Source organism: Neoarius graeffei, chromosome 13, assembly GCF_027579695.1.
Source record: "Neoarius graeffei isolate fNeoGra1 chromosome 13, fNeoGra1.pri, whole genome shotgun sequence".
In the NCBI taxonomy this organism is placed as follows: Eukaryota; Metazoa; Chordata; class Actinopteri; order Siluriformes; family Ariidae; genus Neoarius; species Neoarius graeffei.
Window position 1 is genome coordinate 55042891 of NC_083581.1, and position 121896 is coordinate 55164786.

General features: G+C 42.2%; 3 protein-coding genes across 5 annotated transcripts in view; all 3 read left to right on the forward strand.

Annotated features, from left to right (window-relative positions):
• The window catches only part of nol4lb (nucleolar protein 4-like b), a 188438-nt gene extending 167667 nt beyond the window's left edge, over positions 1–20771 (forward strand). The window contains exons 6-11 of one of the 2 annotated variants that reach the window (XM_060938055.1): positions 6698–7056; positions 9726–9905; positions 10016–10204; positions 10528–10647; positions 13107–13311; positions 15285–20771. In XM_060938055.1, the coding sequence (XP_060794038.1) occupies positions 6698–7056; positions 9726–9905; positions 10016–10204; positions 10528–10647; positions 13107–13311; positions 15285–15505 (1274 nt within the window). In that variant the 3' untranslated portion in view covers positions 15506–20771. The remainder of the gene's footprint in view (positions 1–6697; positions 7057–9725; positions 9906–10015; positions 10205–10527; positions 10648–13106; positions 13312–15284) is intronic. The other variant, XM_060938056.1, reaches the window with a different exon arrangement.
• A 12332-nt stretch (positions 20772–33103) lies between these two features.
• srms (src-related kinase lacking C-terminal regulatory tyrosine and N-terminal myristylation sites) lies at positions 33104–83162 on the forward strand. Of its 2 annotated transcripts, XM_060938060.1 has the most exons (8): positions 33104–33955; positions 35442–35563; positions 36243–36409; positions 41654–41801; positions 61149–61307; positions 73348–73529; positions 80018–80174; positions 82233–83162. In XM_060938060.1, the coding sequence occupies exons 1-8, from the start codon at positions 33609–33611 to the stop codon at positions 82430–82432; spliced, it is 1482 nt and encodes a 493-aa protein (XP_060794043.1). In that variant the 5' UTR covers positions 33104–33608; the 3' UTR covers positions 82433–83162. The 2 variants fall into 2 exon arrangements, with proteins under 2 accessions (XP_060794043.1, XP_060794044.1); XM_060938061.1 differs by lacking the exon at positions 61149–61307.
• Positions 83163–84878: 1716 nt separating this feature from the next.
• On the forward strand, positions 84879–121299 carry ptk6b (PTK6 protein tyrosine kinase 6b). Its single transcript, XM_060938059.1, has 8 exons — positions 84879–85395; positions 91030–91151; positions 93092–93252; positions 96169–96337; positions 116262–116420; positions 116721–116902; positions 119817–119970; positions 120175–121299. The coding sequence occupies exons 1-8, from the start codon at positions 85010–85012 to the stop codon at positions 120354–120356; spliced, it is 1515 nt and encodes a 504-aa protein (XP_060794042.1). The 5' UTR covers positions 84879–85009; the 3' UTR covers positions 120357–121299.
• Positions 121300–121896: the final 597 nt, after the last annotated feature.

Below are 121896 nucleotides of genomic sequence, written 5' to 3' on the forward strand. Positions count from 1 at the left end.
AATAGACAATTGCCTTTGCCACACTTATCCCTACTCTGTGTGTGTGTGTTTTTCTCCCTACTCTCCTCATTTCTACTGTACACCTTTATATATCTCGCGTCTCTTCCACCACTGAATCTCTTCTCCTAGTTCATGCTTTTGTTTACTTTGTTCCTTCCTTTCTCCTTCTTGCCAATCTGGTATCATCACTTGTTGTTTCCTCGACTATATCCGATTCTCCACGTGCTTTGTCTTGTCTTTTCTGTTTCCTCACTCTCTATCTCACTCCATAACTCTTACACTTCACCCCACACACACACACACGCTCTGACTTATATCCCTCTCTTTCTCCCTTCATTCTGCTTTTCCTTTCTCACCCTGTCCTCTCTCTCTGCACCCTGGCTCACCACCTCACCCATCCTCCATCTCTCCGTCTCTGCTTGGCTGCCCACACAGCCCTCTCTGTGACATTGACCCCCAGTGCGGATCTTGTTGTGTTTTTTTTTTCCTTTTTTTTCTTTTCCCCACACACACATATGCTGGCTTTGTCAGTATGACAGTGGTGCAAGTGAGATGTGAGACTTGTAATCCATAAACAATAAAAATACCATAGCTGAGTTTTTTATTTTAATTTTTTTTTTTTATTTTGGTTTATTTAAATGTTCCTTGTATCACACTTTTCTCAACAGAATAATGGGCCTCATTTATCAATCTTTTATTTAACTTGTGTGTAAACGCTTTCGTAGGCCAAACTGAACTACAGATTGAGATTCACAAAAATCTCGGTAATGCTGATTTTCTCCACGCATACGCATATGTTGATAAAGGCTGGTTCGTGGCACGACTGATTTACATTTCGTGGCACCTACAAAACTCCAGAAAAGAAATTCACACCGATCTGAAAATGACAATGACAACATGATGACTAAACTGTGAAAAAGCACCACCTAAGCGTATTGTGTGATAAATTTCACAGCACTGTGGCTACTACAGGCACACACATCAACTCTTCCTACTTTTATAATGCGTGATTCCATGCCCTTCTGTTTTCAAGAATTTAAGCCAAATTTCCTCCACCTAGAACTAGAGTCTGCGCAATAGAGACAAGAGTCAAAGTCAGGCACACCTTCTCATTTGGTAGGCCTTCTCCCAATGCCAAGGTCCAGCACGTCACCAAGACTGTCAGTCACTTCACTCCCGTCGTTACCGAACCCGATCCGGGCTTGAGGCAAACCATGTTTGATTAATTTGGCTAGAATTGCAAAAGTGGGGTGGCCAGTTCCTTTCTGCACACTCACATTCACACTTATGGGCAATTTACAGTAGCCAGTTAACCTAACTGCATGTCTTTGGATTGTGGGGGAAACCGGCGCACCCAGAGGAAACCCATGCAGACACGGGTAGAACATGTCAACTCTACACAGAAAGGCCCCTGTTGACCACTGGGCTTGAACCCAGAACCTTCTTGCTGTGAGGTGATAGTGCTGGCCACTACATCACCATGCTGCCCAAGTGTATCCACGTTTTCTTATGGTAGAATAACGTTTTAAAAATTAATTTCTATAAAATGTACAGATATGGCGGCACGGTGGTGTAGTGGTTAGCGCTGTCGCCTCACAGCAAGAAGGTCCAGGTTCGAGCCCCGTGGCCGGCGAGGGACTTTCTGTGCGGAGTTTGCATGTTCTCCCCGTGTCTGCGTGGGTTTCCTCCGGGTGCTCCGATATCCCCCACAGTCCAAAGACATGCAGGTTAGGTTAACTGGTGACTCTAAATTGACCGTAGGTGTGAATGTGAGTGTGAATGGTTGTCTGTGCCTATGTGTCAGCCCTGTGATGACCTGGTGGCTTGTCCAGGGTGTACCCCGCCTTTCGCCCGTAGTCAGCTGGGATAGGCTCCAGCTTGCCTGCGACCCTGTAGAACAGGATAAAGCGGCTAGAGATAATGAGGTGAGATGAGATGAGATGAGATGTACAGATATCAACATTTGGAAAACTAACTGTTTGAATTAGACACTGTAGATGGAAATGCAGGCGGCACGGTGGTGTAGTGGTTAGTGCTGTGGCCTCCCAGCAAGAAGGTCCGGGTTTGAGCCCCGTGGCCGGCGAGGGCCTTTTAGTGTGGAGTTTGCATGTTCTCCCTGTGTCTGTGTGGGTTTCCTGCGGGTGCTCCGGTTTCCGCCACAGTCCAAAGAAATGCAGGTTAGGGTAACTGGTGACTCTAAATTGACCGTAGGTGTGAATGTGAGTGTGAATGGTTGTCTGTGTCTATGTGTCAGCCCTGTGATGACCTGGCGACTTGTCCAGGGTGTACCCCGCCTCTCGCCCGTAGTCAGCTGGGATAGGCTCCAGCTTGCCTGCGACCCTGTAGGACAGGATAAAGCGGCTAGAGATAATGAGATGAGATGAGATGGAAATGCAGTTTAGATGAGAAAGGAGACATGGAAAATAGGCTATTTTGTCAGTGAAACACATGGGGATGGGCAGGGTTACACAGTATGCTGCAGCCAGTCAGCGGGGGCACTAGACCTGTGGTTGCTGTACACTGTCCATGATTTTTCAGTCATTGTTTTTGCCTAACTAAATAGCTAGTCTTATTTATCTTAATTTGTGGTTTTGGACTGCCTTCTTTCAAGTCAATAATATGAAATGACTGAGATACTGTAGATAAATTATATAAACCTGACTACGTACATATTCTTACCAGTTACATGATTTGGAGCTGATTAAGTCTTTCACCAATGCATAACTTCATATACTGTGTATATATATATGTATATATATATATATATATATATATATATATATATATATATATATATATACACACACACACACACACACGCGTGTGCACAAGGGTAAGTCAAAAAGTTCTAAGACAGATGTTATAATTTCAAAAGGTGTGAAAAACATCCCCCAGAATTCTACAAAGAAGGAATTCTCCAATGGAAACACTGCTTGCAGAAGTGTTTAGACTTAAGTGGAGGTTATGTAGAGAAATAGCTTTGTTATTTTCATAAATAAAGATTTTTTTCAATTTGTCTTAGAACTTTTTGACTTACCCTTGTGTGTGTGTGTGTGTATATATATATATATATATATATATATATATATATATATATATATATATATATAGGCTGTCTGCGTCTTATGTTACACCTCATCCACCGCCGACTTGCTAGGCCTGTCGCCCAAACTGCTATGTACACTATATAACTTTTTATTCTGTCCACATTCACTGGATATGAGCAATCGCACGCTCTGATTGGCTACTCTACTACTAGACTATCAGCTCATATACCGTGAGTAGAGAGAAACAAAATGGTGGAGCGCATCAAGTCAGATATTTTACTTTATCAAGTATTTAAAAGAAACAGAAATAGTGAAAAGAATATACGCCCCCAACCAACTTAAAGGTGCAACTTAATGCAACCTTAATGCCAACCGCCAAAAAACCCTAATGAAGAAGATGATGATGATGGTGCAGCGTGTTTCTGAACCAACCAAGGACGAATTAAAAACTCGAAAACAAAACCCCCAAAAATATAAAAAAGCAACAAAATATGAAATCAAAGTATTTGATGGTAAGAACATATCTTTTTTTTTCAAAAATTATTATTATAGCAGTTTTCACAAATTGCTACTATCATTTCACCAGCTTGTTTATATTCTAAGCGGAAATGATTTTTTCGGACATTTTGTATAAAGTTTTTATTTATCAAATTTGCATAAAATAAAATAACGCTCTGTTTCTCAAAATCCAATGAATGTGGCTAGAATGAAACAATTCCACTCAGTCTTATCGTACATGGTTTATAGCCGACTCGGCGCTAGGAGAGTACGACTCGATTTCGAGAAATAATTGTTAAATATAAAGAATACCATTAAGACTAAGTAACTTTGTGATGAATTCAATATAAACCAGTACACAATTTTAAAAGAAAATATAGTGAACTAGAGTGTGTGCCATAGTGACATATTTGGTACAGTTCGAAACTAGATGAATTCGGCTTTGAGAATATGTAACACTTATGACAATAAACTGAACAAGGAGGAGTTCGCATTTTTTTACACTAATATTTATCGTAAGAAAGATGTGTAACCCTAATTAACATAAAATAACATTGTACTTATCTAAATTACATTGTAGGAAATCCCAGGGACTCTGACTTCTCAACTAATAGACATACACTTCTACTACAACGAGACTGGAATTGTGGTCTGCCATGATAACAGTGACCAATACACGAGACCGCCTTCGTGTTGAAAGATTTCATATTTTCCGGAACAGTATAGCGGTTTGCAGTGGTGAAAGGGTTAATGATTTAGTTCACATGATTTAGTCTCCTTAAATGTAAATTTACACAAACACGGGAGCTCTTGTAGGATATAAACCAGGGCTTTTCAAAGTGTGGGGCGCGCCCCCCCTGGGGGGCGCCAGAGTTCTTCAGGGGGGGCGCAACGTGAGAGACAAAATGGATCGGTTTTTAGTACCTAAAGCTACAGTGAGTGAGGAGACAAAGTCTGGGCCAAGCAAAAAAACAGAGCCTCCAGGATGTTGCGATTTGCAACTTCAGCGCAAATTCAACCAATCCCCGCAAATTCAGGGCGGTGTTGCAATTATATCCAATCACCGCAACTTTCCCGCAAATTTGACCAATCGTTAGCGTCGTCTTGAGGTGACGTCGACAAACTACCTTCCGCCTTACTTCCGTGTGTTCAAGAGAAGCAGCATGCGCGTCGTGTTGCCAGATTGGACGATTTCAAGTGCATTTTGGCGGGTTTTGAACATATTTTGGACTGGAAAACGTCAGCAGTATCTGGCAACACTGAAAGTGTGTTATGTTTACAGTGAAGGACTGTGTGCACTTTATTTTATTTTTTTTTACTTAATACAAGAAGTTAATGGATGCCAACATTTTTGCCAAAATGGTATTTTATTTTCCATTGTTTAGGCAGCTTCAGCATCATACTGTGAGATTCTGTTCAAATAGTTTTTTTCTTCTATGAAGCCTGAGCCATTTATTTTATTAGTTTATAATTATTGTTTAATTTAGTCTTCAGGAGAGACTGCCTGCACACAGTACTAGTATTAATAGTTTTTTTTTCTTACATGAAAGCTGAGGCATTTATATTCTATTTTAAGGTAACTTCATGTTGTGCTGTGAGGTTCTCTGCACTTTAACTTTTGGATAAGTAAAGCCTATTTTTCTGCATTTTTGTAGTCCTGGTCATCTTTTATATTGGTAAAGTTGTTTATAGGACCATTTCTCTTTGTTTTTTTTAATCAATAGTTTTTCAGTAATAACTTAATATTTAACATAATCACTCAATTTTAATCACAAAAAGAGAAAATCGCAACAATTTCTCGCAACTTTCACTTCCTCCCGCAATGTAATCGCAACAAAAACCTAAAAAACACCGCAACTTTCATCGCAATTTTTTTGGAAACCCCCCGCAACATCAGACATTTTAGCCCGCAACAATCACAAAAAAGGCCCGCGGAATCCTGGGGGGACTGAAAAAAGAAGGAAGTATGACCACGATTATTTAAAGTTTGGATTTTCATGGACTGGATCTGAAGATGCTCCACTGCCACAGTGTGTTGTCTGCCAAAAGATGCTAGCTAATGATGCTATGAGATGTTTAAAATGTGTAAAACAAGATGTTTTAAAAAGCACAGATGTTTAAAATGTGAAAAAGAAAAAAATAATGTGTACAACAACCATTTTTTTTAAAAATACGAATGGAACATTAAGTATAGCAACAACAAAAATTGTAAGGGGGGGGGGCGCTGTTGTTTATTTGCTCTCCGAGGGGGGGCTGACTCTCCCACACTTTGAAAACCCCTGATATAAACTAAATAGATTCTTCATAACACCATATTGCTTGTATAAATACTCTTGTGACCAATTTACAAATAAATCATGTCCAGTGTCACAAAGAAAATCAGGTCTTGACCCCTGATGAACAAGCCAAAGGTGATAGTGGCAAGGAACAACTTCCTGAGACAGCATAAGACAGAAACCAGACAAAGTGAGGAAATGCAGTCTCTTCTGGGTGTGACACCATGTAGTAGGAGTTTGATAGTTGTGAAGTTGTGATGAATTACAGGATAAGTGCACTCGGGTCATACAGAAGAAAGGCAAACAGTACTGACTGTGTTGAAAATCTACAGGGATATGTGCAGAGGGAAATGCCGCTCTCGGGGGTATTCAGGTGGAGGTATTTACTGTGTCAGGAAATTAGATTGTACATGCCAGTATCCCTGAGCAGGAAGAACAACAGCAGGAATAGTGTATTAAGATATTAACTAATTAACTAATTCACATCATACAGCCATAACCTCTGCACCCCACTGTGCCACACACATACACTATTTTTTCCTCTCACACCTGTGCACGCACACACACACGCACACACACACACACACACACACACACACACACATCCGTAGATGTACTGTAAACAGATGGAATGGTATAGTGAATGACTGATGTACAGTGCCCCCTACAGGCAGCATTATAGCTTTTCTACTGTACTTTCAGAACAGGCGGCAAGAAGCCATAACTGCTATAGACTTCAATTTAAACATTGATTTTTTTTTTAATCCCACATTTTATTGTGTATCCTAACCAGAAAATGATTACTTTCCCAAAACTCTCTGCGTTAGCCTAGTGCATATGTGAAATGGGTCTAAATTGTGTAACGTGTCTTTGCAGATGACTCGTCCTCAGAAAGTGGGAGTGGCAACGGAATCCACAGCATGACCCCTCCTTCTATGGGTGTGGTTTCTGTGAGTGACGGTGCAGCAGCTGGACCAGTGACTGGGCCATATAGTCAGGTTAACGGAAATAGGACAGCTGTACCACTGGACTTCAGCACAACTTCATCCTCATCCTCAGAAGAACAGCAAACGGTGAACCTAAGAGAGCGAATGAGTCAGGCACTGCCCACTGCTGCAGCCATGCTAGCCACATTCAACCCGGAGCACTCGGAGGAGTTTCGCCGAAAATATCACAAACCGCCGCTGGCCTCAGAGCTACGCCTCGACCGAGACATCAGGGACTATGCCAACAAGGTTCATATACATACATGCACAAGCCTGATTTTCGATGTTTGTGAGGACCTTCCATTTGACATAATGATTACTACTGATAATTAATGCTATGCATTAATTAAAACACCTACACCAAAACCTTACCTTAACCTCAGTAACCAAAGGGAACTATTTGTTTGTTTGTTTTTAAAAAAATTATAAAAACAACATATTTTTTGTGACAGCCATGTAATTGCGAGGACATTTATGAATCCTTTTTTTGGTCCTCATAAAAGACGCACATACACACATAACGTCTATCAAGGTTTGCGGTCACCCAGGTAATTTTGAGAGTCTAGTCATTTACTGGATTTGAGATACAGTATAGTCTCGAAGATGTATTTTTATTCTTCTCAGGCGCTTCATCAGGTACTGATGAAATGGCAAACCATTTTCTCAATTTTCTCACACAACACAAACATACACTATTATCGTCCCGTATATTGAGCAGTATTTCTGTCAGACATCGCTTTCAATTTGGAGTACCACTTTCAAGCTAGCAAACTATAAAATCAAACCATCTCAAAAATGTATTTATGTTGAAATATAATATAGTGTAGCATTATGTTGAAATGTGGGCAGCACGGTGGTGTAGTGGTTAGCACTGTCGCCTCACAGCAAGAAGGTCCGGGTTTGAGCCCAGTGGCTGACAGAGGCCTTTCTGTGCGGAGTTTGCATGTTCTCCCCGTGTCCGCGTTGGTTTCCTCCGGGTGCTCCGGTTTCCCCCACAGTCCAAAGACATGCAGGTTAGGTTAACTGGTGACTCTAAATTGACCGTAGGTGTGAATGTGAGTGTAAATGGTTGTCTGTGTCTATGTGTCAGCCCTGTGATGACCTGGTGACTTGTCCAGGGTGTACCCCGCCTTTCGCCCGTAGTCAGCTGGGATAGGCTCCAGCTTGCCTGCGACCCTGTAGAAGGATAAAGCGGCTAGAGATAATGAGATGAGATGAGATAATATAGTGTAGCATTATGTTGAAATGTGGGCGGCACGGTGGTGTAGTGGTTAGCACTGTCGCCTCACAGCGAGAACGTTCTGGGTTTGAGCCCAGTGGATGACAGAGGCCTTTCTGTGTGGAGTTTGCATGTTCTCCCCGTGTCCGCGTGGGTTTCCTCCGGGTGCTCCGGTTTCCCCCACAGTCCAAAGACATGCAGGTTAGGTTAACTGGTGACTCTAAATTGACCGTAGGTGTGAATGTGAGTGTGAATGGTTGTCTGTGTCTCTGTGTCAGCCCTGTGATGACCTGGCGACTTGTCCAGGGTGTACCCCGCCTTTCGCCCGTAGTCAGCTGGGATAGGCTCCAGCTTGCCTGCGACCCTGTAGAATAGGATAAGCGGCTACAGATAATGGATGGATGGATATTATGTAGTGTAGTATTATGTTGAAATGTGGGCGGCACAGTGGTGTCGTGGTCAGTACTGTCACCTCACAGCAAGAAGGTTCTGGGTTTGAGCCCAGTGACTGACAGGGGCCTTTCTGTGCGGAGTTTGCATGTTCTCCCCGTGTCCGCATGGGTTTTCTCCGGATGCTCCAATTTCCTCCACAGTCCAAAGACATGCAGGTTAGGCTAACTGGTGGCTCTAAATTGACCGAATGTGAGTGTGAATGGTTGTTTGTCTATGTATCGGCCCTGTGATGACCTGGCAACTTGTCCAGGGTGTACCCCGCCTCTCGCCCGTAGTCAGCTGGGATAGGCTCCAGCTCGCTTGTGACCCTGCACAGGATAAGCAGTTACGGATAACGGATGGATGGATGGATTATGTCGAAATATACAATATGATATAATTCTGTATTAACTATTGTTACTTTTCATACAGTACTGTGCAAAGGTTTAGGCATCCTTTTTTTTAACTACAAACTTTGTTCTAGATTTTTATTTTATGACTTCGACATTATCAAGTCGGTACAAAAACATTTTAGATTTCTAAACATTAGTTTTCCAGCACAAAATGAAATGTCATAAAAGAATGTTTGTATGTCAGTAAAGAAAGCAGCGTATTAACGAAGGCTTCTGGGTTTTGCTGCAAAAATAAGAAGCAAGTGTGACAGTTAAAGTGTCCAGAAGAACTGTGGCTGGTTCTGCAAGATGTTCAGTAAACCGTACAGCTCGTTTCCTTATAAAACTGCGCAAATTAGACCTGAGACTAGTATTGTTTTAATGAAATGTTTTTAAATGTAAAAAAAAAAAGTATAAAGAGCAGTAAACAGTAATAAATTAAACAGTAAATATTTGTTGTGATTTGTTTTTTCTTGCTGGCAGAATGCCACTGAGCATGCTCATTTTGCTGAAATTCACACTTTTTTCATCCAGGGCTATATGTATGCCAAGTTGATATTCCCTTTAGGGATTTATTTATTTATTTATTTATTTTTAAGTATTTAGTGGAGACAGACAGGCATTGAAAAAGTGCCCATGTAAGGGATGAGATGTAGAGTGAAGACGTAGAACGAAAAAATGAGTGTAGATACTAGAACAATTTGTGATGTAAGTGAAAATAAGAAGAACATAAGTGAACGTGACCTGACAATTCAGACAGACCTTAAGCTCTTACCTTTGATAAACAAATGTAGTCTACGATGTTTCAGCCTTCCTTTTAAACAAGATTGTCAACTTTTTTGGCTCAAGTAAGTATGTGTGTGTGTGTTTTGTAGTCTCCTCAGTATGGTTCAGGAAGCTATGACTCCATAAAAATGGAGATGTGTGCCGAGGATCTGACAGTCAGTCGCTCTCAGGCTGCCGATGATGACGACGACGATCACGATGACCACGACGACAGTGACAAGATTAATGACACAGAGGGAGTGGACCCAGAGAGGCTGAAGGCATTCAATGTGTGTAAATCATGTATGCATAAGTACACTTTACTGAAAGTGTGTGTGTGTGTGTGTGTGTGTATATAACATCACACTTGAATGAGTACCTCCTTCTGTCCCTGTGTTAGATGTTTGTGCGTCTGTTCGTTGATGAGAACCTGGACCGCATGGTGCCCATCTCTAAGCAGCCAAAAGAAAAGATTCAGGCCATCATTGAATCCTGCAGCCGCCAGTTCCCAGAGTTCCAGGAGCGTGCACGCAAGCGTATCCGCACCTACCTCAAATCCTGCCGGCGCATGAAGAAGAACGGCATGGAGGTACAATCTTATACTGGCGCACATAAATACGCAACTCAGGGCACTCCTCTAAGGGTTATAGAAATATATGTGTCTATTGATCATATAGTTTTTTGTCCTCATTGCATGTATAATGTTGGAGTGAGGCATTCAGTGGCAGTTTTACTGTCTACCAAATACTGACCCCTTGTGGTCGGTATACTAAATGTCGCTGTACATGTTTTGGTCACTTAACTACTCTGAGAGTGGTGTGAATGGAATAAAATTGTTGTCCTTTATTGTTGAAGCAGTGTGTTGATTCTCTCTTGAAACTGTTATTCATGCAAATGTGTGTATTGTATCAGACCCGGCCCACGCCACCACACTTGACCTCAGCAATGGCAGAGAACATTTTAGCTGCTGCTTGTGAGAGCGAAACGAGAAACGCTGCCAAGAGGATGCGGATGGACGTCTACCAAACACACGTCAGTAACTCACTCTCTTTCTCTCACTTTGTGTGTGTGTGTGTGTGTTGGAGAGGAACGACACCTTAAAGAGTTGTATTAAGATGCCACGTAATGTTGATGTGTTAGAGAAGCCACAAATATGTACGATATTCAGGACTCAAATATGAGCTAGACACTATAATAAATAAATAAATAGTTATTTATTAGTACACAGTTGGGCGGCACGGTGGTGTAGAGGTTAGCGCTGTCGCCTCACAGCAAGAAGGTCCTGGGTTGGAGCCCAGCGGCCGACGAGGGCCTTTCTGTGTGGCGTTTGCATGTTCTCCCCATGTCCATGTGGGTTTCCTTTGGGTGCTCCGGTTTCCTCCAAAGACATGCAGGTTAGGCTAATTAGTGACTCTAAATTGACCGTAGGTGTGAATGGTTGTTTGTGTCCCTGTGTCGGCCCTGTGATGACCTGGCGACGTGTCCAGGGTGTACCCCGCCTCTCACCCATAGTCAGCTGGGATAGGCTCCAGCTTGCCTGCGACCCTGTAGAACAGGATAAGCGGCTACAGATGATGGATGGATGGATGGATGGATGGTACACAGTTGGATATTATAAACTTAACTTTTCATGAAGCTGAGCATGAACTTGCCTGTTAATCAGTTGACGTGCAGCTAATAAAACAATCCCGTAGTGAAGGATTGGCTGAATATCTTAAATGGCCAGGCAGACACTGTACGGTTCAAACATGACTTGGCTGTTCCTGATCAATCTTCAAAAATAATCCTAAGTTCAACTACATCAGCTGTTGTTTAACATGCTGATCAAATCCGCCTTCTTCCACCTCAAGAACATCTGCAGACTCCGCCCTTCACTATCCCACTCTGTTGCAGAAACTCTGATCCATGCCTTCATTACCTCACGTCTGGACTACTGTAATGGTGTCCTTTATGGCCTGCGCACTAAAGCCCTGGACCGATTACAGCGCATACAAAACTCAGCTGCCAGGGTTCTTACACACACGAAGCGGTGGCAACACATTACCCCAACACTCAAGCAGCTCCACTGGCTCCCAGTGAAGTCTCGCATCACATACAAGATCCTACTCCTCACATACAAGTCACTCCATAATCTTGCTCCTCTGTACCTCTCTGACCTCCTCCAGCCCTACTCTCAATCAAGGTCCCTGAGGTCCTCTGGCAAGGACCAACTTGTCATCCCACGCTCCAGGCTACGGACCTTTGGTGACAGAGCCTTTTGTGTTGCTGCTCCCACCCTCTGGAACAATCTACCTCTCCACATCCGCCAAGCCCCTACTCTGGCTGTGTTCAAAAAGCATCTCAAGTCACATCTCTTCACTGAGGCCTATGGTCCTTAACCCTTCCCTCTCCCCCCATACCCAATTCCTTTGACCTATCTCCTCTTTTGTAAAGTGACCTTGGGTTCCATGAAAGGCGCTATATAAAACTAAGTTATTATTATTATTATTATTATTATTATGCAGTGTGAAGACTCCAGTGAACCACCCATACCATCTCCAGTGGACTTGCAAATCGATGACTGTCAGCTGTGTCTCACCACAGTAACTGAAATCCTTAGTCTTGAACTGATTTTCCAAGATTTATTGTGCAAATACTTCATGCTTCTGTTGATTCAAACATAATACCAATGTCAGAAGAATGGCATGTTGTACGGACAAACCGTTTGGATGATAGAGCTGTGGCAACAACTGTAGGAGTATGATTTCCTTAGCTGCTTTCTGCAGAAATCCTCCCAGCAGGATGAGATCACCACTTTCTTTAAAGTGTTGCTACTGCTGCTGTGAAACTAGAGACATCAGGATGAGTACTAGCAATGTCAGTTTGTCCGTGTGGACCATTTCTTTCTGTCAACATACTGCTATGAAATTCATCCAAACATGTAAAGTCTATACCTGCTGACTTGGGCATTGTTTATGGTGCCATTTGGTATATTGATCAATTTTTAGGAATGTACAGCATGATGATATGAATATATATTTCTGAGCATTTGGCTCTGGTAGGTACAGTACTAGTCCAGCCAAACAGAGGAGCTTATTTAGAAGCATCAGAACCACAGAGACTTTTAATCGATTCTGGTAGAGGAAAACTGCCAGTGAATTGAAGTGTTATGACTGACAGGAAGGAGAGACTCTGTCTGCTTGGTTCAGTGATGATGTAGTCTGTCTGGATCTGACACACAAGGTATAAAGCCATAATTACTGGCTCATCTTACCATGACTGAAAGGAATGAGAAAACCATTGGCAGGGGATATCCACAGCTCTCATTACTCATTTGAGTAATGATAGATGAACAGGTTCAGAGGGGAAAAAAGGGTTTTCTGAGATTTTATTTATTGGACTTTTTAATAGACTTTGCTCATGAGTCATGTTCAGTACAGTGTATGCCTGACTAGATGGTAAACATGTATGAAAGTGATTGTGCATCTGAAGAATGTTTCTTCTTTTCTCAGGAGGATCAGATAGCTCTGGAGAAGGCTGTCTCTCGTGAGCCGGTGCCTCTGACCCACTCTGCATATTCTCTGGCAGCTTCTGCTTACTCACAGGACCAGCTGTACATCAACGGAGGCCTTGGCTACAACTACCGTGCTTTCGCTGGCCTGGCCAGCAGCATGCAGCACCCTGTCTCTCTCACTACCCCTGCTGCCCAGACCAACGGTGAGAATGAGTTTGCACCGACATCACAGCACGGTTTTCATTTAGGGATGTTGTCTAGATTTTAAAATTTCATTGGTTTCGCTTTGATCACTCCCTTAAGGTGATAATACACTGGGTAACCTTTCGGGCAGTGTTTCCAGCAACGGGCAACCAGGTGAGACACAGGGCAACAGACAACTGGCAACAACCAATCAGATAAGAGCAAATCTATTGCCAGGGAGACAGACACCACAAAGATGGACACTAAAACATTTGTAGCTATTATCCATCCATCCATCCATCCATTATCTGTAGCCGCTTATCCTGTCCTACAGGGTCGCAGGCAAGCTGGAGCCTATCCCAGCTGACTATGGGCGAGAGGCAGGGTACACCCTGGACAAGTCGCCAGATTATCGCAGGGCTGACACAAAGACAAACAACCATTCACACTCACATTCACACCTACGGTCAATTTAGAGCCACCAATTAGCCTAGGGTTATGTCTTTGGACGAAACCGGAGCACCCGGAGGAAACCCACACAGACACGGGGAGAACATGCAAACTCCACACAGAAAGGCCCTTGCCAGCCACTGGGCTTGAACCCAGGACCTTCTTGCTGTGAGGCAACAGCGCTAACCACAACACCACCGTGCCGCCCCTGCAGCTATTAGTAATCGTCTGTTGCAACTCACGGTAGTACGGTGGTGTAAGTGGTTAGCACAGTTGCCTCACAGCAAGAAGGTTCTGGGTTCGAGCCCAGCGGCCTTTCTGTGTAGAGTTTGCATGTTCTCCTCATGTCTGCGTGGGTTTCCCTCACAGTCCAAAGACATGCGGGTTAGGCTAATTGGTGGCTCTAAATTGTCCATAGGTGTGTGTGTGTGAGAGAGAATGGTTGAGAGGAGAAAACCTCTGTAATGATCCAGTAGAAGGCAACGGGAAACCACTACTGTAATGTTCCCTAGAGACTTTGATGGCTGAAGCCGTCAGAGCAGCCACGTCACTGTAGTGGTGTGTCAAAATGGATGGAATTACAACTCACAAAAAAAAAATCATGAACTGCCCATCACTTTTAACTTGACGCAAGAGAGCTAACGTTATCCCTACATAGCTAGTGATAACTTTCAGCTAACTATCTTAGCAAAAACCACTGCTAGTTTGCTAAATCCCATTCAATCTCTATGGAGCGGTGGTTAGCTAACGGCAGTTTACGCTTCGCTGAAAAAATCGATGTCTTAATTACAACCTGAGGACATAAAAATAGATGTCTGTTGGTTTTCTAAGCATTTGATGAGGTAAATTCACTACTGGCGGCACGGTGGTGTAGTGGTTAGCGCTGTCGCCTCACAGCAAGAAGGTCCTGGGTTCGAGCCCCGGGGCCGGCGAGGGCCTTTCTGTGTGGAGTTTGCATGTTCTCCCCGTGTCCGCGTGGGTTTCCTCCGGGTGCTCCGGTTTCCCCCACAGTCCAAAGACATGCAGGTTAGGTTAACTGGTGACTCTAAATTGACCGTAGGTGTGAATGTGAGTGTGAATGGTTGTCTGTGTCTATGTGTCAGCCCTGTGATGACCTGGTGACTTGTCCAGGGTGTACCCCGCCTTTCGCCCGTAGTCAGCTGGGATAGGCTCCAGCTTGCCTGCGACCCTGTAGAAGGATAAAGCGGCTAGAGATAATGAGATGAGATGAGAAATTCACTACTTTGGGTTTACACATAACTTACGGGCATACAAAGATATTAGTTGTCTCTCTTTTTCTTCGCTCCACTGCTGTTGAGACGCCGCCATCTTTGTTGAAAAATTCAGAAGCCCTCAGGTGGTCATGTGAGTTGCTGCTAGCACTCTGATTGGATGATCTTAAAAAGTTGCCCAAAACGATCAAAATCGTTCAGATAGAAATGATGTTGCCCAGTCTCAATAGGAAGGTGTAAAAGCGCAATTGCCCGGCAACATTGCCCAAATAATTGCCCCGTTTATCATCAGCCTTATTCTCTTTTTGTAGGACCTACTGATCTCAGTATGAAGTCTCTGGCTTCGAACTCCTCTACATCAAGCACCAATAGTCTTGGGCGGAGTGGAGGAGGAGGAGGAGGGACCTCTGCTCAACTCAGCCATACAGAAGTGACAGCAGTGCGTCAGCTGATCGCTGGCTACCGCGAATCAGCAGCCTTCTTACTTCGCTCAGCCGATGAGCTGGAAAACCTCATACTCCAACAGAACTGACCTGCACACTCTCCCTCTCTTCTCATCGCCACTTTTTCTCTCTCTCTCTCCCTCTCTCTATCACTCTGCCTTTATCTTTAACTCTCACTCCATCACCTCAGGTCTCTGTTTGCTACTTTGCGCCATCATCTTCATCCTCAGAGGCATACACAGTTGAAGATATCAGGAGAGATGATGAAGCATTGATCAGTATGCGGTCACATTCTGATCGCCTGCAAAGAGAAACGAAGAAAGGGGCTGATGAGGACGGGAGCATGCTGCAGTGCTGCGTTGAAGAAGAAAACACTGTTCCTGTGGGTGGCTGGCCTTGTGAATCATACACCTCTCCACCTCCATGCCCTTAAGCGCATTTACTAAAACAACTCCTTTAATCATTTTTTCCCCTTTATGTCACCTGCTTTCGAGAGCCACTAATTTGCTGATTTTTGTTCTCTTCGTTTTTAACTTGCTTTGTAACAGGAGGCATTATGTAGTGCCAGTACTCCTGTTTATTAGCCGACAAAAGGACGCTTTTGAGTTGAGTTGAAGGAAGATACCTGAAAAAAGTTCAAGTTTAACGAGAAAACAGAATAAAAAGAAACAAACGAGACCTTTACATTCGCTGTACATAAACGCGCTCTGTTCTAAAGCACTTTTTTTTTTTCCACTCAATCTGACCTCTGCTCCCTAACACTGCTTTTGCTGTAGGGAGAAAATTGTGTAACTTATGCATACAAATACAGGTGGAGCTCACCTGGAAATACCTCAGCCTGTCCAAATCCTCTGTGTCCCAGCTCATGTTTTCTGTCTGAAGGAGCGGAATCTTTCCTTCTACCACTACTTTATGCGTCCAGTGCCTCTCCAGGATCTAAAAGAGGGCATGCATATGGGACATGAGCTTGGATTGTTTCTATAGTTATTTATTTGATTTTTTTTTTTTGCTTCTATAATGTAATGTACATGTTCAATCCATCAGAAAGTATTGATTACAGAAATACACTGAAATGAAACACACTGGAACTGGAGGATTAGACGTAGTGAAGTGTTTTGATCAGGTAAAGATCTCTGCTTTAATGATTAGGTCTTTCAGGGCCTCTCAAAGCATTCCAAGTATGGATGCCAACTCGATACTCCACTACCTTTCTTTTTTTTATGCCATTCTTCTGAAGTCACCTCTTCTTTCATGCACATGTCTGGAGCAATGGAGGGAGAGTGATGAAGGGATTGAGAAAGGATCTGTTAGTCTTTTTATCTGTTGACTTTTTTCTCAAAGGCCATTAATTCCACTCTGCTGCTAAGGACTTGGACTTTTACGCCACAGACCTGAAACCTCAAGCCTCCTGCACAACCAGAGCACCTCAACCTGGGGGAAAAAAAAAAGACCAACAAAAACGCAAAAAAAAAAAAAAAAGGTCCTGAAAAGGACAATGTAAAAGTTTATTGATTTGAATGCTTAGAAAGAGAAAATACTGCCATAATAGTTTCCTGCATTTACATCTTGTTAGTGACATGTACGATCATTGAGGGTTGTGTTTGCTTTGCAGCTGCGTTTTGTTTTAATATCTTCCGAGTTTAAATGCTTCAGTGTGCGCTTAGTTCCAGAGATCAGTAGAGATCAGCTTCTCCGTCTGTGCGACGAGAGCTTTCACATGCTCCAACATGCACACACTCCCTCCCGTGTGGAGTCTTTTTGGGGAAGTGAATCTTCAGAGGGAGAGTAGAGAAAAGGCAAGCCGTTTTCGTTAGAGAGGTAGGCTCGTGTATAGGGCCTGACTGACTGGCGTGTCACTGTAATTTGCTCCTCTTTGCACACTGAGGCAGTGCTGCTCTGCTACTGTGGAGCTCTGTGTCAAAGCCTGAGGTTGCACTGCTCGAGAGGAGCAAGAGGAAGATTATTGCAATGCAAAAGATAATCAAAGGCATTCCTGGTCCTAAAGGAGAGAGTTGGATGTGGAGAGACTACCAAGACCTGTAATAAGGGCCAGTCACAAGTACTGAAGTGAATTCCTATTGTCTAGTCTTAGTGGGATCTTGTAACAGCGATAATAGACGTATAAAATAAACGAGTAAAATAGATCTTCAGTGACGTGTGTAGGATCTACGAGTTTTACGTTGTGCTTTCTACCATACCTACGTACAGTCATTGCACATGTGTTGTTGGAGAAATGTAATCAGCTGGCTCAAACCACTATCACTACAGGAGAAATACTGCACGGGTTACATTCTGTCTGCTGGTCTGGGTAGATCTTCACATTTGAGCTCTCTCTCTCAATTATTGGTAGTGACAAGGATGAGGAAATATGCAAAATGACCAGTCCTCTCCTCACTGTGCTCTCGTCTTACTGTGGCTTATTGGTTTTGATTTAATATCGCCTTCATTTTTTTAAGGGACCCATCCCCCCTCGCTGTTTGGGGTGTGATGCTTTTGATACACTCACTTTTGTTCTTCCTACTCATTTACATTAAGGGAAGAGCTGTGTAGATGTCGTTGATTTTTCTTTGAATCAGAAAGCCTTGTTGTGTTGCAGTTCACCATCTTGGTTTAACGTTGGTGAAGTTCCTGTTGAAAACATGCTGTGTGATGTTCTAGATAAGAAGACTGCTCATGAGTAATCTTTCTTGATATTGTTTACGTTTGCTTACGATTTCTTATCCCTTTTCTGCTCAGTCCTTATGTTAAAGCACTAGAAACTGCTAATATAAAGGCTGTGTACGAGGACTGATATCCTGTCTTTCTGTCTCCATCTATCCCTCTTTTGCTCCCACTGGTTCAGAGTGATGGAGTGATGGGTCCTGCTGCTTGTTAAAATCACTCAAAGATTGCTGAATTTAGACTAACCTCACATGCCACTAAGCTCTGCTCGGGTTGCTTGAAATTTGAGATTGTGACAGTTCTGCTTTTGTAATATAGGCAATGGACTGCTAACGTTATTTGTGGAAAGGTTGTGAGATTATTAAGGGATTCTTAAGGGAAATAAAAGGCACGCTCATTCACTCATTTGGGAATTTGCTCCCTCCACCTCCATCACGGACAGCAACTTAATGGATACAAACTGTAAAAACAAGGCAAACGACAATCTTGGAAAAGGTGTAATTAGTTTGGTTAGATTTCCCTTCTCCGTGTACGGCTATTGTTTACAGTGTATATGGGAGAACGTGGGGTGATTTAGCCATAAGCTGAGCATCTCTGACGTCTTGGACGCCTGGCCCGTCTCACTACCTGTGGAGGACTCCTAGTGGCCCACTGTCAACACCTTCTTATATGATTTCTATTTTTATTATAATCGTCATGATTGCAGTTATTATTTTTTAATTCTTTTTGTATTACAAAGTGGTCTTTCTACAACTGTTTTGTACAACACCAACATCACAAGTGAAGTTTTGTCTATACATTCCAAGGAAGGATGTCAATATATGAAGCAGTCAAGCGGACCCAAGTCATCGAGCATGTACGAAGGACAGCCTACCCAAGTGCTCTGTACTACTTAAAAAAATCCCAATCAGAAAAAAAATTACTGAAACTAGAAGCTTTCAGATGAAACAATAAGTGTGCACTATGATGTACATTTTCCACAATGATCTGGGGTTACCTGGTGCGGCTTCATGCAGTTATGACCCTGCAAAGGCAAAGTGTGTTTACTTCGTAAATATGTTGCTGACAGCACTGGTGTTAAAAGTTTTTCATATTGGTACATTTTCATATAAATAGTATTACAACCCCAACTTTATACCTCATACTGTATCTATTATTACCCAGCATGCTTCAAAACAAACAAACATTGGGCAGGTTTTTTTTCTTCTCCTGAGACTGCACTTTGCCTTTAAGGAGCTGAATTTATTAAGATTAGCCCTTCATTTGTTCAGTTAGAGTTTATGTCCATCGTGAGCGTACGTATATAACCCTCATTCTGCATATTTATGATATGAATATGCTGCATTGTCTCCAGGGCCTTCAAGCTTTTGTTTTACTTCATAGCTGGAATTTGGCACACACAGTCAGGTCTCATTTGATCCGTCTACATGTCACGTGACCTCCTCAAGGCACACTGACACCATCTTGGCATGTACAGTGTAAACACACACTTACATATACAGATAGTGCGTTGGTTCAGACTATGTACTCTGGTTACAGTAGCTGCTGAACGACACACATTAAAAATATGGCCGCTTTGGCTCTGATGTAGAGCTCAGCAAAAATGTGAGGGGGAAAAAAAAATATTTTTCTACTGCAGTGGTGTACATACAGTCGAATCATCTCAATTTCGCTCTGTAGTCTGTCCTCTATAATTTGTTGGTGCTTTGCATTTCTGTTTGCTTTATTGTTCTGTTTTACTGTTTCAGGAGCTTCGAAATTCAGCTCTGCTTTGGAGATGTACTTTATACCAATGGGGAATGATTCTCTCTCTCTCTCTCTCTCTCTCTCTCTCTCTCTCTCTCCTCTTCATTTTGGACTCAGTGGAAGTGTGATGTTTACATGTACAGATTTTTGAAATTCTCAGTTTTCTTTTCCTTCTCGTTTGCTCATGATTTGTTTTGTTTGAAAGCAGTTTTTCTCCTTCCTGCTCTCATACAATGCTTAATTGAATCTCATTTCTTGTTCGTCGAAGGGAAATGTGTCTGAGTAAGGTTTATGTTCATTTCAGCAGTGCTTATAAAAGTGAGTCCTCCTCTGCTTTGTTCTGATCCCACTTTCAAACTGCTGACAACAGGAAGACAAAATGAAGGTTCACTGTAAAACGATCCTCTATTCTGACTGCAAGCCGGTACATGCCAGTCCATTCCTTTGCAATTAAAAGCCATTTTCATGCCCTTCACTGGGCTCGCAACAAGTATTAAATTACAAAAACGGACTGAAAACCTCAGGTAAATGACTACTATTTATGTAATTGTAAGTCTTACTGGCAGCCCATTTCCCTCTTTAATACCACATAAATTATATTAAATAATTATTCTTTTTTATATTTATTGTGTTCTGTATAACAGTTGAGACCTTTTTCAGTACATGTGGCTAAATATTTTAATTCTTTTGAAAAGTGACAAATATACAGTATATGTGAAGAAGCTGAAAGATGAAAAAAAATCAATTTCTGTTCGTTTAATAAAAAACAGCATGGGTGACTCCTAACATATCACTTTGATTAAAGAAAACCAATGATTTAAAATGACGCTTTCTCCAGTGGGTTGTCACTGCTGAGGTAAAAAATGTCTTCAAACATGACATTGTGACTTTATTATTATTATTTTTTTCCTCCCAAGCTGTTTGTCTGAAAGCTAAATATGCTAATAAAATTGTGTGCTATATCTCCAGCCACCCGTGAATGTTTGATTTGTTGAGCAGGGCAGGCTGTAGAGGGATCCACTGCGGTCATGCAATAATAAAATACTTCTCTCGGGTCAAAGGGCAGGCTGATGGAACAGTGCAAACTAATACATTTCATGCTCTCTGTTTCATGTACTTAAGCCACTTCAGGCTATTTTCAAAATTCTGTTTCTTTCCACATTGTTTAACTCATTTCCATACACTGTCTGTTTCATGCTAATCATTATTATGGCCCAGAATTAGTCTAAACATTGATGATAGTATTAATTTAGGTTGCAAATGATGATTGCAGATGCACAGTCTTGGTAAGTACATTTCTACCGCCAACCAATTTGAGTTCAGATCTTCACTACCTAGACATTAAAGCATACTTTTTTTTAGCAAACAAACATCCTACCTAAATTAAATAATGTGTTCTAAATATTGCATGTTTTGAAATATATTCTAATATAAAGGTGACAAAATCAGTGCCATAAAAGATTCCTGAAACTCAAGAATTTGAAAGTGTTAAAGATATTGGTTAATTTATGTCCACATACTAGGAAAATTATTACATTACATCACATTACATTTGCAAGCATTCAGCAGACGCTTTTATCCAGAGTGACCTACAACGTACCCAGATCAGCCTGGGGAGCAGTCGGGGGGTTAGGTGCCTTGCTCAAGGGCAATTCAGCCATTCCTGCTGGTCCAGGGAATAGAACCCGTGACCTTTTGATTCTAAAGCTGCTTCTCTAAATTATAAAAATATCCAGAAAAGAGTCATACTTTTTTTTTTTAGACTCAGTTACATAAAATATGCCAATCTTAACCTGCTGTTAAGGCAAAATGAAGAGAATACCCCAAATAAAGGTCAAATTATAGACAAAAGATTGAACTCTAATTTTTTTTTTAGTCGTCTCTTGAAATGTTCTATGTAAAACCTTACAACAGAGGCTTGCCAAGTAGAACCCCTTCAGAAAGCTAACTGACCAGGGGTGGGTTTCCCAAAAGCCTCTTAACGCTAAGAGCATCTTAACTAGGAGAGAGAGCATTCATTGTGCTGCTCGGTCTACCATTTAATGATGATCTTTGTGCTACGATGCTTTTGGGGAACTCAGGACCGTGCAATTTTTTAGCTCATCCGGCCTGGCCTATGGCCGGATGAGCTTATGTGATCACGCATCGTCCGTCCGTCGTTGTCGTCCGTCCGTCTTTGTCGTCTGTCCACAATTTACAAAAATCGCTACTCCTCCTACAGGATTGATCAGATTTCGATCAAACTCACATACAATGTTCCCCAGCTGGGTGTGCATAAAAGTTGGTAAGATGGTGGTGCCACCTATCATTTACGATTGTATGGACGTCTGAAATTTCAACCTTGCACATAACAGTGGTCGGTATGAGCTACAGCCTCATTGAGGCTATTTTTCTAAAAGTATAAATGTATAATCTAGCAAAAAAAGGATGGGCTGAAATTGAAGGCAAAAATCATAAAAATTAAGACACAGGTATTTTAAATGCACCTGTCTGTAGGATGGAATGTCCTCTGAGTGTACACATTTCTGGATGAATATCCTCGTGATCACCTTATTTCATTAGCAGAGCATTTTGAAGCTTAGTCATCCCAGGAAGGTTATATTGAATTGACTCGATAACAAGAACATTTTATTATTATTAACATTTATCATATTCACTATGACATAAACTTGAAAATTATGAAACTTTCTTCCCACTTCAATTCCACCATAAATCTTCTTGTACTCTTAGGTACAGTGATAGAATTACTAGTCACTTACTTACAGTCAGGTCCATAAGTATTTGGACAGTGGTCCAGTTTTTGTAATGTTGCCTCTGTAAACCATTCAATGGATTTGAATGAAGCAAGCAAGATATGGTTGAAGTGTAGCATTTCAGTTTTAATTCAATGGGTTGAACATATATATATATATATATATATATATATATATATATATATATATATATATATATATATGCATTAACCATTTAGGAATTACAGCCATTTTTTTTTACAGTCCCTCCATTTTCACAGGCTCAAAAGTAATTGGACAAACTAGCCATCATAAATATAAGCATCATTTTCAATACTTGGACGGCACGGTGGTGTAGTGGTTAGCGCTGTCACCTCACAGCAAGAAGGTCCGGGTTCAAGCCCTGTGGCTGGCGAGGGCCTTTCTGTGCGGAGTTTGCATGTTCTCCCCGTGTCCGCGTGGGTTTCCTCCGGGTGCTCCGGTTTCTCCCACAGTCCAAAGACATGCAGGTTAGGTTAACTGGTGACTCTAAATTGACCGTAGGTGTGAATGTGAGTGTGAATGGTTGTCTGTGTCTATGTGTCAGCCCTGTGATGACCTGGCGACTTGTCCAGGGTGTACCCCGCCTTTCGCCCATAGTCAGCTGGGATAGGCTCCAGCTTGCCTGCGACCCTGTAGAAGGATAAAGCGGCTAGAGATAATGAATGAATGAATGAATGAATGAATGAGATATTCACTATGACATAAACTTGAAAATTATGAAACTTTCTTCCCACTTCAATTCCACCATAAATCTTCTTGTACTCTTAGGTACAGTGATAGAATTACTAGTCACTTACTTACAGTCAGGTCCATAAGTATTTGGACAGTGGTCCAGTTTTTGTAATGTTGCCTCTGTAAACCATTCAATGGATTTGAATGAAGCAAGCAAGATATGGTTGAAGTGTAGCATTTCAGTTTTAATTCAATGGGTTGAACAAAAATTTATATATATATATATATATATATATATATATATATATATATATATATATATATATATGCATTAACCATTTAGGAATTACAGCCATTTTTTTTTACAGTCCCTCCATTTTCACAGGCTCAAAAGTAATTGGACAAACTAGCCATCATAAATATAAGCATCATTTTCAATACTTGGACGGCACGGTGGTGTAGTGGTTAGCGCTGTCACCTCACAGCAAGAAGGTCCGGGTTCAAGCCCTGTGGCTGGCGAGGGCCTTTCTGTGCGGAGTTTGCATGTTCTCCCCGTGTCCGCGTGGGTTTCCTCCGGGTGCTCCGGTTTCTCCCACAGTCCAAAGACATGCAGGTTAGGTTAACTGGTGACTCTAAATTGACCGTAGGTGTGAATGTGAGTGTGAATGGTTGTCTGTGTCTATGTGTCAGCCCTGTGATGACCTGGCGACTTGTCCAGGGTGTACCCCGCCTTTTGCCCATAGTCAGCTGGGATAGGCTCCAGCTTCCCTCCGACCCTGTAGAACAGGATAAAGCAGCTAGAGATAATGAGATGAGATTTTCAATACTTGGATGCAAATCTTTTGCAGTCACTGACCACCTGAAGTCTGAAACCCAAGGACATTACCAAATGCTGAGTTTCCTCCCTTGAGATGCTTTGCCAGGCCTTTACTGCAGCCATCTTCATTCGCTGTTTGTTTGTGGGTCTTTCTGCCTTCAGGTTTGTTTTCTGCAAGTGAAAAGCATGCTCAGTTGGGTTCAGATCAGGTGACTAACTCGGCTATTTACGAACATTCCACTTCTTTGCCTGAAGAAGCTCTAAGATTGATTTCATGGTATGTTTTGGGCAATTATCCATCTGTATTGTGAAGCGCCTTCCTATCAGTTTTGCAGCATTAGGCTGAATCTGAGCAGAAAGTATAGCTCTATACACTTCAAAATTCATCTTGCTACTTCTATCAGCATTCACACCATCAATAAACACGTGTAACTCTGTCACATTGGCAGCCATATATGCCCATGCCGTAACACCACCTCCACCATGTTTAACAGATGATGAACAAGCTTTTCACTTACAGAAAACAAACCTGAAGACAGAAAGACCCACAAGCAAACAGCAATTGAAGATGGCTGCAGTAAAGGCCTGGCAAAGCATCTCGGGGAGGAAACTCAGCATTTGGTAATGTCCTTGGGTTTCAGACTTCAGGCGGTCAGTGACTGCAAAAGATCTGCATCCAAGTATTGAAAATGATACTTATATTTATGATAATGTTAGTTTGTCCAATTACTTTTAAGCCTGTGAAAATGGATGGACTATGTAAAAATTCCTAAATTATTGTTATAATTCCTAAATGATTAATGCAATAATTTTGTAAAACCCCTTGAATTAAAGCTGAATCACACTTCAAACTTCAATCGCATCTTGATAGCTATATGGAGGGACTATGTAAAAAATGCAAATCTATTGTTGTGGTGTACAGAGGCAACATTATGAAAACTGTGTTGCTGTCCAAATACTTATGGACCAAACCGTGTATGTAATGTCAGCTCATTGCATGATGTATGACTAGCTTGAAAAGGGCGTTTAGTTTAAAGGGGGGAATCCTACACACACACACACACACACACACACACACACACACACACAAAGCTAAGAGTATTTCTTCAAGGAGATTCTTGGTTTCAAAAAATAGTTGCATAATACTACTACTACTACTAATAATAATAATAATACAACAACCCTGCTTCCAAAAAGTTGGGACATTGTAAAATGTAAATAAAAACAGAATGCAATGATTTGCAAATCCTTTTTGACCTATATTATGCAGTTGAACACAATAAGAAGACAAGATATATAACTTTCAAACTGATCAACTTTATTGTTTTTGTAAATATACATTCATTCTGAATTTGATGTCTGCAACATATTCTAAAAAAGTTGGGACGGGGCAACAAAAGACTAGGAAATTTGTGGAATGCTTAAAAAACACCTGTTTGGCACATTCTGCAGGGAAACAGGTTAATTGGTAATTGGAAAGGTTCAGTCATTCACAACCAAGGATGAGGCAACATTCACCACTTTGTGAAAAACCTGCATAGGCAAATGGTCCAACAGTTTAAGAACAAGGTTTCTTAAAGTACAATTGCAAGGAATCTAGATAATTCACGATCAGCAATCCATAATATCATCAAAAGATTCAGAAAATCCAGAAGAATCTCTGCCTGTAAGGGACGAGGCTGAAAATCAACATTGAACGCCCATGAATTTCGATCCCTAGGTGACACTGCATTAAAAACCAACATGACCATATAAATGATGTAACTACCTGGGCAAGGGAACACTTTGGAAAACCATTGTTGGTAAACAGTTCGTCACTGCATCTACCATGCAAAGCAAAAGCCATACACCGATCAGCCATAACATTATGACCACTGACAGGTGAAGTGACTAACATTGATTATCTCATGACAATGGCACCTGTCAAGTGGTGGGATATATTAGGCAGCAAGACAACAGTCAGTTCTCCAACTTGATGTGTTGGAAGCAGGAAAAATGGGCAAGCGTAAGGAACTGAGCAACTTTGACAAGGGCCAAATTGTGATGGTTAGACAACTGGTTCAGAACATCTCCAAAATGGCAGGTCTTGTTGAGTGTTCCTGGAATGCAGTGGTTAGTACCTACCAAAAGTGGTCAAAGGAAGGATAACCAGTGAACTGGCGACAGGGTGATGGGCACCAAAGGCTCATTGATTCACATAGGGCACGAAGGCTAGACCATACGGTCCAATCCCACAGATGAGCTACTGTAGCACAAACTGCTGACTCAAACAGAAAGGTGTCAGTATTAACTTTTTCAGCAGTTTGTGAAATCTTTGTCTCATCTAACCATAAAACCTTCCTTCAAAATGCTTTTTCTTTGTCCACATGGTCAGCTGTAAAATTTAGTCGAGCTTGAAGGTGTTGATTTTAGAGCAGGGACTTCTTTTTTGGATAGCATCCTCTCAGTCCATGGTGATTTAAAACTTTCTTGACTGTAGACAATGTTCCAACAGCTTCCAGTTCATGGCAAGCCTGTGCCTTGATTGTTCCTGACCATCTGAACCAATTTCCTCTCAGCTAAAGCTGACAGTCTTGTCTTCTTCCAGCAAAGTGGCTTGACAAAATGGCTACACCTCCTAATAACTTGTACTTACATACAGTTGTTTGAACTGATGATTTTGGAGTCTGCAGTTGTTTAGAAATGGCTCCAAGAGACATTCCTGAGTTGTGTAAATTTATGATCCTCTTTCTCAGATCTGCACTGAGCTCCTTGGACTTTCCTGTTGTACTGAATGTTGGTCAAACCAAAGAATGCTGTTAAACCCTTAATATGTTGGTACAGGGAACCTACAAGCAGTAGTCAATCTTGATCAATAGCAGGAAATTAAGAATCCTTGGTCTTGGTAATTTAAAAGACATTTTGGAACTTTCAACACCACTAAATTATTCTAAATGGGTGTATGTAAATTTGACCCTGTATGTATAGATGTATAGTTTTGACCCTGTCTGATTTCAGGAAACCCAAAATAAATGAAAATGTGTGCACCAAATTATTGTTTTTGTCTATTAAAGATGCATGCTATACAATCATTCTGTTCCAGAAGAAGAACACATCAACAAAGTCACTGAAAGCCCAATATTGCCATGACATTAAAGTGCATATCCTGGACCAATTTTTTTTTTATATATGAAAGTATATCCTTTTACACACTCATCCAGAAGGGTAATTTTGCACAAGGCCATCTGTCTACACCAGAAAAAAATAAAATAACAAAACACGTCTGGAAAAATCCCAAGGGAGTCTGGAGCCAGATCTTTGACGTCACCTGCGGAAGCGCCAGCAGGCTGCAAGAGCTTGCACGGTTTCAGTGCACAGCCTGTGTAGACCAAGTTTAGCAGCTAGTGATTTTGCACTGAAATATGGAATTGTCACTTGAGCACAATGTTACTTTACCTTTGGATGAAGACTATAATGAGATGTCAGAATTATTTCTTACCCTGGCAACAGTCAACTTGTGAATTGCCAACTTTCTTGGTCTTTTTCTCGGCTCTGCTTGGTCCTCGGCTTCGAGGGCCTCAGTGGATGCGGCACTTCGCCTTCTGTCAGGGGAGACGAACACGGCTGGCTCCTTTGGTGACGCTGACACAGATGGAGACGGTGTTGCTTTGGGCATTCTGACAGATGGAACTGCTGATGGATTGATGATATTATGGATTGCTCGCAAAGCCCATTTCCCACTGCAAATAGTTCTCAAAGTCGTCGGGCTTTATGAAGTGAGCACCACAAATAATGCTGTAGTCTGTACCAATTTTTCCGGGTACCTCGCACGAAGCGCTCCCATTTCTCTCTCATTGTCCGGTCTTTTGGAAAACGATGAGTACTAATCCCATCAAGATTGGTGTTGCTACACCCTCCTACGATACATCTTAACCATTTTAATAATTACGCGATAACGTTGAAGAAATTTGCAGAAAACCACCAGGTCGTTTTCTCATAAACAAACCAGTAGGATTCAGAGGGAGGTGTCCCGCACATGACGTCACAAAAATCAATGTTTGCCGGGAAATCCAAATGCCAAGTTTTTTCAGAGGCGGACGAATTTGCCTCAAATGGCTTGATTTCAGCTGAATTTTTCTGGTATTGCGCAAGGTAAAAAAATTGCACAAAATGCAAAATGTGACAGATATTTGACCAAAGTTTAATATAAAATAGGAGAATTACATTGATCTTGCTCCTGAATTTACCCGTGATATGCACTTTAATGTCCGGAATGACCGTATGTAAACTTCTGACTGCAACTGTATATAAAATTGTTGGGATGTTTTTGCATCGGAAGAAAAATTTGAAAGAAATTTGGTTCCCTAATATTTTTGGTAGCTACATACTTTTGGCATACAACACACCGGGACGACATATAATATTTAAATAATATTGGCTGGCTTTTTTTTTCATGGTATATCAAAGATATTCCATTCAGCTAGCACGATATTGAATGAGTCGAAGATGAGTTCAATATCGTGCTAGGTGAATGGAATATATCTGATAATACCATGAAAAAAAACAGCTATTATTATTATCCATCCATCCATTATCTGTAGCCGCTTATCCTGTTCTACAGGGTCGCAGGCAAGCTGGAGCCTATCCCAGCTGACTATGGGCGAGAGGCGGGGTACACCCTGGACAAGTCGCCAGGTCATCACAGGGTTGACACATAGACACAGACAACCATTCACACTCACATTCACACCTACGGTCAATTTAGAGTCACCAGTTAACCTAACCTGCATGTCTTTGGACTGTGGGGGAAACCGGAGCACCCGGAGGAAACCCACGCAGACACGGGGAGAACATGCAAACTCCGCACAGAAAGGTCCTCGTTGGCTGCTGGGCTTGAACCCAGAACCTTCTTGCTCTGAAGCAACAGTGCTAACCACTACACCACCGTGCTGCCCTATTATTATTATTATTATTATTATTATACTACATTCCTTTCAGGAGGGCGGCATGGTGGTGTAGTGGTTAGCGCTGTCGCCTCACAGCAAGAAGGTCCGGGTTCGAGCCCTGTGGCCGGCGAGGGCCTTTCTGTGCAGAGTTTGCATGTTCTTCCCGTGTCCGCATGGGTTTCCTCCGGGTGCTCCAGTTTCCCCCACAGTCCAAAGACATGCAGGTTAGGTTAACTGGTGACTCTAAATTGACCGTAGGTGTGAATGTGAGTGTGAATGGTTGTCTGTGTCTATGTATCAGCCCTGTGATGACCTGGTGACTTGTCCAGGGTGTACCCCGCCTCTCGCCCGTAGTCAACTGGGATAGGCTCCAGCTTGCCTGCAACCCTGTAGAACAGGATAAAGCGGCTAGAGATGATGAGATGAGATGAGATTCCTTTCAGGGGTTGAACGTGTCGTTCTGTTTCAAAAGCCTCTCAAAATCTTTGGTATTTAACAACGCAAACCTGGCGGCCATGTTTGTTTATTTGTTGATGTCATGTTGCCTTGACAACCATGCAATATGTTAAACCATATTCAGTGCTCATTTTCCATTGGGTAGAGTGATGTAATACACGAAGCAATATGCTAACAATATTGCATGCTATCAAACCAAATGAATGAAACCTGCTAGAAGGGAAAAAAAATACATGTTTTTATTCCATGGAAAAAGTGTCCTGGATGTATAATAATATATATTATTGTTGATTATTAGATGAGTCAAAGATGAGTTCAATATCATGCTAGCTGAATGGAATATATCTGATATACCATGAAAAAAGCCAGCTATTATTATTATTATTATTATTATACTACATTCCTTTCACGTGTTGAACACGTCGTTCTGTTTCAAAAGCCTCTCAAAATCTTCGGTATTTAATGACACCAACCTGGCGGCCATGTTTGTTTACAAATTGTCACAGTCGCTTGCTAGTGTGGAAGTTTTACATCTCTAATGTGTGATGTCATGTTGCCTTGACAGCCATGCAATATCATAAACCATATTCAGTGCTCATTCTCCATTGCATAGAGTGATGTAATACATGAACCGATATGCTGACAATATTGCATGCTATCAAACCAAATGAATGAAAACCGCTAGAAGGGAATAAAATACATGTTTTTATTCCATGGAAAAAGTGTCCTGGATGTATAATAATATATATTATTGTTGATTATTAGATGACACGAAGATGAGTTCAATATCATGCTAGCTGAATGGAATATATCTGATATACCATGAAAAAAGCCAGCTATTATTATTATTATTATTATTATTATTATTATACTACATTCCTTTCAGGTGTTGAATGCGTCGTTCTGTTTCAAAAGCCTCTCAAAATCTTTGGTATTTAACGACGCCAACCTGGCGGCCATGTTTGTTTACAAATTGTCACTGGCGGCTCGTTAATAGGGGCGATTTGGGCGACGCACTCCCAAACAGGGAGGGAGATTTTTTTTTTATCTACTCCTACTACCAACAGTAATGTCATTGTCCAATCAGGCTAAGCTCGCGCCTGGTGTAGCCACGCCCTTTTGGGGCGATTTCTGTCAGGTTCAGATTTGCCCCAAAATCTCCCATTGACACTAATGGTACGTACGTTTTTTTCGAAAATCCTGCTCCCAGTGCATTTTCTATTAGGTTTTATGTGCTCGCACAAGCAGCGTGCTTACGTCATACGCCTGTTGCGCCGCGCAAGTGTTGCCAGATTGGTTTTAAGTGCATTTTGGCGGGTTTTGAACATAATTTTGGGCTGGAAAACGCAACTTGCGCGGGAAATGTGTGAACATTCTATGAAGATGGCGGCGAGTGTTGAGTGCAACAATACGATAGCGTCTCTGAAAGAAGTTCCCTTTAGTCGTCGTACCAATGAGGAGAAAACGGCAATCAAACAGCTAGGACCTCCTAGACCGAATTTAAACATCAAGCAAGTGTCTACGAAGGGGGAGAAGACCTACTCAAGAGGTTTTAACAAGAACTGGTACCACCGGAAAACTTGGCTAGCTGGCTGTGATGTAGTCAATGCTCTTTTTTGCTACCCTTGCGTTCTCTTCCACCCTGGAAGTAGCACAGCAGACGGTACAGTGATATCTGATATTTGAATTTACTAGGCAAAAGTTGTTTGTGTGTGTGTTACCAATGGCAGTTTAACATTGCCATGTTTTTGTTTTACCAATGGCAGTTTAACATTGCCATGCTTGGAATATTTCAGTAGCCTCAAGTTCTCTCTGACTTGGTGTAAATTAAGCATATTTTCAGTTTTTATATATTGTACAGTATATGTGTTCATTGGAGCCAGCAGCACCTTACCTTTTTTCCAACTTGTTAAGCCAACACTGACTACAAAACCTTGTGTAACCAATTGTGTGTCTCATCTCATCATCTCTAGCCGCTTTATCCTTCTACAGGGTCGCAGGCAAGCTGGAGCCTATCCCAGCTGACTACGGGCGAAAGGCGGGGTACACCCTGGACAAGTCGCCAGGTCATCACAGGGCTGACACATAGACACAGACAACCATTCACACTCACATTCACACCTACGGTCAATTTAGAGTCACCAGTTAACCTAACCTGCATGTCTTTGGACTGTGGGGGAAACCGGAGCACCCGGAGGAAACCCACGCGGACACGGGGAGAACATGCAAACTCCACACAGAAAGGCCCCCGCCGGCCCCGGGGCTCGAACCCAGGACCTTCTTGCTGTGAGGCGACAGCGCTAACCACTACACCACCGTGCCGCCCCAATTGTGTGTATATAGCTAAATAACTAAAGCCTTTTGTGTTCATTGACATGCTTGTAATACTTTAAATTTCCTTTTAAGGCATGGCTTTCTGTAGGAATTCTTGGGAAAAAAACTGCAGAATTTATTTAGAATTATTTGTTGTTAAAATGGTGCAATTCCATATAAAAAAAAACACATAATTAAGCTGCACACGTTTGTTTGATGGTTATGCTTTTCATCTTTTTCAAAACTTAAATAAACACTTGTTTTGGATTTATATCCTGCCACTTTAATTGCATTCTTTAGAATTGAAGAAATTAGAATATGTTTATAATTAAGAATTTGTGTCTACTTATTATAGAATACTGGAATAATATGAGAAAATAAATGAGTAATGTAATATTAATTGATTGTGATGTTTTGCTTTGAAGGCTTCACAGTGAATCTTCCTTAGTTTTAGCCTGGCAAGCCAGACTAAATGTGAATATTTGCCACTCGTAGGCAAAAATATTTTTGGCCGCTAGGCGGGTGGGTCTAGTTTACTAGGCTACCTTAGTTTGCCACCTTTAACTTGTTCAGTGTTGCCACCTAGTGGAGAGAAGAGATATTGTCTATATTGATATCTGAATTTACCAGGCAAAAACAAGTTCGGCCAATTGATTTGCTACCTAGGTCAATTTACTTCAGTCCTGTGGACATTTACGGTCCGTGTAGACATAACGGGGGAAAATTGCCCCCCCCTGAAAAAAAATTCAGGAGCCGCCACTGCAAATTGTCACAGTCGTTCGCTAGTGTGGAGGTTTTACATCTCCGACGTGTGATGTCATGTTGCCTTGACTACCATGCAATATCTTATTCAGCGCTCATTCTCCATTGCGTAGAGTGATGTAATACACGAACCGGTATGCTGACAATATTGCATGCTATCAAACCAAATGAATGAAACCCGCTAGAAGGGAATAAAATACATGTTTTTATTCCATTGAAAAAGTGTCCTGGATGTGTAATAATATACATTATTGTTGATTATTAGATGATTATTATATTGTAATAAGCTATGCTGCAGGCCTGCAGAGGTTTCTCCTTTCTGCATGTGTAAACAATCAAAGAAAAGAGCACTGATCTTCTGAGCTGAAGTCGAATCACAACAAAACAATGTGCTGTAAGTAGCGTGCACAATCACAGTCTAATTGCCCGAACAAAAGGCATCAATTATCCATTTGCGCAAATGCAGATTTACCACAAGAGCCTTTAATACCCACCCACCTAGCAAAACATCCTCCAAAATAAAAGAAGGAAATCAGCATGTCCTGGGTGTTCCTCAGTCAGCACAACTGGCTGAGAGTGACACAGAGAATCGCACAGACTTGTTCCTGAGAAAACACACCGGATGCTGCGCACCATCATCATCATCATCACCAGCGGCGGGAGTGATGATACGGATGAAAGGCGATATATCTGTCCCATCGCGCAGGATGGTCTTTGTGGGTAACGAATTCAATCCATCTCTCCTTATCTGTGCGTGTGATGCAGCTCGTGTGCGGCGCGATGTTTCCGCGTTCCCAAAGCGCGCTCATTTTTGCGCTTCTGATCCATCCCTACACCAAACCGGTTTCACCTGATTCTCCGCTCCGCTGGTTCGCATAGCGCTGAGTGCACTCCAAAAAAAAAAAAAAAAACAAGTAAAGGGCGAGAGACACCTTACAGAGCTAGCCCGAGCTTGAATGAAGGAGAAGGACGCGCAGGATCTGTGATCGGAGCCTCTGCGCACCAGGCTGCGGTTTATTGGGATCAGGGTGGAGGGAGGAAATAGGAAGGAAGGACTGCGGGGGGAATGGAGGAGTGCTGCCGAGCGTGCATGCCCTGTCTAAACCGCTTGTGGAACTGGTTATGGCCTGATCTGCGCTATCCGAGTATCACTCCGGCGGCAGAAATCCGCACAGTGTCGGGGGAGCTCCGTGTGCCGCAGCCCAAGAGGCGGCCTGCGCAGCTCTATGCCGCTCTGTACGACTTCGAAGCCCGCAGTGAGGAGGAGCTGTCGGTCAAAGAGGGAGACAAGCTGTCGGTCATCGAAAAGCGAGGGCAGTACGTGCTGGCCAAAAAACTCACAGGAAGCCTCGAGTCCGGCCTGGTGCCGGCAAACTACGTTGCGCTACTGCAGGACGAATTTGCGAAATACAAGTAAGTGAGTAAAATATTGCAGGATGGAGGCTGATGCTCTGCTGCTACCCCTAGTGCTCAAACTCAACCTGCTCTGGAGAAGTAGACACTGAATTTTTTTTTTTTACTTCCAAAAATAACAGCTCAATAACGCCCACTCCAAGCCATCTGTCTGTCTGTCTCTCTCTCTCTCTCTCTCTCTCTCTCTCTCTCTCTGTGTCTGTGCATCTATTTTGTTTAATGTATTTTTAAGTCTTCATTTTTTTCCCCATCAAGCTTTACAGTTCAAAAAGCAATTATTGTTTATCCCATTGGTTTTCATGACAAAAAAGCCAAATTTGGTCATGATTCGGTTATATTTATCCCAGTTCACCTGAATTCAGCTGAGAAACACGTTCATTGCTCACCCACGGCCTAGACCTTCCTGTCACCTCGTACATGTTCATTGTTTGCCTTGTTATCTTGAGCAGGACAATAGAGTGTAGATACAGAAGTAGACAGGTAGCAGGCAAGCTGATATCACACACACACACACACACACACACACACACACACACACACACACGAAACCTTTCATAATTACACTGAAACCATGCCACGTCCAACGCACACACAACAACAAGCAAGTGCACATGTGACCTCACCCATGCTCATTCTGGTTTTATGGTTCCCACACTTTGTTTGTTCTGAAAACTGTGCAGGTAAAAGCACAACGAAATTTCTGTGTTCCAAAGAGCCATAGCAAAGAATAGCATTAGAGATACAGTAAAAGATATACGTCCTTGTATTTAACAGTTATTCCACGAAATCGAGTCGTACATGAGCTGATAGCTGATGAGGCACGTAGCACCGAGTCAGCTATAAGGCATGTCTGACGAGATTGAGTGGAATTACTGTTTTATTATAGCCACATTCACTGGATTTTGAGAAGCAGAGCATTTTTATTTTATTTTCGCAAATTCGATAAATAAAAACTTTATACCAAACATCCAACAAAATAATTTCTGCTTAGAATGTAAACAAACCGGCAAAATGACCGTAGAAATGTATGAAAAATGCTGTAATAATAATAATTATTGAAAAAAGATACATTCTTACCATCAAATACTTTCATTCCATATTTTGTTGCTTTTTTGTATTTTTTGGGGTTTTGTTTTCGAGCAGAGTTTTTATTTCGTCCTTGGTTGGTTCAGCAACATGCTCTGGCATTTTGTTTTTCCCTACTCACGGTAGAGCTGATAGCCTAGTAGAGTAGCCAATCAGAGCATGTGAGTGAATGTGGCTAGAATAATACAAGATATATGATATTAAAATGTCAAAGAAAAAGAAGAAGAAGAAGAAGAAGAAGAGGCATAATATACTTTGCTTAAGCATCAGTATATTTCTTTATGTTATACAGTAATATATGAAGCAAATAACAGAACATCATGTGTGTAATTAATGTATGTATTACAAATAATAATGCTCGTCTGATTTAGCTTGTTATTTGTGTTTGTGTGTATGTCAGATGGTACTATGGTAACATAAACAGACAGAAAGCTGAGAAGCTGCTTTTGGCATCCCAGAATAAAACAGGCTCTTTCCTGGTTCGAATCAGTGAAAGTCACAGTGATGAATACACCATCTCAGGTGAGCTAGCTGTAATATTTATCCTCCACCCATCTTTTATCACTGCCTTGCACGCTCTCACTTGTTTTTTTTTTAGTAGTGATGCTTCATTATCAGTAATTTCTTCTTCTTCTTCTTCTTCTTCTTCTTCTTCTCTTCTCGTTCCCCTTTTTTTCTGATGAGAAATAGCTCTCTGTCCTTGCCTCTGCAATTGTCTCAGTATGTCTCCTATTATCCAACCTCCGATTCATTATTTTTCTGTATGCATTTTCTTACACCTTATTGGTTAGCTTGCATTTCTTACTTACTGAGTCAGCAGTTCTGTTTCCCTGTTGGAGGGCAGCAGATTATGTGCTACATTTATCTTTGCCATTCTCATAGCAAAATATTGTACATTAGATAAAAAATTGTGGGAGATTTCTTTAAATAAATATTGAATATTGCTATTACTGGTTGAATAGGATCGTGGAATTTGGCTTGTTTTAATTTTACCAACTGAGAATCAGTTTGAGAAACAGTTTGAGGTGGAGCCCTCTGTATAGTGATCTGCTATCTGGTGAGATTTTTGAATCACAAAACCTCTTCACGTCATCTAATAGCACTTTCATTCTTACAGTAGTGCAGTAGGTTTTGTATCTTAAGCAGTCCAACAGAAAACATCTATATATCATTCGACAGATTTTCATTACTTCTTTCACAGCCAGGAGTGAAACCACTGTCTTCCATTTCCGTATCCAACGTTCTTCAGTCGGTGCTTACTTCGTGTCTGATAAGATCTCCTTTGCCACTTTGGATGAGCTTATCAGATACTATCAGAACAATCCCAGGAGCCTGGGATGCCCCTTGGACCAGCCGTGTGTACAACAGGTAACATCTTCTCATTATTAACTTATATAGCAAATTGCTATGTTGTCGTAGCAAATCTATGCACTTAGAAATAAAGGTTCACTCTTGTATTATTGGTTGAAACTGTAAAGGTTCTTCATAGAACCCCATAACAGAGATTTTCCATTTGACAACAGGTACAAAGTAGAACATTATGAAACTCAAAACATGAACTATTCAAAGAGTCTCCAAGGAACCCGTTTTTTAGTGTAGATGATGATTTTTATGTCTATTGAATAGTTTTTTTAAATAAATAATTTTATGTATTTATACCACTGATGCCCAAGTCAACATTAAAAACAGAATCTTATATCCTTCATATGCTTTGCCTTTTTTGGCATTGGGCTTTGATGCGACCCTACACTTATCTCTTTCTTGGGATGGAGCAAAGGCTGAAGCACTGAGACCATGGATGAGGCGCACCAAAGAGAGAGAGAGAGACATTTATCTTTTCACTCCTGTAATGGGGACACTATATCAGAATTCTTTGATTTTTAATCAAATATTTGTATTTAGCACATTGGACTCCTACATTTCAGTAAAACCTCTGCACCTCTGTCGCATTTCACTATTTAGTATTACTGCAGCCCTTCACCACAGAAGTATATCATTACTAATTTATGAAGGTGTTATTCACCGTCTTTCATTTTGTGTTATATTTCAATCATTAGCTGAAATGAGTAACTTGAGAAGCCAATGAAGCATTTTCTGACTGAATATCATTTCATAATTCAGGATTATTTTTCAAAGCTCAGTTTCCATTTATTTTCTCTCAGATTATCCTTACTTATAATACATTGCTTTAGAAATACAGTACCAGTCAAAAGTTTGAACACACCTACTCAGTCATAGATTTTTTTTTTTTTTTTTGTATTTTGACTATTTTCTACATTGTAGAACAATACTGCAGACATCAAAACTATGAAATAACACATGGAACATATATGGAATTATGTAGTAAACAAAAAAGTGCAAAAAAAATTTTTTTAGATTCTTTAGAGTAGCCACCGTTTACCTTGATGACGCTTTGCACACTGTTAGCATTATTTTAATCAGCTTCATGAGGTAGTCACCGGGAATACATTTCAATTAATAAGTGTGCCTTGTCAAAAGTTAATTAGTGCAATGTCTTGCCTTCTTAATGTATTTAAGATCAAACAGTAAAGGATAAATAATAAAAATACAATAAACAGCCCTATTCCACAACTGTAGCAATCCATATTACATCAAGAACTGTTCAACGAAGTCAAGAGAAATTACGTCCATCATTACTTTAAGACATGAAATGTCTTTTAATTAATAAAAGTAAAGAAAAAACACTGAATTAGGTGTGTCCAAATGTTTGACTGATACTGTAGGACATTTAATGTGTGCTACTGTCTACTAAAAATAAAGAAAAAATCCCCACTGAATTAGAAGATCCAAACTTTTGACTGCTACTATATTTTCAGGTGATTTAGACATATGAGAAGAGTATTAGAGTGGTATGCAAAAGTTTGGGCACCCCTGGTCAAAATTGCTGTTACTGTGAACAGTTAAGCAAGTTGAAGATGAAATGATCTCCAAAAGGCATAAAGTTAAAAATGACTCGTTCCCTTTATATTTTAAGCAAAAACAATTTTTTATTTTCATCTTTTACATTTTCAAAATGACAAAGGAAAAGGGCCCGAAGCAAAAGTTTGGGCACCCTGCATGGTTAGTACCTAGTAACACCCCCTTTGGCAAGTATCACAGCTTGCAAACACTTTTTGTAGCCAGCTAATAATCTTTCACTTCTTACCTGGGGGATTTTCACACATTCATCCTTGCAAAAGGCTTCCAGTTCTACAGGTTTCTTGGGCTGTCTTGCATGCACTGCTCTTTTGAGATCTATCCAGATTTTCAATGATGTTTAGGTCAGTGAACTGTGAGGGCCAGGGCAAAACCTTCAGCTTGTGCCTCTTGAGGTACAACCCCGATTCCAAAAAAGTTGGGACAAAGTACAAATTGTAAATAAAAACGGAATGCAATAATTTACAAATCTCAAAAACTGATATTGTATTCACAATAGAACATAGACAACATATCAAATGTCGAAAGTGAGACATTTTGAAATTTCATGCCAAATATTGGCTCATTTGAAATTTCATGACAGCAACACATCTCAAAAAAGTTGGGACAGGGGCAATAAGAGGCTGGAAAAGTTAAAGGTACAAAAAAGGAACAGCTGGAGGACCAAATTGCAACTCATTAGGTCAATTGGCAATAGGTCATTAACATGACTGGGTATAAAAAGAGCATCTTGGAGTGGCAGCGGCTCTCAGAAGTAAAGATGGGAAGAGGATCACCAATCCCCCTAATTCTGCGCCGACAAATAGTGGAGCAATATCAGAAAGGAGTTCGACAGTGTAAAACTGCAAAGAATTTGAACTTATCATCATCTACAGTGCATAATATCATCAAAAGATTCAGAGAATCTGCAAGAATCTCTGTGCGCAAGGGTCAAGGCCGGAAAACCATACTGGGTGCCCATGATCTTCGGGCCCTTAGACAGCACTGCATCACATACAGGCATGCTTCTGTATTGGAAATCACAAAATGGGCTCAGGAATATTTCCAGAGAACATTATCTGTGAACACAATTCACCGTGCCATCCGCCATTGCCAGCTAAAACTATATAGTTCAAAGAAGAAACCGTATCTAAACATGATCCAGAAGTGCAGACGTCTTCTCTGGGCCAAGGCTCATTTAAAATGGACTGTGGCAAAGTGGAAAACTGTTCTGTGGACAGACGAATCAAAATTTGAAGTTCTTTATGGAAATCAGGGACACCGTGTCATTCGGATTAAAGAGGAGAAGGACGACCCAAGTTGTTATCAGCGCTCAGTTAAGAAGCCTGCATCTCTGATGGTATGGGGTTGCATTCGTGCGTGTGGCATGGGCAGCTTACACATCTGGAAAGACACCATCAATGCTGAAAGGTATATCCAGGTTCTAGAGCAACATATGCTCCCATCCAGACGACGTCTCTTTCAGGGAAGACCTTGCATTTTCCAACATGACAATGCCAAACCACATACTGCATCAATTACAGCATCATGGCTGCGTAGAAGAAGGGTCCGGGTACTGAACTGGCCAGCCTGCAGTCCAGATCTTTCACCCATAGAAAACATTTGGCGCATCATAAAACGGAAGATACGACAAAAAAGACCTAAGACAGTTGAGCAACTAGAATCCTACATTAGACAAGAATGGGTTAACATTCCTATCCCTAAACTTGAGCAAATTGTCTCCTCAGTCCCCAGACGTTTACAGACTGTTGTAAAGAGAAAAGGGGATGTCTCACAGTGGTAAACATGGCCTTGTCCCAACTTTTTTGAGATGTGTTGTTGTCATGAAATTTAAAATCACCTAATTTTTTTCTTTAAATGATACATTTTCTCAGTTTAAACATTTGATATGTCATCTATGTTCTATTCTGAATAAAATATGGAATTTTAAAAATTCCACATCATTGCATTCCGTTTTTATTTACAATTTGTACTTTGTCCCAACTTTTTTGGAATCGGGGTTGTATTCCATTGTAGATTTTGAGGTGTGTTTTGGATCATCATCTTATTGTAGGACCCATCCTCTTTTTAACTTCAACTTTTTTACAGATGGTGTGATGTTTGCTTCAGAATTTTCTGGTATTTATTCGAATCCATGCTTCTCTCGACCAGTGAAATGTGCCCTGTGCCACTGGCTGCAAAACAAACCCCAAAGCATGATTGAGCCACACCCATGCTTCAGAGTTGGAGAGGTGTTCTTCTCCTGGAATTTGGCACCCTTTTTTCTCCAAACATACCTTTTGCACATTGTGGCTAAAAAGTTCTATTTTGATTTCATCAGGCCACAGGACTTGTTTCCAAAATGCATCAGGCTTATTTAGATGTTCATTTGCAAACTTCAGATGCTGAGTTTTGTGGCTAGGACGCAGGAATGGTTTTCTTCTGATGACTCTTCCATGAAGGTCATATTTGTTCAGGTGTCGCTGCATAGTAGAACAGTGCACCACCACTCCAGGGTCTGCTAAACCTTTCTGAAGGTCTTTTGCAGTCAAACAGGGGGTTTTATTTGCCTTTCTAGCAATCCAACGAGCAGTTCTTTCAGAAAGTTTTCTTCATCTTCCAGACCTCACCTTGATCTCCACTGTTTCTGTTAACTGCCATTTCTTAATAACATTACAATCTGAGGAAACAGCTACCTGAAAACACTTTGCTACGTTCTTGTAGCCTTCTCCTGCTTTGTGAACATCAATTATTTTATTATTTGGAATGCGAGGGAGTTGCTTAGAAGAGCCCATGGCTGTTGATTTTAGGGACAAGTTTGAGGAGTCAGAGAATTTATACAGCTTTGAAATCTGCATCATCTGACCTTTCCTAATGAAGAATTTGAACAAGCCACAGATCAATAAGTTAATTAAGGTCTGGAACCTTGGTAAAAGTTACCTGAGAACTCAAATGTATTGGGATGCCCAAACTTTTGTATGGTGTTCCTTTTCTTTTTTCACTCTCCAATTGTACAAAACAAAAATAATACACAAATCTTGCACAGAACGCTGAAAAGAACTGTACCGTCTTTACCTTTATGCCTTTTGGTGATCAGTTCATCTTCTGCTCACTTAACTATTCACAGTAACAGACATTTTCAGTAAGGGTGCCCAAACTTTTGCATGCCACTGTAACTCAAAATGAAGTGCAAAGTAACTCTTGATTTTTGTTGCTTATAATTTCCTTAATTACAATGGACCATTTGATTGTATTTCATCATATGCTTTGTTACTTCTATTCAAATAAAATTTGCACACCCGAAAGTTTTGAGTTATCTTTGAATTAGTTAAAATATTTCAATTTCTCAATGTCAAATGTTTTTTTTTTTTATCAGTGATACATGTACACAGAAACATAAAAACATTCATTGCATACTCCCAGCAGTGAATTAGCAATGGGAATGGCTGTATCAAGATTAATACCACACCTTAAAACAAGTCATTCTGAAACTACTGTAGGGCTCTTTTTTTTCTCATTCAGATGTCGTTTTGAAATGACAGTTTCATTTCCTCAATAAAGAAAATGTGTGTTCTGTAAAGAAAATGAAGTCTCATAAAGAACCACAGTTCTGTGTTATTTAGGTCATATTCTAGGCCTTGTAAATAAGTGAGAAGTAAGATGATCTCCAATTACTTAATATGTGTGTGTGTACAGAGGGAGCTGTTTGACATGGAGCCATGGGAGAGGCCAAGAGAAGAGTTTAAGCTGGCCAGGAAACTGGGAGAAGGCCATTTTGGTGAGGTATGGGAAGCTGTATGGACTACTAAGAACCAGAAAGTGGCCATTAAAATGTTGAAACAAGGTAAGCCCTGTTTTTATTTGCTAATCAAGCCATTCTTAACTTTACATACTCACTATTTTCTTTTCAGGCAACTCCACATTGTTCTAATGTCTGTTATTCAGTCAATGAGAGACAACAACTATTCATGCTGCAGTGTTCTGAATTACATTGACATTTATTACTTTGGCAGATGCCTACAAGTGATGTTAGGAAAAGAGCAGATACAGTGACATATATAAATCCTCAAATGTTAAGGTTTGACCAGTCATTCGTTTATCTTCAGTAACCATTTACTCCTGGTCAGGGTTGTGGTGGATCTGTAGTCTATCCCAGGAACACTGGGCACAACAGGAATAAACCCTGGATGGGATGCCAGTGCCATCACTCACACCTACTGTAGATAACTTTAGTTTTGACAATCCCCCTACTGACATATTTAGCTCACCCGCCGTCATCTGTCCACAATTCCTCCCTGAGTTTTCAATGAATTTTGATTCGGATTCTTTTGTTTGGAATATCTAATCAGTCTGCACAAAAGTTACTTCCTGGTTTTGTGATTTCTCAATAACAAGTTGCTAATTAGACGAGTTAGTGAATTTTCAGGAAAATTGCTACTCCTCCCTCAGTTTTCACTGGTTGATTCTGATTGTTTTGTTTTGAAGATCAAATTGTTCTAATTGTTCTCATGAAGAACAACTTAGCTAATTATAAACTAGTCTGGTTTCTCATGGTATGGCCTTGTGAACTACTGCGTCACTGACACTGGTATTTTGGGGGATGAATGTATGAAGGCAGGTCTATCAAAGCTAGTACTGGTCCTTTCTTGTTTTTGTAATTGTTGTCTGTTGAATAAGATTTGTTGTCTGATTTTATATATATATATATATATATATATATATATATATATATATATATATATATATATATAGATACACACACACACACACATAGAGTTCAGGGGCGATTTCTCAGAGACAACAAGGGAAGCCAAACTTCCCCTAACTAAAATTCTCTCCCCAAACTGCGGCGTCTACGACATTGAATTCTCATTAAAACAATAACTTGCATAACATAATATATGCCAAAGATTGTATTTACGTTCATAACTATCCCTATGTCATCCTGTAACTTATTTGAGTGATGTCTGACGAACTTGCAGTTCGCTACGAGAATCACCTTTGCTGGCAGACGGGTATCCGTTGCAGTCTACGAGACGGCTCTGAACAGCCAATTTCGGCTAGTTGTTATTGGTTAAAATTGACAAAATCGTCACTTCCAGGGAAGCCGGGTATCTCTGGGGGTAAACGGGACATTGGGAGGGCCAAGAAGCCGGGCTGATAAAGGATTATTGGAGGTGGTGTTTGAAAGACATGAGGAGGGCGGTCGCTGTACTTCGGCGTCGGCGAGGAACACGGTAAGCATGATCAGTCAGTCTCTAGCGGATGTCGAGAAAGTGTAGTCGTGTGCCAAAGTGCTGTCCGAATTTCTTTTCATATAAACGTTTCTTCTCATTGATGTCTCTGTACATTACTCTGTAAATAAATGTAAATATTACTCGTTGTGCTCCGTTAACTTTCATCCATTCTATCAGTTTGATCATTCGTGAATTCACTCGTTTATTTCATTTGTAGTTCAATCAACGTGGTTGTAGGCTAGCTTGAGCCTTATTGGGATCTGCAGTGCTAGCTGCTAACAGCTGGTATCTATCTGCTATAATGGCAAACGTCGTGGACATGCTTTTGTCAAACAGACCCTCGAGATGTGCCCTTGAGAAAGCGCCGCTCCACGTTGTCAGATCCACAGGAGCATTACAGAAATTTGTATATGGCCATCTTTGATAACATAATTGAACAGATTTCTTGTCGTTTTGCAAACCTGGAAAGTCTGCGCTTCCTTGAACTGGTTAACCCAGGAAGGTTTGATGAAATGAAGCTGGTGTTTCCAGAGGAAGCATTCCAGAGTGTTGAGAAAATGTATGGTCATTTTTTTTATTTAGGGAGACTACGGTCTGAGCTGCAGGTTTGGTACAAAAACACTGACTTGCAGGGCACTCTGGGCAAGCTGAGTGATTCTCTGTTGTTTTTCAAAGACATGGAGCTGGACAGTTCAATGCCCCAGCTATACAAGCTGCTGTCTTTAGTTGCAACTATTGGCGCCACATCAGCTGGAGTAGAGCGTAGCTTCTCTTGTTTAAAAAGAGTGAAGTCTTTCACTCGAAATACAATGGGCCAACACCGTTTAAGTAGTCTTGCTCTGCTGGCCATTGAGAAGAAATTGGTGAAGTCTCTGGAAAGCACAACCAGCTGGTATGACAGGGTCACAGACCATTTTCTGGAAAAGGAGCGGAGGGCAGAATTTGTGTATAAATAGTGTGCATCATATAATGTTCATGAATCTGAAGTGTGTATAATGTTCAGTAATGTTAAGAGAATGGTGGGCTCTGTGTTATAGGTTATACCTGGGTATAATATTCAAGGTTCTGTGTGTTGCATAGCCTACCTGGTTATGAATTTCCAGACTGCGTTGCAGATGTTCAAGGATGTGTTGCACAGCTGGGTGTTGTGTTAAAGACTCTGTGTTGCATATCAGGGTATGATGTTTAAGGCTCTTCGTTGAATAGCCAGTGATTTTTGGATGTTTGATATTTTTGATTAAGGATATGAGGCACTAGCCTGGCAAGCCAGACTATAACATGAAATGTACAAGCAAAAATACTTTCTGCCAGTAGGTGGGGTTGTCTAGTTCACTATGCTAATGGGGCACACCTTTCTATGCTTTGATATCCGGCCTACAGGTTTTACGATGAATGCGTAAAATGGGCTTCCCCTGTTTTAAAAACCAGCAGCCGCCACTGATATAGTTGGCATATCTAATATTTGAACTCCTTTGGATCAACCTTCCAATCAATAGCCCAAAGCCTTTAAGCTCACACTGCCTCTGCAGCACAGATATGAATATACAAGAAATGTGTCAGCTACATGCCTGTTATACAACCCCGATTCCAAAAACGTTTGGACAAAGTACAGATTGTAAATAAAAACGGAATGCAATGATGTGGAAGTTTCAAAATTCCATATTTTATTCAGAATAGAACATAGATGACATATCAAATGTTTAAAGTGAGAAAATGTATCATTTAAAGAGAAAAATTAGATGATTTTAAATTTCATGACAACAACACATCTCAAAAAAGTTGGGACAAGGCCATGTTTCCCACTGTGAGACATCCCCTTTTCTCTTTACAACAGTCTGTAAACGTCTGGGGACTGAGGAGACAAGTTGCTCAAGTTTAGGGATAGGAATGTTAACCCATTCTTGTCTAATGTAGGATTCTAGTTGCTCAACTGTCTTAGGTCTTTTTGTCGTATCTTCCATTTTATGATGCGCCAAATGTTTTCTATGGGTGAAAGATCTGGACTGCAGGCTGGCCAATTCAGTACCCGGACCCTTCTTCTACGCAGCCATGATGCTGTAATTGATGCAGTATGTGGTTTGGCATTGTCATGTTGGAAAATGCAAGGTCTTCCCTGAAAGAGACGTCTGGATGGGAGCATATGTTGCTCTAGAACCTGGATATACCTTTCAGCATTGATGGTGTCTTTCCAGATGTGTAAGCTGCCCATGCCACATGCACTAATGCATCCCCATACCATCAGAGATGCAGGCTTCTGAACTGAGTGCTGATAACAACTTGGGTTGTCCTTCTCCTCTTTAGTCCGAATGACACGGCGTCCCTGATTTCCATAAAGAACTTCAAATTTTGATTCGTCTGTCCACAGAACAGTTTTCCACTTTGCCACAGTCCATTTTAAATGAGCCTTGGCCCAGAGAAGACATCTGCACTTCTGGATCATGTTTACATACGGCTTCTTCTTTGAACTATAGAGTTTTAGCTGGCAACGGCGGATGGCATGGTGAATTGTGTTCACAGATAATGTTCTCTGGAAATATCCCTGAGCCCATTTTGTGATTTCCAATACAGAATCATGCCTGTATGTGATGCAGTGCCGTCTAAGGGCCCAAAGATCATGGGCACCCAGTATGGTTTTCCAGCCTTGACCCTTACGCACAGAGATTCTTCCAGATTCTCTGAATCTTTTGATGATATTATGCACTGTAGATGATGATTATGTTCAAACTCTTTGCAGTGTTACACTGTCGAACTCCTTTCTGATATTGCTCCACTATTTGTCGGCGCAGAATTAGGGGGATTGGTGATCCTCTTCCCATCTTTACTTCTGAGAGCCGCTGCCACTCCAAGATGCTCTTTTTATACCCAGTCATGTTAATGACCTATTGCCAGTTGACCTAATGAGTTGCAATTTGGTCCTCCAGCTGTTCCGTTTTTGTACCTTTTCCAGCCTCTTATTGCCTCTGTCCCAACTTTTTTGAGATGTGCTGCTGTCATGAAATTTCAAATGAGCCAATATTTGGCATGAAATTTCAAAATGTCTCACTTTCGACATTTGATATGTTGTCTAAGTTCTATTGTGAATACAATATCAGTTTTTGAGATTTGTAAATTATTGCATTCCGTTTTTATTTACAATTTGTACTTTGTCCCAACTTTTTTGGAATCGGGGTTGTAGTAATAACACAAGCATATATATATACACACACACACTGGCATGCAAAAGTTTGGGCACCCTTACTGAAAATGTCTGTTACTGTGAATAGTTAAGTGAGCAGAAGATGAACTGATGACCAACAGGCATAAAGGTAAAGACGATACAGTTCTTTTCAGCATTCTCTGCAAGATTTGTGTATTATTTTTGTTTTGTACAATTGGAGAGTGAAAAAAGAAAAGGAACACCATGCAAAAGTTTGGGCACCCCAATACATTTGAGTTCTCAGGTAACTTTTACCAAGGTTCCAGACCTTAATTAGCTTATTGATCTGTGGCTTGTTCAAATTCTTCATTGGGAAAGGTCAGATGATGCAGATTTCAAAGCTGTATAAATTCTCTGACTCCTCAAACTTGTCCCTAAAATCAACAGCCATGGGCTCCTCTAAGCAACTCCCTCGCATTCTGAAAAATAAAATAATTGATGCTCACAAAGCAGGAGAAGGCTACAAGAACGTAGCAAAGTGTTTTCAGGTAGCTGTTTCCTCAGATTGTAATGTTATTAAGAAATGGCAGTTAACAGAAACAGTGGAGATCAAGGTGAGGTCTGGAAGATGAAGAAAACTTTCTGAAAGAACTGCTTGTTGGATTGCTAGAAAGGCAAATAAAAACCCCTGTTTGACTGCAAAAGACCTTCAGAAAGATTTAGCAGACCCTGGAGTGGTGGTGCACTGTTCTACTATGCAGCGACACCTGAACAAATATGACCTTCATGGAAGAGTCATCAGAAGAAAACCTTTCCTGTGAACTAGCCACAAAATTCAGCATCTGAAGTTTGCAAATAAACATCTAAATAAGCCTGATGCATTTTGGAAACAAGTCCTGTGGACTGATTAAAATCAAAATAGAACTTTTTGGCCACAATGTGCAAAGGTATGTTTGGAGAAAAAAGGGTGCCAAATTCCAGGAGAAGAACACCTCTCCAACTCTGAAGCATGGGTGTGGCTCAATCATGCTTTGGGGTTTGTTTTGCAGCCAGTGGCACAGGGCACATTTCACTGGTCGAGGGAAGCATGGATTCGAATAAATACCAGCAAATTCTGGAAGCAAACATCACACCATCTGTAAAAAAGTTAAAAAAAGGATGGGTCCTACAATAAGACGATGATCCAAAACACACCTCAAAATCTACAATGGAATACCTCAAGAGGCACAAGCTGAAGGTTTTGCCCTGGCCCTCACAGTCCCCTGACCTAAACATCATTGAAAATCTGGATAGATCTCAAAAGAGCAGTGCATGCAAGACAGCCCAAGAAACTTGTAGAACTGGAAGCCTTTTGCAAGGACGAATGTGTGAAAATCCCCCAGGTAAGAACTGAAAGATTATTAGCTGGCTACAAAAAGTGTTTACAAGCTGTGATACTTGCCAAAGGGGGTGTTACTAGGTACTAACCATGCAGGGTGCCCAAACTTTTGCTTTGTCATTTAGAAAATGTAAAAGGTGAAAATAAAAAATTGTTTTTGCTTAAAATATAAAGGGAATGAGTCATTTTTAACTTTATGCCTTTTGGAGATCATTTCATCTTCAACTTGCTTAACTGTTCACAGTAACAGCAATTTTGACCAGGGGCGCCATATGCTTGTGTTATGACTATAACAGGCATGTAGCTGACATATTTCTTGTACATTCATATCTGTACTGCAGAGGCAGTGTGAGCTTAAAGGCTTTGGGCTATTGATTGGAAGGTTGATCTAAAGGAGTTCAAATATTAGATATGCCAACTAGGGCTGTCAAACTTGTACTCTGGAATGATATATATCAAGTTTCCAGATGTTTTCTGTATTGATTTGGACTTGTCTTGCAATGACTGCCACTGGTACTTGGACTTGTATTAGTTTGGGGCATTGGTCTTGCAAAATATGGTGTTGGTATTGACTTTGTAAAAGTAATGCTTGTGTTGTCTTTTCTTTTTCATACTGTACAAAGTTTGATAAGAGTTAATTCCTTCTTGTAGAAAATCATTGGTGAAGCCAACTAGATGAAGTAAAGGCTTCGCCTCAAAAAGGAGGGTCCCCCCCCCCATTGTTGCCACTCTTGGCAAAATAAACCTTCAATTGAAAGTTACTTTGAATGTCAGCCAAATAAATATAAATTTAGATATGCAAGCAAACATGACAACAATCTGAACAAACAAATTAGATTTAGGGACTTGTACTTTGCATTGAGGACATACAGTTTAAAAATATGATTTGATAGATAAACCAAACGTGTCCTTCTGTCTGAAGTTAAAGCTGTTGTTATTTAAATATGGAGACGTCAGTCTTATGCACACAGCGTTGGTGTGGCTGCGGACTTTCCAACTAAATCAGAGTCACACCTGCCTTTATGGTATGTCAACTATTTGTCTGGGATGAAGACCTGCAGCCACACTGGCCCTTTGTGGATAAGACTGAAGACTCCTGATATAAAATGGGTTGGATAGGAGCGCTGGCCATCCATGTGCTCAATATGGTCATAGTGATAGCACTTTAGATGAGGAACTGAGAGAATGCATTGTCATAATAAGTCACACTTCCTGTATTGTCACACCCTCTTTCTCTTGGACACAAACCCACTCACACATACACCTGTGTCATCACAGCTGAAGGCTTTTTGTCACCACAAAGAGGAACTTTTTTTTTAATAGATGACTGGCAGTTTGCCATTTTCCTTCCTTGTTCTTCATTATCCATTTCAGTTCCCAGGTCCCACATAGTACATGCTTATACATGCTTATTAATGTAAACAGGAATAATTTATATCGTTTTTTTTTTCAAAAAACACTGGAGTTCATCTGATTGTCTGAGAAACACATTGTTCGATACATTGCTGGAAACTGTTTTGCTGTAGTCATTAGTTTTCATTCTGTGTGGGAGAATTTAGCTACCATGGTTACAGGACTTGGGAACTTACGTATACGCTTTTGTTTGTTGAACTTGTGTTCCTTACTTTACATCGTACATTTTACTTTGTGCAAGATGTTATCATGGCATGCTTTTGCAGAAAGATCACAGCTTTCCATAAAGAATGCAAGATCAGATTCAGCACAGTCAATTGTAATTACATCGTGACATCATTTTAATTTTAGTTATCATCCTCCAAATACCACACCATATAGGAATCAGAAACTTTTTTAAATACATAGTCCTACCATTTTGTGGCCAACAGATAACACCAGATGCTGGGTATCTTTATAGGTGGTGTGCTTCTTTTAGCTTTTGTTTGCTCTCTTCTGCACAAACTGATGATACAGTGATACACAGGTGCTCAATTACTTATTGTCTCTTGAAATTGTCCAAACATAGATGGCCACGTCTATCATTTTCATAGTCCATAGTTCGTTTTATCTTTATTCAAAACGTCCTGCATGTCACCCTTACACCTGTTATCAGCAAGCATTTTAGCACTTTGAAGGCTGTCTGCTGCTGTACACAGTCACACAAAGTAGACCTGTTACAATTCATAATCACACACAAAATCAGCTCACAAATGTAGACCATGTAGACAGTGTGGCACTGTATCCAATCCATACCAGCATGGAAGTCTGAATATCACAAGTCTGTCATATTAACTAGGAAAGAAGTATCTGAGCCAAGTTTTCCCAAAAAGTCCTAAATTCAAAAAGTCGAAAGTCACACTTGGAAGATGGCTCTGGACACTTACAGTGATGCATTTATGCCTGAAGACTACAGTTAACTTGCTAACTTTAGGACTGCAGTTGTCATGAACAGTTTTAGACTCACGTTTCCATCAATGAACAGTTTATAACTTCAACAAAACAGACTTCATGTTAAAACGATAATGAATTTCCTGGTTTCACAGTTATACTTTGTGACTATATATGACACAGTTATAAAAATGAGTTATTTATAATCATGCTATCTGTTATCGCCCAAATGAGGATGGGTTCCCTTTTGAGTCTGGTTCCTCTCAAGGTTTCTTCCTCATGTCGTCTGAGGGAGTTTTTCCTTGCCACTGTCACCACAGGCTTGCTCATCGGGGATAAATTAAGGATAAAATTAGCTCATATTTAAAGTCTTTAATTTTCTGTAAAGCTACTTTGGTGACAGTGTCTGTTGTTAAAAGCGCCATACAAATGAACTTGACTTGACTTATGTGGTAAAACAGGCCAAATGTATTTTGTGTTTGGCATGTTTGTGGGTGGCATTTCTGCATTTGGTGGTGTAGAGCTCTCTGAAGTGTGGGTGGAGCACAGAGGACAGCAGGACAAAGCTTCTGCTACTAATAGGCTTTTTATTGTCAGACTTTTCAGTGTAACAGCCTACTTTTATGCTTTAGAGAAAAACATACACACACACACACACACTGTGTTCTAGTCCCGGGATGAGCTCTCTCCTCTGCTCTCCCTCTGCCTCCTTAAATAGGGCGCGGTTACTGGGAAGACACACAAACGCAGGTTAATTACCGTCAGGTGTAGTGATTCTGCCACTCACCTTCCCTGGCTCCGCCCTCCTGTCACAGACCGGCGCTTGACCACGCCCCCACTGCCACATACCCCCACCGCCCGACTCAGGCCGGGCACCCGTCCGGCCCACAGCCGACTCCCCCCCGATGGGAGAGGAAGTCCGCCACGACCATCTGCGCCCCCGGCCTGTAGACCACCTTGAAATTGAAGGGTTGGAGTGCCAGATACCAATGGGTGATCCGCGCGTTGGCATCTTTCATGTGGTGGAGCCACTGGAGGGGCGCGTGGTCCGAACAGAGGGTGAAAGGGCGCCCCAGCAGGTAGTAACGGAGGGCGAGGACCGCCCACTTGATCGCCAGGCATTCCTTCTCAATAGTGCTGTAGCGCCCCTCACACACCGACAGCTTCCTACTAATGTACAGGATGGGGCGGTCCTCCCCCTCCACCTCCTGGGACAACACCGCCCCCAGCCCTCTGTCCAACGCGTCGGTCTGCAACACAAAAGGGAGAGAGAAGTCAGGGGAGTGTAATAGTGGCCCCCCACACAGTGCAGCCTTTACCTCAGAGAAAGCCCGCTGGCACTGCTCCGTCCACTGGACCGGATCTGGCGACCCCTCCCTGTCCGTTCGCCTTACCTCATAGTCGACGTCCCCGACTCGCCGTGTGACCTCAAAGGGTCCTTGCCACTTGGCGATTAATTTGGAGCTCGACGTGGGCAACAGTACGAGTACCTTCTCTCCCGGAGTGAACTCTCTAAGGCGCGTGCCCTTGTTGTACAGACGGGCTTGCCGTTCCTGGGCCTGCCGCAAATTCTCCTGAGTTAGGTGTGTGAGCGTGTGGAGTTTTGTGCGCAGGTCCATAACGTACTGAATTTCGTTTTTACGTTGTGAAGGTCCCTCCTCCCAATTTTCATGCAGCACATCTAAAATGCCGCGCGGCTTACGCCCGTATAACAATTCAAACGGGGAAAACCCCGTGGAGGCTTGGGGGACCTCTCGCACTGCAAATAACAAGGGTTCGAGCCATTTATCCCAGTTACGTGCGTCCTCACTTACAAATTTTTTAATTATATTCTTGAGGGTGCGATTGAACCGTTCGACTAAACTGTCCGTTTGTGGGTGATAAACGCTGGTGCGGATCGGCTTAATACCCAATAGCCCATACAGTTCGCTCAGTGTTTGTGACATAAACGAGGTGCCTTGGTCAGTCAGAATCTCTTTTGGGATTCCAACCCGGGAGATGACGTGGAAGAGGGCCTCCGCAATACTGTGTGCTGAGATATTGCGAAGAGGCACCGCTTCCGGGTATCGCGTTGCATAGTCCACCAGGACCAATATAAAGTGGTACCCTCGTGTTGACCGATCTAATGGCCCGACGAGATCCATCCCAATTCTTTCGAACGGGGTCTCGATTAATGGTAGGGGGCGCAAAGGCGCGTTTGGAATGGCCACTGGACTTACTAACTGGCATTCGTGGCACGCCGTACACCACTTACGGACATCGCCGCGAATCCCCGGCCAATAGAATTGGGCCATTATCCGGGCTAGTGTCTTATCCTGCCCTAGATGTCCAGCCATGGGATTAAAGTGAGCCGCCTGAAATACCAATTCCCGGCGGCTCTTTGGAATTAACAGCTGTGTGACACGCTCTTTCGTCTGAGTGTACTGCGTCACTCGGTATAATCTATCGTTCATAATAGAAAAATAGGGGAAGGACGGGGTGGCGTTCGGCTGGAGCGTTTGACCATTGATTACTCTCACTTGGTCAAACGCATGTCGCAGAGTCTCGTCTCGCGATTGTTCTAATGGGAAATCTGCGAGGGATTCCCCAACAGAAAGAGGAGGAGCCGGCGGCTCCTCACTCTGTTGCGGAGATGACGTAGACGGCTCTGCGACAGCAGCTCCAGTCAAAGCGACACCGGGACCTCCCCCTGCCAACTGGCAGGACCCACTCTTTACTAGGCGCGTCATTAAACCCCGAAATCCCGGCCAATCAGTCCCCAAAATTAAAGAGTGGGTAAGGCGAGGATTAACCGCCGCCTTCACTATAGATTTTTCCCCTCTGAAATATATGTGGACCGACACCAAAGGGTAGCTGTGAACATCCCCGTGCACACACAACACCTTCACCCCCTGTGCTCCCCCCAATGCCTCGTCTTGCACCAGGCTTTGGCGGATCGAGGTCTGATTGCAACCAGAATCCACCAACGCCTGATATGTAGCCCTTTGGACACTCACCGGTATGCGATACGCTCCGGCCCGATCGAGGGCAGCTTCTGGCGCGTCGGGGATCCATACCACCGCGCCCACCTCCATTGCTGCGCACTGTTGTTGCAGGTGGCCCAGCTCCCTGCAGCGCCAGCAAACCGGCCCGGGCTTTCCCTCTGCACCTGTGCTCTGGGGCTCACTCACCTGAGGGGGGGGAGAGACAGACACAGAAGGGAGAAATGGGAGGGCACCACGGGTGCGGCGGGCTGGCTGGGGTGGAGCCGGCCCCCGCCTCCGTGGTGGGGGAATGGGGCGAGGACGGGACACAGAAGGGAGGGGAGAGAGAGAGAGAAGAGGAGAGAAGAGAAGACGCCGTCGGTTGTCCTGCCGCCGGAACAGCCGCCAAATGATCCTCCGCCAGTCCTACTGCCTGATCCAGCGACGCCGGGCGGTGGCGCTGGACCCACTCCGCGGTTCCGGCTGGTAAGCACGCAATGAACTGCTCCAGCACCACCTGATCGATGATTCCCTCGGCGTCGCGATCGTCGGCCCTCAGCCACCACCAGCAGGCGTCTCGGAGCTGCTGGCCGAACGCGAACGGCCGGCCGACTTCCTCCAACCGCAGCGCGCGGAAGCGCTGGCGCTGTTCTTCTGGTGTGCGCCCCACGCGCTGGAGGATGGCCCGGCGAAGGTCCGCGTAGGCCAGCCGGCGGTCGGCGGGGAGCTGTAGCGCGGCCAGCTGCGCCTCTCCTGTCAGGAGGGGGAGGAGGCGCGCCGCGCGCTGCTCCATCGGCCACCCCGAGGCTTCGGCGACCTGTTTGAACAAAGTGAGGAATGCCTCGGGGTCATCCTGCGGGCCCATCTTGGTCATGGTGAGGGGAAACGGGCCCGCGGCCGGGGCACTGGTGGACCCCGCCGACGCGAGGAGATGCCGGAACGCCTCGTGATCTTCCCGCTGGGCCAGCACCAGGGCTTCGAAGCGCCGCTCTTGCTCCTTTCGGAGCGTGACGAGTGCCTGGTGCTGGCTTTGCTAAGCCTTGGCGAGGGCGTGGACCAGGTCCGCGAACGGGGAGGATTCCATGGGGCTGCGAGGTTGGTGCTCCACCTTTTCCTGGGTTTCGGCACCATTGTAGAGCTCTCTGAAGTGTGGGTGGAGCACAGAGGACGGCAGGACAAAGCTTCTGGTACTAATAGGCTTTTTATTGTCAGACTTTTCAGTGTAACAGCCTACTTTCATGCTTTAGAGAAAAACACACACACACACGTTGTGTTCTAGTCCCGGGATGAGCTCTCCTCTGCTCTCCCTCTGCCTCCTTAAATAGGGCGCGGTTACTGGGAAGACACACAAACACAGGTTAATTACCGTCAGGTGTAGTGATTCTGCCACTCACCTTCCCTGGCTCCGCCCTCCTGTCACAGACCGGCGCTTGACCACGCCCCCGCTGCCACAGGTGGGTTGTTTGAATGGTCCACGTAATTCCAATGCAGGGAAATGAGAGCCAAACCGAGCGGTTCAAACTTGGGGCTGCTTTAGTAGCGTCTGGCCTGCGTAATGCATCGTGGGATTGGACTATACTATGGGAAAAAGGGGGGGGGGGGGGGTCAGTGAATGTGTTATTTATACATGCTAGATGGGCAAAAGTGCAATAGTTTTTATGGGAATGTGCAGTGTTTATATGAATGTGTGATTATTGCTGTACATGTAATCCATTATGCCTTTTGTGACAATAATTGATTAATGTGCAGGGTTGGTATGACCCAGGGGAGGGGCTTAGGGCCTAAAAGGGGATCCTCATTCAGTGTATGGGAGAGTGAGAAGGGACAGCAAGGGTAATGTAGACTGTGACTGTAAAAGTTCCATATTTTGTGGAAGTGCTATTTCTCCTATGTCTTTAATTATTATTATTAGTAGTAGTAATTTATTAAGTTTTTTGTATTATATAACCTACAATATACCTTTTCACCGCTCTTGGCAACTTTTGCATGTTTGCCTGTATGTTGGGTGCACTGTAAATAAAACACCTTGCACTAAAGTGCTATTTGTGGCGGAACCAGTTTTTTTTGTGGACCTGGACCTGGCGATTTGGCCTGTTTTACCACAAGTGGTGTCAGAAGTGGGATTCGAACCCACGCCTCCACAGGAGACTGCGACCTGAATCTAAATGCCAAAACATCATGAACATGTGTGACCAAATGTTTGTAGACACCTAACCATCACATCCATATGTGGACCTTCCCCAAAATAGTGCCACTAATTTGGTACCACACCATTTTGTATGGAATATTTTTTGTATATGAGCTCCATAAAGACAGGGCTTGCCAAGGTTGGAATAGAACAATATGAATGACCTGCACAGAGCTGTGATCTCAACCCAGTGAATACCTTTGGGATGAACTGGAATGCTGATTGTACCGCAAGCCTCCTCACCCAACATCAGTGTCCTACTTCACTAATGCTCTTGTGGCCAAATTGGCAAATCCCCACAGCCACATTCCAAAAATCTAATGGAAAGCCTCTCCAATGGAGAAGAGGTTATTATAACAGCAAAGGGGGACAATCTGGAATGGGATGGTCAGAAAGTGCATAGGGGTGTGATAGTCAGGTGTCCACAAGCATTTGGCCATATAGTGTATGTAGAAACAGCTTAGATAAGCTTAAAGATTTTTCTTTTTTGGAAATTCATTATTGATCCCTTGGATGCCACCTTCTCTACAATGATATTTTTTGAAACAGATTTTATTCAGTCTTAAAGGGGAGCTTGTTATAGTACACACATTTTATTAGCATATTTCTGCTCCGTACAGTGAATCAGTAATAAACAAGTGTTGCCAAGCAAAACAAACCTTGTAGCACTTATGATGAATATCATAAGAAGGAAGATATCGTGAAAAAAATAGGTACCCTATGGGTACATGTGGCTACTGCTTATAAATAAAATTGTTTTCTGATACCATGTCCATATAGTAAAGATAGCATATATATTTACTCTATGAGGCAGTAGCCACAAAAATGACGCATAATCCAAAAATAAACAATTTAAAAATCACAGAAGTAAAATATACCAAGTGTCTGTACTTTATATTATTCTACTCTTATAATAATAAAAAATAATAATAATAATTTCAATTTATATAGCGCCTTTCACAAACCCAAGGACGCTTTACACAAGAGTTACCACCAAAAAAAAAAAACTAGGAAGAATAGTGTGAGGTAAAGAGAAAAGTTTTCAAGTTAGCTTTGAAGGAAGAGAGAGTGGAACAGTCACAAAGTGATTGTGGTAACGAGTTCCAAAGTTTAGGAGCAGCAACACTAAATGATCTGCCACCCATAGATGCCAGTTTAAAACGTGGAACAGTCAGAAGTCCACAGACAGAAGATCTGAGGGAGCGAGAGGGACAGTACAAATGAATTAGCTCACAGAGATAGGAAGGGGCGAAACCATGAAGAGCTTTATAGGTTAAAAGCAAGATTTTGTATTTGATCCGAGAGATTTTGTATTTGATCTGAGAGATAACTGGCAACCAATGCAGTTGCTGTAAAACAGGAGTGATGTGAGCAGTGCGCTTGGTGAGTGTGAGGACTCTTGCTGCTGAGTTTTGGATGTACTGCAGGCGATTGAGCAATGTAGCAGGGAGACCATAAAAGAGAGAATTGCAATAGTCAAGACGAGAAAAAATAAATGCATTGACCAACATATTGGCATCAGTTTCCAAGAGAAAAGGGCGGAGACGTGCAATATTGCGGAGGTGAAAGAAAGCATTCTTAGTAATTAGTTTAAGATGGGGTTCAAACATAAGGGTGGAGTCAAAGATAACTCCAAGGTTTTTTATAACTTGGGAAGGATGAATAGACACACCATCAACATCAATAGTAAAACTGGAGAAATTCTGAACCTGTCTTTTGGTACCTACTAATAGAACCTCCGTTTTGCCAGCATTAAGTTTAAGGCAGTTCTTATGCAGCCATTGCTTAAGGTCAATGATGCAAGTCCTTAGCAGCTGAACAGAGGCTATGGAAGGGGTGATAGTGATGTAGATTTGAATATCATCAGCATAACAATGAAAGTTAAGGCCATGGTTACGAATAATCTGGCCTATAGGAGAAACATATAACATAAAAAGAAGGGGACCAAGGACAGAACCCTGAGGCACACCTTGAGCAACAGTAGCAGTGGATGATTTATGAACACCAATAGAAATAAACTGTTGCCTGTTTGCTAGATATGACTGAAACCAGGATAAAGCTAAGCCAGTAATACCAAAAGAAGATAGTCTGGAAATGAGTCTCTCATGATGTACGGTGTCAAAGGCAGCTGTGAAGTCCAAGAGAACAAGGACATTGAGATGACCAGCATCAGTTGAGAGCAGGAGGTCATTAATGTAGGTACAATACACAGTCCGTTTAAGAACTACAACAGTCCCTTTAAGGACTACAACTCCCATCACCAGCTTCCGCATTGACCTGCGTCATGTGGGGGCGGGATCACCAACGTCACATCCTCCATGAAAGCATAAACCACCCGGAAACTCCTAGCTCCTCCTCTTTTGGCACCGTGATTTCAACACGGGCACAGGGAGGAATTGCTCGCTCCGCGAGCAAACCCAAAAAGACGTCTTTTCTTTTCCTCAAGAATCAGAGTTTCGTGCTTTCCTTTCACCTTTGGCCACGGTAGATTCTCGGATCGCGTGATTCTAAACTCAGCTTGAGTTACAATCGGTTTATTCATTATCAGTACATACAGATTGCAGCCCAACAGTTCAATTAAAAATTAGGAGCGATGAAATTCCTCCTAATTAAACAGCTGTGCACATTATTCTGATCAGAGACTCTCTTCTCATCACGAGCGACCACGCGTCGAACCAAGGGATCCTCTGCTCCACGGAATCGATTCACGGAGACCTCCACAACGGTGAAACTCCAAAGTCTCGGAACATCTCTTCATAATCTTGCTAGAGGCAAGATACTAAGTAAGACTGGCAAATTTTGGGCATAAAGACTAGTCTTAGGAATTAGCTTTTATTGAAGTAGTGTGAATTTAAACTCGAACGGTTTAATTGTTTACACTGTTCGACACGTAGCGTGTTGAATTGTTGATTGTTCTGTTTTGTTTTAATCTCTCAATTGTTTAATAGATAGGCTGTGCATGCTTCTCTTTATTCCGTACTAACATACTTAAATTCCTTATACATCTTGACCGCATCAAGATTTCAGTGGATTCAGTATTGTTATGAGCTAGTGGGTTAACTACCGGCTAGTCCTTTGTTACTTAGAAACACGTGGTCACAGGCCTCAACAGGCCTCACAAACACCTTAGCTAAACACACGGCTAATTCTTTTGTTCCATTAGCCTCCAGGGCTAATTGTATTGTCTCAAGGGATCACAAGGCCTCCACCACGTAGAGTTAGCTACACAGAGCTAATCTTTTGTCTCCAACACGTGGCGGTCCTCCCCCCCACTCACATACACACCTTTTGTTTTAACTCCACGAGGTAGGGTCCTTGGGCCTTAGCTAGCCACACGGCTAATTCTTCTGTCCACTTAGCAACACAAAGCTAATCTAGGCCTCATCACGTGCTCAAACACACCTCAGTTAGCATCCCACACTAGCTTCTTTCTTTTGCTAGGCCATAGGCCTAGCCACGTGGTCAACTCCTCCCCCACAAACACACGTGGAGTTAGCGACCAGAGCTAATCCTTTTGTTCTACTTAGATAACATTCCTTTGTCTTAGCTAGCAACCAAGCTAGGCCTCACCAGGCCTGACACACACAAACACATCTTAATTAGCACACAAAGCTAATCTTTTGTTTTCACCACAACACACACACACACACACACACACACACACACACACACACACACACACACACACTCATCAAGTATATCTCCCTGTTTGTATATATTTCAACTGCCATTATTCATTTTTATCTTTGGTATAATAAATTCATTTATTATTGAAACTGTGTGTTTATTTGTGTTCCAATATCTCTGAAGTCCCCAATCTCCAAAGAATTCTAAAAGGTGCATATGATTTATGTAATATGGTAAGTGATCATAATAATTTGGAATATACCATAATTTAGCTGTTTGGTAATTTATTATTAAGCACCAAAATTAATGGTATTAAGTAATGAGACTGATTCCATGAGTGATTTAATGATAATGTGAGACTGTTTCAATTTAAACGATTCAAATGAGACTGATTCAATTGAATTATTAACCTTCAGATTTAATGAGATTGATCACTCAATTACCCAAATGCACCTACATTAACAACTCTTAAGAGAGCAGATTCAGTGCTATGCATATTGCGAAAGCCTGACTAAAAGGGTTCATAGAGATCATTATGAGCAAGGAAAGTATGAAGCTGAGAGGCTACAACTCTCTCCATTACCTTAGCTAGGAAAGGGAGATTTGAAATGGGTCTGTAATTGGACAGTGAAAGAGAATCTAGACCAGGTTTCTTTAGTATTGGTGTAACTGAAGCAATTTTGAGGGAGATGGGAACAGTGCCTAAAGCAAAACACTGATTAATCAAATGAGCAATATAAGGGGAGATAGCAGATACACAAGATTTAAGAAGTGCCGTGGGTGCAGGGTCCAACAGACATGAGGAGGACTTAGTCATAATTCCTGATACTTTAGAAGAATCAACAGGAGAGAAAGCAGAGAGACAGCAGTCAGCTTTATGAGAAAGAGCTACTAGCGGGATAGAAGAATGAATTTCAGAATGAAAGTGTTGGTAAATACTGACAATTTTATCCTTGAAAAAATCCAAAAAATCCTGACACTGAGCAGGGGAACTGGGAGTGGTTGAGGAAGGAGGCTGAAGAAGTTTATTTATTGTATTAAACAGAGTTTTGGGTCTATGATTGCCACTCTTAATGATGTTAGCATAGTAGGAGGATCGAGCAGCATTAAGAGCATCCTTATACTTTGTGATGTGTTCAGAGAAGAGTGAAAGATGAATAGTAAGGCCAGTTTTCTTATAAAGGCGCTCTAGCCGCCTTCCCTTGGCCTTCATGGCCCTAAACTCTTCCCCTTACAGTTTTCAAAACTGAAACCTCCAAACCGAGGCTGACATACACACGCTGTCGCCATGACCCAAACCCTTATTTCCCGGAAATGGCCCAGCGCTAGAGCTCAGTGGAACGCATTTTCCCTCTGTAATAAGCATAAACATGTCTGAAAGCGATTTCTTTAGTCTAGTCCATTTATTTCAAATGGTGAACCAAATTGTATACATTCACTGGCCATTTTAATCGGAACATGTGTATGCACATGTGCAGTGCACGATTGTTACACTCTTACAGCACGATGATGTAGTGGCTAGCACCTCTATATGAGGCAGCAGTCACAACAAAAACGATTTTGACCTTTTTGGTGACCTTGACTGGATGACCCTCAAAATGTTGGAGGTTCTATTTGAGACCAATGCCCATCTATCCTGAAAGTTTCATGAAGATTGAGCCAGCTGGTTTCCTGTAATATTGTTAGCAAAAAAATAAAAATAAAGAAACCCAATCGGGGCAGCATGGTGGTGTAGTGGTTAGCACTTTCGCCTCACAGCAAGAAGGTCCAGGTTCAAGCCCCATGGCCGACGAGGGCCTTTCTGTGCGGAGTTTGCGGTTTCCCCCACAGTCCAAAGACATGCAGGTTAGGTTAACTGGTGACTCTAAATTGACTGAGTGTGTGAATGGTTGTCTGTGTCTATGTGTCAGCCCTGTGATGACCTGGCGACTTGTCCAGGGTGTACCCCGCCTTTCACCCGTAGTCAGCTGGGATAGGCTCCAGCTTGCCTGCGACCCTGTAGAACAGGATAAAGCGGCTAGAGATAATGAGATGAGATGAGATGAGATGAGATGAGATGAGATACCCAATCGAAAACAATACCTCGCCCCCTGGTGGACTCTGTCCCGGGCGAGGTGATAATCAGTTTGAATAGATTGAATAATCCGGGTATAAAAGTGGATCCACAGAGTTATAACCTCGCTCATTTATTATTGTTAAAAGTGCCAGTTGAACAGAGCTAACTGGAAAATGACAATCTATTGTAATGTAAAGGATTGAAAGGTCAACTATTTTAGCTGCTGTGCAAACATTTGTTATTTCTCTCTCTCCTGCCTGTAGAGGACACCAAACTGGACGAGTTTGTGAAGGAGGTCCATGCACTGAAAAACCTGCACCACCCAAAGCTCATTCAGCTGCTCGCACTGTGTACACGGGGAGAACCTGTCTACATTATCACTGAACTCATGGCCAAAGGCAGCCTCAAGTCCTACCTTGCCAGTGAGTGATCCTAGAAAACTCTTCTTTTGAAAGAAATTTGCATTTGGAAGTAAAATATAACTCCTTAATTATAAGAACAGAGAGAATATTAATTTTCGCATTGCTTCTAAAACAAAACAATTAAATTCAAATTTGGTTTGAAACCAAAGTTTAAATGTGACCTTAAATTACAGCTATATATTTATTCTCAAATTAAACATCACAGTTTGCTCTTTGCTTCTTGAAACAAATAGCGCTTTACCCTTCGACTTCGCCACTTTGATTTCATGGAATACAATCTTACAAGGTCCATATGTTCTTTACTGTAATAGAATCTAAAGCCAAATGAAACATTAGGCATCTACCAATTACAAAATAGTCTTTTTAAAAACACTCTTACTGGAGTAAGTATTCCATGTTGTGAGGTGCAAAGGTGCAATACACAATCACATAAGTGAAGAAAGCTGTAAGCTGAATGCCCATAATTTCACTTATCGTAGCTATTTCTTGTATGGTTCTTTAGACAGGCTCCACTGGAGATGTTATTCAAGTCACACGTCTGTAAATTAGATAAGAGTAATCATACTGTAGAGGTCAGAGTGGGTGGGTGGAGCACAGAAGTACGGCAGGCCAGAACTGAGTTCCAAAACTCTTATTTTAGCTTTTCAGCTTTAACTTCACACTCTCCCAGTCGTGCGCACACACACACACACACACACACACACACACACACACACACACAAGTCTTCTGGTGCGAGAGAGAGCTCCCTTCCTCTGCCCTCTCTCTCCTTATATAGGGTGTGGTTGCTGGGAAGACACACAAACACAAGTTAATTCACATCAGGTGAAGTGATTCTGCCACTTACTTTCCCTGACTCCACCTTCCGGTCACAGACCGACGCTTGACCACGCCCCCACTGCCACATACCCCCACCGCCCGACTCAGGCCGGGCAGTCATCCGGCCCACAGCCGACTCCCCCCCCCCCCCCTGACGGGAGAGAAAGTCCGCCACGACCATCTGCGCCCCCGGCCTGTGGACCACCTTGAAGTTAAAGGGTTGGAGTGCCAGATACCAACGGGTGATCCGCGCGTTGGCATCCTTCATGCGGTGGAGCCACGGGAGGGGCGCGTGGTCCGAACAGAGGGTGAAAGGGCGTCCCAGCAGGTAGTAATGGAGGGCGAGGACTGCCCACTTGATGGCCAGGCACTCCTTCTCTATGGTGCTGTAGCGCCCCTCACGCACTGACAGCTTCCAACTAATGTACAGCACTGGGCGATCCTCCCCCTCCACCTCCTGGGACAAAACAGCCCCCAGCCCTCTGTCCGACGTGTCTGTCTGCAATATAAAAGGGAGAGAAAAGTCAGGGGAGTGTAACAGTGTCCCCCCACACAGTGCAGCCTTTACCTCAGAAAAAGCCCGCTGGCATTGCTCCGTCCACTGGACCGGATCTGGTGCCCCCTTTTTAGTGAGATCAGTCAGCGGGCTGGTGACGTCAGAATAATTAGGTATAAACCTACGATAATTGCCAGCCAGCCCCAGGAACTGTCTCACCCCCTTTTTGGTCTTGGGCCTCGGGCAGGCCGCAATCGCTGCAGTCTTGTTAATTTGGGGATGCACCTGCCCATTGCCCAAGTGGAAGCCCAGATACCGTACTTCCACCCGCCCAATCACACACTTCTATGGGTTGGCTGTGAGACCCGCCCGCCTCAGCGACCTAAGGATAGCCCTCAGGTGTTGTAGGTGCCGCGGCCAGTCATTACTATAAATAATGATGTCATCAAGGTACGCGGCAGCATAGGTGGCGTGGGGGCGGAGGACCCTATCCATCAGCCGCTGAAACGTAGCGGGCACCCCAAACAGCCCAAAAGAAAGTGTGACAAACTGGTGTAAGCCCAACGGTGTGGAAAAGGCCGCTTTTTCTCGGGATAATGGAGTCAAGGGGATCTGCCAATAACCCTTTGTCAAATCCAGTGTCGAGTAAAAGCGAGCCGTGCCTAGTTGATCGAGCAACTCATCAATATGAGGCATTGGGTACGCGTCGAATTTAGACACCGCGTTGACTTTTTTTTATAGTCTACACAGAACCGGACCGACCTGTCGGCCTTGGGTACCAAGACCACCGGGCTGCTCCAGTCGCTGTGGGACTCCTTGACGATGCCCATTTCGAGCATGGCCTCGAGTTCTTCCCGAACCACTTTTTTCTTGTGTTCGGGTAGCCTGTAAGGGCGGCTACACACTACCACCCCCGGGGGTGTCTCAATGTGGTGCTCTATGAGGTTGGTGCGGCCGGGCAGGGACGAGACCACGTCCGAAAATTCGGTCTACAACTGGGCAACCTCCGCGAGTTGTGTCGGGGAGAGGTGGTCTCCACAGGGGACCGGAGAGGTACGCGATGCCAATACTCCCTTTTGAACCTCCAGCCCCAGCTCCGCCTTCTCCGGAACCACCGACACCAACGCCACGGGGACCTCCTCGTTCCAGAGTTTGAGTAGATTGAGGTGGTAAATCTGTAGCGCCCCACCCCTGTCCGTTCGCCTCACCTCGTAGTCGACGTCCCCGACTCGCTGTGTGACCTCAAAGTGTCCTTGCCACTTGGCGATTAATTTGGAGCTCGATGTGGGCAACAGTACGAGTACTTTATCTCCCGGTGCGAACTCCCTAAGGCGCGTACCCTTGTCATACAGGCGGGTTTGCCATTCTTGGGCCTGCCACAAATTCTCCTGGGTTAGGTGCGTGAGTGTGTGGAGTTTTGCGCGCAGGTCAATAACGTATTGAATTTCATTTTTACTTGGTGAAGGTCCCTCCTCCCAATTTTCTCGCAGCACGTCTAAAATGCCGCGCAGCTTACGCCCATATAACAATTCGAACGGGGAGAACCCTGTGGAGGCTGGTGGGACCTCTCGTACTGCAAACAACAAGGGTTCGAGCCATTTATCCCAATTACGTGCATCCTCGCTTACGAATTTCTTAATTATATTTTTGAGGGTGCGATTGAATCGTTCAACTAAACCGTCCGTTTGTGGGTGATAAACGCTGGTGCAGATCGGCTTAATACCTAATAACCCATACAGTTCGTTCAGTGTTCGTGACATAAACGAGGTGCCTTGATCAGTCAGAATCTCTTTCGGGATTCCAACTCGGGAGATAACGCAGAAGAGTACTTCTGCAATACTGCGTGCTGAGATATTGCGAAGAGGCACTGCTTCCAGGTATCGCGTTGCATAGTCCACCAGAACTAATATAAAGCAGTACCCTCGTGCTGACCGATCTAATGGCCCGACGAGATCCATCCCAATTCTTTCAAACGGGGTCTCGATTAATGGGAGAGGGCACAAAGGCGCTTTTGGAATGGCCGCTGGATTTACTAACTGGCATTCGCGGCACGCCGTACACCACCTACGGACATCGCCGCGAATTCCTGGCCAATAGAACCGGGCCATTATTCGGGCTAGTGTTTTATCCTGCCCTAAGTGTCCAGCCATGGGATTAAAGTGAGCCGCCTGGAATACCAATTCCCGGCGGCTTTTTGGAATCAAGAGCTGCGTGATTTGTTCTTAAGTCTGAGTGCCCTGCGTCACTCGGTATAATCTATCCTTCATAAAAGAAAAATAAGGGAAGGACGGGGTGGCGTTTGGCTGGAGCATTTGACCATCGATTACTCTCACTTGGTCAAACGCATGCCGCAGAGTCTCGTCTCGTGACTGCTCTAATGGGAAATCCACAAGGGATTCCCCGAGAGAGGGAGGAGGAGCCGGTGGCTCCTCACTCTGACGCGGAGATGACGTAGACGGCTCTGTGACAGCTGCTCCCGCCAAAGCGACACCGGGACCTCCCCTTGCTGAACTACGGCAGGACCCACTCTTTACTAAATGCCTCATTAATGCCCCGAATCCCGGCTAATCAGTCCCCAAAATTATCGAGTGGGTGAGGCGAGGATTAACTGCTGCCTTTACTCTAAATTTTTCCCCTCTGAAAAAAATGTAGACTGACACTAAAGGGTAGCTGTGAACATCCCCGTGCGCGCACACAACACCTTCATCCCCTGTGCTCCCCTCAATGCCTCGTCTTGCACCAGGCTTTGGTGAATTGAGGTCTGATTGCAGCCATAGTCCACCAAAGCCTGATATGTATCCCCTTGGATACTCACCAGTATGCGATACGCTCCGGCCCGATCGAGGGCGGCTCCTGGCGCGTCGGGGATCCGAACCACTGTGCCCACTTCCATCACCGAGCACTGCTGTTGGAAGTGGCCCGGCTCCCCGCAGCGCCAGCAAACCGGCCCGGGCTTTCTCTCTGCACCGGTACTCTGGGGCTCACTCACCTGAGGGGGGGGGGGGGGGGGGGGGGAGACAGACACAGAAGTGGGAAACGGGAGGACACCACGGCTGCGGCGGACCAGCTGTGAGGGAGCCGGCCCCCGCCTCCGCAGTGGGGGAACGGGGCGAGGACGAGACACAGAAGGGGAGGGGAAGAGAGAGAGAGAGAGGAGAGAAGCGAAGAGGGGATCTGTGATCCTGCCTCGGGAACAGCCGCCAAATGATCCTCCGCCAACTCGATGGCCTGATCCAGCGATGCCGGGCGATGGCACTGGACCCACTCCGCCGTTCCTTTGGGAAGTTGTGCGATGAACTGCTCCAGTGCCACCAGGTCGACGACTCTCTCGACATCGCGGTTGTCAGCCCTCAGCCACCGCCTGCAGGCGTCCCGGAGTTGCTGGCCAAACGCGAATGGGCGGCCGACCTCCTCTAGGCGCAGAGCGCGGAAGCGCTGACGATGTTCAGGGGTGCGCCCCACACGCTGGAGGACAGCCCGGCACAGGTCCGTGTAGACCAGCCGGCTGTCGGCAGGGAGCTGTAGCGCGGCCAGCTGTGCCTCGCCCGTTAGCAGGGGGAGGAGGCGCACCGCGCGCTGTTCCACCGGCCACCCCGAGGCTTCTGCTGCTTGTTCAAATAGCGTGAGGAAGGCCTCGGGGTCGTCATGCGGGCCCATCTTCGTCGGGGTGAGGTGGAGTGGACCTGCAGCGGTGGAGATGGTGGCCGGAACACCTGACGATCTTCCTGTTGCGCCAGCACCAGGGCCTCAAACCGTTGTTCTTGCTCCTTTTGGAGGGCGAGCAGCGCCTGGTGCTGGCTCTGTTGGGCCGTGGTGAGGGCGTGGATCAGGTCTGCGAAGGGGGAGGACTCCATGGGGCTGTTCTCTTCTGTGCTTGGTCCCAGGTTTCAGCACCACTGTAGAGGTCAGAGTGGGTGGGTGGAGCACAGAAGTACAGCAGGCCAGAACTGAGTTCCAAAACTCTTTTATTTTAGCTTTTCAGCTTTAACTTCACACTCTCCCAGTTGCGCGCGCGCGCGCACACACACACACACACACACACACACACACACACACACACAAGTCTTCTGGTGCGGGAGAGAGCTCCCTTCCTCTGCCCTCTCTCTCCTTATATAGGGCATGGTTGCTGGGAAGACACACAAACACAGGTTAATTCACATCAGGTGTAGTGATTCTGCCACTTACCTTCCCTGACTCCGCCCTCCGGTCACAGACCGATGCTTGACCACGCCCCCACTGCCACACATACACTCTTGCGTACTGCTACATGTTGACTTTATCAGGTGTTTATTACTGTGTGTAAATGTTATAAAGATTATATCATGTAAGCCTAGTTGTTTCCTGACAGTCACTGTGACAATATGTCTGTAGCTTCCTTGAAATAATACTGTCAGCATTTACTGAAGAACAAAGTATGTTCATTACTGTATGTAACAAACCAGACATAAAGCTTTAGCAGTATAGAGCTCAGCTATGCTACATAATTACTTAACTAATTTAAACTTTGGTGCCGGGTGAGAATGTTGTTCTATCTTTATTATCACCTGAAATAGAACAGTGCTAAATCCAGACACTTGCCTTGCCTGTGGAATTAACAGAGGAGCTGAATCCTGACTCCTTTGGCAGATTCAGATTTACATTCCTTATTCTTGTAACGATACACTTTTCATATTAGTTTCACTGTAATCAATGAATGATTCGTAGTACGCGTAGTTACTGAATAATGTGCTTTGAGTTAAATTACTGAATAATAAGCTGGGACTTTAATGGAAAAAAAGCAATCATTAAAGTGTGGTGTGGTGGAAAGGTTGCCAGGACTCAGAGGAAGAAAGGCGACTAAAGTTTTCTCTTTGACAGTGCTGTAGTCCTTTGAAAATAATCTACAGGTGACTACAGGTTTGATCAGGAACATAATTCAAAGGATATATGGAGGGATTGCTACTTGGAGTAGCTACACTATACACTGGAACTAAGGGGCCCAAACATGTTCCACATTTTTGGACAAAGCGAGGTCCATGAAGGCATGGTTTGCCAGAGTTGGTGCATAAAATATGAGTGGCCTACACAGAGTCCTAACCTGAATCCAGCTGTACACCTTTGGGATGAACTGGATGTGTGTGTGTCATGCCTTCTCACCTGACAACAGACCGTTCCCGTAATGCTCTTTTGGCTCAATGGGTACAAAACATCCACAACCACGTTACAAAATCTAGTGGAAAAGTTCTCAAAGAGTGAAGGCTGTTTTAACAAAAAAAAGGGGAAACCGTAGGTGCGAAAGAAGGCAACTGGACTTGCTTGAAATTCTTGAAGACGTTTCACTTCTCATCCGAAAGGCTTCTTCAGTTCTCAACTGATCCAGGTTCTCAGTTATTCAGGTTTATGATGACCTGGATGACTGAGAACCTTCACAGACAACAAAGGGGGAACAACTCAATTTTAATGCCCATGGTTTTGAAATGGGATATACAAGGACAGACTGTGGTGTGATGGTCAAGTGTCCACAAACTTTTGACCATACAGTGGCCAAAATAACGTAAATTATTTCAGGTATTCTTGAGTGCCATTAAAACACACACACACACACATATATCTCATCTCATTATCTCTAGCTGCTTTATCCTGTTCTACAGGGTCGCAGGCAAGCTGGAGCCTATCCCAGCTGACTACGGGTGAAAGGCAGGGTACACCCTGGACAAGTCGCCAGGTCATCACAGGGCTGACACATAGACACAGACAACCATTCACACTCACATTCACACCTACGGTCAACTTAGAGTCACCAGTTAACCTAACTTGCATGTCTTTGGACTGTGGGGGAAACCGGAGCACCCGGAGGAAACCCACGCGGACACGGGGAGAACATGCAAACTCCACACAGAAAGGCCCTCGCCGGCCACAGGGCTCGAACCCGGACCTTCTTGCTGTGAGGTGACAGCGCTAACCACTACACCACTGTGCCGCCCACCACGGGCACAGATAGAGGGGGGGACGGGGGGGATTCGTCCCACCCAGATTTAAATTCACCTCGTTCGGTCCCCCCCACTTATAGGGAGGAAAAAACATCTATGCTGTCTTTCTTTGCATAAGGCAAACCTCACGGAAAAATCAAAAGACTAATTACCATTCGGTTTATTGAGGTGCACAGCAGTACAGACATAGTTGCAACTGCGCAGACTGCACAGGTTGCGAGCTCGAGCTTGGTTGCTATGGTTACCCACAAGTTTGACAGGCATATCGGGGACAGCGCCTCCTAGTTCAGGACCCCAACACGGCATGATGAAGGGTGCCAAAAGGCAGAAAACGATTGCATCATTTTTTCAAAAAAAAAAAACCCGACTGTAAGTAAACTGTGCCTTACTTTATCATATTACCTTGCAATTTTTTGATAGTCTGTTCAAAGTAATGTCGTAGTGAAAGTAAAATCATACGGAGTAGAGAAGCCTTTCTGGTAGCCTCCTTCTTTCGGTGGTAGCCTGTAGATACAGTGCTCAGAAGGCAGTTTTAATGTTTAATCTGGCGTTCCCTGCCATAATTTCAGCCAGCATATTGTTTCATAAGGAAACTTTGCGAAGAGTTGTTGACTGACTGCCGCTCACGCAACACACAGGCATAGTTAGAAAGTCAGGATGCACTGGTTTACACTTTACACACACACACGTAGCCCAGCCTCTCGCTATGTTTAACAGTTGGAACTTAGCAGTTTTAAAACCAGTTTTGCAATTTCTGTGCGTGATGATAATGTGTAAACTTTGGATTTCCATAGGCTATGTTAAAATGTTATCATTGTCCTGGCCTGCAGGTAGTTCCTGGTGATGGCAGTGAGGGAGGTGAAATAACATGTATACACACTACCGTTCAAAAGTTTGGGGTCACCCAGACAATTTTGTGTTTTCCATGAAAAGTCACACTTTTATTTACCACCATAAGTTGTAAAATGAATAGAAAATATAGTCAAGACATTTTTCTGGCCATTTTGAGCATTTAATCGACCCCACAAATGTGATGCTCCAGAAACTCAATCTGCTCAAAGGAAGGTCAGTTTTATAGCTTCTCTAAAGAGCTCAACTGTTTTCAGCTGTGCTAACATGATTGTACAAGGGTTTTCTAATCATCCATTAGCCTTCTGAGGCAATGAGCAAACACATTGTACCATTAGAACACTGGAGTGATAGTTGCTGGAAATGGGCCTCTATACACCTATGGAGATATTGCACAAAAAACCAGGCATTTGCAGCTAGAATAGTCATTTACCACATTAGCAATGTATAGAGTGTATTTCTGATTAGTTTAAAGTGATCTTCATTGAAAAGAACAGTGCTTTTCTTTCAAAAATAAGGACATTTCAAAGTGACCCCAAACTTTTGAACGGTAGTGTATATATATATATATATATATATATATATATATATATATATATATATATATATATATATATATATACACACATACACACAAAATGGAATCATTTGCTGACAGCTCAGTCCCCCCCAGTTCAAAAATCCTATCTGCGCCCCTGCCGCCCACACACATATCACATATTGAGTGCCATTAACACAAAAATATAAGAAAGAAGATAAACAAAATTTTCTACTGTGATTTCAACAGTTACAGTCCCTAATTTACTTGTGTGTGTGTGTGTGTGTGTGTGTGTGTGTGTGTGTGTGTGTGTGTGTGTGTGTGTGTGTTAAAAACACATGCAAACTCTATGACACCAAAAAGTGTGCAAGCTGATTTACTAATAACGTCCGAATAGTTGAGTCCTCCAAATAAGCAGAATAGCACATTGTGTACGTTTTGCTCTGCATTAATGAATCTGAGGAGTCACTACCTTAATGCAAATGAAAGGGGTGTGTAGGCAAATTGATTAATTTTGTACCTACAATGGAATTTACTCAGTCTGAAAGCCACTTTTGACCAAAGGGCATGTCTTATGAATTAGAAGGTTTTTCTAAATTATGCCTCAGTGTCTCAAAACAATCAGAAAGTTTCAGGATTTATTAAACCAAAAAAACAAAACAAAACCAACCCCGGCCAGATAAATTTGGTGGTTTGTGGTTACTGAGAAAATTAGCACAATAACAGACAAACTTATTTACATTTTTTTTTCTACCCATACCTGAGGCTGACTACACTGACTAGATCACATACATGCAGTTATCCTTTTGAAATCTCCCACAGTACATCAATGAACTACACAAACAAATTTGTACATGAGAATGAGGAATAAGAAATGACTGTGCTCGTGGTTTCAATACATGTTCAGGTCTGGTACAGCAACAGGTTATAACAATTACATGATTGATTGACTGATTGACTGATTGATTGATTGACAGACAGACAGACAGACAGACAGACAGACAGACAGACAGACAGACAGACAGACAGACATAGTACTATGCAAAAGTCTTAGGCACATGTAAAGGAATGCTGTAGACCAAAAATGGCTTAAAAAATAATGAAATGAATTGTATCAACATTAAAAAAAATACTATAAACAGCAGAAAGCCATAATAAATGAAACAGTCAATATTTGGTGTGAGACGACCCTTTGCTTTAAAAAAAAAATAGTAGTCTTAGGTACGATGAGTGCCGTTTTATAAGGAAATGAGCTGTAGGTTTTACTGAGCATCTTACAGAACCAGCCACAGTTCTTCTGGGCACTTTGACTGTCATACTTGCTTCTTAATTTTGCACTAAAACCCAGTAGCCTTCATTATGTTTTCTTTTTTAATCTGAAAAGTGGTCTCTTATGCAATATTCTGCTCAGATACAAGCATTGTTTTCTATAACATTTAATTTTGTGCTGGAGAATGAACATTTGGAACTCTAAAAATGTTTTTGTACTGACTCGATAATGTAGAAGTCATAAAATAGAAATCTATAACAAAGTTTGTATGAAAAAATAGGGTACCTAAGACTTTTGCACAGTACTGTAAGTATGATGTAATTGTTATAACCTGTTGCTGTACCAAACCTGAACAGGTATTAGCTGATTCATGTAAAATAATGAAACCATGAGCTAAGTCATTTGTCACTCTCAAAGCTTAAATTCTTGAAGGAAATATGCTGTACTTGAGGAACTTATGGGTGCAGTTGGAGAATCCCAGTAATTCCCAATTACATACGGAAGTTTGGGGGGTTTTTTGTATGTAGGAAAAAAATTATGCAAATTAGTCTTACTGAAACACCTTAAAGTCTTTAAAAATGTAAAAGGATTTTTTTTTACAATATTGCCAAACACTTTATTAAAGAACTGATATTCTGCATCACTTCTGCATGTATTAGAATTGCTACATGTAGAGTGAGAATCAGTTACAGTTTACTTCTGATATTTTGGCTACTTCCTTTAACTTGTGGGTAAATGCCATTTGTCTGCAACCAGTTCATGTGAAGTCATGTTCAGTGTGGTTCATCCTTCACTTCGGATTTCCCCTAGGCAGGAAGAAGTGTAAAAATGTGTGTGTGTGTTATGCCCAATGATAGACTGCTGTCCCATCCAGGGTGTATCCTTGCCTTGTGTTGAGTGTTCCTGTTAGAGGGTCAGGATCCACTGTGACCCTGACCAGGATAAAGCAGTTACAGAATATGAATGAATGGTTTCCCTTCTCTGGGATTCCAGTAATCATAGATTTTTTTTTTGTTTAATCTGTAAATGAAACAATATTTTGATCTGAACATCAAAATATATTTTTACTACTTGGTATGAAAACCAACAGCAAAGACTATCATGATATTATCCTGGACTTTGAACAGAATTTTGTATCACCCTAATAAGACAATTTCATTAAAGATGTCTTCTTTTACTTCAGGAACAGTACCAGAGTCCTTCCTCTGCAAAGATGCTGACTCATATGTTTTATGATGTAAGCAACTTAAAATGAAGCGGTTGGATTTCCTCAAAAACAAATACAACAGACTTTTGAAAAAGTATTCTTAAATGTGTAATTATATTATTACATACAGTCAGGTCCAAAACAGTTTTGGACAGTGACAATATTGTTATACTACCGTATATGGCCAAAAGTATATGGACATCTGACCATCACATCTATTACAAAGCCATTTAACAAATTTTTTAAATAATGAATTAAAAATTTGATAATATTATTTATTCATAATGTTGTTGAAATTACAGCACTTTTATATGTTGTACCTACCCCAATTTAAGGGACCAAAAGTAATTGGACAAACTACTTGAGCTTATAATCATTATTTATTTCAACTCCAGTAAACTACAGTAGTATGCTAAAATAACTTTGTCAATGTCCATATATTTATGAATGTGACTGTATATGTGTATAGTACATTACACAAGGCCTCTTGACACAACAAATATAGATTCATCCATCCATTATCTGTAGCCGCTTATCCTGTTCTACAGGGTTGCAGGCAAGCTGGAGCCTATCCCAGCTGACTATGGGTGAGAGGCGGGGTACACCCTGGACAGGCTGACACAGAGACAAACAACCATTCACATCTACGGTCAATTTAGAGCCACCAATTAACCTAACCTGCATGTCTTTGGACTGTGGGGAAAACTGGAGCACCCGGAGGAAACCCACACAGACACGGGGAGAACAGAAAGGCCCTCACCAGCTGCTGGGCTCGAACCCAGGACCTTCTGGCTGTGAGGCGACAGTGCTAACCACTACACCATCGTGCCGCCCAATATAGATTCAGTGAATAACAATCATGTCTCTGTCTTTCTCTCTCCATTTTTACTGTAGCCCCAGAGGGACAAGTTTTGACCTCAGCTCATCTGATCTACATGGCTGGTCAGGTTGCAGAAGGAATGGCCTACTTGGAGGACCGGCACATTGTCCACCGAGATCTGGCTGCCCGAAACATCCTGGTGGGAAGTGACCTGGAGTGTAAAGTGGCTGATTTTGGCTTGGCTCGTATTATAAAGGTAATGCCTTTAACAAACAAAACTTTCCTTCCAAAATACAAGAGATGTTTACTCTAACATGACCATGCATCATGCACATGAACTTGTTTAGATCCTGAAAAGCAGTTTATATTTAAACATTTAGTCAAAATGCTGTGTGAACACAAAACCATTCTATACATAGGTAGCACACTCATTCCATTAAATTCACTTTGGATGTGAGGCAGTTGTAGAATTAAAATAAAATCCACTGTATTCCAGATCAGGATAAAGTATTTACTAAAGATGAATGAATGGATGAATGAGTTATAGTTACTAGAGCTCAATGATGGTCAGTGCATAGAGTTTCCTAGAGAATTACTGATACTTTTCATAAAATGAGCAAAAATCTACAACCCCGATTCCAAAAAAGTTGGGACAAAGTACAAATTGTAAATAAAAACGGAATGCAATAATTTACAAATCTCAAAAACTGATATTGTATTCACAATAGAACATAGACAACATATCAAATGTCGAAAGTGAGACATTTTGAAATTTCATGCCAAATATTGGCTCATTTGAAATTTCATGACAGCAACACATCTCAAAAAAGTTGGGACAGGGGCAAAAAGAGGCTGGAAAAGTTAAAGGTACAAAAAAGGAACAGCTGGAGGACCAAATTGCAACTCATTAGGTCAATTGGCAATAGGTCATTAACATGACTGGGTATAAAAAAGAGCATCTTGGAGTGGCAGCGGCTCTCAGAAGTAAAGATGGGAAGAGGATCACCAATCTCCCTAATTCTGCGCCGACAAATAGTGGAGCAATATCAGAAAGGAGTTCAACAGTGTAAAATTGCAAAGAGTTTGAACATATCATCATCTACAGTGCATATCATCATCAAAAGATTCAGAGAATCTGGAAGAATCTCTGTGCGCAAGGGTCAAGGCTGGAAAACCATACTGGGTGCCCATGATCTTTGGGCCCTTAGACGGCACTGCATCACATACAGGCATGCTTCTGTATTGGAAATCACAAAATGGGCTCAGGAATATTTCCAGAGAACATTATCTGTGAACACAATTCACCGTGCCATCCGCCGTTGCCAGCTAAAACTCTATAGTTCAAAGAAGAAGCCATATCTAAACATGATCCAGAAGCGCAGACGTCTTCTCTGGGCCAAGGCTCATTTAAAATGGACTGTGGCAAAGTGAAAAACTGTTCTGTGGTCAGACGAATCAAAATTTGAAGTTCTTTATGGAAATCAGGGACGCCGTGTCATTCGGACTAAAGAGGAGAAGGACGACCCAAGTTGTTATCAGCGCTCAGTTCAGAAGCCTGCATCTCTGATGGTACGGGGTTGCATTAGTGCATGTGGCATGGGCAGCTTACACATCTGGAAAGACACCATCAATGCTGAAAGGTATATCCAGGTTCTAGAGCAACATATGCTCCCATCCAGTCGACGTGTCTTTCAGGGAAGACCTTGCATTTTCCAACATGACAATGCCAAACCACATACTGCATCAATTACAGCATCATGGCTGCGTAGAAGAAGGGTCCGGGTACTGAACTGGCCAGCCTGCAGTCCAGATCTTTCACCCATAGAAAACATTTGGCGCATCATAAAACGGAAGATACGACAAAAAAGACCTAAGACAGTTGAGCAACTAGAATCCTACATTAGACAAGAATGGGTTAACATTCCTATCTCTAAACTTGAGCAACTTGTCTCCTCAGTCCCCAGACGTTTACAGACTGTTGTAAAGAGAAAAGGGGATGTCTCACAGTGGTAAACATGGCCTTGTCCCAACTTTTTTGAGATGTGTTGTTGTCATGAAATTTAAAATCACCTAATTTTTCTCTTTAAATGATACATTTTCTCAGTTTAAACATTTGATATGTCATCTGTGTTCTATTCTGAATAAAATATGGAATTTTGAAACTTCCACATCATTGCATTCCGTTTTTATTTACAATTTGTACTTTGTCCCAACTTTTTTGGAATTGGGGTTGTATAAGCATAATCATTTTATAATCTATTCACTTGCTGCATGGCACAGCTGGCTGTGTTGCCTATGCCAGTGTTCCAGGTTGAATCCTGAGTTTGAGTACTGTCTGTAACTACAGTGGATATAAAAAGCATACACACCCCGTTAAAATGATAGGTTTTTCCGGATGTTAAAAAACAAAAAAGAGACCACGATAAATAATTTCAAAACGTTTCCCACCTTTAATGTGACCTATAACCTGTACAATTCAACTGAAAAACAAACAAATCTGTTAGGGGGAAAAAAATAAAAAGCATACAATAAGCTGGTCGCATAAGTGTGCACCCCCGTAAACTAATACGTTGTTGAAACACCTTTTGATTTAATTATAGCATTCAGTCTTTTTGGGTTCACACCTGCCATCAATTAAAATGACTCTGATTAACCCCAAATAAAGTTCAGCTGTACTAGTAGGAGTTTCCTGACATTTACTCAGTTGCATCCTCCAGCAAAAGCCAGGGTTCACAGAGAGTTTACAAAGCATCAAAGGGATCTCATTGTTGAAAGGTATCAGTCAGGAGAAGGGTACAAAAAATTTCCATGGCATTAGATATACCATGGAGCACAGTGAAGACAGTCATCAAGAAGTGTCAAAAATATGGGACAACAGTGACATTACTGAGAACTGGACGTCCCTCTGAAATTGAGGAAAAGACAAGATGAAAACTGGTCATGGAGGCTGCCGAGAGGCCTACAGCAACACTGAAGGAGCTGCAGGAATTTCTGGCAAGTACTGATTGTGTACTACATGTGACAACAATCTCCCGTATTCTCTGTATGTCTGGACTACGGGGTAGGGTCGTAAGACAGAAGCCTTTTCTGACAAAGAAAAACATCCAGGCCCAGCTAACTTTTGCACAAAAAAAAAAAACATCAACTCTCCCAAAAGCATGTGGGAAAATGTGTTATGGTCTGATGATACCAAGGTTGAACTTTTTGACCACGATTCCAAAAGGTATGATTGGCACAAAAACAACACTGCGCATCACCAAAAGAACACCATACCTACGGTGAAGCACGATGGTGGCAGCATCATGTTTTGGGGTTGTTTTTCTTCAGCTGGAACAGGGGCTTTAGTCAAGGTGGAGGGAATTATGAACAGTTCTAAATACCAGTCAATTTTGGCCCAAAACCTTTAGGAGTCTGCTACAAAGCTGAAGATGAAGAGGAATTTCATCTTTCAGCACGACAATGACTCCAAGCATACATCAAAATCAACAAAAGAATAGCTTCAGCAGAAGAAAATTCAAGTTTTGGAACGGCCCAGCCAGAGCCCAGACCTAAATCCAGTTGAAAATCTGTGGGGTGACCTGAAGAGGGCTGTGCACAAAAGATGCCCTCGCAATCTGACAGATTTGGAATGCTTTTGCAAGGAAAAATGGGCAATTATCGCCAAGTCTAGATGTGGCAAGCTGATAGACTCTGACCCAAAAAGACTGGATGCTGTAATTAAATCAAAAGGTGTTTCAACAAAGTATTAGTTTAAGGGTGTGTACACTTATGCAACCAGCTTATTGAACATTTTTTTTTATTTTTTATGTTTTTCCCTGAACAGATTTGTTTGTTTTTCAACTGAATTGTACAGGTTAAAGGTCACATTAAAGGTGAGAAAAGTTTTGAAATTATCGCGGTCTCATTTTTTTTTTTAACATCAGAAAAACCTATCATTTTAACGGGGTGTGTACACTTTTTTTATATCCACTGTATTGGCTGGTTGTGACAACCAGAATAATCTTACAGCTACATTTTGTCTAATTTTGAACAGTATATCTATTATTTTTATATTTTAAAACATTTTGTTCATATCGTTCTCCTCATGCCTGTGTGGGTTTCCTCTGGGTGCTCTGGTTCCTTCCCACAGTCCAAAGACATATAGATTAGGTCAACTGGCTACTCTAAATTTCCCAAAGGTGTGAATGTGAGTGTGAATGGCTGTTCATCTCTGTGTTAGCCCTGTCACAAATTAGCAACCTGCCCAGGATGTACCTTACCTCTCGCCCGAAGTCAGCTGGGATTGGCTCCACCTTCTCCCATGACCCTGATAGAGATGACAAACATTTTTATCGATCATGGATGAATGGGTGGATGAATGGATGGATAATCCATTTTTGGGAATGTTTTGCTTGTGGTATCTTATAAAAATAAATGCCACTTGGTTTGACATGTTTGCTAGTGCAGTGAAATTCAAACATTTGTAAGCAAGATGTAATTGTCCAGATATTTTATTCTAACAAAAATAATCTCATTAGAACAACTTAATCATTAATTAAATAATGGTTTCTCTCTATGCCAAAATTAGTGACACCCTGAAGGAATTTTTTAAATAGGTTTTCTTGAAAATTTTAAAAAATTATTTTTAAGTACCTCAGTCCCCAGAAACTGTTAGAACAGTTAAAAAAAATACCATTAAGAAGAATTAGAGCCATAATAAAAATGTCTGACACAGGACATTTTCCAGGAATTGGACCCATCAGCACAGTATCTTCTGTCCAGGAAAAAAAGATCATAATTTTAGAATTGTACAGTCTAGTTGATTCTTATGGTTGAAAAGTTTCAAAATCCACTGTTAAAACAGAACACAAGCTGTTTGGAAGCATATGGAAGAAATAAATCCTTCCTAACAGCTAAATACAATGCTTGATCTTCACCAAGCGCCATTACAACTACAATTTGCATTGTGTCCTGTGGTCAGATGAGACCAAAATCAAACTCTTTTATGGAAGAGTGGCACTTCACACTTAAGTACCTGCAACCTTGGTAGACATTACAGAGACTCAGTGTGGTCATTATTCTTTCCAGAGCAGACATCACAAAATATTCCAAGAGGGTCAATGAAACCTGTGTTTTGTAGAAAAAACAAACTTATATACAACCCCAATTCCAAAAAAGTTGGGATGCTGTGTAAACTGTCAATAAAAACAGAATGTGATAAACTGCAAATCATGGAAACCATATATTTCACTGAAAATAGTACAAAGACAACATATCAAATGTTGAAACTGAGAAATTTTATTGTTTTTTGAAAAACATATGCTCATTTTAAATTTGATGTCAGCAACAAATTTCAAAAAAGTTGGGACAGGGGCATGTTTACCACTGTGGTGCATCACATCTACATTGAAAAACACTCTGTAAATGTTTGGGAACTGAGGAGACCAACTGCTGTAGTTTTGAAAGAGAAATATTGTCCCATTCTTTCCTGATTTCAGTTGCTCAACAGTTCAGGGTCTCCTTTGTCGTATTTTGCACTTCATAATGCGCCAAATGTTTTAAATGGGAGACAAGGCTAGACTGCAGGCAGGCCAGTTTAGCACCCAGACTCTTTTATGACAGACTCATGCAGTTTTAATATGTGCAGAAAGTGGTTTGGCATTGTCTTGCTGAAAGAAGGAAGGCCTTCCCTGAAAAAGATTTTGTCTGGATGGCAGCATATTGCTCTGAAACATGTATATATCATTCAGCATTAATGATGCCTTCCCAGATGTACAAGCTACCCATGCCATGTGCACTAATGCACCTTCATACCATCACAGATGCTGACTTTTGAACTGTGCACTGATGACAAGCCGGATGGTCCCTCTCCTCTTTAGCCTGGAGGATGTGGTGTCCGTGATTTCTAAAAAGAATTTCTACTTTTGATTCGTCAGACCTCGGGACAATTTTCCACTTCGTCTCACTCCATCGTAAAAGAGCTCGGGCCCAGAGAAGGTGGCGGTGTTTCTGGATATTGTTAATATACGGTTTTAATGTGCATTTGTGGATGCAGTAATGAACTGTTTTCACAGACGATGGTTTTCTGAAGTGTTCCTGAGCCCATACAGTGATTTCCACTACAGACATGTGTCTGCTTTTAATGCAGTGTCACCTGAGGGCCTGAAGATCACAGGCACCCAGTGTCAGTTTTCAGCCTTGTCTCTTGCATACAGAGATTTCTCCAGAGTCTCTGAATCTTTTAATGATATTATGTACCATAGATGATGTGATTCCCAAATTCTTTGCAATTTTACATTGAGGAACATTATTCTTAAATTGTTGCACTGTTTGCCCACGCAGTCTTTCACTGAGCAGTGAACCCCTCCTCATCTTTACTTCTGAGAGACTCTGCTTCTCTGGGATGCTGTTTTTATACCCAATCATCTTACTGACCTGTTGCCAATTAACCAAATTAGTTTTCTTTAGCATTACACAACTTTTTCAGTCTTTTATTGCCCCTGTCCCAACTTTTTTGAAATGTGTTGCTGACATCAAATTCAAAATGACCATATATTTTTAAAAAAAAGCAATATAATTTCTCAGCTTCAACATTTGATATGTTGTCTGTACTGTTTTCAATGAAATATAGGTTTTCCATGATTTGCAAATCTTCACATTCTGTTTTTATTTATGTTTTACACAGTGTCCCAACTTTTTGGGAATTGGGGTTGTATAATTCTGAAAAGGCACTGTATGTACCAGTGTGTACACATGTATTTGCAGGACAGCGTGTACACAGCCAGTAGGAACACTAAGATCCCAGTGCGGTGGACAGCTCCTGAAGCAGCTCTGCACCAGCGCTTCTCTGTTAAATCTGATGTCTGGTCCTTTGGAGTGCTACTCTATGAGATGATGTCACGAGGGAAGATGCCGTATGAGGGTATGAATGTCTTATTCTTAGTTCACCTGCTATTCATATGAAATAAAACATGTTTTTGTGCATGTTCTCCCTGTGTCCACATGGGTTTCCTCTGGGTTCTCCAGTTTGCTCCCATATGACAAAAATGTGTCAGTGGGTGAGCTTGCTATGTGAAATTTCCCGTAAGTGTGAAGGTGTGTGCATGCTTCTGTAGCATCTCATCCAGATGGTATTCCTAGATAAATGTATAAATTCATGTGCTTAAAATTTACATTACCAGTCAAAAGTTTGGACACACCTTCTCATTCATAGGTTTTCTGTATTTTGATCATTTTCTACATTGTAGAACAATACTGAAGATATTAAAACTATGAAATAACAAATGAAACATATTTGGAATTATGTCCATTCATCCATTATCTGTAGCTGCTTATCCTGTACAGGGTTGCAGGTAAGCTAGAGCCTATCCCAGCTGACTATGGGCGAGAGGCGGGGTACACCCTGGACAAGTCACCAGGTCATCATCACAGGGCTGACACATAGAGACAAACAACCATTCACACCTATGGTCAATTTAGAGCCACCAATTAGCCTAACCGCATGTCTTTGGACTGTGGGGGAAACCGGAGCGCCCGGAGGAAACCCACGCAGACACAAGGAGAACATGCAAACTCCACAGAGCAAGGCCCCTGTCAGCCACTGAGCTCAAACCCAGGACCTTCTTGCTGTGAGGCGACAGTGCTAACCACTACACCACCATGCTGCCCTTGGAATTACGTGATATAAACAACAACAAAAAAGTGTTAAAACCAAATATGTTTCATATTTGAGATTCCTTAAAGTATCCACTGTTTACCTTGATGCTTTACACACTATTAGCATTCTCTTAACCAGCTTCATGAGGTAGTCACCTGGAATAGGTTTCAATTAACAGGTGTGTCTCGACAAAAGCTAATTAGTGCAATTTCTTGCCTTCTCCATGCGTTTGAGATCAAACAGTAAACAGTAAATAATAAAAACACAGTAAATAGCCCTATTCCACAACTGTAGTAATCCAGATTATGTCAAGAACTGTTTAACTAAGTAAAGAGAAATGACATCCATCAATACTTTCAGACATGAAGTGTCTTTTAATTAATAAAAGTAAAGAAAAACCACTGAATTAGAAGCTGTGTCCAAACTTTTGTCTGGTACTGTGTATCTGGAATTTATATATTTCCGTAAAGCTGCTTTGTGACAGTGGCTATTGTTAAGAGTGATATACAAATAAAATTTAATTAAACTGAAAATTGAATATTAACAAATTGCACCCAGCATTTCCAGGATAGGCTCTGGACCCACTAAACGGGATAAATTGGTTGAATGAATGAATCCACAAGTCAATCTGTAAGAATTTTTAAGAACCCACTAACCATTCATGAAGCTTAACTTTGGGGTTAGGGTCAGGTCAGGTCAGGGGCATCTAATAATTTTATTTGCACGAAATAACAAAAATCCAACCACATCACCATTAAAATTCATTCCATTTTCCCCCATGAAATCAAGTTTGATATACAAAAGCAATAGCATAAATAAAGACGTATAGAAAGGTTGAAATAAACACAATAACTCAATATTTAACAGTCCTATTAATTCTAAAGCTAAATTACTGATTCTGGTAGCAGGTATTCTAGGAAACGAAAGCAAAAAAACCTGAAAAGGAATGCAATTGAAAACATGAATGAAATCACAAATTTTTTCCTGAATGAAAACATCATTTTAAAAAGGACGTGTAATAAAATAAACAACTTCTTATTTTTCTATCCCATTGCGAGTTCAAGAAAGTATTGCCTAAACCTAAATGTTTTTACAATATGCCTAAATTCCTGTCCAGATTTTGTCACTTCCTGGACATGTGACTACAGGAAGATTTGAGGTTCTGCATATTATCTAATTTCTTATTAGTGAGGGAGCGAAAAATACTAATTGCCAAATAATCCCAGGTATGATAAGAATTGTGCCCAGAATTTTCTTGTAATCATGTACTATGCACGGTTCGTTTCAAATAGCGCTCATTCCTTTTTTTTTTTTTGTTTTAAGGTAAAACCAACAAGGAAGTGTTAGAGATACTTACTTCAGGTTACAGATTGCCATCTCCAAGTCGCTGTCCTCCCAATATCTACCGCATGATGATGGAGTGCTGGGCAGCTGAAAGCTCCAAACGACCATCATTCCATGCACTGCACAGCCAACTGGACAACATCTACTCCAGAATCTACTACAAAACCATTGAGGTGTAGAACCTGAGTCTGATGAGGAACACAAAAAGCCACACAGGAGAGAAAATGAAGGGATTTACTGATGGTTTACTGATCCTGGCCCAGATAGCAAACTAATGGAATCCCTCTGCCAAAACTATTTATGAATGATTTTTTTTTTTATTATGACGTGCAATAATGTAAAGGAACAGATGAACAGAAAAGACATACAACAGTGGCATGTTCACTTGCTGGTCAATGATCTGTATATGATATGCGTTGGATTTTTGGGTTGTGATCCCTAACAGTGTTCAGCCTGTGTTGGGTTTCACTGCTGGCCACACAGAGACTCAAGTTTTAGGATCAGTAGTAGCCTAGCTAATCAATTTCTGCTTTCCAGTGAGTGTTTTGTTTACCAGTGGTTCACCTGCTAACTGTGGACTCTCCAAATGAACAAAAAGGTGAAGAGAACTAAGACTGTTACACCTAATGGAGGAGGTTTATTTCAGTCCTGTAAAATCTCTGCTGCAAAAAAAAGAAATGATTTGCTTGCATCCACATAAGATTTGAGCATGTACACTGTGGGGCAGTTTGAAAGCAGCAGCCAGAATTCTCTTGCTGTCCCTCTGGATGCATTCTTCTGTCAGTCTGGATGCCTCTTATTCATGGAAATAATTTCTGTGATCAATGTCTTCCAAATCATTAGAAGAAGGAAACAAATTATGCACCGTGAGTTTAAAAGATATTTTAAAATAAAGTATTTTTGAATATATGTGCTTGTATAGTGTATGAAACAGTATCTTATATGGATAAAGGGGTTTGTTACCAGAGGTGGACAGTAACGAAGTACATTTACTTGAATACTGTAATTAAGTACACTTTGAGTATCTGTACTTGAGTATATTTTTGGGGAAACTTATGACTTCACTACATTTGAAAGACAAATATTGTACTTTTTACTCCACTACATTTCTATCAAAGTCCTCGTTACTCGTTACTATGAAGCACCTTTGAAAGTGGATGCTTTCTTCTTTTCTTTTCTTTTCTTTTCTAAAATGTGATTGGTTTTTTCACAGGTGACACTGAGACAGCCTATCAGTAATCACTAGGGTCACATCCATGGACTGTATAAAATCAAGTTCAGTGATTTTTCTGCAGCATTATTTAACATGATAAGTTGATGGAAGAATGGAAGGAAGCGGTTCTTCTGGGAAATGCATGCACTCATGGCTATACCTGGAACCCATGTTTCAGTTTTCTGAAAAGGATTAACGATTCGTTTCGTTTTAAATGTTTGCTGAAAATGAACCACATCACGGCCTACAAAAACTTGCCGTCCAACCTGCGGAAGCATATTGAGGTATAGAAACGTTTTATTCCAAGAGAAAGCTTGCAACGAAGTTGTCTGTGCTTTGAGAGCTAGCGATAACGCTGCAATAGCTATGCAGTCTGGTTAGTCAAATGACTTTCTATGGATTTTCCCGCCAAGTTACCGTAGCCTTGTCCACGGCTAACTAACACACAGCTAGTTAACTTGGACACTGTTAGTTAGCATGCAAAAACGGAGTTACGCTAACATGAATAGTGTTAACTTATCTGAAGTCCTTTCAGAAATATGTTTCAGCATAATCTTGCCAAATAAACAGTGTAGAAATATTTCTTTTTCTAGTAACGTTCGCTACCCAATATGATTTCGAGTTTGAAAAGGGTTTGCTAGCATGTCAGGTGGAGTTTCACTGACTAGCTAGCTTAAACCACCATGATGGCACAGCATGCGCTCATTTTGTGAATTCACATTTCTGTCTTTGGTAACTAACGGCATTAGGTTTTGTAAGTGTTGTAGCAATAATACAACGATGCATTGACAGAAAATTTACTTTTAATACTTAAGTATTTTTAAAAGCAAGTACTTCAGTACTTTAACTTAAGTAAAAATTTGACTGGAGAACTTTCACTTGTACCGGAGTAACATTTGACCACTGGGATCTGTACTTTGACTTAAGTAATGAAGTTGGGTACTTTTTCCACCTCTGTTTATTACTTACTGAAGAAACATCCTCAGAAATAAAGGTGCCAGACTGTGCCTATCCTTGGTGCTGCCAAGGTATCAGTGGTACGTCTTTTGCAGATTTAGTATAAAGGTTACTTAAAAATATTATAAGGTACTCTTTAATTTAATTGGACCTTATAATCCACTCATGTACCTGTAAAGTTTTGTTCTAAAAGTTAAAGGATACTCCAAATGCACATTCCCAGGTGAAATCTACTTAGTAAAAAGGGACAAACCATGTCCCCAAACCATGTCCCCTTGCTGGTGCCGCTCCAAGGACAACTGCCGGTTACTACCTTTCTATCTCAGAGGGCAGGTTAAGGTTAATCTGTGTATGCAGGGTTTTATTGTTTACTGCGCCAATTTATTGAACTATATGCATGGCTTCCAGTCAGGGTTGTGCCCCCTGCGCGTGTAGGCGGGGAACAAATGAGGAAGTTTGCAGGTTTCTTATCCTTTAGGTCATTTCCCGCTGATCAGAAGCATTCTTTGAATTATTCTTGTCGTGAAGAAGTGCGCGTGGCTGTTTAACAGGAGCGCGTGTGCACAGAGCGCGCACAAGGGAACGCATGGAGGAGTGTTTGCGCAAATCGTGTCCGTGTCTCCGGACATTATGGGACCGAATGTTCAAAACCGAGAAAAAAACCGATGGGCTCGAGAGGAAAGTCTCGAACAGCGATCCGGATCGGGAGCAGCGCTACAACCCGTCACCGAGCGCGCACAAACTACCGAAACCCGGAGAGCCGGAGGACAGCGAGGTTTACGTGGCATTATGGGCTTTCGAAGCGCGCGACCACACCGAGCTGTCGTTCGTTGCGGGAGATCGGTTCCGCATCAGGCAGCGCACAGGGGACTGGTGGACCGCCGACAGACTGGACGAGAGCGGCGACGTGATCGGCACCGGAGTCGTGCCGTATAATTACCTGGAGCGCGCAGACTCGGCCACGGTGCAACCGTGAGTGTTAACCTCCGTTTTAACTTGAATATTTATTATTCATGTCCCCACACCGACGCGCTCACCGACATAACCGAAAAAAGGAAGCTTGCGGATTACTCAAGCGCGTGCGCGAGAAAACCTGAAGTGGAGTGAAAAAAGCAGTGTCTAATACTTACACCAGAGTGCCTAACTTAAACCAGAGTGTCTAATTTAAACCGGCATGCCTAACTTAAACCAGTGTCTAATTTAAACCGGCATGCCTAACTTAAACCACAGTGTCTAATTTAAACCAGAGTGTCTAACTCACACTGGGGTGTGTGCCTAATTTACACCATAGTGCCTAACTTGCACCAGAGTGTGTGCCTAACTTAAACTGGGGTGCATGCCTAACTTACACCAGAGTGCGTGCCTAACTTACACCAGATTGCCTGACTTACTTAATCATACACATTGACTGCATAACTTAAATCGGGGTGCATGCCTAACTTCACCATAGTGCCTAACTTAAACCGGGGTGCATGCCTAACTTCACCATAGTGCCTAACTTAAACCGGGGTGCATGCCTAACTTCACCATAGTGCCTAACTTAAACCGGGGTGCATGCCTAACTTCACCATAGTGCCTAACTTAAACCGGGGTGCATGCCTAACTTCACCATAGTGCCTAACTTAAACCGGGGTGCATGCCTAACTTCACCATAGTGCCTAACTTAAACCGGGGTGCATGCCTAACTTCACCATAGTGCCTAACTTAAACCGGGGTGCATGCCTAACTTCACCATAGTGCCTAACTTAAACTGGGGTGCGTGCCTAACTTCACCATAGTGCCTAACTTAAATCGGGGTGCATGCCTAACTTCACCATAGTGCCTAACTTAAACTGGGGTGCGTGCCTAACTTCACCATAGTGCCTAACTTAAACCGGGGTGCGTGCCTAACTTCACCATAGTGCCTAACTTAAACTGGGGTGCGTGCCTAACTTCACCATAGTGCCTAACTTAAACCGGGGTGCATGCCTAACTTCACCATAGTGCCTAACTTAAACCGGGGTGCATGCCTAACTTCACCATAGTGCCTAACTTAAACCGGGGTGCATGCCTAACTTCACCATAGTGCCTAACTTAAACTGGGGTGTGTGCCTAACTTCACCATAGTGCCTTAATTAAACCGGGGTGCATGCCTAACTTCACCATAGTGCCTGACTTAAACCAGGGTGCATGCCTAACTTACACAGGGGTGCGTGCCTAACTTACACCATAGTGCCTGACTTACACCGGGATGCGTGCCTGACTTATACCGGGGTGCCTAACTTGCACCATAGTGCCTAACTTACACCATAGTGCCTGACTTACACCGGGGTGCGTGCCTGACTTACACCGGGGTGCCTAACTTGCACCATAGTGCCTAACTTACACCATAGTGCCTAACTTACACCGGGGTGCGTGCCTTAAACCACAGTTCCTAACTGAAACCAGAGTGCCAATCTTAAACCATAGTATCTAACTTAAACCAGAATGCCTAATTTACACCATAGTGCCTGGCTTAAAGTAGTATTATGTGAAAATTTGTATATTTTTTGCTCCTGGGCTCTCCCTACAGTTTCAGAGTGTAATGGAAATTTTACGCCTCTGTCGTAAATACAAATCATGCTTTGAGCCCCCCCTCACGGACAGCTAACTGACTTACACCGGGGTGCGTGCCTTAAACCACAGTTCCTAACTGAAACCAGAGTGCCGATCTTAAACCATAGTATCTAATGTTGACAAGCTGAAGGATACAGAACAGGCAGAATGAAAGGCCCTTGTTGACTGACACGGTTTAGTAATATTACAGGATTTTACACAAATATAACTGCATAGTTTTATTCATTGTGACATCAGAGAGAATGCTAACTTAAAAAGAATAACAAAAAAGAATGACACTTTTAGTTTTGCTGAAATACCGTATTTACTTTTTCAGGCCATACACATTGTTTGCTAAGCTTTTGAATGTGGAGTATGTGTGTAAAATTGAATAAAATGTTGCTGGCAGCATGATATAGGCACATATTACACATAATATACATTGGGCAGTGTAATTTATTACAGGCTAGCAAAGTTGTCAGCTTTCGGTGCTTATTTGGTGTGAGATGAATTTATTTATTTGCATGCTAGCCTGAGATGGAACTGAGGTTAGATTATTTTCGTCATTCAGAAGCACTACAAATCTCCACGAGACAGGAATAACACAGATAAGGTTACAGCTTACATCACAGTCTTTCATAAATAACAGAGGTGGACAAAGTACCCAACTTCATTACTTAAGTCAAAATACAGATACCGCTGGTCAAATGTTATTCCGATATAAGTGAAAGTTGTACAGTCAAATTTTTTACTTAAGTACTGAAGTACTTGCTTTTAAAAATACTTAAGTATTAAAAGTACATTTTATGTCAACGCATTGTTATATTAACACAGATTTCTACATTCTGTTTATTTGGCAAGATTATGCTGAAACGTATTTCTGAAAGGACTTCAGATAATTTAACATTATTCATGTTAGTGTAACTCCATTTTTACATGCTAACTAACAGTGTCCAAGTTAACTAGCTATGCGTTAATGTTAGCCGTGGACAAGGCCATGGCAACTTGGTGAGCAAATCCACAGAATGTCATTTGACTAACCAGACTGTATAGCTATTGCAACATTATTGCCAACTCAAAAAGCACAAACAACTTCATTGCAAGCTTTCTCTTGGAATAAAACGTTTAATTCTTTACATTATAGCTCAATGTGCTTCCGCAGGTTGGACGGCGAGTGTTTGTAGACTGTGATGTGGTTCGTTTTAGGCAAACAATTAAAATGAAACAAATCTTTAATCCTTTCAGATAAACTGAAACATGGGTTCTAGGTATGGCCATGGGTGGGTGCATTCCCCAGAAGAACTGCCTCCTTCCATTCTGCCATCAACTGATCATGTTCAAATAACACTGCTGAGAAATCACTGAACTTGATTGTATCCAGTCTATGGACATGACGTGACCCTAGTGATTTACTGATTGTTTTTTTTCACAGGTGACACTGAGAAAGCCCATCACATTTTAGAAAAGAAAAAGCATCCACTTTCAAAGCTGCTTCATAGTAACGAGTAACGAGGACATTGATAGAAATGTAGTGGAGTGAAAAGTATGATATTTGTCTTTCAAATGTAGTGAAGTTAAAGTCATAAGTTTCCAAAAAAATAATACTCAAGTAAAAGTACAGATACTCAAAAAGTGTATTCAAGTAAATGTACTTCGTTACTGCTAACCTCTGATAAATAATATTGGCAGGTATGTACACTCTGCTGTTGGATTGTCATTGTTTTTCAGTTAGCCGTGAGACAGATCACTACTTATGTCTTGAAGTAAACATGCATGTTCAGACATTTTTTTTTTTCAGTATGGCAGTCAAAGTTTGCACAAGTATTGTACACAACTCAGAATAGTAACATGCTAAGCTAACGTAACCAGAACCATACTAACGCTGACATATCTAATGCTGGGGGATGCTAATGGACAAAGAACAACTAGTCAACTAAATTGACCTTACAAAACTAGGATGTCCCAGCACAAAGTGATGCAAACTTGGGTGCCAAGCGCACCAACAAAGCTACACAGCAACTGATGCAAGAGCAGTTATTACCAGTGCCAATGTCCAAGTGTTATCCAGCAAGTTTACTAACATTACCTCGAGATGTAGCTAGCGGCTAAACTTCTGTCAAAATGCACCGAATTGGCTTGTGAGTTGACAACTTTGCCAACACAGCCAAACATCAAGCAAGTGCAACAACACAAGACATAGCAAGGCAGCTAATGTACTGTAATATTAGTTACTAGTTCAACAGAAAGAAGCCCAGCTCAGCATCTCTCTTGCAACCTTTTATTTCTCTTAGCTCTTGCCAATGAATAAAAGCCAGTCCAAGATTTACTCTTGTCTGGTCTCTTACTCAGTCACTATTTTTCTCTTCCTGGCATCCTCTGACAGTGTCTTCGTTGGTCTCTTCGCCTCTGCCATAATGTCTGCACTGAGAATGCCAGGCTATCTTCTTTTTATAGCTAGCTCTCTGAAGACCCATGGTTGTTGATTTGTGACGTGGTGCTAGAAAGTGTTATACAGTTCTTGCGATTGGCTTCTGGGACGCGCCACCAGAGTTGTAGTGCTATAATTGTCAAACCAGGTGTGAGCTCGGAATGGAAGACAAGCTGTTCTCCCAATTACAAGTCAGTGTACTATGAAATTGATTTTGAAGCTGATATTTTAAGCTAAAATTTCAGCATAATGCCACTTTAAACCATAGTGCACAACTTAAGAGTCACACTGACAAAACAATGTTATTCAGTGGTAAGACTATGGGAAAAAATGTAGTCAAAATTCCAACCCATCTGATAAATGAAAGATTCCAGATCTCCATATTCCAAGGTAAACCCGTGACAACATGCAGTTTCGACAATACCTACAGTTGCTACAGCCTTAATAAATAAGGTTGTGCTCTGATATAACCCTTTTCTTACAGTTTATATGACTACAATTTGTGCACAATACTGTTTTTGCTTGAAGCTTAAAACAGATTGTCAGTGTGCAGGCACTTACAAATGTATGTGCAGGGGAGGGCGGGAAAAGCAAACTGGAAACAAAGCCACAACGTGAGACTAGAATCAAGGTCGTGGGACAGGCGAGGGTCGATTGATTGGTAGACAGGGCAATGCGGATTGGGCTAGAGAATAACAAGAAAGATATGAGCGTGAGGGCCAAGAACACAATAAGGCAGGCAGTAGCATAAAGGCTCGGTATGACAGGAATAAACACTGAATGATACTTCACATCGAGTGAGAATGAAAGAGGTGTTTATATAGCAGGGGCTGATGAACCAGGAAATGAGTGACGGGTGTATTTAATAAACAGGTGATAGAGGGTGCTGTGGTTTGTGGGTGTTGTAGTTCTGAGCAGCCATGTTTGTAGTTGGGTTCAGACTGGCACTCTCGACAGCATTACTGACACAGACTAGGGTTTTTTTTTTTGGTAGGTGGGGTTTTTTTTCTTAGCAAATCTGCTATGTATATTTGGAGACAGAAAATACATATCAGATAATGCATAAAAATAGTCATATGGTTCCTCCAAACTATACGGATCTTAATTTTACAGTGCTTTTGAGTAAATGAGCCTGGATTAAAAAGTGTGTATAGTTAAACACAACTGAAAGAGATGATAGACCTTTCACTGGATCCCTCTGCTCCAGGCAGCACTTAGACATCTACACAGTTTCTTTATGGATAAGTGTACAATGGCAAAAAAAAAAAAAGAGCCTCAGCTCTTTAAAGCCATAGTTCTCTTGGGTTTTGTGAACTCCGTGGATCTGTGAATTATAAGCAGAGGGTCTGTGATTTTCGAAATTGCAACAGTGGTGGAATCATAACCCACCATCATTAAAGTTATTATGCCTATGTCAGGTGGAATCTACTGACAAAGGTGGGTGGAACCTCTGCTCTAAAGGAACCCTTTATTTCTGTTGGAATGATTTTATGCCAATTCTGGGAGTTCAGATTTTAGGAATGGACCATACATCTCTTAACTCTTTGTCAACATCCAACATGCTCACTGATTTGTTATCTTTACTATGACATTATCTTTGTCAGGTGGTTCTTTGGCAAAATGAACCGGACTGACTGTCTCAGTCACCTCCTGACAGATCAAAACAAAGATGGCGCTTTTCTGGTGCGAGTCAGTGAGACTGACAATGTTGACCATGTAATCTCAGGTATGTATTTAAAGGCTATTTGCTTTATATAGTCTGATAAACATAAAGGATCATGAAGCTTTTTGTTTTATTTTGAATATGTGCATTGCACATTCAAGCTTAATGTTTGATGCTATTCATGAGAAATCACCTGCCAGCCTACACAAAACCATAAAAGCTTGACAAGTATTAATTCTGTAATGCCAGTATGAAGTTAAATTCATTAATTCAAATATTCATTAGAGGTGTATTGTACAGTGCATTGCAAAAGTATTCATACCCCTTGAACTTTTTCACATTTTTCCACCTTACAACCACAAACTTAAAAGTTTTTTTATTGAGATTTTATGTGATATACCAACACAGAGTAGCACATAATTGTGAAGTGAAACGAAAATGATAAATGGTCTTCAAAATTTTAAACAAATAAAAATCTGAAAAATGTGATGTGCATTAGTATTCAGCCCCCCTGCATCAATACTTTGTAGAGCCACCTTTTGCTGCAATTACAGCTGCAAGTCTTTTGTGGTATGTCTCTACCAGCTTTGCACATCTAGACACTGAAATTTTTGCCCATTCTTCTTTGCAAAATAGCTCAAGCTCAGCCAGATTGGATGGAGAGCGTCTGTGAACAGCAATTTTCAAGTCTTGCCACAGATGCTCAATGGGATTTAGGTCTGGACTTTGACTGGGCCATTCTAACACATGAATATTCTTTGATCTAAGCCATTCCATTGTAGCTCTGGCTGTATGTTTAGGGTCATTGTCTTGCTGGATGGTGAATCTCCTTCCCAGTCTCAAGTCTTTTGCAGCCTCCAACAGGTTTTCTTCCAGGATTGCCCTGTATTTAGCTCCATCCATCCATCTTCCCATCAATTCTGACCAGCTTCCCTGTCCCTGCTGAAGAAAAGCATCCCCATAGCATGATGCTGCCACCACCATGTTTCACAGTGGGGATGGTGTGTGCCGGGTGATGAGCAGTGTTAGTTTTCCACCACACATAGCGGTTTGCATTTAGGCCAAAATGTTCAACTTTGGTCTCATCTGACCAAAGCACCTTCTTCCACATGTTTGCTGTGTCCCCTACATTTCTTATGCCTGTCTTTCAACAATGGCTTTCTTCTTGCCACTCTTCCAAAAAGGCCAGATTTGTGGAGTGTACGACATATAGTTGTCCTGTGCACAGATTCTCCCACCTGAGCTGTGGATTTCTGCAGCTCCTCCAGAGTGATCATGGGCCTCTTGGCTGCTTCTCTGACCAGTGCTCTCCTTGCTTGCTCTGTCAGTTTAGGTGGACGGCCATGTCTTGGTAGGTTTGCAGTTGTGCCATACTTTTTCCATTTTTGAATGATGGATTGAACAGTGCTTCTTGAGATGTTCAGAGCTTGGGATATTTTTTTATAACCTAACCCTGCTTTAAACTTCTCCAGAACTTTATCCCTGACCTGTCTGGTGAGTTCTTTGGTCTTCATGATGCTGTTTGTTCTTCAGTGTTCTCTAACAAACCAGTGAGGCCTTCACAGAACAAATGTATTTATGCTGAGAGTAAATTGCAAACAGTAGGACTCTATTAACTGATTAGATGACTTCTGAAGGCAATTGATTGCACTGGATTGTATTTAGAGGTATCGGAGTACAGGGGGCTGAATACTAATGCACACCACATTTTTCAGATTTTTATTTGTTTAAAATTTTGAAGACCATTTATCATTTTCGTTTCACTTCACAATTATGTGCTACTCTGTGTTGGTCTATCACATAAAATCTCAATAAAAAACTTTTAAGTTTGTGGTTGTAAGGTGGAAAAATGTGAAAAAGTTCAAGGGGTATGAATACTTTTGCAAGGCACTGCATGTTCCTCCTGCTTGCTGTTTTTTTAGACTGAGAGCTTGCCAAATTTGTTGTTGTCTCTTCATTTTTGTTTTTTCTGATTTTTTCTAATGATATTCCTTTTGAATCAGTTAAGGTGAAAAACAAAGCAAAGCACTTTAAGATCTATGACTCAGAGAACGGATTCTACGTGGAAGAGTCCTGTCGATTCTCAAGTTTGCTGGATCTTATAGAACACTATCAGAGTCATCCTCTGGCCTCAGTGGACAGACTGGGAAAACCCTGTGTCAGGGTGAGGCAGACAGAGCTTTCTGTTTCTCTATTTTGTTTTTTCTTGTCCTTAAAAGGGATATTTCCGTTGTACTGGCCATAACTGTATACAGTGGTGCTTGAAAGTTTGTGAACCCTTTAGAATTTTCTATATTTCTGCATAAATATGACCTAAAACATCAGATTTTCACACAAGTCCTAAAAGTAGATAAAGAGAACCCAGTTAAACAAATGAGACAAAAATACTATACTTGGTCATTTATTTATTGAGGAAAATGATCCAATATTACATATCTGTGAGTGGCAAAAGTATGTGAACCTCTTGGATTAGCAGTTAATTTGAAGGTGAAATTAGAGTCAGGTGTTTTCAATCAATGGGATGACAATCAGGTGTGAGTGGGCACCCTGTTTTATTTAAAGAACAGGGATCTATCAAAGTCTGAGCTTCACAACACACGTTTGTGGAAGTGTATCATGGCACGGAAAAAGGAGATTTCTGAGGACCTCAGAAAAAGCGTTGCTGATGCTCATCAGGCTGGAAAAGGTTACAAAACCATCTTTAAAGAGTTTGGACTCCACCAATCCACACTCAGACAGATTGTGTATAGATAGTTTTCACATGACGTCACAGAGTCGGGGATTCCCTGGTGGCAGCCATCTTGGAGGGCTAACTTACCGTACGGGTCACTGAGCACACATTGTAGCGCGCGAGTTACATTCATTTATATATTATTTACAGTTACATTACTACTATTTAAAGCTAGCAATGGTGCACACCTGTTGTATTCACGGCTGTCGTAATAGGTCAGATGATGAAGTCAAGCGGAGCTTTTATGGAATTCCCACTGTACGGGAACACGAAGGCAAGCAAACAAACTCAGCATACAAAGGAGAAATCTATGGCTTGCGAGAATCAACCGCAAGGATTATCAGCCTTCCAAACACAGCAAAGTCTGCTCCGATCATTTTATAAGTGGTAAGTTGTTTAAATAAACAATCAATTGTGTTTAAGTTTGTTTTTGGAAACCAAAACATCATGTTAACAATCTCTGGAGAATGCTTAACTGGAACCGCTGAGTGTACGTTTACATTGTAATGTACACTTAATATCGCTCGTTTGTCATGTTTCTATTTGACACTTGTCACTTCACTCACGCAAGGGTAATTTTTCAAAAACATTTTAGGTCTATTCTGTATGATTTCATTTGTGTTTGGGATGCAAATAGCGCGCCTTTTGGCGGATGCCGCCTGAATTGCGCAGATCCGGGGTTTTTTTTTTAGGGGGGGCGTTGGAGTGTCTGATTATAATTTCAAAGTAAATTCTGTATTAAAATTACTAAATAAGCAAATCCGTTACAGTCCATGAAACAGGAAGTATAAGGATAAGAAAAAAACGGTTTAAATCGGGAAGCTGCGCACATTTGTGCAGCCTGAGCGGTGTGCAGGACTGCGCAAATGTGCGCAGCTTCCCGATTTAAACTGTTTTTTTCTCATCCTTATACTTCCTGTTTCATGGACTGTAACGGATTTGCTTATTTAGTAATTTTAATACAGAACTTACTTTGAAATTACAATCAGACACTCCCAACGCCCCCCCCCCCCCCCCCCCAAAAAAAAAAAACACGGATCTGCGCGATTCAGGCGGCATCCGCCAAAAGGCGTGCTGTGAATATATAAAGTTGTATATATCAGACAGCCTTTAAAGTTTGATGAAGTCAGTTTCAGGCTTTGGAGCAGGCTTTAGCAGTTTCAGGCTTTGGCAGCCCTGCATAGTCACTTGAAAATGCATCTTTGTCCACTTCATAGGGGTCAATTCCCCCAATCAAGGCCAGTTTGGCTGCATACCGTTGTCGTGAGATGTCGTCTAATGTATCTATATACTTCTGTTTGCTTGATTTTGCCAACATTGATCTTTATTTTAGAAAACTGACTATATAACTTCATAAATTTGTCCGAGATAACGTAGCCGCTAGTGGCGATGGTCCGTTTTGTTTGCCCTCCAAGATGGCAGCTGGGGGGCGTTCCCCGGAATGCCGTGACGTCAGTGAAAACTATCTATAAATGGAGGAAATTCAAGACCATTGTTACCAAAGATCACTCCAAGAGCAAGGCATGTAATAGTCGGCGAGGTCACAAAGGACTCCAGGGTAATTTCTAAGCAACTGAAGGCTTCTCTCACATTGGCTAATGTTAAAGTTCATGAGTCCACCATCAGGAGAACACTGAACAACAATGGGTGTACATGGCAGGGTTGCAAGGAGAAAGCCACTGCTCTCCAAAAAGAACATTGCTGCTCGTCTGCAGTGTGCTGAAGATCACGTGGACAAGCTAGAAGGCTATGAGAAGCGTTGAGAAAACATGAGAAGCATTATGTTTGGAGAAAGGAAAACACTGCATTCCAGCATAAGAACCTTATCCCATCTGTGAAACATGGTGGTGGCAGTATCATGGTTTGAGCCTGTTTTGCTGCATCTGGGCCAGGATGGCTTGCCATTATTGATGGAACAATAAATTCTGAATTATACCAGCAAATTCCTCAATAAATAAATGACCAAGTATAATATTTTTGTCTCATTTGTTTAACTGGGTTCTCTTTATCTACTTTTAGGACTTGTGTGAAAATCTGATGATGTTTTAGGTCATATTTATGCAAAAATATAGAAAATTTCTAAAGGGTTCACAAACTTTCAAGCACCACTGTATATTCTGCCATGTCTTTTATTCCCTCAAAATAGAGACGAATGGAGGAACTGGTTTAAGGTCTAGTTCTTATGTAATCAGAAACAATACAGTATTAGACCATTTGCAAACACTAAGCACACTTAATGAAGAAATAATTATTAATATCAATTAATAAAGATTATTGTACATAAATGTGTGTGCAGATTGTTGTCTCGTAGAAATATATGTAACTTTGTGGTAACCCACATGTTGTCAGAGAAAGCCTAAGCCCCAGGACCTGTCTCACACCACAGTGGACATATGGGAACTTCCCAAAGAGAACTTCAGTCTGGAGAACAAGCTGGGCAGCGGTTACTTTGCTGATGTTTATCGAGGCAAATGGAAGAACCAAATCTACGTGGCCATTAAAGTTCTCAAGAACAACGGTAAGCTGTCACGTGTTATAGTAATATTAGTCACCTTATATCCATAGCTAATCAAGGGCAATAAGATATGAATCTTTGACTGTATTCTTGTTAAAACTAGATAAAATCATATACAGTTCCAGTCAATAGTTTGGACTCACCTTCTAATTCAATGATTTTCTTTATTTTTGTTAATTAAAACACACTTCATGTCTTAAAGTAATGATGGACTGTCATTTCTCTTTACTTACTTGAGTGGTTCCTGACATGATATGGATTACAACAGTTGTGGAATAGGGCTATTTACTGTATTTTTATTATTTACTGTTTGATCTCAAGCACATTAAGAAGGTAAGAAATTGCACTAATTAACTTTTGACGAGGTATACCTGTTAATTGAAAAGCTTTCCAGGTGACTACCTCATGAAGCTGGTTAAGATAATGCCAATAGTGTGCAAAGTGTCATCAAGGTAAATGGTGGCTACTTTTAAAAATCTAAAATATGAAATGTATTTTGTTTGTTTAACCCTTTTTTATTTACCACATAATTCTGTATATGTTCATATGTTATTTCATAGTTTTGATATCTTCAGTATTGTTCTACAATGTAGAAAATGATCAAAATACAGAAAAATCTATGAATAAGTAGGTGTGTTCAAACTTTTGACTTACTGAATACCTTCATATCATATCTTGTTTAAAAACCAGACAGTACACTTTGTTGCTAATCCAAATTTAAAACCATACATATCTCTCTGAATTCTGCTACCTGTGAAAATCAGAAGAGACTGTTGGAGGTTGAAGACAATGACATCACTGTCCACACAGTGCTAGTGTAAATAGTAAATGAGTTGGAAAAATTGAGCTTCAAGCTGTTTTTGGTTTTATGGGAGACAGTTTTGCCAACTAGTGTTTTCACACTTTTTTCCAAGCTTGAATAATGATTCATGATGATTGGTTGGACACTTGTCTTTGCTCAATCAGTGGTCTGTAATCTCAAGTGGAAGCCCAGATACTATACTTCCACCCATCCAATCACACACTTTTTTGTGTTTGCCATGAGTCCCGCATGCCTCAGCAACCTCAGGGCAGCCCTTAGATGTTATAAATGCTGCTGCTAGTCAATACTATAAATAATAATGTTGTCTAAATAGGCAGTGGCATACGCACTGTGGGGAGGATTCTGTCCATGAGGTGCTGAAACATCACTGGGGCACCAAACAACCCAAACAGAAGAGTGACAAATTGGTGTAAACCAAACGGAGTGGAAAAAGCCATTTTTTCACAGGATAATGGAGTCAAGAGGATCTGCCAATGTCCCTTTGTTAGATCCAGTATCGAATAAAAGCGAGTCACACCTAACCAATTGAGCAGTTCATCAATGAGGCATTGGATATGTCTCAAATTTAGACACCACATTGACTTTTCTATAGTCTACACAGAACCAGACTGGCCTGTCAGTCTTGGGAACTAAGACCACCAGGCTACTCCAGTTGCTGTGCAACTCCTCAATTACCCCCATGTCAAGCATTGCCTTGAGTTCATCCCAAACCACATTTTTATTGTGTTTGGGGAGCTCATATGGGTAGCTGCGCACCACCACCCCTGGGGGAGTCTCTATATGGTACTCTGTGAGGTTAGTGCGACCAGGAAGGGGTGAAAACATATCACAGAATTCCTCCTGCAACCTGATAACCTGTGCTCTCTGGGATGGTGAGAAGTGGTCTCCACAGGAGACTGGGGTGAATTCAGCTGCACCTTTTGGACTTACCTCCAGTCCCAGCTCTGCCCTCTTGGGAACTAATGTTGCCAGAGCCACAGGAATCTCCTCTTTCCATGGTTTCAGAAGATTGAGGTGGTAAATTGCATATTTTACAAAATACAAAAGAGTGCCTCTGCAAATTACGAAAAGGCACTCCTTCCATGAATCATGTTGCATAATCCACAATGACTAACACAAAGTGATACCCTTGTGCAGGTCGATCTAATGATCCAACAAGATCCATGCCAATTCTTATATTGACATATAATCTGTCCTTAATCACTGCAAAATATGGGTAGGAAACGGCAACATTCGGTTGAAGATTTTGAGCATCGATTACTCTCACTTGGTCAAAAGCATGTTTCAGAGTCTCGTCTCATGCCTACTCCAGAGGGAAATCCGTGAGGGAAATCCTGAGAGGAGGGGTGTGGCCCTCCCTTTGTCAACATGATGTGGAGCTGACGTGGATGGTCCTGGGACTGCCTCCCCAGCAAACGATGCTGCAGGATTCCCTGTGATGTGTTAATGCCAGACATATCCACTACTAACTGTTTTATTAAGGTTCTAAACCCCGGCCAGTCTGTCCCCAGGATAATTGGATGGGTGAGGCTTGGGGACTAACTGCCCCTCCACACTATATTTTTCACCACAGAAATGGTGATGGGCATGAGTGGATATTTGTGAACATTCCTGTGCACACACTGCACCTTAACCAATCATGGATTTCCTAGTGCCCCACAGTGAAACAGGCTTTGATGCATGGAGGTCTGATTACAACCAGAATCCACCAAAGCCTGATGTGTACCCCCTTGAATACTTGCAGAGACACGGTACATTCCTGCTCGATCAGGGGAAGCCTGTGGCGCATCAGGAATGCAAATCAGAACCCCTGCCTCCTTGCAGAAGTGCTGATTCTGGGAAATCCCAGCCTTCCTGCTGTACCAACAGACCTGGCCAGACTTGCTTCTGACTTTGGTGGGCATGGATGGGTCCACCTGTGGAGAGAGACGGGGTTAGTGGCAGCACAGACACAGAAGGAGAAGGGGGTTCAAGTTCGAGGAGTGGGTTTCGGGGGAATTAGCCCCCATTTCTGCAGGGCTGGGGTAGGGGGAGGTGAGGAGGGGGAGAGAGAGAGAAGCTACAGGAACGCCTGCTCCTCAAAACACCATCAGGTGAGTCTCTGCCAGCCAGACCATCTCCTCCAATGGTTCTTGATGTTGCACTTGCCTGCCAGCAACCACCATCAACAGGCATCTTGGAGCTGTTGTACAAAAGCAGACAGGTGGCTGACTTCGCCGTATGCCAGTGAGCAGAAGCGCTGGCAGTGCTCTTCTGGGCCGCGACTGACCTGCTGCAATATAGCCCACTTCAGGTCTAGATTCTTCAGCATGCTGATGGTCAAGAGCTGGAGTTCCCCTGACAGGACAGCAATAAGCTGGCAACCCACTGTGAGTTTGGCCATGAGCTTGCCTCTGTGATGCACCCAAACAGCTCGAGGAATGCTTCTGGGCCATCCTGTGGCCCCATCTTGACCAGCGGAATGGGAACACTGGCCGCAGGAGTGACTGCTGGAGTACCCGCTGACTGGACCAGGCTCCAGATCACCTGCCAGTCATCCACCTGGGCTTCAAGCAGGGTCCAGAAGTGCTGCTCCTGGTCAGTGGACAGTGCAACAAGGTCTTGCTGCTGCCACTGGAGGTTGCTGGCGAGTGTCTGGAGGAGCTCCCTGACTGTCTCAGACTCCATGGCAGCATTTGTTCCTTACTCCCGGGTTTTGGCACCAATGTAACACCTTTTATGCAGGGGCATTGAGGGACTGGTAGACAGGCATGACAGTTCAAGGTGCATTTTATTATTTTCCCTCTATTTTCACTTTTCAGTGACTGTACACACGCATTGGGAAACACAGCTCTCATTCTCTCGTTACTCACCATCTGAAAGACACATGGAGACACTTTAATAGACAGCCAGTAATTTGACACAGGTGTCACTCATCACATGTTACCTGCTGGTTCAACCTGACTCCTTGCCATTCATAGCCAGTGCTCGACCATGCCCCCGCTGCCACAATAACTTAATATTTTATCATCGCCTGTTGCTTATAACTGGCAGCACAGTGGTGTAGTGGTTAGCACTGTTGCCTCACAGCAAGAAGGTTCTGGGTTTGAGCCCAGTGGCCAACAGGGGCCTTTCTGTCTGGAGTTTGCATGTTCTCCCCATGGATTTCCTCTGGGTGCTCTGGTTTCCCCCACAGTCCAAAGACATGCAGGTTAGGCTAATTGGTGGCTCTAAATTGACCATAGGTATGAATGTGAGTGTGAATGGTTGTTTGTCTTTATGTGTCAGTCCCATGTTGTCCAGGGTGTACCCTGCCTCTTGCCCATAGTCAGCAGGGATAGGCTCCAGCTTGCCTGCGACCCTGCATAGGATAAGCGGTTATGAATAATGGATGAATAATGGATGTTGCTTATAACAATGGTCAAAGTCCTTCCTGTGCCAGGACCTGATCTTTCCAGGCAGTCTCCTGTCCAAGTACTAACCAGGCCCTTAAGGCACATTGGGGGGTGCTGATCTCCGTTTCCATAGCCCCCGACCTCTTGTCTATTACATAGCTAGGGTTACAGTGGGGGCTCTGTGAGTAGGGAGTCAAACTCTGGTAACCGCAAGAGTTTGACTCCCTACATGCATATGTATTACGGCCTTGCCAGATGGCAGTAGATACCATTTTTATGATGGTCTTAAGAATGATCCGACTGCGAGTAGGACTCACAATCTCCTGATCAAGAGACGGACATACTAACCACTAGGCCAGCTCGCGGTTATAACAATGGTAGATACAGTGGTGCTTGAAAGTTTGTGAACCCTTTACAATTTTCTATATTTCTGCATAAATATGACCTAAAACAACATCAGATTTTCACACAAGGTCTAAAAGTAGATAAAGAGAACCCAGTTAAAGAAATGAGACAAAAATATTAGACTTGGTCATTTATTTATTGAGGAAAATGATCCAATATTACATATCTGTGAGTGGCAAAAGTATGTGAACCTCTCAGATTAGCAGTTAATTTGAAGTTGAAATTAGAGTCAGGTGTTTTCAATCAATGGGATTATAATCAGGTGTGAGTGGGCACCCTGTTTTATTTAAAGAACAGGGATCTATCAAAGTCTGAGCTTCACAACACGTTTGTGGAAGTGTATCATGGCATGAACAAAGGAGATTTCTGAGGACTTCAGAAAAAACGTTGTTGATGCACATCGGGCTAGAAAAGGTTACAAAACCAACAAAGATCACTCCAAGAGCAAGGCGTGTAATAGTTTGCGAGGTCACAAAGGACCCCAGGGTAACTTCTAAGCAACTGAAGGCCTCTCTCACATTGGATAATGTTAATGTTCATGAGTCCACCATCAGGAGAACACCGAACAACAATGGTGTGCATGGCAGAGTTGCAAGGAGAAAGCCACTGCTCTCCAAAAAGAACATTGCTGCTCGTCTGCAGTTTGCTAAAGATCACGTGGACAAGCCAGAAGGCTATTGGAAAAATGTTTTGTGGTTCGGATGAGACCAAAATAGAACTTTTTGGTTTAAATGAGAAACATTATGCTTGGAGAAAGGAAAACACTGCATTCCAGCATAAGAACCTTATCCCATCTGTGAAACATGGTGGTGGTAGTATCATGGTTTGGGCCTGTTTTGCTGCATCTGGGCCAGGATGGCTTGCCATCATTGATGGAACAATGAATTCTGAATTATACCAGCGAATTCTAAAGGAAAATGTCAGGACATCTGTCCATGAACTGAATCTCAAGAGAAGGTGGGTCATGCAGCAAGACAACGACCCTAAGCACACAAGTTGTTCTACCAAAGAATGGCTAAAGAAGAATAAAGTTAATATTTTGGAATGACCAAGTCAAAGTCCTGACCTTAATCCAATCAAAATGTTGTGGAACGACCTGAAGCGAGCAGTTCATGTGAGGAAACCCACCAACATCCCAGAGTTGAAGCTGTTCTGTATGAATGGGCTGAATGGGCTAAAATTCCTCCAAGCCGGTGTGCAGGACTGATCAACAGTTACCAGAAATGTTTAGTTGCAGTGATTGCTGCACAAGTCAAGTCAACTTTATTGTCAAATATGCTATACATGCTCGACATACAGCACAGATGAAATTTCAGTCCTCTCTGACCCATGGTGCAAACAGGCAATGCAATAAATAAAAATAGAATAATTGAAATTAACAGTATAAACACTCTAGATAAGAACTAGACATAGACTAAACACTCATACAGTATATATTAGAGTTGAGCTGGATACTCGGCTGAAACGAGTATCCGGTAGAGATAAAGCACTTTTGCCGAGTACGAGTATTATACGAGTCAATATCTGTGCTCGGACTGAATGAAAATCCTCACACAGCGTCACAGTGCCCCTCCCCTACACACACCGCTCTGCTCACTCACACAGAGAACAGCTCTCTGTCTCTACCTCAGTCCGTTAACGTTTCGGGTTTCTTCAGCTTCAAGTTTGTTTTTATTTCAGTTTGTACTTACTTATAACCAGTAGAGTTCTGGTAAACGTGGGTTCGTTCAGACGTGGTGCTTCGTAGAAAGCGACTTGCGTTGTGTCTCTGCCTGTCGGAGATTTTATTTTCTTTTTTTAACCGTCGGTTAAAAACAGTTTGTTTTTTTACTTCACGCATTGAGTGTCTGACACTTTCTTTCTGTAATTCATGTAAAAATAAAAGTAGTAGTGGTATAAGTATTACAAATTAAGCTGCACACACACACACTCTCTCTCCCTCTCTCTGCCGGTTGTCGGAGTTTTTTTTTTTTTTTAAACCGTCAGTTGGCTCTAACCAGTTTTATTTTACTTCACGCACTGAGTGTCTGACACTTTCTAGGTAGTAGTGGTATAAATAATATTACAAATTAAGCTACACACACACACACACACACACACACACACACACACACACCTGGTGTGGAAATTAAAAAAATAAAGAACCAAAAAAAATCACACTGATCATAAAAAAAACTAAAAGTTAAAAAAAGAAAGTTATGTTGAGTATGAAAACTCTTGTTCATTACATTTCATTTCATAATTGCAACCGCATGTGTTGTATTCATTGTTGCAAAACTTGTTCTGTAAATAGTTCGTTTGCTATCGTGATCAAAACCATTGATCTGAAGCTCAATGCTGATGCTGTCCTGTAAATAGTTTTCTAATCAGCAATAAATATAACAATTTCTGATCATATCCAAGATGGCGCCGCGGACAGTTGCCTCGGTACTTCGCTCTCTCGTACTTTCTATATTTTTGTGTATTTGTTGTGTTTCTTGCGTTTCTTCGCTTGTCACATACTCTAGAGAAGAACTCATAAATGTTGGATTAACCACCAGTAAAGTTCTTTCATCAGCTTTCATCAATCCGGAAATTTTTTCAGAGTTTCTTGTCGGGGGAGCAGTAGCTCTCTACGGATTACGCCTGGGACGCCGGACACACTGGGCGAAGTGAGCCGGCGCGCTCGTCAGGCTGAGGCAGCGGGGGTTTCGCACTGCGCTCCCGTCTATTCACCTGGCTAACGTCCGCTCTCTGGCCAATAAGATGGACGAACTGCTGCTCCTCAACACAATTAACACAGATTTTAACAGATCTGCTGCCTTGTGCTTCACCGAAACCTGGCTCGGTGAGCACATCCCGGACTCTTCTCTCCACCTGCCTGGATTTCGCCTGCACCGAGCGGACCGCGAAACGGAGCTCACGGGGAAAACGAGGGGAGGCGGAGTCTGCTTTTATATTAATGAAGGTTGGTGTACTGATGTCACAGTCCTAAATAAATCATGCAGTCCTCATCTGGAGACATTATTCATAAACTGCAAACCGTTTTATGCTCCGCGAGAGTTTTCCTCGTTTATTCTGGTTGGAGTTTACATCCCCCCTCAGGTGTGTGTTAATGAGGCATTACAACACCTGGCTGACCAGATAAACAATGTGGAGAAAAAACACCCGGACTCTCTGCTCATTGTTTTGGGGGACTTTAACAGAGCAAACCTCAGCCACGAACTGCCAAAATATAAACAGCACATTAAGTGTCCCACCAGGGACTCTAACACTCTGGACCACTGTTACACTGTTTTAAAGGACTCATACCACTCTGTCCCCCGTGCAGCCTTGGGACTATCTGATCACTGTATGGTTCGTCTTATCCCGTCCTACAGGTAGAAGCTGAAATCTGCTAAGCCTGTAGTTAAGACAGTGAGGAGATGGTCTGATGAGGCCAAAGCGGAACTACAAGCCTGCTTTGACTGCACTGATTGGAGTGTTTTTGAGGCTGCAGCTTCAGACCTTCATGAACTGACTGATACTGTGACATCTTACATCAGTTTTTGTGAGGATGTGTGTGTGCCCACCAAGACCTTCCGCACATACAATAACAACAAACCCTGGTTCACCGCAAAACTCAGACAGCTTCGCCAGGCCAAGGAGGAGGCCCACAGAAGTGGGAACAGAGTCCTGTACAAACAGACCAGAAACACAGAGTGCGTTTACATGCACATAGAGAAAATCGAATTTCTGCCATTGCTCGACTGAAATCAAAGTTCTAAATGACATGGAAACACCTTAGCTAGGCTGAAATTGAACCGAACTTGATTTCTCGTAATCGAGCTACACGACCTAGATTATGCGATTTCTGCCAAGCTACTTAGTGCATGTAAACCCTGTCGAGCTACTTACTTCAGCACTGCCCCTTCCGGGAGTGACGAGTCCACAAGCAGGAAACACAACAGCCTTGGTCGGCATGACACTTTAGCCGCCACTTTATTAGGAACACTTGTGTCTGGGCATGTACGCACCCAGGGGCGCCGCTAGGAGGGGAAAAGTTAGGACGATTCTAAGGGCCTGGCACTGACAGGGGGGCCTGTGAGGGATATTAATATTATTTTAATAGTATTGCCTTGTGTAAGTTTTTGAAATAAAATATTTCATTTCATCTGTTAAAATATGCAAATTATACATGGTTGTGATTTGCTATAACATTTTTCTTGAATAATTTATGATATTGTCATTTCACCCCTCCACCCTTTTTACTAATGGTACAGTGTGATTCTGGGTGCGGGACACGTGAAATGTGTAGCTCCGTGTATGCACAGCGCTGTTATATTAGCGCAGCTTAGAGCAGCTGTCAGTTTTTCTATGTGCGCAACAGAGGTGTGCATTCTAGAAGTTGCTAAACAGGAGCAGGTGTGATGAATTATGAAGTCCGGATATCACACTGTGTGTGAAAAAAAAAATCACCTTTTTTCATAGGTATCTTTATTGTATAATTAAGTCTAGGTGTTTTGCCATTGTTCATGTGTGGATTTGTTGATATTGTTAAGTATTTAACTTTAATATTTTGCCCATTAGCTGTGGTCAGAGATATCATTGCTATTGTTCATGTGTGGATTTATTGATACTGTTGCTAAGTATTTAACTTGAATATTTGAACATTTGCTGTGTTTTCTAATAAATGTGTGATGCCTAAAAGAAACCAAAAACACTTAGCGGATTTCTTGCAGTGCACTATGTAATTGTATCAAAAAACTAGTGTAGTTATTCATCAAGGCATACATTTGATCACAAACAATAAGTCAATAAATGGAGGAAACAAAGGAATACATTTTGTAATCCTGATTATTGATGTTTGCTGGAGGGCTCTGGAGTATCCATAATGTGCATACAGAATGTTATAAATCCATAGTGATACAGTGATGTATGCAATTTCTCTCAACACAAATATTACAGATCAACTTCAACTTAGTGGCCATTTTATTAGGAACACTTCTGTTCGTACATACAAACTACAAACACTTCTTGTGAACATGGAACTGATAACTTTGTTTATACTCTTGAATAGCTCTTCATGACGACAACCGGAAGCGTACCAACACGATGGGGCGTGTAGCACCACCTGTGGCTCGGGTGCACAATGTACCTCACACAATAGCTCGATTTCCTTGTGTGCATGTAGGATTGGATTTCTCTGGCACCCCTGCTGGGACCCTTTGCTCGATTACCGACAGCAGCTCGATTTGGATGTGCATGTAAACGTACTGACTGACGAAAGAGGTGAAATCAGCTAAGAGGAGCTACACTGAAAGGATTAAAAACAGCCTTTCAGCCAACGATCCAGCATCAGTGTGGACAGGCCTGAAGAATATCACTAACTACAGGAGACCATCCCCCTACACTACAATGAACCATCAACTGGCTGACGAGTTGAATGTGTTCTACTCCAGATTCGACAAATTCACACCTCTCCCCCCCTCAGACATTAAAGACCCATTTACACCCCCTGCTATTTTGCCTCCTCTCGCCTCTGACCCCACACCAGCACTCAAGATCTGTGAAGAGGATGTTTGTCAGCTTTTTCGCAGACAGAAGATCAGGAAGGCGCCTGGCCCAGATGATGTATCGCCCTCCTGTCTGAAGGTCTGTGCTGATCAGCTGGCTCCCATCTTCACCCAGATCTTCAATAGATCCCTGGAGTTGTGTGAAGTCCCCTCATGCTTCAAACGCTCCACAATAATCCCGGTTCCCAAGAAAACCACCATCACAGGACTGAATGACTACAGGCCTGTAGCTCTCACATCTGTAGTCATGAAGTCCTTCGAGAGACTGGTGTTGTCACACCTGAACGACATCACAGACCCCCTGCTGGACCCCCTGCAGTTTGCCTACCGGGCAAACAGGTCAGCGGATGATGCAATCAATATGGGACTGCACTACATCCTGCAACACCTTGACTCTGCAGGGACATACGCCAGGATTCTGTTCGTGGACTTCAGTTCGGCATTCAACACCATTGTTCCAGACATCCTCCACGCCAAGCTCACCCAGCTCACTGTGCCCTCCTCCACCTGTCAGTGGATTACAAACTTCCTGACTGACAGGAAGCAGCAGGTGAGGATGGGGAGCTTCACATCCAGCACTCGGACTGTCAGCACTGGCGCCCCACAAGGGTGTGTGCTCTCCCCACTGCTCTTCTCCCTTTATACCAACAACTGCACCTCAAGAGACCTGTCCGTTAAACTCCTGAAATTTGCAGACGATACAACGGTTATCAGCCTCATCCGGGATGGTGACGAGTCTGCATACAGACAGGAGGTTGAACGGCTGGTCTGGTGGTGCGGTCAGAACAATCTGGAGCTGAACACGCTCAAAACTGTGGAGATGACAGTGGACTTTAGGAGGAGCCCCCCCACTCTGCTGCCCATCACCATCAACAACAACACTGTGACTGCCGTTGAAAGCTTCAGGTTTCTGGGTTCCACAATCTCTCAGGACTTGAAGTGGGAGACCAACACAGTCACTATCATCAAAAAGGCTCAGCAGAGGTTGTACTTTCTGCGCCAGCTCAGGAAGCTCAACCTGCCTAAGATGCTGCTGACACAATTCTACTCTGCCATCATTCAGTCTGTTCTTTGCTCTTCCATCACTGTTTGGTTTGAATCGGTCACCAAACAGGAGAAGAACGGACTGCAACGGACAATAAGGTTTGCAGAGAAAATTATTGGTGTCAACCTGCCCTCCATTCAAGACTTGTACTTGTCCAGAGTCAGGAAACGGGCAGGTAACATCTCTGCGGACCCATCACACCCTGGTCACAATCTGTTTAATCTTCTCCCCTCAGGGAAGTGATATAGATCTCTGTATGCAAAAACAACCAGACACAAGAACAGTTTCTTCCCTCAGGCTGTCTGTGATGAACTGCTAAAATACAAATTCATATATCAGTAATATCACTTGCAAAATATCTGCACACTCATACTGTCATTCTGTGCTCACTGCTACTTATATTTATACTTATTTAAATTTACTATTCATCTTTGCACTATGCACCATATTGCACCAAAAGAGAAATCCTTTCTGTGATAAACAGCTAAAATCCAGATTCATATATCAGTAATATCACTTGTAAAATATCTGAACACTTATACCGTCATTCTGTGCACACTGTATACTTTATATTTATTTAACTATTCCACACTTGACTTACCAGGATTACTTTGCACTATGCACCTATTTTTGTTGTTGTTTGTTTGATTTTGTGTCTACGCTTTTTTATCTGTTTTGTACTATGAGAGCTAAGTGAACCGGAGTCAAATTCCTCGTGTGTGTCCACATACCTGGCAATTAAAGTATTTCTGATTCTGATTCAACCCATATCAACTGCATGCTTAAAAACCATACTGGTTAAAGCCCCGCCCATTTCAAGACAACCAGACCCACTTCCGGGTTAAATCCAGCCCACTTCCGGGTTAAATCCCGCCCACTCCGAGTACGGATACAGATAATTCATATGGTTAACAGATACAGATAATGCTGTATTCGCTCATCCCTAATATATCGGGGTTTTGTGTGTGTGTGTGTGTGTGTGTGTGTGTGTATATGTATGTGTGTGTGTGTGTGTATATATATATATATATATATATATATATATACAACCACCGATTCCAAAAAAGTTGGGACAAAGTACAAATTGTAAATAAAAACGGAATGCAATGATGTGGAAGTTTCAAAATTCCATATTTTATTCAGAATAGAACATAGATGACATATCAAATGTTTAAAGTGAGAAAATGTATCATTTAAAGAGAAAAATTAGATTATTTTAAATTTCATGACAACAACACATCTCAAAAAAGTTGGGACAAGGCCATGTTTCCGACTGTGAGACATCCCCTTTTCTCTTTACAACAGTCTGTAAACGTCTGGGGACTGAGGAGACAAGTTGCTCAAGTTTAGGGATAGGAATGTTAACCCATTCTTGTCTAATGTAGGATTCTAGTTGCTCAACTGTCTTAGGTTTTTTTTGTCGTATCTTCCGTTTTATAATGCGCCAAATGTTTTCTGTGGGTGAAAGATCTGGACTGCAGGCTGGCCAGTTCAGTACCCGGACCCTTCTTCTATGCAGCCATGATGCTGTAATTGATGCAGTATGTGGTTTGGCATTGTCATGTTGGAAAATGCAAGGTCTTCCCTGAAAGAGACGTCATCTGGATGGGAGCATATGTTGCTCTAGAACCTGGATATACCTTTCAGCATTGATGGTGTCTTTGCAGATGTGTAAGCTGCCCATGCCACACGCACTAATGCAACCCCATACTATCAGAGATGCAGGCTTCTGAACTGAGTGCTGATAACAACTTGGGTCATCCTTCTCCTCTTTAGTCCGAATGACACGGCGTCCCTGATTTCCATAAAGAACTTCAAATTTTGATTCGTCTGACCACAGAACAGTTTTCCACTTTGCCACAGTCCATTTTAAATGTGCCTTGGCCCAGAGAAGACGTCATGTTTAGATACGGCTTCTTCTTTGAACTATAGAGTTTTAGCTGGCAACAGTGGATGGCACAGTGAATTGTGTTCACAGATAATGTTCTCTGGAAATATTCCTGAGCCCATTTTGTGATTTTCCAATACAGAAGCATGCCTGTATGTGATGCAGTGCCGTCTAAGGGCCCGAAGATCACAGGCACCCAGTATGGTTTTCCGGCCTTGACCCTTACGCACAGAGATTCTTCCAGATTCTCTGAATCTTTTGATGATATTATGCACTGTAGATGATGATATGTTCAAACTCTTTGCAATTTTACACTGTCGAACTCCTTTCTGATATTGCGCCACTATTTGTCGGCACAGAATTAGGGGGATTGGTGATCCTCTTCCCATCTTTACTTCTGAGAGCCGCTGCCACTCCAAGATGCTCTTTTTATACCCAGTCATGTTAATGACCTATTGCCAATTGACCTAATGAGTTGCAATTTTTGGTCCTCCAGCTGTTCCTTTTTTGTACCTTTTAACTTTTCCAGCCTCTTATTGCCCCTGTCCCAACTTTTTTGAGATGTGTTGCTGTCATGAAATTTCAAATGAGCCAATATTTGGCATGAAATTTCAAAATGTCTCACTTTTGACATTTGATATGTTGTCTATGTTCTATTGTGAATACAATATCAGTTTTTGAGATTTGTAAATTATTGCATTCCGTTTTTATTTACAATTTGTACTTTGTCCCAACTTTTTTGGAATCGGGGTTGTACACGTGTGTGTGTGTGTGTGTGTGTGTGTGTGTGTGTGTGTGTAAATATATACACACACACATACGCATACATAAATTGGAGCAAATAAACAGTCAAGGGCACTTGAGGTATAGCAGGTAAACATGAAATAAGCAGTATAAACAAACTAATAGCTGTTAAGGTGAGGTAGTGCGGAATAGTGCAAATGAGCGAGGTAAAGTGAAATGTGCAGTCCCTGAGTTCAGTGTGTTAATGAACGTTTAGAGAGTGTGTGTGTGTGTGTGTGTGTGTGTTGGGGGGGGAACTGTGAGGGTGACGTCAGATGCTGAAGGGGGGGCAGGGGGGTGTGCGGGCAGAATCTGTGGCAGAGGGGGGAGGAGGGGCAAAATAGGGAGAGAGTTGAGCCTCCTGACCGCCTGGTGAAAGATACTGTCCTTGAGCCTGCTGGTTTTGGCCCAGAGACTCCACAGTCTCCTCCCCGATGGCAGCAGACTGAAGAGGCTGTGAGATGGGTGGGTGGGGTCACCTGCAATCCTGATGGCTTTGTGGGTGAGGCGGGAGTTATAGATATCCATAAGAGAGGAGAGAGAGACACCAATGATCCTCTCAGCTGCTCTCACGATGCACTGCAGAGTCTTGCAGCAGGACACAGTGCAGGCGCCGTACCACGCAGTGATGCAGCTGGTCAGGATGTTCTCGATGGTGCATCTGTAAAATGTGTGCATGATGGGGGCCGGGACGCTTGCTCTCCTCAGTTTGCAGAGGAAGTACAGACGCTGTTGGGCTTTTTTGGCCAGTGATGCGGTGTTGTTGCTCCAGGACAGGTCTTCAGAGATGTGCACACCTAGAAACTTGGTGCTGCTCACCCTCTCCACTGCAGCACCGTCGATAAATAGTGGAGCATGCTGGGTGTGCGCTCTCCTGAAGTCCACAATAATCTCCTTCGTCTTCTCCACATTCAGGTGGAGATTGTTGTCCTTGCACCACATGGCCAAGCAGCTCACCTCACTCCTGTAGATTGTCTCATCGCCATTGTTGATGAGACCCACCACAGTCGTGTCATCCGCAAACTTAATGAAGAGGTTGGAGCTGGATGTTGGTGTGCAGTCATGGGTCAGCAGAGTGAAGAGGAGGGGGCTCAGCACACATCCTTGGGGGGCCCCCGTGTTCAATGTGATGGTGCTGGAGGAGTTGCTGCCAACCCGTACAACCTGTGGTCTCCCCGTCAGGAAGTCCAGCAGCCAGTTGCACAGGGAGGTGTTGAGTCCCAGTTGGTCCAGTTTATGAATGAGCTGCTGAGGAATGATTGTGTTGAATGCTGAGCTAAAGTCTATGAACAGCATTCTGACATACGAGTCTTTTGTCTCCAGGTGGGTAAGGGCTGAGTGGAGGGCAGTGGAGATGGCGTCATCGGTCGAACGGTTGGACTGGTATGCAAACTGGAAAGGGTCCGGGGGGCAGACTTGATATGCCACATGACTAGCCGCTTGAAGCACTTCATGAGGATGGGAGTGAGTGCGACAGGGCGGTAGTCATTGAAGCAGGAGGGAGACTGCTTCTTCGGGACCGGGATGATGGTGGTGGCTTTGAGGCACGTGGGGACAACAGCCTGGCTCAACGAGATGTTGAAGATGTCTGTAAAGACATCTGTGAGCTCCTTGGCACAGTCTCTCAGAACACGACCAGGAATGTTATCAGGACCCGGGGCTTTCCGTGCATTTGTCATCCTGAGAGCTCTCCTCACGCTGTCTGGGGACAGTGTCAACACCTGGTCGCCGGGAGGTGGTGGGGTCTTCTGTGCCGTGGTGCTGTTGTCTGCCTCAAAGCGAGCGAAGAAGTCGTTCAACTGATTCAGCAAAGAGGTGGAGTTATCACAGGTCTGCGGCGAGGGCTTGTAGTCTGTGATGGTCTGAATCCCCCGCCACAGGTTCCTGGTGTCTCTGCTGTCATTGAAATAGACAGCAATTTTCCTGGAATACTGTCTCTTGGCCACCCTGATGCCTTGTGACAGGTTGGCCCTAGCTGTCCTTAGGCCCACCTCGTCCCCAGCTCTGAAGGCGGCGTTCCGAGCCCTCAGGAGCCTGTGGACTTCCCGTCAGCCATGGCTTCTGATTGGCCCGAATGGAGATGGTTCTGGTGACTGTAACATCGTCCATGCACTTCCTCATGTAGGCAGTGACGGTCTCTGTGTACTCCAGGAGATCTGTGGAGGTGTTGTAGGTGGCCGCCTGTCTGAACATGCTCCAGTCAGTGGTGGAAAACAGTCCTAGAGTGCTTCTGAGGACCCCTCTGGCCACACACGTATCTGCTTTGTAGCTGGTTTGGTGACTTTAACCAGCAGCCTGTATGCTGGCATTAGAATAACAGTGGAGTGATCTGAGGCCCCAAGGTGAGGGAAGGGTAGGGCTTTGTAGGCGTCTTTATGCATGGTGTAAACATTGTCCAGAGTATTGTTTCCGCGTGTGGGAAAGTTGATATGTCCATAGAGTTTTGGAAACACGCTCTTGGGGTTTGCATGGTTGAAGTCCCCAGCCAGGATGAGGAAAGCATCTGGGTGGGCTGTCTGCTGCTCACTGATGTGCTGATAGAGTTCATTCAGTGCTTCACTCCTGTTGTTATTGGAGCCAGGAGGGATGTATATTGCTACCAGCAATATGGCTGTAAATTCCCTCGGCAGGTAGAATGGCCGGCACTTAATAATTATGAACTCCACCAGTGGTGAGCAGTGTTTGCAGACCACGACAGCATCGCGGCACCAGGCATCACTGATGTAAACACAGAGTCCTCCACTGCGAGTCCCCCCCCCCCCCCCCCCCCCCCCCCCCCCCCCCCCCGACTAGCGCTCTGTCTGACCGGTAGCATGTTAGCCGGGCTAGCTGAATGGCACAGTCCGGGATGCTGTCGTTAAGCCATGTTTCCACAAACACGAGGACACAACACTCACTCACAGACTTAGAAGATGAGTGGAGCAGGTGGACATAATCCAGCTTGTCCAGCGAGCGTACGTTGGCCAGAGTGATGGTAGGGATAGCCGGCCGGTGAGGGCTAGCCGCTAGCCTAGCCCGGATACCTCCGCGCTTGCCCCTCTTCTGCTTCCGCATGTTCCGCCTGTGGCGCTTCCACTGTGGGCTGGATGCAGGAGTGGGGGTCGGTGGTTGAGCAGGCCTCCAGAGCAAACCGTAGTCGCATAGCACTTCCGCGTCCACTGAATTTATATCCGTGAATATAGTTCTGTGGATGTCGAGCAGAAACTCACAGGAGTATGTACGCCTTAAGACTGATGGACGCGACAAAGACGAACAGATACACATTGTTTTAAAACACAAAAAACACGAAAACACCGTTCTTAGTACTTATGAAAATTCCTTAGTACATTTAAAAGGAGAACTTTTTTCTTGAATATATTTTTGTCTGGATACATAAAGGTCATAGGCAAAGGTTTTCAATTTATGTACATTTGAAACTTGATATGTTTAAAAATCCTGTGTAATTTTCTTCTGGTCCCAAGAAGTATTGTTAATAAGTTAGCGCGGATCGCGGCGAATTTCTGCTCAACGATTTTTGTGACCATTCGGCGCGTGACGTCATTCATGGCAAACAAAACTTGAGTTGAGTTCACTTCCATTTATTTGCATTGCCGTTTTGCTTGAGTGCAGGCGTACGTTCGGGAATTTCCAAAGGAAATAAGGCATGGTTTGTTGTGCAGTGAACTGTAACAACGGGACCGGTTCAGGAAGAAGTTTTTACCTTTTTTTGAGAGAGGAGAAGAGGTGGAGAGAGTGGATTGTGCGCGTGAAGCGAGAGGGTTGACAGCAGGGTAAATACACCACTCTGTGCTCCGATCACTTCAAGGGGGGAGCATTGATTCATTTTTGAAGAATCCCCATCTGTGAGTTTAGGTGTCACTGTCGGACAGAGAAGACTCAAACCTGATGCTGTTCCGACAAAATTCGAACACAAAATCAAGCAGTCAAAGAAGAAACAGAGCAGCAACGTTCAAGCAAAAAGGAGAAGATTGGAGGTAAACATTTTTACCTTTGCTTGCAATTGACAAGTCAAGAATCCTGAGGGATCTTGTACAATCATTGTGGAAATGAGACAAAAGGGATATTTCCTCGCTTAGAGTAGGCCATAAATAGTATAATGCTTGTATTACTATTAGCAATATATTATATTAGCAATATAAACAAAGCCACGTTATATTATAGGGATTGTGTGTGCCCATGTGGTTTAATTATTCTTCAAAAGGGCTCTTATTTAGTATTATGACGAAAGTAAGAATTTATCATAACTACCAGGATAAATCGTTTGGGCGCGAGTCTTGTTGAGGTCCGGGGTCACCGTGATCAGAGTTGACCGAGTCGCTGTCCGATTCCGAGGCCGCACGGTCAAACCAGTGAGCCGCATTCACCGATTGCATCGCAACAGCCATAGGTTCATACATATATGGTTTCACCTCTCGATATTCAATTTGGAGACTTCCTACTTCAAAATCGCTATCGCTTTCAGACATTTTACACAACCTCTCACGACCAAAGTCCGTACACGTGTGCTTGGTTCGCAAGTAAACACAGAACTACTCCCAGTCTGTTTACCTTGAATGACGTCACGACGACTGTCCTCTGGCGGTAAAAGTGCGCATAAGTGAGATGTAAACAAACCTTCGGAACTTGCGCAAACCAGTATATTTTAACCGTTTTATTCAATTTTAGGGTGCAAATTAGTCACCAGGAAGATTGAATTCACTTTTTGGGTCGTTCTTCAGGAAATGTATTCTACATTCAACCTCCAACCCTTGCCTATGACCTTTAAGTAGGCTATAGTTTTTCAGTACTTCTTCCACCCCGATTTCTTACATAACATAGCATGCTCGTATCTTATATAAATGCTAACTTGTCATTTTTACAACCCAACAGAATAAAATGGGAATAACTGAATTTTGTTTTCTTTAATATTGCAATACAAAATACTGGTGAAATGAATTTGCTTCTCTGAGGTTTATTGCAAATTTTATGAGCTCTACCTCCTCTTACACACTAGGTGGCAGCACCAGGGGTAGTAGCATACAGAGCATGAAGTTGAGTGGGAATCTAACTGCCTCAAAGTATGCTTACTTGATAGTTCAAAAAGTTAAGCTAATCAGAAGGAAGTGTTATTGCACGTGTCAACCACAAGGCCTGCAGCCTTGTTTCATTTGAAAAATGTAATACTGAAACAGCCTGTAATACACTACTGCTCAACATTTTCATACTGTCCAGAATTCACAGCAGATCCATATAGGGTATTTACTATAAAACCACTGCATATACGTGCACACTGTATTTTACTGTGGGTGGCTTGATGCAGCTATTGCAAACAAGGGATATGCAATCAAATATTAAGTGTAATTTACTTTGACTATCTGTTCCAATACGTTTGCTCACCTAAAATTTGGGTGGTCTGCCACCAAAGGTGATATGTTCTAAGTTGTTTAACATATCTAGATATAAGTACCCTGATATATATTCAGGACTTCAGGACCAGGGTTGGGAACCTGTGAACTATGCTATATTATTCCAGAAAGTTTTGTATGATCCTAAGCTTCAACTGTAATGACAATAGTCTCACTTGTCATTAAGATTTTGTTTCAGAACTACAGTCTAGAATTTTCAAGTCCTTTCCCAGCATTATTGCTTAGTAAGGTGTTGGGCCACCACAAGCCACCAAAACAGCTTCAATATGCCTTGAAACAGATTCTACAAATCTTTGGAGAGATGAACACCGTTACTGCAGAAGACATTTCCTTAGCTGGTGTTTTGATGTTGATGTTGGTGGAGAGTGCTGTCAAATATATCAGTCCAAAATTTTCCATAGGTGTTCGCTTGGGTTGTGAGCCCTTGTGCTCTGTGGATGGGATATCATGCTAGAAGAACCCACTACCCTGCAAAATGTATCTTCACAGGATAAAGGTGAAGTCAGAATGACTTTGCATTGATTTGCAGTGACTTCTTCCTTAAAAATGGACCCAAACCATGCCATCAAAAAGCCCCCTACAGCATAACAGTCACCAGTAAACAGTTTTCCCTTTAATTTGTCACCTACCTGTATGCTTAATATTATGTTTTTTTATGTCTTCCTCTCAGAGTCTCTGAACCAACAAACATTTCAGATGGAGGTTGAGGTTTTGAAACAGTTGCGTCACAACCATCTTATCTCACTCTTTGCAATATGCACTTCATCCATCCCCTATTTCATCATTACTGAGTACATGGAGAAGGGAAACCTAAGGGATTTACTCCGCAGTAAGTCTTCACTCTCAGTCTAATCTTCTTTTGAACAATTGCTCAAAAATACAGAAGGGGGCACATGAGGCTCAGTAAAGACTTTCTGTAGCATTTTATTGGAGAACCTTCAACATGTGATTCTTTTCAAATGGCTGCCTATATATATAATATTATAATTATATATATATAATATATATAATAATAATATTATATATATAATAGTGTGTTTTAATGTCGATACAACTGTAGAGTTTATTGGCTGAAGCTGTAAATTATGTTTACAGATATTTTTTTCTCTGCTCTCTTTGCTTTTCTGAGGTCCAGAGGGCAATGCTTTAGACCCAGAAATCTTGGCTGACATGGCATTTCAGGTGGCTGATGGGATGTCTTACCTGGAGGATCACAATAGTATTCACAGAGACCTGGCAGCTCGCAATGTTCTTGTTAGTGAGGGTTACCTGTGCAAGGTGGCTGACTTTGGTTTAGCACGATTCATCAAGGTGATGGTTACAAAATAGTTTATCTTTGTAGAATTTAATGTGATTTTGGGTATTATGCTATAGTAGTAGATAGTCTTGGCTATAAACTATCATACTATATTCTAGGTTTTCCTTTGTATATTGGTAGATTATTTTAGCTTGGACATATTTGGTAAAACCAAGAGTAATTCCATATATTATTAATTTATTTTTCCCTGTGTATACCATTATTCTCCACTCAGATTAGATATTAATGTTGTATAGTGTTGTTTTCCACTTTACTTACAAACTGTCGCAAAATGTTAAGGCATTGTGCACACTCGAGCTGTTTTACTGAGACAGAATTACAGGTCCAAAATCCAAATGATAAAGCAAATGCATATTGACTTTGGGTAATCAAGTATCAGTTTTAAAAACAAATGAGGTCAGTGGATGGTATATGCAAAGTTTCAATAAGTGGAAAAGGGTGTAGTGTGTGTGTGTGTGTGTGTGTGTGTGTGTGTATATATATATATATATATATATATATATATATATATATATATATATATAGTGTGTTATTTACCAGCTGGGAGGTCCGTATGGTGAAATACCGTGACCGAGGTCTTGAAAGTACTGAGCAAGGCCCTCTGGGCCGAGGTCAGTATTCAAGGCCGAGGTCACGGTATTTTACCATATGGACCAACCTTAAGCAGGTAAATAATATATTTTTTCTTTACCAAATTCTAACAGAAAACGAGAGAGCCCAAAAGGGAAAACCGAGCCGAGGCGTCATTTTTAATCCTCATTCACGGCTGTAATGCAAATGGCTTTTTCCTCGGTATACAAGTGCACTTCCATGGCAGGAAAAAAAACTACATTTTGCCGCCTTTTGTAGTCCCCTATTTATACAAATAGGAGTCATTCAGGATTCAGCCATGTTTTGCTCGGCGTTAGCAAGTTACAGGTTTTTAGCTTTCTCCTGAAATGTTTTATTTCTTCTTCCTCAGGGTAGTAAAACTCACTTTCACTGTGAACACTGTCGTTATCGCTATCCATGCTGTAAAATTAATGCTATTTTGAATCCTCATTCACGGCTGTAATGCAAATTCCTCCTCGGTATACAAGTGCACTTCCATGGCAGGAAAAAAACTACATTTTGCCGCCTATGTAGTCCCCTATTTATACAAATGGGAGTCATTCAGGATTCAGCCATGCTTTTGCTCGGAGTTAGCAAATTACAGGTTTTTAGCTTTCTCCTGAAATGTTTTCTTTTATTATTTCTTCCTCAGGGTAGTAAAACTCGCTTTCGCTGTGAACACTGTCGTTATCGCTATCCATGCTGTAAAATTAATGCTATTCTCCTGAGAAATGCTGGCAAAAATGTATAAGGTTTTTGATAATCTTATAAATAAAGCTTATAAAAAAAGATAAATGTTGACAAAAAATGCTACTATGTTTGTTGTTGTGAATGAGCGAGTCGCCAGAGGTCCGTAACTGGGGTCCGTACCATAGGATACGGATCAACTCGCCAGCCAATTAGAGCGCGGGATTTGGACCACAAAAAAAAAATTTATTATTTACTTGTTACCTCTGCCAACATTGTTTGTTTGTTCCTGATGTAACTCAAAAAGTAGCAAACAGATTTTGATGACATTTTGAGGAAAGGTGAGCCATGGGCCAAGGAACAATTGACTAGATTTTGATGCAAATCCGGATATGTATGAAAATATAGTAAACATCTGGATATTCTAATATGTGGTTTGGCAGAGGTGTGCACTCTGCTGAATGCCCTTCTAGCTTATTATTAAATTGATACAATTAATATGGGGCGGCACGGTGGTGTAGTGGTTAGTGCTGTCGCCTCACAGCAAGAAGGTCCGGGTTCGAGCCCCGTGGCCGGCGAGGGCCTTTCTGTGTGGAGTTTGCATGTTCTCCCCGTGTCCGCGTGGGTTTCCTCCGGGTGCTCCGGTTTCCCCCACAGTCCAAAGACATGCAGGTTAGGTTAACTGGTGACTCTAAATTGAGCGTAGGTGTGAATGTGAGTGTGAATGGTTGTCTGTGTCTATGTGTCAGTCCTGTGATGACCTGGCGACTTGTCCAGGGTGTACCCCGCCTTTCGCCCGTAGTCAGCTGGGATAGGCTCCAGCTTGCCTGCGACCCTGTAGAACAGGATAAAGCAGCTAGAGATAATGAGACGAGATGAGACAATTAATATGGGATTTTAGATCCAACAGAACACTTTATAGTCTACATTAGAGATGTGACTGAATATGAATACATTATTCAAATTGAACAGTTCTAAACAAATACAGATATGAATATGATTTTTTTTTTTAGGAAACTTATGAAAAAGGTTAAGGCCTTTGTACACCTTTTGGTGGGACTGTGGGTAGTTATGCCTTTGGAATTACATCCTGATCCTCTTTTGGTGGACTCCTTTTTTTTTTTTCCCTAATTGTAAAGCAACCATCAAGGACCACAATTGAAACAAGCGCTGTGCGCTTTGTGTTATCTTGGTATGATTATGTCAATATTTTATATATTTATTTATGTACAATTTTTACGTTTATACCGAATAAATCAATCAATCTATCAATCAATCAAAAACCTTGGGTGTGAGAAAGGGACTATATACTTTATTTATTTATTTATGATAGCAAGAGGTGTTAAACAGGACTGTGAGTCTGCAGGATGAAATAAACAAACAATCAGTTAATTTTAAAAACATTAATTTGTATGTTCATTGCATGTATTTTTCATCATTCTAAAATATATGTTCACAGTCATACTGCTATTATAATGAAACTTAAATGATGTTGAATAACAGCGGCACTGCATCCTAGCATTGTGGAATAACAAACCAAAAAAAAGTCAATCTGATAAAATATTGTTAGGTTGCTATAAACAACAGTTCCATGACTTTTTCTCTGTATGTGCTACATTTCTCTTGTAGGAGCCAGTCTATTTGTCTACTGATATAAAGATTCCATTCAAGTGGACAGCTCCTGAAGCCATCGAACACTCCCTTTTCTCTAATAAATCTGATGTCTGGTCTTTTGGCATTCTCTTGTTTGAGATGTATTCTTATGGTGCAAATCTGTACCCAGGTAAACCATAATCTGCTTTCTCTGATTTACTTTTAAAAGTTGCAGCAGCAATATTATAAATTATGGTTAAGTGGAAGTAAATAAAGTCTGAGAATTGTGTAACTTTGCTAACAGAAATTCAAGCAGATTTTTTTTTTACATAAATAAACTCAGTTGTTACAATCAAATCAAATATTTTGTTGTTGTTGTCCTTGCATTTTGTAGGTCTCAGTAACAAAGATGTGCTTGAGGAGATCAAACGTGGCTACAGGATGCCTGCTCCTTCCAAATGTCCAAAATTCATCTACAACCTCATGCTGTCCTGTTGGAGTGAGAAGCCAGAGGATCGGCCAGATTTTAAGTTGTTGAAATCTGAGCTTCAGGAGTACGTGAACCTTGTCAGTTAGCTTTATATATATCCTGTGTGTGTGTGTGTGTGTGTGTGTATAGTATAAATATTTTTATTCAGAGAAATGTACAGCATGTGAGATGGATTTTGACTTTGTAAAATTGCTGTATAATGTTTGTCTCTGATGGGTTTAAGAAAGTAGCACACACAAAATGTCCTACTACAATATCAGTCAAACATTTGGACACACCTTCTAATTCAGTGTTTTTTCTTTATTTGTATTAATTAAAAGACACTTCGTGTCTTAAAGTAATGACGGATGTCATTTCTCTTTACTTAGTTGAGCGGTTCCTGACATGATATGGATTACTACAGTTGTGGAATAGAGCTGTTTACTATATTTTTATTATTTACTATTAGCTGTTTGATCTCAAACACATTAAGACAGCAAGAAATTGCACTAATTAACTTTTGACGAGGCACAGCTGTTAATTGAAAAGCATTTCAGGTGACTGCCTCATGAAGCTGGTTAAGATAATGCCAATAGCGTGCAAAGCGTCATCAAGGCAAACGGTTGCTACTTTAAAGAATCTAAAATATAAAACTTTTTTAAACACTTTTATCACATAATTCCATACATTTTCCATGTGTTATTTCATAGTGTTGATGTCTCCAGTATTGTTCTAAAGTGTAGAAAATAATAATAAAAAAAAACTATGAATGATTAGGTGTGTCCAAATTTTTGACTGGTACTGTACATTAACTGTACACAATGTATTAACTGTAATTATATTAAGTGTATTAATTGTTATACAGATATCATATAATGGTGTAAAGAACATGAGAAGCTGCTGTAATGATATTGGCAAGATATTAAGAATTCCACCTTAATTTAACAAGCACAATCCACTATAATCACCAGCAGCTGTGGAATGTGTGATTTAAGATATTATGTTCTCATTGTGGGCGGCATGGCGGTGTAGTGGTTAGCGCTGTTGCCTCACAGCAAGAAGGTCTGACTTCAAGCCCCGTGGCCGGCGAGGGCCTTTCTGTGTGGAGTTTGCATGTTCTCCCCGTGTCCGCGTGGGTTTCCTCCGGGTGCTCCGGTTTCCCCCACAGTCCAAAGACATGCAGGTTAGGTTAACTGGTGACTCTAAATTGACCGTAGGTGTGAATGTGAGTGTGAATGGTTGTCTGTGTCTATGTGTCAGCCCTGTGATGACCTGGCGACTTGTCCAGGGTGTACCCCGCCTTTCGCCCGTAGTCAGCTGGGATAGGCTCCAGCTTGCCTGCGACCCTGTAGAACAGGATAAAGCGGCTAGAGATAATGAGATGAGATGAGATGTTCTCATTGTACATGACAATAAGAACAGAGTTTTTAATGGAAGTTTTTTTATTTGATCTCATCTCATTATCTCTAGCCGCTTTATCCTTCTACAGGGTCGCAGGCAAGCTGGAACCTATCCCAGCTGACTACGGGCAAAAGGCGGGGTACACCCTGGACAAGTCACCAGGTCATCACAGGACTGATGCATAGACACAGACAACCATTCACACCTACAGTCAATTTAGAGTCACCAGTTAATCTAACCTGCATG

Excerpts from the sequence above, each read along its gene's own strand:
- ptk6b (XM_060938059.1), top strand. The coding sequence starts at position 85,010 with ATGGAGGAGTGTTTGCGCAAATCGTGTCCGTGTCTCCGGACATTATGG. Across the intron at positions 85,396-91,029 it reads GACTCGGCCACGGTGCAACC|GTGGTTCTTTGGCAAAATGA; the intron begins GTGAGTGTTAAC and ends TATCTTTGTCAG. Across the intron at positions 116,421-116,720 it reads CCTAAGGGATTTACTCCGCA|GTCCAGAGGGCAATGCTTTA; the intron begins GTAAGTCTTCAC and ends TGCTTTTCTGAG.
- srms (XM_060938060.1), top strand. The coding sequence starts at position 33,609 with ATGGAGGAGTGCTGCCGAGCGTGCATGCCCTGTCTAAACCGCTTGTGG. Across the intron at positions 36,410-41,653 it reads ACCAGCCGTGTGTACAACAG|AGGGAGCTGTTTGACATGGA; the intron begins GTAACATCTTCT and ends GTGTGTGTACAG. Across the intron at positions 41,802-61,148 it reads CATTAAAATGTTGAAACAAG|AGGACACCAAACTGGACGAG; the intron begins GTAAGCCCTGTT and ends TCCTGCCTGTAG.